Genomic DNA, 125908 nt, shown 5'->3' with positions numbered 1-125908 from the left:
ATGAAGGTGCCATGAGATTTGAGCAATGCAAGATAAAATAAAATAGAGCCAGTTCCTCTGGACAGGATGGTCTGGAGATTATCTTTTGGTTTGAGTTCATGCACTGAAATATTTATTTATGTCAAGTCTGCAGACTGAGTTGGTGAAGCCAGCAGCTCCTGGGGAGGTCCCTAAGCTTGTTTTCAGTGAGGTGGGTTAGGCAAAGCCAACTTGCCCTGTGCAGAGCCAGCAGCAGTGAAGAGCTTCGCCTTGGCTACAAAATACACCCACAAGGCTACACAAACACATGGAGCGTTAACCTCTGCTTATGAGTGAGGGAGGCATGTTCTTGTGACAAAGGACATGCCTGTGTGAAGCTGCATGTGGACACCTTGTCTGCAAGCCTAGTGTAAACTTGTGTTTTAGACCAGCGAAATTGGAACATTTTACAAGTAGTCTTGGATAGGAAGTGCTGATTTGCTGAAAGGGAACTACGTGGGCCCGAGATGCCAGTATGTATGCAATGGATCCTTTCTCCCTGTAGCAGAGAGATGTCTGCACGGCACTCACTCCCTGCTCTGAACCAGGTGTGCCATTACTCTGAAGTGGTATGTTCTTTTTTGCTGACACTAGTAGGATTCATATAAATAGCTGCATATTGTGGAACAAAACTCCAGCCAGCAATTAAAAAAAAAAATTGTCCCACGTAGGAGAATTGTTTATAGTCCTGGCTCTGAGTTGGGCAGAACAGCTGCTTCATTTATCAAGGGAAAAATCTAGCTACTGCTTTCTTAGGCTGCAAAACAAACTGTTACTTTTTTTAATAAACTGATTTTTAACTCCCAGTCAGTGGGGCTGGTGTGCTGCTGATACTGGAAAAGCACCAAAAGCTGCCTGACAGGGCTTTAATGTGTTGCAAACAGCAAGCAGGGCTTCTCCAGCCCTACAGAGAGCAGCCTTGCATTTAAAAAGTGAGATTAATCTATTGCAGAAAAGTGCTGTTGTGTCTGATTCTCGTAGGTTAAGAGTTAAGAGCAGCTACCCAGAAGCCCTTGATTTTTAGAAAAATACATTTGTTTTTCTAAACAGGCCCTTTCCCCTCCTATCTTTATTCATGATTGAATCTCCATCTTCAGAGAGTGGAGGAGCTTGGTGCAAAGGTCTCTGACTGCAGCTCCTGGCTTGGCTTCTTGTTTTTCCTTCTTCTTTGCAGGTGCTCCAGGGCAGAAGTGGCCTCTGGCCATGTGCTGTTGCAGTGTCTGCAGCAGTGGTCCCTCACTGCCCACCGAGGACCCTGGGAGGTATCAGTGCCCTGTGCCTGGCAGCCTGTGAGCTGTATCCCCACCTGGACTGTATCCCCGCCTTTTCTCAGGAATGACAAATCTGTCTGACAAGCTGTGCGTGCCTGCAGTTGGTGCGTGTACACCCACAGGGCAAACAACATCACTCCCTTTGTGCTTAAAAGGGACACAGCCCAAGCAGACATCCCCAAAAGCAAAGTTCCATCCCTGTGTCCAAGCCGTTTGGACCATGCCACATTAGCAAAGCAGGACTGGATTCCTTGCTGCCCTTGCAGTTGGGGTGGGGGTTGGTGCCAAGCTGGTGACACAGCCTGACAGATTATTTTATGTAATTTGTAGACAGGTGTGCCCTGGGCTCTGGGTTATGCTTTGCTTTTTTGTGGACTAACAGCCAGACTAAGTCAGGTAATATTCTGTGGGAGGAGGGAAGTAGAGAGATCTTCTGTGAGGATCTTATTAAACCTTAGAGAAAAAAAAAATCCAAGAATTTTTAATGCTCTTAATAGATTTCTTTTTGCTTGAATAGAGAACAGCTTAGGTGGATTTCTTAAAATATTTAGATTATAAGCATAGTTTGATTAAACTTATGTGGTCTGCTGCTGACACGTTGCCATGATGGAAAAAAATCTCCCCTTCTGAGATCAATTAGTCTGTGCTGAGATCAATTAGCAGCACTGGTGAGATGATTCAAGGGAAGGAACCTGACACTGGAGTGCTTCTGGGCTCTTAGGAGGGCTGTGGGGAAGGAAGAGTAGAAACAGATGGTACCACGCAACTGAGGGGACTCGCAGCAATTTTGTTGCTATTGCTGCTGCATTGGCATGCCAGGACTGGTGGGCCAGCACTGCCTTTGCAGATCTCTCCACTCCATTTCCTCTGGCCATGCTGTCAAACCCATGATTTACCCAGTGTTGGTATTCCAGCACATAACAGCTCTCTGGGAAGGGTTTTTCCCCCACGACAGAGCTGCACTGTGTCTGTCAGCCAAGGCTCCTGCCTGTGCCTCACAGCTCCCCTTCCCACTCACAGAGCCTTTACTGTGCTGGACAAGAAGAGATGTGTCCCAAACTACTCCTGAGCATCTTGTGGTCCTGTCATCTCATGTGGCCTCAAAAAGATCTGGGCAGGGACCTGTGGTTGGAAGGGACAGCAGGGCCACTGGACAGCCGTGGCCACTGGTGTGTTTAATAACCAGTAGAGAGGACTCTGATAGAGCTGTACTGTCTCTGTAAGAAGAAAAGGTGTCTCCTCCTGAAAGTGTGCACTGAGAACAGAGGCTTTCAGAGCTGCAAAGCTTATGTAGCCATCACATTTGGAAAGGTTGCTCTGTGCACAAGAAAAATTAAAAGATCGGTGTTGTCAGAAGCCTTGCAAAGTTTTAGAAGAAGGTTTATATGCAGGGAAAAAATGCAGCAAGCTTTTTTTTAATGCTGTGGACTCCTTTTAATTTGTAATGTTGTATCCTTCCAATCATAATCACTATAAAGGTTAATTTTTCTGGAGCAGGGAATTGAATGGCATATCAGAAGAGGGTGATTATTTTTGAAAGAGGAGACATCATTCTGGAATAGGGTTATTTTTAATCTGGGATTAGGTGCTCTCATGGGGCATTACACTGGTATACCTGAGCTACCTGGTAACTCTGCTGGAGCACTGCTTGTCCCCTCCTGTGTCCTCACGTTGTTTTACAGACTTCATCTGCTTAAAGTTTGCTTTGTCATACATTATGGTCCCTGAGGTTTAAAAATAGAGCTAATTTAATAGCAAGCTTCAAACTGCCAATCCATCTTTACTTGAACATGAAGGGAAAAATGACAGAAAAGGTTCAAGTGCTTCAAAGAAGTCATCAGATGATTTTACCTGTCAAATAAGGGGCTTTTTAGTCATCATGTATGGCTGGTAAAAACTAATTATCCTCTGGGGTCAGGCTTAGCTTGGAAAAGGAAAAAGATTTTGCAGAACTGGGCTCCCACCTCCAAACTAGCATTGGCTCCTGCAGATAAACATATTGAAATATACTGACATATGGGATGAACCAACCCTCTCTGCCTCCCAACCCCAGTTTCTCAGCAAACTTCTGCCCCAGGGAGATCTGCAGGGGTTGGACACCCTGCAATTTGCTCACTGTGCAAAGCTGCTCTGCAGGGACCCATCTCTGTGCAGAGTCTGGTCCAATTCAACCTGATGTAAGGGATCATTAAGAAGGAGCTCCAGCTTCTGGGCTCACCTGGTTGTAAGTCAAAACAATGAAGTGGCTGAAATGGAAACCACCGGGGGTTTGGAGGAAGAGGCTTTGAGGAGAATGTGACCGCAGGTGACTGCTGGAGTTGAAATGTGCATGGGCTGAGCATATTTGTGTTCTGTTCCTCCACATTTTATAGTCTTTTCTCTAAAAAAATGTTTAAAAGAGGAGGTGAGAGAATGGCGTATGACACAAAGTGTCCCTGGGTATCACTTCCCACTTGGGAATATTTCCTGGAGGGTTTGGGCTTTTTATAGCAGCTCCAGCGAGCCAGTTTGCTGTCTTCACTTCTCAGACACTTGACATGTGCATACAGCAGGGAAATGGAAAGGTTTCCTCTTAGGTTTCATGAAATTCCTAGTGGAATTTGTAAATCCCCATTCTGAGCATGGTTTATATATATTTAAAATGTCCACTGTGAGGATATATATCTATGGTCCTGTAAGGAGATATCTAATGGTCACCTGGCTTCAAAAGCCAGTCCCAGGAAAGTGCTTTCTCAAATTATTTTGTGCTATAGAGCAATTCCAGCAAATTTTACCTCTTCAAAATGGTCAAAATTAGCAATTGTGGAATCCTGTGCAATTCTTTCCTGCCCTGATACGAATGATTGGCATTGGTGTTTTATACTGGGGATAAATTAGATTAATTTTCTGACTTACTACTTTGCAAAAAAATGGAAATGTTGTCCCCAGAGTGGGTTTACTTTTTCATGCCATGAGTGGGGGGAGCTGTAGTGCTGCCTTTGGAAACTTACTGCTTTGGAGCAAACTTCCTTGCAGTGGATTAGTTTAAAAAGGCTGTGGAAGTTGATGCCGGTTATTTTCAGGAGGAAAGATGTCATTACCAAGTGCAGAATGAATCTTTTGGTCTTTTTAAAGAAGCTTGCTAGGGTGGACAGGGGCATAAGCAATGTGAGTGTAAAGAGGAGGGGTGATACGGGTCTGATGTGATCTTGCGTAGCTTGTGTGAGTGTGGAGCCCTGATGCTCTGATGCCCTCAAGACTTGGCAGTGATTTGTTTTATCTCAGCAGGCTGAGATGCATTAGGAACAGGCCATACCCTTCTCTTGGAGGGACACTTTGGTTTCTTTTCAGGGTGTCAAACCTGACTCCCAGGCGAGAGGCAGAGCTAAGCACTTTGCCCATAGTCTGGGATCACAGGGTGCTGAGTGAGAGGCAGTGGCATGCTTTACAGCCCCTCTTTGCTCCCCACTACCTTCACAGGTAAAGAACAACTGGTTAAACTGGGCACAGAAACTCGAGTCTTGACATTAGCACTGCTGCCAGCTCCCACCAACCTATCCAAGTTGTTTCTCTGCCTCTTTTTTCATCAGTGAGATGCAAATCCAGTGTCACTGGCCTCGCTGAGGGTCCATGAGGACTCACTGCCATCTCCCCTGCAAAACCCTTTGTGCTGTAAGAGCACTTCTGGTCCTGCAAGTGCAGCAGAGGGAGCCTGACTGAATTAGTTCTGTGCTTGCTCTTCTGAGGACTCTGCAGCGTGGCTGGTGCTTGCTGGGTCCACAAGCCAGCTGTGCTGAGTTCCCTTCTGCCAGGGTTAAGCTGCAAGAAAGCCACTAGCTTAAACTGAGCTTATCTTAGGTCTTTGCTGGGGAAATCACAGATTGAGTTTCCTTCCATCAGAGGACTTCAGCAAGGCAGCAGGTGGGAAGGCTCAGCTGAGGGGCTTAGCAGTATGTCTGAGCACCCTGACCTATTTAATGCCAATCTAATATGCTTAAAACAGAGCTCATCAGGGCTAGCTGGGGTAAGGTACAGCCAGCAGGTGACTGCAGTGATATTTCATCCTGTTGTTTATCTGCTCTTGCATTGCCTGACTGATAACACACCCGAGTGCTGTGGGCGTAACAAACACGGCCCTTTGCAGGTGCTTTCTCATTTTGCCACCCCTGAGCTGCATTGCATTGTAATGTAGTCTTGCACATCCCAGTTACGATTGTGAAAGGGAATGCAGAAATATGGATGTTCAAGCTACAGTTCATTACCCTCACTTTTCTGCATCTCTGTTATGTTAACTGTGAGCTACAGTGGGATGAAAGAAGAGCCAGAGAATTGTTGGCTTTGGATACTTGGAAATTGGAGGAGTTTTGTGGTGCTGAAGGGGACAGGCTTAGTGTCTGTCCCTAGGATGTCCCCAGTCCCACACATACAGTCCGGGAAGCATGCCCTTGAATTTCATAGCAGTGCCTACAGCTGTCTGTGTCCAATCCTGATCTAGATGCTGATGTTTCTGTAGGTAATGAATGTAGTCACCAGTATCCCAGTAGGCTTTTTATCTCCATCTCCAAACAAATCTAAATTCCCATGTAATGATGAAGCCATCGTGCTAATTACAGCTGTGGGGAAAGGTTATCCCCATCTGCCAACAGCTCATCCACATTGCTGAGACACAGGTCAGACTCACGGAGAATTAATTTTTGCTGCTGATCTGTATTTAATCAGAGTAGCAGTTCTAGGCTTTATTATTATAACAGCACAGACACCCTCTGTTAACTCATATTGTATTGCTCTGTCTGTCACATGTGTACCTGAGGCTTCATTGCTCAGTGGCTTCTCAGGCAGCGTGAGGCTGCCTGTGCATGGGTGATGTGGGGAGTGGACTCAGGGCAGAGACTGCAGTTTTGAGGGAAGGAAAGAATGCTTAAACCAAATGAAAATGAATGAAGGTCTTCTGAGGTTTGGGACATCTTCTTAATATTTAGAAATAGAGCTCCTAGCTCTGAAAGTTACAGAACCATGCTGTGCATCAAGGCATTTTGCTGCAAGCTTATCTTTGCTCTCAATAGGACAGAAGACAATGACTGTGACTGCATTGTGCCATTTTACTTTTAAATAGAAATAGGTAGGCCACCAGTGACTTTGTTATAAACAATATAGATCCCTTCTTACTAATAATTTTTAAAAAAATATGCTTCACCCATGAAAGTGGCATTTTTAAGGAGTAAAGGTCAGGGTCAGTTAAGTCTTGCAGCTGACACTGTGATGTTTGCATGGTACCTGAGGAACACATCACTGCTGCTCTAGAATTGATGGGGACCTTTTCCCCTTGACTTTCCACTTCCCTGGGTTATTGCCAGAGCTCTTGCCATGGCTTGAGTCAACAGAAGGTCAAATGCAGGTGAATGGAGGGAGATGCCTCAGGAGGTATTCCAGCTTTGCTCTGCCTCTGTGCTGGGCTGTGTCTACACCAAGCCCCAAGCCTAAAAGGAATGAATTTGTTGTAGATTTGCAAACTTGACTGAACTTACAACTTTAATTGCCCAGAAAGCTACTGGAAGGTTGTTCTGCATCCTGCATGGCAGGGACAGCCTCGTCTTTGATGTGAAGAGCTCCTATGCAACGTTGCCTGCTGGTGCTGAAACCTGGGGGTCTAATGAATAGTTCTGTGTGCCTGGTAGGGAAAGTGTGTGTGTATCTATGTAACGTGTATATAGTACCATACGTGTTTCTTTCTTCTGTACCCTCTCTCCCTGCTCTAAAATGTGTCTCCCTGTCAAGTGCCTCTGGAGAAAATGCTCTCAGGTGAGTCTATGTGAGAAATGTAGAAAAGCCTCCTACCTTATCCTGCTGTCAGAGACCCTGGAGGCACCCACATCTTCTGTTTCTGTTACAAGCTTTTAAGAGACAGATCTTAAGTATATAAATTCATAGCAAACAACCATCTTTGTCCCACTTAGTAAGTTGATTAAAACTCCTACATTGAAATGCTGAAGAGCAAAGAAGAAACCAGAGGTGTTAGTGAATAGATTGGAGCTAATTAAAATCTAAATCTGGTAACAGCAGAACTTTCTGTGCTAGGTGCTGCCTCATTTCAAGGCAGATGATCAAGGCATGATTCTCATGAAGTGACTAAAATTGGCCAAAGTGGTCGTTGTTCTGCATGCTATCAGAGATGCAACATTTACATTTCCAGCTGGCATGAGTCTTCCCAACCTAAAAAAAGTCACAAAATATTAAAAAAGTGCCTGTGTTGAGGGATTTTTGCCTTTGATTGTGGAATCAGCAGTTTATGCTCAGATCATGGGCCAGAAGTAGATATACTAAAACACAAAGATAAGCATTGAGCACAAGGCTCCAGGAGGAAACGCTGAAGTTCTTCTTATCTGTGGCATCTATTATGCAGCAAGAAAACTTTCTGAAACTTTCAACAATAAAAAATGTTTAATTGTATCACAATCATCGAAGACAATAAAACATCACAGTCCAGATCCTTCTTCTCTTAATTTCAAAGAACACAAATTATTTTAAGGAAATGGAAAACTAACTGTTGACGGTAATCTTTTCTTTCCCCGGTACCCCAGAACTTTCTCTTGCAAGTACTTTAAATACCTTGCACAGTCAATAAAAATTATTATTATAACAATTTGTGGTGGTTCAGCAGTGAAAGACACACGTGAGCATTTTACTGAGTGTGACTGTAATGGTATGAAATGTGGGATTATGCTTGGGAAAAAAAAAAAGAGAAAAATTGTGATTATGCAGGCAGGTTAGGGAGACACCCTTTGAGCTTTTAAATAGACTTGGCTGAAAGCACTCAGGAAGGCAGCAAGGAGGTTACCAAAACTGAGCTGAGGTTCTCCAGGCTGAAGAGCTATGTGAACACTTAAAGCATGAAACAGATCTGAAACACTCATCTGAATATGAGACTGAGGATGATACATTCAGGAACAATATTTTGTTATTATAGTTTGAAAGCTTACCATAGTGTCTGCAGACTTCAGCTGAGCTTCATGGCATTTTGCTGTCATATTTAATTTCTACTTTTTTGCTGTAAATATTTAACTTCCCAGTGTGATTTTGTGAACTATCTCCCCTGGACTCAACTTGATATTTTCATCAGAACATCTTGATGGCAAACTAATGGGAATAAAAGCCCAACCCAAATATATGAACCATATCATACTATAACAATTTAGATCTTTAGAACCTATTAGCCTGTTGTATACAGGGACTTATTATGGCTTGTGTATTTATTTTATGCACAGGAACATCAGGTGGTGTACTCAGTGTTAGCAGGTCTGGGTGGAGTTGCACTTTGGAGAATGTAATGCAGGAAGGATTGGAGGGTTTAGTATTTGTCTGCTAAACAGTTTTATTTAAGTGACTGTCTTCCCCATGGTGTTTAATCCCTGCCTATTAACTGCTGCCCACAAAGCTTTGGCTCTGATGCTTGTGTTGTAGTTCTCTACAAAGTATTCAAGAGCTGTACAGGGTGCTGGGATTTCTGTAAATGAATTTTAGTTATCTGCTCTAAAGAGGTTGAAAAGTCACTGAATTAGACTCTGGAAGAGCTGTTCTTAGTTTTACAGATCATTTGAGTGTGACACTCACTTTTTGCAAAAAGGCGACTACCTGAGCTGAAAGGGAATAAAACAGTTTTTGTACTTTGAATAAAGAAAATAAAAAAAAAATCCAAACAATGTTTTTAAGTTAGACACAAAATTTTTCAATCTTAAGAAATTTATTGAGCTGTGATTGCAAATCATGCTGGCAGCTCTCTTATGTGTTTGAAGCAGACACTAAGTGCTGAAAACCTAGAAATATTTTTGGGAACTTGAGTTGCAGTTGATGGTCTGCTGGCAACAGTGATACTATTACATTTGCTGCCATTGAGTGCTTAGGTGAGAAAGGCCATTTTCAGCACGAAGCTTTTCTGCATATATTTCACTACCTATTTGTCACGTCTTGAGCGATGATGTGGCAACGAAAAGCCATTGTGACAGCTCTATTACCCCTGCTCACAGTGAGGGCTGAGCTATGGCAGTGCCGTGCTCTGTCACTGAGAACTCAGCCCTTGGAAACTGTGATTAAAATATCCCCATGCAGGGCTGTCAATCTCACACAGGGTATTTCAGGTCTAATGTTGTTGTGGCCAGAGAGGAAAGCAAGCAGCTTTCCAAATTTCATGTGCCATCAGAAGTGAGGTGTGGGAATGGCAGGGAGGCTGGCAGGGGACGGAGGTGGCAGCCAGCAGGCTTTCCAGCTGGGATAGGGCTGTTCTTTCCCTTGCTCAGTACAGGCAGGGACTGAGACTGCTCCTCTGTAAGAAATAGTGTCTTGTATTTAGTATTCCTCTCGGGGTGATGCCATGTGCTGTTTCCAGTCTCCTGCTTTGAGCTCAGTTCCACCCTCACATGCCACAAACAGCACTTGATCTGCAGTGAGCCTGGGCTGCTGCCTGCTTTGGACAAAGCCAAGAAGAAACTAGCTTCTCTGGTGGGTTTTGGAGCAAGACACACAGATGTTTTATTGGCCAAGATGTGTGTGGCCTTTTGCTGGTGTTGTTTTCAATGCTCTTTGGTGTTTTTTAGTGTCACCGGGTGAGAAAGAAGAAGTGGATGGGACAGCATCATGTGTGTTTATTATCTAGCCTATGTTTTAATCGTGCTTCCTCTCTTCATAACTCCCTGCTATGGGAATAAAGGCTGAAAAAATTTTGTAGGAGAAATAAAGTCAGAGTTTGTGCCTAGGATTATCAGATGTCTCATTTCAGGGTGCCATGAGCCCTTCTTCAGAGGCAAAAATCACTTCTTCCTTTGATCTTATTTTATTTATTCCAAAATAGGTACAATTTCACTTTTGCCATCTAAAACTCTGAAGACTGGACAAGTTTTTACATCTGCCTGGCCAGCTATGAAGGAAGAGATCCAGTAGCCATGCCCTGCATATCTTCTGCTGTGCTGCGGGTGTGCTCCATGGGCCTGGTTTTTGGCAGCTCTTCCTTGGGATGAACACAGACAGTAGGAAAAAATTAATTGTCTGTGTTCTGCTGCTCAAATTTATCTAGAGATTTCACCCTCACTTGATTAAAAAATTTGCAAATTTATCTAGAGATTTCACCCTCTCTTGATTAAAAAATTTGCAAACCAATAAGCAATCCTGTGCAGGGACTCGGATGGCAAAAAGATTCATGCCTGCACCAAGCTCTAATTTGTTTTATCAGTTTCTTCAAAAACAGATAAGAGGTATTTTCTAGAGAAATGGAGCTGATCTTTTTCTACATGAGGTGTAAACCAACATTAAATAGAAAATTTATGAGGCAATTTTATCTAAGAAAGGAAAAAAACGCTCATACTAGTATCAAAGTACTTATTTACAGGGAGGTGTTATGGTTTATGATCATCCGTGAAAGAATCATAATATTTTAAAAAATTCAGGCTGAAGCATCACACCATTTTCTTTCTGATGCAAACAAGAGAGTTAAAGCTGAAGATTTGAGCTGTCGCTTTATTTGAATGACATATTTTTAATAAATAGTTTGCCTGTTGAAAAAATGCAAATGGAACGGGTTGAACTATTTCCTGATTTAATCTAAATGTATTCCATTGTGAGATATTCAATCCCAAACTGATCAAGGTTATATTCTTCACTTCATCAGCAAAACTGAACTGCTCCTTTCCTTTCAGTCAGTGACACAACATGTGGGACAGCTGTGAGGCTGCTGTGTGTTCCCCCGTGGATGGGAAGCATGTCCTCAGCTGATGAGAGCTGACCCGGGGAGGCAAAGTGATAAAGTGAGGTTGTAACTGTCTAAGTCAATAGGTTTACGTGTTGGAGGGGTGTCAAGGGCAGAAAGGTTTTAACTCTATGTAATCCCTCAATTTTCTTGGCTTGCTGAGCAGTAGTGCTGTGTCTGCGTGGCTGACACCTGGAACAATGATACTTCAGAATAAGAATTAAAGACCTGGATGAAAATATAAGGACAGAAGTGAAGGGGCATCTGAATTACAGTGGTTCCTACCAGCCTCTTAGGACTGACTCATTCATCAGCTTCATGGTCACATCAGTGTTACGTACTGCACTATAATGGTCACATAATTCCTTTTGTTTTAAAGGAAAAGAACAGAGATCTTGTCGTGGTTTGGACCTTGTTTTCCCCCAGAGGCTGAGAGAAGTGGTAGACCCCAAGGGGTGGAAACCCTTGGAAGTTTTGAAGTTCTGTCCAATGGGCGCTCCTGCAGAAATGTAAACATATCACAACCAGACCGGAAGAGAAGAGTTGTAGTTTTTGGTTGTTGTAGAAGAGGTGGCCATGTTGTGAGCCACGAGGAAGGGGCTCTGTGCCCCTTGGGCCCTCTGGCCCCCTCCCAGCCCCGGCTGGGGGGCTGCAGGGACCTGGAACAGCATAAAGCTGGGCTAGGTGCCTGTAGTTATGCTGGGAGATGTTTTTTCTCCATGGGCACAGACAGCAGCCAACAAGCACCAGAGAAGCGGTGGCAGAGAGCCAAGAGATAAGAACCTGAACCAGAAGAAGCAGCAGAAACAACATGCAGCACCGCAGAGAAGACTCCTGGAAGACAGAGCCAGGAGAAAGAGAGCCAGCAGCTGAGAGACAGAGTTTGGGGTAAGACTGATACCAGATTCCCCAAAACTCCCTTGGAGACCCTCTTGGGGAAGAGGGACATGGACTCCTATTTAGGAGAAGAGTTTCAGACATGCAGCACTAGAGAGAGAGAGAAGAGCTGAGAAGCTCAGAGAGTCCCGGGTGCTGGACCGGGACGGCCAGATGGAATGCGGGGGGAGTTGACCTTGGCTCCCCCCCTTGCACTGCTGCTGCGGTGGCAGCCTGAGAGACAGGGCACAGAGGCCCTGCAAGAAGGAGCTGAGTCTCCTGCAAGAGATACCAGACAGTCACGAAGACCCCCCTGTGTCTTCGTGATATGACGTGGTGATACGACCTTGTCTGGGGTTACGAAGCCCACGGAAGACCCCTCGGTTGAGGCGATGGGGCCGGGGGAGTTTGATACCTCCCTCGTTGAGTGCTGGCAGAAAGCCAGCTATCAGCTGCTGCATGTGGAGAAGACAGACAGACTGCTGCCTCAGAAGATGCTGCTGTTCAAAGACTGGAAGGGATCTGTCCTTCTTTCCCTCCTGGACTTTTATTTGGAGGGGAGAGGAGACCTGATCCACTGTAAATACTATATGTCATGGTAGAGATAGTGTGTGATCGTGTGTATAATGTGATATGATATTTATTTGTACAGTCATTGTAATATATTCCCTTTCCCCCACTTTGAGTCTGGTGTGTTTTGTCTGGAAAAGCCCATCTCACATTAGGTTGAGATGTGGGAGGGGGGATGGAACTAGGGAATTGGATTTTGGGACTATCTCAAACCATGACAGATCTGTATCATGACTGTGAAGTGAAAAAAGCATTGATTTCCTAATTGTGCCTATTACAAGATTGCTGAAACCAAACCCAGTATGGTAACTGCAATAGCAAGTTCACCAGGAGCAGCCCAGCTAATGTGATCTGCAACAGTAAAAGAGGCAAAGTGTCTTGGCTTTCAGTGTACCAGATTAGTTCCAACAGTAAGACAGGTTGTCCTGAGGACAGCTGGCTTCTGGAGCTTGTAGAAAGAGACAATAATCTGAATAGCCCCCCTGTAATCCAGAAGGAAACAGTCGGTGACCTACTGAGCTGCTTGGATCCCCACAAGTCTATGGGACCAGATGAGATCCACCCAAGGGTGACAAGGGAGCTGGCGGAAGAGCTCACCAAGCCTCTCTCCATCATCTACCAACAGTCCTGGCTCACTGGGGAGGTCCCAGATGATTGGAAGTTGGCAAATGTCACGCCAATCCACAAAAAGGGCCGGAAGGAGGACCCAGGAAACTACAGGCCCATCAGCCTGACCTCAGTGCCTGGCAAGGTCATGGAGCAGATCATCCTGAGTGCAATCACACAGCACCTACAGGATGGACAAGGGATCAGAGCCAGCCAGCAGGGGTTTAGGAAGGGCAGGTCCTGTCTGACCAGCCTGATCTCCTTTTATGATCAGGTGACCCACCTGGTGGATGAGGGGAAGGCTGTGGATTTGTCTACCTGGACTTCAGCAAGGCCTTTGACACCGTCTCCCACAGCATTCTCCTGAAAAAGCTGCAGCCCATGGCTTGGACAGGGGCACTCTTGGATTAGGAACTGGCTGGAGGGCCGGGCCCAGAGAGTGGTGGGGAACGGAGCTGCATCCAGTTGGCGGCCGGTCACTAGGGGTGTCCCCCAGGGATCAGTGTTGGGCCCAGTTCTGTTTAATATCTTTATTGATGATTTAGATGAGGGGATTGAGTCCATCATCAGCAAATTTGCAGATGACACCAAGCTGGAGGGGAGTGTCGATCAGCTGGAAGGCAGGAGGGCTCTGCAGAGGGACCTGGATAGGTTGGAGAGTTGGGCTGATTCCAACGGGATGAGGTTCAACAAGGCCAAGTGCCGGGTCCTGCATTTTGGCCACAACAACCCCATGCAGCACTACAGGCTGGGGACAGAGTGGCTGGAGAGTATTTTTAGATACACAAAATGCACAATGGCCTGCCTTTCTGGCAAATATTTGGTAAAATGGACGTTTTTGGGAATGTGCCCTGCTCTGCTGTTGTTAACACTAAATATTTGTCATTGCAAGTTAGAGGACAAAATGGTTGAAATAATAGAATCAGAGAATGGTTTGGATTGAAAAGGACCTTAAAGATAATTTAGTTCCAAACCCCTGCCATGGGCAGGCAAACCTCCAAGACAGGGAGAGGATCCACGTACCTGTCTCTAGTGCTGGTTGCAGTAAAGTTTTATCCCACTGTCAGACAAAATGGGAATTTTATTCCTGCTGTATACAAAATAGGAATTTTATTCCTCCTGTATACTTGAATCAGGGTAAAAAAGCCACAGATGTTGTTGAACTTGCTGCTGCAGTCATTGCAGTATAATGGGACAGATAACACAAACACAAGGTCTAGCTTCAGCTTCTCTGACCTGTATCTATAGGGACCTTTGCAGTCCTAAGTTGTTCAGGCACCTGCTGGCAAGATTCAAGGGTGAATTTATCTTATAAATCCACTGGAGCTTTTAAAACCACAAGAGACTGGGTAACAGAGGCTGAAATAATTCTGGAAAGAGAGAGATGGGCAGGCAATGGCTCAATGTTTTTCCAAGCTGTGGATTTGCTTTATGGGAATAGCCTGCAGTTTAAATAATCTGGAGAATTGTGCTAGCGAAGGGGGACAGAACTGTGCTTGTTCCAAGAGGGACTAAAGTGCAATGGGAAAGCTCCAGCAACCTAGAAACTGCTTGGGAGTAGCTGACCTGAAAATAAAATAGGAAACACTGACACCATCCCTCAAAGTCTTCCAGGGTGCCTCAAGGTCTTCAGCACCTGACTGCCTGTTCATGTGCTTTGCTGGCATAGTGCCTTCCTGGGCTGCCTCAGGGCTGGGTGAACCTGTGCCATGGCACCCTGGCATCTTAGGGATGAGTTTGGCAGAGATCCAAGATCTGTTTATTTTCTATTTTCGTCTGTTTGGAGAACAGGTTTATCTGCTGGCTCCAGGACCTAGCCCAGATTCAGCCCAGCTGAGGGCAGTGAACCCACAGATGCTGCAGTTGCAGGCTGTACCTTTTGTGTGCTGGCTTGGGGAGCCCTCCCTGCCACCCCCTCAATATATGATTATTTATAGAATGCAGAACAAGTTCAGGAGAGACCAAGACTCATGATTTCTGTCTCTTTTCATTTTTTCCTGAATTCTTAGCATCATGGTTAACAAATCCAGATAGGATGTAGAAGACTCACCTCCCCATTGGGTTGCTCTCAATGACTTAACCTGGTTTTCGCATGTTTTTATAGAAATTTTTAAGGAAATATCTTAGCAGGTGTTGAGTGTCAAGACTTTATCGTGGAAAGCTTCAATTGCTGAACAGGCACTTCAGGAGAAATGCATAGAGATTTTGGAAATAAATGTCATGTCAGGGTTACTGTGAGGGTCATGAGGCACTGAAACACGTTGTTGAGAGAAGTTGTGGATGCCCCATCCCTGGAAGTGTTCCAGGCCGGGTTGGATGGGGCTTTGAGTAACCTGGTCTAGTGGAAGGTGTCACCATGTATGGCAAAGGAATCAGAACTAGATGATCTCTAAGTTTCCTTCTAACCTGAACCATTCTGTGACACCTAACTGGCTTTATTCAGACTCAGATAAGTGGATATTTGGCTTCTGAATATATATATATGATATATACAGATATGGGATTGTTTGCAGAATGTGATCTAAGCTATGTGTGTTCCTGATGCTGCAGCTCTGTTTCTGTTGCCAGAAACAGTATCTCTAAGAAATGGGATGGGGCTTCTGCTGCTGCAGCTTTTAATGGAAAAGGGAGAGAGCAGGTGTGCTCCAGGCTCTGCTCGCAAAGGGTTCTTTACCAGAAAATGAGCATTTAAGTGACAAAGGGTTTGGTTATCATTTGTAAAAAGCATCAAGCTTTCTTCCCTCCAATTCTGTTCTGTGTTTGGGTGAAAACATAATGACTGTTAAATGAGCTTTTTTAAATTTTTCATAAAACATGTTAGCTGTGGAAAAGGCAGAGGAGTTAAAATAAAGTCTAGCGTTTTCCCTGCAGACTTTCTTGCAGAGACTCCTACAGATACCGAGGTCTGCAAATCTATGATTCCTAAATGCAGTTGCTCATTTTTTGCACACAGAAATTCCTGTGAGTGGCTGTTTTGAGAGAAATCTCACAGATCCTGAATTTTCCTCACTTGCATCTACAGTCATTTTTACCCAAAACAACCCAATCTGAAGTTCATTTTCTGAATTTTTCTCCATTTTTCCAAAAATGGGGAATTATTTTTGTGTAAATGTGACAGTTCTTTTAAAGTGCACTGTTTTTTTCATGAAAGATCAGCTAATTATTTTAAAAGGAACTATACAGAGAAGAGAAGAAGCAAGCTTTTTGGTGCAGCTATAAATTTCTTAGGTGTTCCCATTTCCTGGGTATAAGTGGTTTGATAAACTACTCCTGGATATGAAACCCTCTATGAGAGCAGTGTAGGTCTGTGTTTTACAGAGATTTTGCAAATAGCAAAGGCTGTATGTGCTCAAATGCTGCTGTAAATAAGTTATACACAGGTGATTGACATCTGCATTTCCAGTTTTAAGGTTTGCACAGTGCTGCTTGGATTTGTTTTGCACAAATTAAATTTTATTACATCTCAAATTTCTGTTATTTTTAATTATATTAATATCTAAATTAAAGTTGAAAAGTGTGGCTATCAGCCTACAAAGTAGATGCCAAAACTGATCTAAATGTCTTGAAAAAAAGATTTCAATTCATGTTTACTGAGATGAATGAAAAAAAAAATCTCTTTTCTCTCTGTGCTTTTTCTTATTTGTACTCCTAGATGCCCATTTTATCTAGTTTTCAAGTTTCCAGTGTAGTGGATTTTTGCTGTTTAAAATAAAGCATTCCCTTTGCAGGCCAACAAATGTGTTTCCAAATCAGAAAGAAAAGTATTTGTCTTTTGTGCCTCACTAACCTGTGCTGGTGCAGTGAGGTTAGTGGGCTGTGGTGGGCTGTTTCTGTGTTGATGCTGGCAGTGTTATTGTGTTCAATAACTGTACATCTCTGCTGTGACTTAGGGCAGTTCAGAATAGCAAATATTACCCCTAATTTCATTTTCTGCAGAAAACTGCCACAAAGAAAATGCAGCTTTTTGTACGCCTCCATGTTTAACAAGGGCTGTAATTTTTACAGTATGTGTTTGTGTGGAAAGACAATTAATGGAGACATATTTCCTCCCATTTGCAAATCAAACCCTCCTAATAAACAATGAGTCAAATCACAGCGACATTAGTGAGAAACCTCATATGCTCTTTTCTTTGCTGAGTGATGAGTGAAATGTAGTAGCAGCTGCATTTTCCTGTCTCTGTCAGTCCAGACAGAGCTCAGTGGACTGTTGGCTTTAATGTCTCACAGATCAATATAAAATGAGCATAGAAGTGGTTTGTTTTAAAAGAATCATCTACTTTTATCTTTGCCTTTCATAGTTACTGTATTTTTAGTATAGTTTGAGGCAGTGGTTGTAATGAAGATTCCAAACTTGCACTGTGAAACCAGACTGTGTACTTGGTGCTTGGAGGGGGATGGAATAGTGCACACCATATTCAAGCTCCTTTTAGCCCCTGGTTTGGGTTTAAAGCTCTCAGTTTAAGTCCTGGGACCAAAATGCCCTTGTCCATTCTTTGATATCTTGGTAGGGAAAAGATGCTGCCACAAAGGGAGCTCAGAGCCACATTTCAGTCAGCTCTGTGCAGGCCATTAAAGAACACTTATCACCAAATGAGAACAAAATCATGCAGTGTGTGAATGAACAGGATTCTGCTTATTACAATGACCCCTATTAGGGCTCAGGGTCTCCTGGGGAAGATTTTGGGTAATGCAAAGCAAAAGGGCAGTCTGTCCCACATTAGTCCCACTGTTCATGGATCAAAGCCTGGGTTGACTGTTCCCTTGCTGGAGTCTCCAAGGGCTTCAGTGGGGCCCTGCCATGGGGGCACACTGATGCTTCTGGTACTTCCACTTTGCACTGCTTTTTTCTGCAGCTCAGTATGGAGCTGTGGGCTGCCTCATTTGTTCTCCAAAGTGGGAGTTGAGTGTTTTGAGCTCTCTGTATTATCTTATCCACCTCCCATTTTTTTGAGCTCATTTTTTTACTAAATAGAATTCTTTCTTCCAGTTTGTAATTTTGAAAATGAGGGTCTATTTATAGCATCTATAGACAGGAACCTATTATAGGTCTGAATAAGTCCTAAGATGATGGCACCCAAATTTTGAGTGGGATCTTTAAGGAGTGATTGCTCTTGCTAAAATGGAGACACTCCCAAACACTTAGCAGTTGCTGAGGCCATTCAGGGAGATGTAAAATACTTGTGTTTGGCCAACAGAAGCAGCATCTTCCTGAGGAAAAGATTTGTGTGACCAGGAAAAAAGGTGTGAAGTGCAAACATGGAGCCAGGAGGTACCCACCAGGGGCAAAGCTGGTGAGATCCACAAAGCTGACTCTGCTGGGTGATGTTTGCCAGCCTTGCCATCTTCTCTGTGCCCAATAAGGGAAGTGAGTCCTCAGAGCCAGAGAAACCATCATCCTGGCTTTACATACTGCATTCTGAAGTTGCACCTGAAATCATAACCGTGTAAATACACATTTGTGAAAAGCACAAGGAAAATTCTCATGGCAGTGGCACTGAAATAACAAGATGCTTCCTCAAATTTAGCTCTTTGTTCAATATTGATTCACCTGGTCCAGACACACAGTGTAAGGAGGTGTTGACACACCAGCCTACTTGGCAGAACTCCATGTTATAGCCCAATTTTATATTTGTACCTGCCCTACCATTTGATACAGGCTGTAGAAACTGCATCACATAATGATGTCAATGGGTTGACAATCAAAAGGAAGCCAAGAACTGAAAAACAGCTTTGCAAGGGGAAAAACTGAGTGTCATGGGCATAACTGTAGATGGGAGTTTGCATTACATAGAGTAATAGAATGGTTTGGGTTGGACAGGACCTTAGAGATAATCTAGTTCCAACTATCCTCCCATGGTCAGGGACATCTTTCACTAGACCAGGTTGCTCAAAGCCCCATCTCCTTTCCCTTCTCATACTAGGCATGAATAATTTGCAATAATTGTGTCAAATTCTCTGATCCCTTAGGACTGCTTTGCATGATGTGTGGGAACATTAAAAACTACAAACCATCTAGAGTGGAGTGGCCTAACAGGTAAGATTGGGAGTTATTCCTTGATTTCTCAGCCTGTAAATGGTTTTGGTGGATATGTGTATGACTTTCACTTTGCAGCCAAATCATACTAGAAGTGGAGAGAAGTATTTAAGAAGAGGCTGAGATTCTCAGGTGATATTGTTCTAACAGCTCAGACTATTAAAAAACCCCCAAACATAACAAAAAATGCAAAAGGAGACTACAATACTTTGCAAGATCTCTAATGATAAAATCATTATAAAATCAAGATAAACCTGGTCATGGAAATACTTGTGAAAAATTCATAGCATTAAACCTGTCCATATAATGACCTTGTACCTTATCCACTAGGAAAAAACAGCTTTACGCTTGCTGCTTTGAAATCCAAAAATGTTATGTATTCATCATTTTCTATAACTGATTTAAGTTACAACTGAGTGAGTAGTTTGCAAGGAACTAATGAGAACGGAACACCATCTGGGATGCCTAAATCAGGGACAAGTTATCAGATGTTCAGAAGTGCCAGTGTGGATATTTGTGAAGGCGTTTGCCATGCCCAAAAGTTAACATAATTATTTGGAAGGCTGGTTTGGTTACATATTCAGACCTGAAACAGTTCAAAAAAATTTGCCAATTCTGAGGCAGCATTGGTGTTTCCTGGCCCAGTTCAGTCAGTACATGGGCAGAGCTGTTCACAGGGAGAGCCTTTGCCTGCCTATAAAATCAAATGAAGGGGAAAGTGACACTTCATATTGTTAAGTGGGACCACAACTGGGAAATCTTTATCAACAGTACTGGGAGGTATTTTGGGGGCTCTGAATTACAGTGTTTGGGTGACTGGGCATTTTAAGGACTGTAGTACCCCTGCTGGGGGCTGCTCTTCAGACAGTCCTTCCCTGCAGCTGGCCCTCTACTGTATTTTGTTTTCTGAAGCTGGTCTGCATGGATGTTAGGGCATCAGGAAGAGAGACTGCTGCCTATTGCTGCTGTGATCTCCTGTTTAAGACCTGTATGCAGCTTTGAAGTGGAGCCGTATGAAGACATCGCCATTCTGGTCTCATTCTGGTTTGAGACATCACAGAAGAAAATTAAATAAGGATATAATTTAAAAACTGCTTTACAAACCATCCCACTAATATTATGAAGGCAAAGCAATGCAGATAAAATACATGGAGCAATTCCAAATCCATTAGCAGCGGATATGCTTAGAAACCCCATGCCTATTATGGAAATTTGTGGGCAGGTGTCCATAAATTGATAAAAATGCATACTCCAAGCAATGCTCACAAAGTTGAGGCTGGAATAGTAATTTGGGAACTGTGCAAGGCACTGACAATAACTGTTCTCCACAACTATACACACAGAATAAAACGTACAAGGCTGGGAAAATCAGAATTAATGGCAAACTAACTTTACAAGGAGAACTGAATGTTTCACATGTGCCTATAGAAGGAATTAAATCTGTTTAATGCAAAAATTGGGAAAAAGAAGACAAATCATTGAATATAATCAGGAGCTCAGTCTGAATCACACCCAAGTGAAAATCATTTCAAAGCTATAGTTGTCTTTGCCTTATCAAGCCTATGCTATGGAATGGGGTCTAAACAAATGAAGAAGCATGTGATGTTACAGGTGCAGTAACTGCCTGGTCTTGCAAAAGGGGAGAAGGTATAAAAATAATTCTATGGGTAATGTTAGCTTTACAACAACTTGCTTGTGGAAAATTAGGGTCAGGATCAACAGGGGACAGTAATAAGACAAACTTTGGAAAGGAGAATGGAATATTACTGTGGGTAACGCTGTGTGAGGTTTTAAAGTACAGAACAGTCCCTCATGCACATGACCAAGCTGCGGAAGCTTGCCTAGAGGTGGGATTTGTATTATGGACACTGCAGAGAAAATTATGTTTCTGTTGAAGTAAAAAAAAAAAAACAAAATAGGCATCTGCTGACATATGAGCATGAAAATGTTGCCCACAGGATTTCAGATTCAATTTAAATGAATAAGCTTGTTGTGAATTAAATAAACCAACAGAGCCAAGAAATGCAGTTTTAAAAAAATTTTCTTTCCCTTTTCTAGTGCGACACATCTGAGGAAGCAACTAACTTTATTATATTTTTAATTACAGTTGTGCAGACACAAATGTTTGAATGATTTATACAGAATTGTATCATAGAGGGAAACCAAAAGATCTATATCTGAGCTGCATGGGAAGCTGTAAGAATAAAAATGAGGAGAAGAATTTTATTTAATTCATATGGGAGAAATCTGGCTGTGTAAATTCCAGTCTCCTCATACTATATATAAAACTGAGAAATGGATGCATATGAAGCTGAGATGTCTCTTTGTATATTACCTTCAAACTACTGGGAAGTGCTCATTTAAGAACAGTGAGGGATCCAGGTACAAGCCTTTGTAAGCTGCTTTTGATTTTGTTAAGTAAAACAAAGTGAAGGACATGGTTGAAGCTTTTCCTGTGGAGCAGAAGGATAAGATTTCAGTCACACTGCAGATCAGGTCAATCTTGTATATATTTGCACAATGTCCTTTCTACTTGATGCCAGAATCAAATATTGCAGAGTTCTTGGGTAGTGCCAGGTAGTATGGTGTGGTGACCTTGTTTGTAGCAAGACTAGGGTGACCTGATGTTTTGAACTTGAGGGGAGTATTGAACAGGAGCAATAACCCTCCATGGTGTTGGTTATTAGATATGTCTTCTTGTTATGCTGGTAGGTTTAATCTAAGTACCACAAAACTGAGAAGGACTTTTGGGTCTTTTATTCCACCCTCTTTCCTGGGCCATGGCTGCAAGTGTGAAAACCGAACCTGCCAGGAGAGCTCAGGACGTTCCCCTGGTAGATGTCCACACCCACATGAGCTCTCTAGGAGCATCTTAGGTCAGCTGTCAAAATGCTTCTTTACCTCCATTGATCTAGAGGCTCTAGGTGACTATTTCACATGTAAACATTTAGTCTGCAGACATCTGGAGTTAGGAGAGATGAATCTCACCTCTGTCATCCACGTTAGGCAGATTATGACCAAGCAAACTGTGACTTCCAACACAACTCCTTTCTTAGAGCAGAAGAAAAGTAAGAAACTTGACAGCAGGTCCAACTTCCTCCTTTTATGTTAGCGTTGGCTTGTGCTTGGCTGTCTTCATTTTGCACCATTTTTGTTAGTCGGTAAGAAGGAAAATGGATTGATTTGAGCTGGGGGTAAACTGAGAAGTGACAAATGAAAGAGAGTTTCTGCCTCTGCAAAAATAACAGTATTCTGGGGACTAAAACTGTGTGTTTTTAGAGCAGAATTAAATATATTCCTGCTGTAGAAGCAATCATGTAGCGGGTGGGTTTGAGTGAGAGAAGATACCAGTGTTGTAGGATACCGGTGTTGTTGAATGAGCTACAGAGAGAACAGATCTTTGCCATGTTTGTTTCCTGATACTTAAGACACAGCAAGCCAGGGAGAAAACACATAGAGCATTTGGGTCTGTCATGTCATTGAGTCAGTGCTGTAGTTGGTAGAGATGCTGGGGTGAAGTGCTTTGCTCTTCCTTCTCTCTCCTCCCAGTTCAGCTGCTACAGACCAAGAAAATCTGCCTCTTGAAATGGTGGCAGGGCACACTCCTGAGAAACCCTTAGCAGTGTTTCTCAGGAGTGTGCCCTGTCACCATTTCCCAGCAGATATTCCTCTTGCTGCTGTCTCTAACTAACTAATTCAGAGAAAAACAGGGAAGACTTGGACCTCCAGGAGACCTCACACCTGAATGACTTCTAGCACAAGGTTTTCCTGGGAAGGATGTCCCAAGCTTTGCCCAGGCTATGGTAGGGCAGGGATGGGCTTCAGCCTCCCTTATATGCTCCAGACTTCACACTAGCTTCAATTAGGCAGCATAAGATTTTATCTGTGTACCTCAAGGGGTTTCTGTTCTGAAAGCAGAGAGAAAGGGGCCATCAAAGTTGGCAGGTTGTAGTTCATTTACATGAGAACTCTTCTTCCCTTCCAGTGCATGGAAAATGTTTTTATAGTGGTTGTGCATGATGTCTATTCCAAATCTTCTACATCAATAACCATCTTTTCAGGACTGAATTTATTCATAAAAGCCCAGCAACTTTTTTCCAAGAAGCATGAACTGCTAGAGAAACCAAAGATTATAGTCTGTTAATTGTGAATTTAAAAAAACCCTTTCTTTAAAAACCTACTGTATTTGGGAACCTTGTCCTCTGTGCTCTGAATGGAGTAGTTTTACCCTTAATTTCTTCTGGTATCTCAATATTACACGCTCATGTGCTAAGTAGCAGCAGCTGCACTGCTTCATCTGTAGCTATGTGTCTTATGCAATATGTTTCCACAGTAAGAAACAAGTGATCATCTTTGCCATTCCACTAAAGATTTTAGAGGCCCTAATGTATCCCACGTTTGTCTTTTCCAAGCATCAGTGTCTGAGCTGTAATTTGTCTGGAAGCTGCTCCATGCACTTGGTGACCTCAGTCACTGTCCTCTGTCCCTTGTTAGTTTCTACTGCCTTCTTTTGGCACAACTGCACAGAATAAATTTTAGACTGTGGAGAGTATAAGAACTAGGAGTGTAGTAAGTGGCATAATACTTTTTGTCACAAAGCGAAGAAATTATAGATGCTTCATCCACAAAAGGGACACTTGGGCATGGCCACTGCATAAATAAAATGTCCCTGTAATGAAATCCCAGAGTGAGTATTCACAATGAACCTCTTAATTTGTCCTTCTTTCCCCTTTCCTTCTGAAGTGTGTAAGAATCTCTTCCACCTTTGCATCTGCCTAGGTGGAGCCCTTTTCCTCATTCCTTGTTTTTCCATATCTGTCTAGCAATGTGCTTTACAAAGACTGTGCTTCTCCTCAGCATTTCAATACATTACAGTGTGTTACTCAAACCCTGCCTTGCAAGCATAGTAGCACTGCTCAAACTAATAATGATAACCATGCAATAAGAACTAGCCACACCTTCTGGCTACTCTCAGATAAACTCTCTAATCAACTTCCCTTGTCAGGGGCTGAGGAAATACTTATGGGTAAACATTTATGAGTCACAGTGGTTTCTAAAAGACACCTGCTGGGGAAGCAGGAAAGTACCCAGGGTTATGTAATCCCTCAGCCAGGGAGCTCTCTCCAAAGAGCATTGCATTTTGGGAGATGGGTCCAGGCAGATCTACTTTTACCTTTTCCCCCTCCCTATTGAAATACAACAGTTTTCCATGTTTAATCTTTGGGTAGCTGTTTTGAAAAAGAAAAAAAAAAAAGTTGTTCTTGAGTTATTAGAGTCAATTAATACCAACCTAAATCCCACTGTTGGAGGACAGCAGAAGCCCCACAGTGGATTTCCAATAGTCAACAATTATCTCTCCTTGCAAAGACTATTTGCGCTTCAAAGTACCCTGCCATTTCTGTGAGGATGTATTAACCCTAAGATATCAGCAGACTAAAGCTATTGACACACTTTCCCTCTTCCTTTCCTTCCTGCAGACAACAGACCTTCCCTACAGTCCCTGCTTTTCAGCTCACAGTTGTGTTTTGCAGTCTCCTCTGCCCCCATGATGTTCAAGCAAATCAGACAGACCTCACAGGACTCCTTGATGACACTGAAGTGTCCCTCATCTCACTTTCATTTATTTCCAAACTTAAGGAAACCAAATCAAATTACTGTCATAATAGTTCTGAGCATGTGCCTCTACACAGAGATTAATACAGTTGAATTTGTCCACTTTAAGCATTAATTCAGAGTACTGCCTCCTGTGCAGTACAGCCCTCAGTGATCTCCCACAGAGCCAAGAGACTGGTGTCTTTTAGGGAATTAGAAAAATAAAAGTGTCTAGGGTGAGATTAATGCCCCTTTAATGTCATAAAGCCTTTTCCAGCTCATGCAGAGCAGTGAGGCACAGCTCTGCTGGCCTCCTCTGGACAGTTACACTAGGAAGTGCCCTGGAGGGCTGAATCAAAGACAGCTTATACCTGATGGATGTCTGTCACCAAGAGAGATGATTCTCTCACCTTAAGATAGGTTGGTATCCTAAATGTGAAGGAAACTACATAAATTCTGCAAAGTCACGATGAGTGGCAGCTATAATATCCACTGAGCTACCTGCACTCCAGAAAAATGCCTGAAATAATTATGAAGTAAAAGTGCTCAACACTGTGAAAGGCAAACTCTCTTGAATGTGGGAGCTGGACTGATTGAGGGTTACTCAGAATACCTTTAAAAAATTGAGTTTACATATTTTGTTTTATTTTAATCAGTTTTCAAAACTGAGCCCTGCAGCATCACCTACTGATAACTAGTGGGTCACACTCAATCCCCCTAATGTGCTGTATCACAATCCAATTGACACTGTATAAACACGGGCATCTTGTGCCATTAGAGATGCAATGGAGCTCAGCCATCCACAAGGGTTGGTAAGTATAACACAGGAACACCAAACATTTCTGGAGCAGTGAAGGGAGACAAAGCAGGATGTCCTGAAGCACCACAGACATCACTGGTTGCCCCAGTTGAGCAGAACTGCTCCCTTTGCATCCTTAGGTCCTCTCCTGTCTCCAGTTGCTGTCTTGATGAGCATTCACCTGGACATACCTAGACCCTTCCTCAGAAAGCTGCTACAACTACTTTGTCAGGATAAAAATATAATTGGGTGAAGGAATGAAGAACCACTCGCCTGATACCTTTAGAGGCCACACAAGGGAACCTGTGAGTCTAGAACAAGTGCTTAAGATTGGGGTTTCATCAGCATCTGAGCCAACCCGATGGCTCCATCTTTCCTCCTGTATTTTCTCTTCTGTTCCCAACCTCACAATGGCTCTTCCTCCTTTCCTCCTGGCTCCAGACTCTCTGGTTCCTCCTGGAAGACAGTTCCAAATTGTCCACTCCTTTGTGGTGGATTAGTAAGTTAAATTGTCTCAGAGAAGTGTTGCTAAAGTTGGCATAACATAAGCATCAGGAAGACGGCTGAGAGCAGAAGAGCGGACTGGTAAAGGGGAGTGATGCTCCCATCCCTTCTCAGCATTGACAGAGCTCTTAAATTAAGTCAGATTGTTGTGTGAAAATATAAATGTCTAAACTACGTGGTATGAATGTGTCCTCGTGAGTTTCCCTTAGCACCTAGAGCATCTGTGCTGAGTATCCAAGTGCTAAAACAGCTATAAACCCTGAAAAATCAATTAAGAAAATACTAACAAATGCTGATGCCCATTGCTGTTTCCCCCTGTCATAAACCATTTTTAGCTAAGATAGAGAGCAGTTTCTGTTTGGAAAGACCCGAATTAACCATCATGACATAAGATATTTCTCTTGCCAAGAAGACAGGTTTTTCTTTTCTTTCTCATTTGCTCCTCAACGCCACTCTTTGGTAACACTTGGACATGAATTGCCAAGGTACTGCACTGAGTAGCAAAATGATTGTATAGGCATTGGACTGCTCAGTAAGCCAGGTCCCCTTTTTTGTGCTAATTGTATTCATTATAGCAGTTTCCTTATTCTCGTGTGTTAATGGCTTTTTTTAATACATGAAACAGGTTTACTTTTGCAGAACTGTGGAACACAGTGTAGCATGTATATGTTTTTTATATGGGATTAAATGATCAGATAGTTAACACCCTCTGTGTTTGCAGCAGGTTGATGTTGTTAGTTTAATTAGCTTAAGCAAGACATTGCATAAACTATGTCTGTATTTTGTGCTAAAGTTTACATTTCTATTACTTCAAGGACTCATGAAAATGATGCATCGGTTGTATTGCTGAGAGACTGTAAAACATCATTTGCCATATGAATAATTTTAAAATGTTATACTATTCCTGCAAATGCCCCAGGGAAATAAGGAACTAGAATGATTCCCATATTGCAGCTGCATAAGCTGTAGTTCAGAGAGGATGTATGACTTGTGCAGTCACAGTAACATCATCATCTCTACGGGGAGCAGATTTCATCCTCTACTCATGCTGTAAACCCTGATATACCTGCACACACCATGCCCAGTATCAGAATATAGTATCATAGGATGGGATCACAGGAGAACTGATCTTGGAAGGGCTTTTTAGTGGTCTCTAGTTCAACCTCTGCTCAGAGGGTGAGCCATGAGTGCAGAGCAGGTTGCTCAGGGCTTGGTCCAACCAGGTTTTGAAAACTTGCAAGGACAGAGGACTCACAGCCCCACTGAGCAGCTTTTTCTAAAGCTGGACTATCCTCATCATGAAAACATTTTTTCATATATCCAGAACATATAGGAAGCAATATCTCTGAACCCTGAAGGGAACTAAACTCACAGGACTTTTCTTGTGCCTGTCCACTCCACCATGGAGTGACTGGCTGAGTCATAAGCTGGTTCCACCTGACAGCAGTGGTGGGGAGAATCCACTTGTGGCGGGAGGAGGAAAAAATGTCTCTGTAAAGGAGTACTATGAGCCAAACCCACAGACTTTTTCTAGGCTTCAGTAAGCAGCTAACTGCACTTGTACACTTCAGTGCTTTGGGAAACCTTATCTCCAATAACCGTCATGAATATAATTAAGTGTTCAAACAGCCTCACCCTACTGTGGCGGATCTCTCGATGGGTGGGTTAATCATAAACACAGGCAGAACCCCTATGGCACCCAAGGGAAGAACAGTGGTGTGTCTAGTGGGTGCTGGATGAGTTGCTGAAGGCCACCTTGACACTGGACAACAGGAAGATATAGGAGATGGAGGAAAAAAAGCCTAGGTAATTTTTTTATATTTTTCTAGAGCACAGGGAGCTTGTCAGAAAAAACCCACATCAGTGAAAATGTAAGACATTCTGCAGTGATAAAAAATGAAGTTTAGGAATACTGAAAGACTTAAAATTTTAACATTAAGGTGCTTGCATAAGGGTTTCACTTAAGTCAGCGAGTTTTGCAGTTAAGTCAGTTTCACTTTTGCAGCGAGTCTTTAAGGGAAGATCATTAATTCCATTGAACATCAAATGGAAGGAGATGAATGTCTCTGGCAAGCATATTTTCTTGTGTTTTTAGGTGTTTCTTTTTCATTCTGTCCAATGTTTTCTAGAAGTTTTTTCTTCAGGACTACCCTGATTCACACTTGGTGTGCTCTGACCTGGCAGTGCGAGTAAGAAAACAGAAATCCCTCAGAGTGCCCCAGTACGGGGCCCCGGGGCTTGAATGTACAAGAGTAGTTTCTGTGGCCGCATCAGTTGGCCTAACATAACTGGTATCTCTCCCTCTAATTTCTGATTCTGCCTTGAGGAAGTACTTAGAAACAGCCTTGTGATGCTTCATATGTAGATACATGTTTGTGTCAGTTTATCCAGTGAGAATGTCTTTTGATTTCAATAGGATGCATCTAAGGGCAAAATTTGACACTTAAATCTTTTAATGCTCAGGTGAAGTGGCTGGAAATAATCTTACTTTCCTGAAATAGATCCAATTCGTGAGCTGAGGATTAGCTCTAATTTGTGAAGTGCTTGTTTTTCATAAGGAAAGGTTACTGGCTTTTTGCTGTAAGAGAATGGAATACGTGAGTGTTTGCGACTTTGAGTGTATGTGTGTGTCTGTTCACTGAGAGAGACTGAGACTGAGGGGAGACCTCATCCTACAACTTCCTTGTGAGGGGAAGAGGAGGGGTGGACACATCTCTTCTCTGTGGTGACCAGTGACAGAACCCAAGGTAATGGCCTGAAGTTCTGAAGTTGTGTCAGGGGAGGTTTGGGTTGAATATTAGAAAGAGGTTCTTCACCCAGACAGTGGTTGGGTGCTGAAACAGGCTCCTCAGGGAAGTGGTCACAGCACCAAGCCTGACAGAGTTCAAGAGGCATTTGGACAATACTCTCAGGCACCTGGTGTGACTTTTGGGGATGGTCCTGTGCAGGGCTAGGGACTGGACTTGATGATCCTTGTGGGTTCCTTCCAACTCAGCATATTCTTTGATTCTGTGATATCCATGTTTATTCATATGTTTCTGTATTTCTGTTAACAGTAAGATTATTTAAATAGAATATCCTGCTTATAATGTATTTTCTTCTTTTTACCTTCTTTTGCAGTAGAGCTGAACATGGTTCTTGTAAGCAAATTTTGCCTTGGCTGTAGTAGACCAAATCCAGAACTTTTTCATGGATTTAGTAGTGTCTTTACAGACTCAGGAAAGTGGAACTGAGACCCAAGCTTGGCCAAAGTGCATAGAGCATTTGCCTTAGAATCTGCAAATTTTAATATTTAATAGAAAATAATTAATACAAAATAGTTTAATAGTTAATAGAAAATTTTAATAGAAATTTTAATAGTTTATGTAAATAGTAAATAAATTGTAGTGGTTAAATAAATTTAATGTAGTGACAAATTTTAATTTGTACCTTACCTTAAATTCTAGGACAACTGCACAAGTTTTTTTGTGTGTGTGTGAAAAGAAAGCCATGTTTTGTTTCAGTGGTTTGCTTCCCTCATTGAAACAATCTAAGAAAATGTACCTAAAACTAATCTAGTATTAGCTTTGATAAAATTTAGATCAACTTTTTCTATTTCTTCTGCTGAAATGGATTTGTTCTGCTGAGAGATATATGTGATTTTGGAGTCCAAGTCATTTAATGTTCTGTTGTCTGATCCTGCAGAGGACAGAAATCTCCATCAGATGTCTGGGTTGTTGGATTAGTCTCTGCACCAGAGAGTTCCCAGGTTCAGGGTTCTTAAAATTGACTTTAAACAGTTTATTAGCTTTGGAAAGTGGTAATAGTTTGTTTTTCATGGATTAGATGTATCTCATTTGAGTTGATGTTGTTGATTTTTAAGAAACCCTAGCTTTAACAATGCAAAATGTAAACAAGCAGTGATAAAACACTTGAGAATTTGAATTGATCATAGGAAAACATGAACTAGAACAATTACATGAATCCAATCTAAAAAATATTAATACCAATTTCTTCTGGGTCCTTTGCTAAGGTTGCTCTTTTTGATGTCAATGGATTTTTACTTTGAGGATGCTGAAGTATTTCATTCAGTCTGTGGTCTGATTTTCTTATGTGCTGCTATTGTAACTTCAGAACTGAACCTGGTTTCTCTGGCTGATAAGGAAATATGGATAATATTATTGCTGACATTCTGCTAATTGTTATTGATTTTGTCCCAGATGCAGTTCTGGGAGAGCTCTGGAGAAATAAGGAATTGCTTTAGAATTTACATCAGCGTACCTCACTGCAGGATTTAATCCACTAAAAATAAATGATGTAACTTCAGCTATTTACTAAGGTGTAAATGACTGATTTTTAAAAAAATGCACAATTATTACAGATTTGTCCAAAAGTCACTTTACAGTTGAATACAAAGCACAGTTGTTCCTACTTGTATAAGACGATTGATTTAGATTAGATACAAGGAAGTTTTTTACAATGAGGATGGTAAAACAGGTTGCCAAGAGAGGCCCTGAAAACATTCAAAGTCAGGTTGAACAGGGCTCTGAGCAACCTGATCTACTTGAAGATGTCCCTGCTTATTGTAGGTGGGTTGGATGAGAAAGCCTTTAAAAGTCCCTTCCAATTAAAACTGTTCTGTGATTCTATAGCTCTCTACCACCCCACAGTCTGAATACTTTGTGTATTCAAAGCTGAGGTGCAGCTGTGTTGTGCACAATGCTGGAAGGCAAGACAGGTGTCTCAAGGCAGCTTTGGGCTGTGGCAGGCACAGGGAGCTTGTCAGAAAAACCACACAAGTGCAAGGAAGGAGCTGGGCCTCCCCTCAACAAATTCTGGGCAGCTGCAAGAGACATCTGACTGTGCTTATCTGTTTTGGAGGAGGGTTTGGGCTTCTCTGTAAGCACTCAAGGAATTGTAATCCCTCCTTTTTGTGTCCTGTGCTTTGGGCTGTCACCTGTACCACTGCTGAGGGAAGGGCAAGGGGAGAATTCTCTCATGAGCTACATGGGGAGCATTTTGCTCTCATCAACCCATTAGTAAATAGGACATACTGCTTTTAATTTTCTGGTAGTTCATTATACAGCAGGGCCTCTTCATCACATGTCACCTCCTCGTCTGGAGGCAAAAATCTTTGCCTTCTGGCTAGTCCGTGATCAATTCCATGGGTTGGGTGGTTGTGTGCTAATCTTTAAAATGAGTCTGTGCTTGCCCTTGCAAAGGTCTTTAAAATCCTCAGAAGAAAGACTTTCTAGTTATTATCACATAGATATTTCTGCTGCATTACTGAGGAATACCTTTAAAACACACAAAATTAAGTGTGTTCTGAAAAGGTCTTATCACAGTAGAAAGGCAATAGGAGGCTGTGTGGGATTTTTTGGATTAATTTGAGGTATTATTTAGGATCCAGGCCGCTTGATGTCTTTGAGGAAAGTGTTCCTTCTGAAAACAATTCACATAACACCAGATAAGCCTTTGGAGCTATATGCTCTCAGGAAGAGCCTGTCTGTCTCCACTGGTCTGCTGGGAGAGTTCTGCATGCTAATATGCACTGAGACCAGACCCTCCCTCCCTCAATCCCAGCAACAGTGAACATGGTGGGTGACCTTTATTTCAAGTTTGGAGCTACACTCCTATTCACTACAGCTCAGCAGCTCTGTTAGGGAATGCAGCACAAGGAAAAGCAAGTCATTTGAACCAGGAAGAAAAGGTTTTTTAAATAGTGGATATGGAAAATTACTTCAGTGATGTATTACTTTTCTCCTTGCATCATCTGAATACCCTCAGCAAGTTTGCAGAAGACACAAAGCTGAGTGGTACAGCTGATTTACTTGAGGGTAGAGATTCCATCCAGAGGGACAGGCTTGTGGAGTGGGTCCATGTGAACCTCATGAGGTTCACAAGGCCAAGTGCAAAGTCCAGTACATGAGCTGGGGCAATCACCAATATCAATATATTGCAGAATGAATGGATTGAGAGCAGCCCTGAGGAGAAAGACTTAGGGATCCTGGTGCAAGAAAAACTGGTTGGTAATGTGTCCTTGTGGTTCAGAAAGCCAATTGTGTCCTGGGTTGCATCAAAAGAAACATGGCCATCAGGTGATTATTTCCCTCTCCTGCGCTCTTGCGAGACCCCACCTGGAGTCCCCTGCCACCACTACATCCAGCTCTGGGGATCCAAGCACAAGAAAGACATGGACCTGTTGGAGCAGGTCCAGAGGAGAGTCACAAACATGATCAGAGGGCTGGACCACATCTCCTATGAAGAAAAGCTGAGAGAGCTGAGGTTGTTCAGCCTGTAGAAGGGTTTAGGGACACATTATTGCAGCCCCCCAGTATATAGAGGGCACTTACAGAATAACAGAGAAAGACTTTTTACCAGGGTTTGTAGTGACAGGAGAAGGGGCAGTGGTTTTAAACTGAAAGAGGGTAGGTTTAGATTAGACATAAGGAAGAATTTTTTATGAGGGTGGTGGGACACTGGAACAGGTTGTCCAGAGAAGTGTGGATGCCCCAACCCAGGAAGAGTTCAAGACCAGGTTGGATGGGGCTTGGAGCAACCTGGTCTAGTGAAAGGTGTCCCTGCCTGGGGGGTGTGGGGGTGTGGGATGAACAATTTTCAAAGGTCTCTTCCAACCCAAACTAATCTGTAATTCTATAAAGAGAAGATTAATTATTTCTCTGTTTATATACAAAGGGGCATATTAGTCATTCCTACAACAATCTTTCTTCATATAATAGTCTGTATCTTCTTTCATGTTTGTTTGCTTTTCTTCTTTATTAGATTGAGTAAAATATGAACGAAATTTGATGCAGACCCAATCCTTCACAAAAGCAGCCCTTTTTATGTAGAGGTAGGCTTCTTGCCAGACTCCACAGACAGCTATTTTTGACCAGCCTTTTCCATCTCTGATACTAACAAGGCTTATGACAATTGCTGCAGCTTGGTTGCTTTCAAACACCTTGAGAAATACTGCAATAACAAAAAATACTTGGTTCAACCAAATGTGCTTATTGTTGACAAAGTGTGAATCATAGCCCTGAACAGCACACTCCTCTGAGTTGCACCTTGTGAAGGGAGGCTGCCCTCAGGGACATTGATGAGACACAAATATTGAGACATAAGGATGTTTACTGTAGACATTAGTAGTGCTCTAGACATTTTAAACAGACTTTATTTGAACAGTTTCTCTCCAAAATTTCTCTGTAAAATGAAGGAGCAAAATTAATGAATGATGTTATGTTGATGGCTATGGTAAAAGGTGAGAAGGAAGATATTTTTCCAGAACTTTCAGGCCCCTCCTCTGAAAGATACAACTTGCTTTGAAATAAAGGGTGATTTTGTGGAAAGTCTATGATGGTCACATACTTTCTTTTTACAAGTTTGGGTTTGCTGATAGCAAGTGGAAACTTAATTGCTGCAACACCAGAGAAGTCCTATTTCCAGTCCAGTTTAAAGGCATTTGGCAGCACCAATGTGAAGCACGTTGTCCTGATTTCAGCTGGGATATGGTTATTTTTCTTCCTAGTAGCTTGTATAGTGCTGTGTTTTGGATTTAGAATGAGAACAATGTTGGTAACACACTGATGTTTTAGTTGTTGCTGAGCAGTGCTTACACTCAGTCAAGACAGCTTTTCCTGCTGTCCCACCAGTGAGGAGGCTGGGTGTGTGCAGAAGGATGGGATTTGACTGGCACAGTTGTCCTCACACTCTACAAGTAATTCTTCAAGGCATTATTATTTTTTTCTCTCTCTCACAACTAGTTCAGGACTGGAGAAGAAAGGAGTTTATTTGGCCTGGCAGGGTACAGGCTATGCAAAGTGAAAAACAAATCACCCAGCAATGATTGCTGTCTGGACTTGGACACAATTACTGCACCAGCTATTTCATAAAATGCTCACTTTAAACTCAATATCTATAGAAAGACTGAAGGCAGCATCTGCTCTTCTGGCTTTCAAAAGATATGTCTGTTATGAAGATAATCCTCTAAAATCATACTGAAGATTAATTTGAAAGTTTTGCAGAACATGAGGTTATTCTGGAACATATGACTGGTAAGCTCTAGCATTTCACAGCCCCACTGAACCAGAAATAAATGAGTCCTTTGCACTTTAAGATAAGCAGGATATTCATCCTGTTTCAAGAAATGTCAGAAACACAAGCTACTGGCCTGTTCATAAAGGGACATCTTTTACTTTGGTCAACAACTGTCTTTGTACTTTTTTGGACTGGGACTGAAGAAGGCACAATAAGAACAGATTTATAAGGAAGGATGGATTTAAAAAGGAAAGAGATCTAATGATGGTGGTGTGGGATCACAAGGACACAAGAAGTGAAAAAGTGTTGTCAGGACACGGGAAATGCAAAAATCCTTACTTTAATCATCGACAGTTGTAAACAGAGAACTATATTATGTGTTCAATAATTGGCAGTAGCTTTTGGTAAAACTCTGAGAGGGCAATGCACATCCCTTATGCTACACATATGCCCATCAGGGCCCTTGCAAGTGCCTCTTGCTACTGTACCTCTGTACTTGTCTAGGTAAGGTGAGCTACAACCTTTCTGAGGCTGGAACAAAAAGTTAGCTCCATGCCAGGTGTAGTGATTTCTGAGCTGCTTTGTGCTCACACCTTTTTGTTTGTGGAAACCAACCTGCTTGTCTTCCTGAGCTGTGTTTGAACCTCATGTCTGCTTGGTAGAGAATCTCACTCTGTGTGTGATAAAATCAGATGCTGAGCACTTTCCACAGCAAACAATCTGTTTTTGTTCTTGTGCCAGAAAGGATTTATTTGGGATTAATACTTCCCTGCTGAACAGTCAGTGGTTACATTCCAGAGTAAACAATCTACTGATAAAACAGAAGCAGCTTTGCAAATGTCACTGCTTAGTTGGCCTTCACAGTATATTTTACAGCATCACTGGGAGATGATGAACCTTGGGATGGGCTGTAGTTTTGGGTCATGAGTCCTGATAGCTGTAGTGAACAGAAGGCAGAATCTTGCTTCCCCATCAGAGCACACAAGAACCTTTGGGACTGATAAGAGTTTGGTACAAAATAGGGCAGCCCTAAGTATGTTTCGTATGCATGGCCCAGGCAGCCTTTGATGACTAGGAATGCAAGGAGGGAGAGGACTTAAACCACCATGACTTAATTCATACCTTCACAGGAGACTAACCTTTGACTTGGGATTTATGATGGCATCCAAACCATACATAATATTGTGCACCAAGTCCACCCAAATGGGATTTATGATTCCTTTCCTTTTTTCTAGCTCTGCAGTAATTTGCTGACAAATCATGCCAGTGGTCTTTGCTAAGTTAAGGACTAAGTATTTTGGGAGTACTGTAAAATAACAAGCCCCTTGGGGAGAATTAGGTTGCACAGCTGAGTTGCAAAACATGGGCCGGAATACTGAGACCTGGCACAGACTGTGAAGGGTTGAACCACTGCCTGTGAGAAATGGCTCAGCAAGGGATACTTGTCTACCTAACTTCACGGGACAAAGCTTGGTCAGGAGCAGTTCTTCCCAGGCTTGTTTTAACACCCACAGGGCATTAAGTGAGGTATCAAGACTAATTACAGACAGATTACAGGCCCCTCCTGGCTGACCTGGCAGTGAGGCTGCTCTCTGCCTTTTCAGCTGAGCAGGTGTCTTTTGCAGACCAGCACAGATCCAAGTCTGTCACTGATGCTTCATTACTTTTGTAGATAGAGTAGGTTTTTATGACCCTGCAAAGGTAGAACCAAAGGCATTAGCAGGGATCTGAGTCAGTTTGTGCTGCCTGAGTCACATTGCTGCCTGAACACATTGCTGAAGAAGCAGGGAGGTGGAAGGGGAAGCAAGGGCACAGAAACCTGCCTGCAGCTGCTTGGCTGCCTTGAGCAAAGTTGGGATTACAATTCAGAGCTCCTGAGTACCACCCCCTCTGCATTTCAGTATGTCTTATCTTCCTAAAATAAAAACTTCTGGTACAGCAAGTGCTAAAAGATTGACTTAGAGATGGTATCACAACTCTGATGTCCTCCTGGGTAGGGCACTGAATGTAATACTTCACTTCCACAAAGCATTTATTATATTTTTCAAATTTTAAATATTTCCCTTTACATCAAAGCACCCATCTGCTCAATATTAGGAAGAAATACACTCACCAAGGGTAACCCAACAGCACTGGCCCACACCACCCAGGTCTCGCAGCAGTCAGCATGTCCTGGTTCTCCATCCCTGTCTGAACACCCTGCAGCACTCTCCCCAAAGCTGTAGGAAGCATTGGAAAGAAGTTCCTGCTATGATCCTGTACAGTCACTTCCATATCTGCAATTCTTTTGGCCCATGATGAGTTTTTCACCATCTCTTCACAAAAGTCAAATCCTGCTCTTTATACTTGGCTCTATCAAACTTCTTTACTTATTTTCAGCTGAATCATTAGCTAGATGCTTCTGTGTAGTGTTTAACACATGGATTCTTCCCTTAAAAATTACAGGAATCCCATTTAGAGGGCCATCCAGTTACTGAGAGAACACAATACACCAATTTATACCTGCTGAGGAGACAGCCTATTTAAGCTTCTCAGTTTTTCTAACCAAGTATCAATTTCTCTCAAATAAGGTTGTTCCAATGCTTTGATGACTCCCTGGCAGCAGCTGATTTATGCTTCAGGTTCTTCGACTTGGCCACAAAATGAATTGATATCTGTTTATAGCTGCTTGATTTTGGCAGCAACATGCCCAGTTTGGGACCCCTTAGAGTCATAGAATGGTTTGGCTTGGAAGAGACCTTTAAAGGTCATCAAGTCCTACCCCCTGGCCATAGACATCTTCAGAAAGATCAGGTTGCTCAGAGCTTTGTCCAACATGGCCTTGAATGTTTCCAAGGAACAGGGCATCTACCACCTGGCTCAGTGGGGCAAAAGTCACCAAGTCCCTCAGGGTTTCAAAGGTGATTGAGAACAATATTCTACACCCATTAAAGGAACTGAACACAAAACATGTGAATCACTAAGTGCCTAGGGTAGTTGTGAGGAACCGTTTTATCTAAGCCTTAGAGGCACCAGCCCATCTCTATAAACACCAGTTTTGATCAGACCACTTCTCAAAAAACACGTAAGTCTCCTGATGCTCTTCCCATGGGACAGGTAAATGTTTTAAATCTATTAACTGAACAGACCACTCAAAGCTATATAACTTTGGATGTGCCAGGAACGAGGCTGGAAATAGATTCTACATCTTGACTTTTTTCTTATCCCTTCCCTTCCCCTGAAGGCTGGGCTTAGCCCAGGTCTGGTCTACTTTTTATGACAATAGAGAGGCTGAGTCACTTTTTTAACATATTGACTATTGAAAACCTCTCCTTATGTAAGCTTTCTGTTTCTTGACACTCCTAAGTATCCTATAACTTGATGCTGGGCACAGCCCTCACCTTGTTTTATCAGGCAGCTCAGAGAAACACCCTCTCTGTAAATACATGGGAGTTACTGTTCAGCCTAAGATTCATAAAATGAACAGCCTAGCACTTTCTGTCCACCTGTTCCTGTGGCACAGAGCAATCCATTGGGCGGAGGGATTACTGCCCTGTGCTGCCTTGCACAGCAGGCACAAAGGCACTGGCATTGTGGCCAGTGGGTTGATGCCCACAGCTGGTCAGGGGTGTTTCTGCTGGATGGCAATGGGAGATACAAAGCTGACCTTTGAGTAGGGCGGGAAAAAATGAGTTTAACAAATATTGCCACTGATGGATTTACTGAGAGAGGGGAGAAAAGAGGCACGGCTCAGAAAAATGTTGCCCCTCAGACAGTGATTTGTGGTGTGTTATGTGATCATTTCTGGTGTGTTAGATGATCTGTGGTGGACAGCTGGTGAAGGCAGGGTACCCATGAGGCTGTTTGCTGCTGCTTTCCTGTGTTAACACCACAGCTGGAACCAGCCCCCTTTATTTTGCACCAATTTTAGTGGGATGCTGTTAATCATCTGCTGAAGAAAGCTTCACTTTTGGCTACTGCAGCCCTGAAGCCCGTTATCCCAATCCTGGACACTGTTCTCCTCGTCCAGCATTTCCTGTGTGACATAGCAACAGCTGGAATTATTCTGGTGACGTTTTTCACTGTCCTTGATAAGATGGCAGATAGAGGCCTGGACCCCACTGTGTTTGGGCCAGGGTATGTGCACAGTGTGAAGAGCTTTTAGTTTCTCTAGCAAAGGCTGAGGGGAGTGGAATTATCAGTACATTGATCATACAGATAGGAAATATCACACAGTCTGATTTCAGTAATTCAGTACCTATCTTTATATGGCAGCCATGACTTTTCTAGTGAGTAATAAGAAATGGAAAAGGTAGTCCCTTGAAGAACACTCTCCACTGTATCAAGTGCTCTGCAAACATGGTTTGATCTCAGTGTCTGTATAGACACAAACACAGAGTCTGCTTCTGTTTCCAGAGTCGCACAGCAGCTCTGGAAATAGGAATTTCAGGAAACACAAGCAGAAGTTGCAAGCGGAACGTGGTCCTTCCCATCTATAAGAAGAGGAGTTACCACCCTCACAGGCTTTCCTTGCTGTTACAGTACTTAGTTACAGAACAGTCAATGAGACTTCTAGCCAGCCTTGCCAGTCTGGAGGCACATGGACTGAGGAGCAGTGTACATGTTTACATTTGCTTAAAAAGGCCCTGTTGGCAGCTCAAGGCAGGCATCCCATATGGCCTGGAGGATGATTTACACCTCTTTAAGCCTTAACTGTTCGATTTCCTAAGTCTGAAAACGTTTCCTATAGAAAATGAAGCAGTCAAGACACACATATTCTCTACTTTACACTTTTTCCCAACAGTGTCTCTTCTTTTAATCAAGACTTGGTTTTGTTACCATTTCAAAATGTAAAAGAAAAGAAAGGCAAGAAAAGAAGAGAGAAAAGGGAAAGAAGAAAGGAGAAAAAGAATGATAAAAAAAAGAGTGAAAGAGAACAAAAGAGAGAGAACAAGGGAGAGAAGGAAGGAAAGAAAGGCTGGAAGAAAGAAAGAAGAAAAGAAGGAAGAAAGAAAGAAAAGAAAGAAAAGAAAGAAAGAGAAAGAAAAGAAAGAGAAAGAAAGGAAAGAAAAAGAAAGAAAGAAAAAAGAAAGAAAGGAAGGAAGGAAGAAAGAAAGAAAGAAAAAGAGAGACTCAATTAGGTCAAGACAGCTGCTGAAAGTCACCTGAACTTTTGCTACTCAAGTACTAATTGAGTCCTCAATGTAGAGCCACCGTTTCCAGCTGAGCAAAGGGGATGTTTATTGGATTATTTCAGGCCACATGGGAAGCTTTGTCCAGTTAGAAGAAAAGCTGTTTGGGACCTGGATGGTGTAGGTGGCTTGCAGCCCAGCAGAGAGTCTCTCTGGAGAGTCAAGGAGAGTTTGGTTTCCTGCCAAGATGCTGGTGAGCAAAACTGATATCCACTGGTGGGTACTTGAGTGCCCAGGACTGACTCTCCCTGACAGCTTTTTCCTGCAGAGCTGCCAGTTCAACTTACTTGATCACAATTTTTAGAGCAGGGTAGTGGAACCATTCTGTACACGTCATGAATAGTTTCTCAATTCAGCCCTGCAGAAGATATATTTTTTTTTATTTTTTTTTTAATTTTCCTTTTTCTTTTTTTTTTCCATGTTACCAGTCTCTGAGCGACCCCTCCCCTGAGAGGGCTCACTGACTTCTCACAGTGTTTAGGAATTCATCTAGGAACTGAGAGCTTTAAAAATTCACTTTGGTGAATGTGCTTTGAAGTGGCAGCGTTGTGTGACATGTCCCAAGGGGCCACACTGTTCTGCTGTTGGCCAAGTCTGTCTGGACTAGGTGTACTGCTGTGTGCTATTATCCCTGTTGATCTTCCCTTCCTTAGTGTAGCTCAAGCTTTTTAAAGAAAAAGTTATTAAGCCTCTTAAGGGAATTAGACAGCTAAATCAATAGTAACTGCCTGGGACTTAGGCACAATCTCACCCAAAACTAAAGCATGAGCTGCTGGTGATTTCTGTCATTATTGTTTTTCATGGTGGCTTGATTGTGTAAGAAAAAGAAATTCAAGAAGAGCACCCCCAGTAAAAGTCAGCATAAGAATTTGGGATTAACTGCAAAATTCAGAAAGATGAATAAAAAGAAAAAGCATTAATTTTCTGCTCCAGTGGAGAAAAGGGAATATTGCACATGCTTTTTAAAGATATAGGATTGTATGAGATATCTGATTTAATTATCATTTCTCCTCTTAGCAGAGCTTTGCCCAGTCACTTGAGTCAAACAAGAGTATAATTGGTGCTGGTGAAGGGCAGGACAGCTAGACTGGAATCTTCTTGAACAGAGGCAGAGCAAATAAGGCTGACCTACAGAGGCAGCCATCTCCCTAAATTCCCCCAGAAGAAACAAAGGGATGCAGAATTTTGAACCTCGTTGATCACTTGGGTTAAGCTGCCTAGTGTAGCTTCATTTCTCTGCATTTTTTGCTCCAGTAAAACTACTGATGCCTCATGTGCTTCATCATAGTACTTCATCACAGCAGGGAGCTTAATTATGTATTTTGGGAATAATGAATCCCCCTGCTGGGGTTCTGCTGCAGTTCAAATGTTTAATTCCAAAGGTGCCCTTAATGACACGTTCCACCTCATGGTAATATACTGTCCTCTCTAAAGGTCAGTTCCCATGAGACAAGGTTAAGAACAGTGTGAAAATGGCCTTTGGGAAGTGCAGAATAAAAGAGGTCTTGTGCCTCTGTAATTTGTAATCAGCAATGACTGGATTATGTCCAAGAGGAAATGTCAAGGAAGTATCTGTACATACAACACTGGAGGCGTGAATTGTGACTAATGTGATGGTTTATTAATTAAAAATAATACATATTAAGCCTTTTGACTGGGGAGGTGGGAGGAATAGAAGGGAAACCCACAATCCTGAGTTCTGTACTTTGGGCTGCAACAGGGAGAAGTCAGGGAAGGTATGGATGGAAAAAGAGAAAAAATAGAGAAAAAGAAATTATGTTCCTGTTAAAAAATAAGTGGGTGCAAATTTCAAGAATACTTTAAATTGACCTTTTTTTCCAGAGAGTGGTTGCTAGGTCTATAGAAAATCCAAATGTTTTTAAGGTGTCTTGATGGGTGTGAAAATCTTGGTGGCCTTTTAGCTCAGAGCTGTTGTTCAAGGGCAGCACTTGGGTCACTGATTGGCTCTTGCAGTTCCCTGCAAAGCAAGAGGAGTTAATGTTTGCAGAGGGGTAAGTCTTTGTTCTTGTTCAGTGTTTACCAAATTGACTAACCAGGCACCACATTTGCTACTAGCAAGAAGTAAACTTTAATGCAGCCTTAAATGCAAATACAACAAGAGGAAACAGCCTCAAGTGTTGCCAGGGGAGGTTTAGATTGGATATTGCAAAAAATTTCTTCACTGAATGGTTTATCAAGCATTGGAACAGGCTGCCCAGGGAAGTGGTTGAGTCACCATCCCTGGAGGTATTTAAAAGACATGTAGATGTGGCACTTAGGGACAGAGTTTAGTGGTGGACTTGGCAGTGCTGGATTAACAGTTGGACTTGATGGTCTTAGAGGTCTTTTCCAACCTAAATGATTCTATAACCTTGGAGAACCTGTTTAGAAGGTACAAGGTAGCAACCGAAAAAACCCCAGCAGGATGGAGACCTCAGCAGTGGCATCTCAGGCCCACAGGTACGTCCAATATCCTCAGGAAATTCTTCCAAGGTTTGAATTAAATTCAGATAATTATATTTAAAGACTTTTTCTTGAAAGAAAAGAAAATCAACAAGTCCTTTAATGCTTGTTTTAACTGCTTCTGGGAGGTGTGATTATTATTTCTGGTATTTATCTAGTCTATAATGCATTGTGCAGTGTTTAATAATTTCCAGCTGCACAAAGTCATGGGAAGTCTTTCTGAGCTCAGCAGGTAATGGCTTAAGCTCCCTGTGGAGGGGAGGTGCAGGAACCAGAGAAATGATGCCCCTGCGTGTAATAACTGCTTTCTTTATTTTCTGGGCATGGGTTAGTATTTAGTAAATCTGTTACCCAGATCTTGTGCACTGAGATAAGAGAAGTTGTTGACTATTACCACTACAACCTGTTCAGGATGTGGCTTCTTTGCTGTCATGATTCATTATGTAGAAGGATGCTAAATGTGTCAATAAAAAGTCATTGATTTTATGCAGAAGGGACAGGATTTGAAAGAACAAGGCTGTATGTGCCAGGGTAAGTGGCCAGTGTTTGCAGAGGTCCCATGCTGTGGTGCTGCTGTCTCTGAAACCTCAGAGTCTGGAGTTTTACATAGTTTGTGGCAGAACTGTGCACAGTTCAAAAGTTCAAATTATATGCTGTTCAGAGTGTGTATTATTATATCTGGTATATCTTCTTCTGCATATAACGACATCTAGGGAAATAATATTTTTTAATTAAAATGCTGAAAAACATGGAATCAGCTGGGTCAAACCATTAAAGTCTCCTGTAGCCCAGTTTCTGCCTCCCAAGAGGGGCCAGAGGCAGATACTTGCAAATAGAGTCTGTGAAACAGGTATGAGCAAGGGATCAGGCCCTCAGCAGTTTCACACACTTAGAAAGTTTACAAGCTGGATGGATATCAGACACTCTGTCCACAAGCTCCATAAATATACCTGAAATCTCTTTGACTTCTTCAGCTCAAAAACCTTCCTTGCAACCTGTCTTATGATTTATGTTCTCACTGAAGAACACTTCATTTGTTCACACCCTCATTTGTTTTAAGCTTGTTGCCTGATAATGTCACTGTGCACTGTGTTTTTGTGGTTTTGGGGACTGAAACGGAGAAAATTCTTTTCTATCCATCTTTTCATGTCACTCATTATTTTATAGCTCACTTTCAAACACTGCTTCAGCTGTGGTTATACAATACCACAATAAGTAAACTCAGATACCTCTCAAGAACATGATGATCACGAGAGCCTGCTAACTGGGGATGAAATCACCTTCCTGTTCAAGTGTGTTCCAAGAATGGATTAGTTTTTTCACTATCAGGCTTTATGCTGGATTAGATATAGTTTTGGTGAAATGTTATGCTATGTGCTTTGATCATTCAGACAGAAATGTGATAGTGAACCGATTCCTGATTGAAATCTAGCATGACTGCCAGGTTACCCAACCATGCAGAGATTTGGCGTTTATGACCAGGGAATAAACAGAACATGAGAAATACCCTCTGAGGTCAGATCCCATATCAATCTGGCGCTGTGCTCTTCTCCAGCAGTGGCAAAAAGAAGTGATATTCAGTGAGAGCACATGAGCCTAGGCGGTTTCTCTGGTTCATTCTCCCCAGCATCCAGAACATTTTTATCATATGTTAGTGGATACATCCCTGTCTGGTCCTTTTAGTATTTTCAGTCTTGTTTTGTTGAGTGCATCCTCATTCTAGTGTTGTGGGTTTTGCTGAGTAACAGACAGCTCTGCTTTCACCTCATTCACCAGTTAAAGTTTACAAATTTTGATCCTATTCCCACTTAGCCATCCATTCTCCAAATGAGGAGTCCCAGCTATTTCAGTCTGTCATAAGCTGGCTTCTCCCACCCTTTTTCTGTGCCTCCTCTAACCGCGTTATCTTATTTGAGATGTGGAGACCAAAGTACATGAAACGTTGACCTGATTTATTCTGTGTACTGTCTTATGTGGACCCTCTTGTGTAGGTTCACCAGTGCTTTACAGACAAAATAACACTCACTGCTTCTTTCCTTACACCCATCCTGACAATATCCAGAACTGCGTTAACTTTTTTAAACTGATGCTACACACTGAGCTGCTGACTTCAGAGACCAGCAGTGATGACTCCAGGACCATCTTCTTGTGTTTGATTGCCAGTTCAGTGCTTCTCAGGCATGCTTGATTATTTTTACTCGCTGCACCATCTTAAAAATGCAGAATATTGTATCTTTTTCAGGCTGAACAGACTCTGCCAGGACCCTCCTTTGATCACACTTAGCAGTGTTTTCTCCACATTGCTGAGTTTTGAGTTCCTTTCGAGAGGAGCAAAGAGAGCAATGAGCTGTAGCCAAAATGCAGTAATTTAGTGGCATATGATGCTCTCTGTCATATTTTTATCTCATTTCTTATGCTTTCTAATGGCTGATTTCAGGCTTTGACTGCTGCAGTGCATGAAACTGAAGTTTTACAGAGAATTATCCTCAAAGACAGCAGAATTTCTTTCCCCAGTAGCTCATTTAGAGCCTGTTCTTGAATGTACAGTTAGTATGTATCATTTGATAATGACCACTGTATTGTCACCTTGCAATTTTGTTTTCTTATCGATGAGATATTAATAGTTGAGACATGTAATCTTGTAGTATCACATAGATGTGAAAAACCCCAAGCTTCAGAACTGATACCTGTATGTGTGCAACAACTGTTTTTTAAATAGTAGCTTCTCATACAGGATTCTGTATTCACTTTCTTGAGGAGCTGAAAATTTTCTGTTGCAAATCCTCCGACCTGTCAAAACAGTAGAACCAGTGGGAACTCAGGAAAAATGGAAACAAGTTAAGACAGCTCATAAGAGCTCCAAACTGTGAAAGAACCACAGTAGAAATAATGGATTTTGGGATAAAGGGAAGCTCATTGCTGAAACAGGATGAAGGATCTGACAGTATAATGTACGAAGCAACCCTGCACTGGGAACCAGAATAAATTAAATAAATAAACAGGAAAAATCTTCCCTTAACTTCTGAAATCCTGAGAAAAGAAGGCATGAAATTAGTACATCATTACCCACTTATTAAGATTTTTTTTGCTTTCCATATGCCCAAGAACATAGCAGCTATTTTATTCAGCCCTCTTTGATAATTAAATGTAGTGCAATAAATTTCTTGCCGGGATTTCATTTATTATCACAAATGACACACTAGCTTAATAAAAAAATGGTGTTGAATTAACCAGCTCTGCTCATGTGATTGTTTTAGATTGATTAGGCTTTTCATTTTGAAACCCCATCTTTGTATTGTAATTATGTTGTATTCTTTGAAATGAGAGTTTTAAATTATGAGATAATTTACTTTTCCTTTCAATTTCCTTGACTAGTACATATTGTGGAAGTGATAAAATGAGACATGGTTTTGATTTACTTTTTTTTGCATTTGGAAAGAAAGGATAAAACATTTTTAGAACCTCGAGAATTACGTTCCCTTTGCTTGTGTTTATTTGATGGAAATTAGAACAATCATGTGTAGATAATTATTCACCTTGTGCAATACAGTTTGATCTACTGCAAAACTCCTCAGAAAATGAACTTCTGTTGAAAGAAAACACCCACCAAGCCGCCTTACAGAATGCAAATTACAGACACACCTATTCAATTTCATGTTCATGTGTAAGAAGGCTCAAGGGTTTTTCCTTTTTCTTCAGTTTGTAACACTTCCTCAGTCAAGGCAGTCTCTGCACCCGTAGCTTTACAATCCTGAGGCACTGAAGCTGGCTCAGATCTGAGCTGCACAAACCTTTGGTCATCCCTGAACTGCACAATTTTGATGGTTCCAAAAAGTTTGCTGAGACTGCTGCTTCCAGGGAAGAAGGGACCTGGGGGGAAAAAACAGGGCAGCTGCTCCAATAAGGATTTTTCTGCTGCCAGGAGCACATTGGCAGCTCACTCACCATGGCCACGTGAGAACTGGATGGTCTCAGGGGACACGCTGGATAAAACAGGGTTTGTATCTGTGTCTGTCCTCTGTGTTTCCATATCTCACTCCCTGGTTTCATTCCTCTGTGCTCACCAGGAGTGCAGCTCACACACTGGCACTAGAAAAGGGCATCACAAGGCTCAAGGCTATGAAAATAGACCTTGATAAGCATCTTGATCTAATGCAGATTAAGCCCAAGATTGGGTTTTGCTTGAGCAAGAGCTGGAAAGCTGCACTGAGAGGGGGCTCTGTGGAAGGGGACAGAAGGTCTCTCCTCGAGCTACACATGCCTGTATTTAGATGGCTCGGCTTATTCTTCTGACCTTATAACTGATGGAGAAGTGTTTTTTGCCATCATACAGTAAGTACCTAGAGTGAAGTAGATCCCCTGCACTCCAGAGGTGCCCATTTGTCTCTGGATGATGTGTGACCATTCCCACAGCAAGAAGATAGTCTCCTCATATGTCAGTTCTCCAAGCACAGACACCTCTGAAAGGATTTTACTGGAAGAAGAAACTAAGTCTAAATGACGTGGAGAAATTCCAAGGAAATTCTGAATTAGTAAGGTCACTTGTACTGTCATACTAACAACCCTGAAGTGCTTTTTTTGCCAACTTTTCTTTAAATTAGACTGTAAATTGCAATTATTGGAAATCTGAGAGAACATTATGCTGTGCAAGAAGTGATCACGAACCCTCTGTGATGGTGGGACAATGTAAATGAAAAAGAAAGAGCACAAAAGGATTTTTTTAAAAGCTGGAAACTGCTATAGGTGAATCTTAATGAGAGGAGAATGCAATTTGTGAGTCTTTTTTTCAAAGAGTATGAAAATTAACTCAGAGACCCAGTAGACTTGTGGTACTGATAATGGGAAATTAACTTTTGTATTTACAGAGTTCTGGTTCAAATTCACCATGATCTGAGTACAGTCAAATGCTGTGTTACGGTTGGTGTCCCACTCTTATTTACTATTTATATCAAGGACACCTCAGTGAATCACAATCATAAAGTAAAGCCCACATTGTTATTGTACATATGCAGAAGAGAAAAAGTTGTCTAATCTCCAGATTTTTTTACAGTCCCCATGTGAAAGGAGCTGGGAGACTCAGTTTTCTTTGAACTAAGCAATGTTCTTGGTTAGCTGAGATGGCTGATTTTTAATTGCTTCTAATCAAGGCACTTACAACAGGAAACCTGTTGGTAGCCTGAAGGAATTCTTTCATCTGCTTCTCTTTGGACATGACATTTTTTTATTGTGTCTTAAGTTAACTTGCTGGATCCAGAAAGGAAGAAAATAGGTCCATGATGGGTGAATGACTTCTACACCCCAAGTCCCTCCTGATTTTCCAGGCTCTTGTAGTGCCAAGTTTGTGCCTCACCAATAGCCAGGACATCCTGTGGTGAACATGGGAGGCACTTCCTCACATCTTTGGGGCTTACCTAGAAGTGGCACACAGTTTTATGGCTGGCTTAGGGATAGAGATGGGCAGGAATAACTTTCGGGACATTATCAAATCTGGTGAAACTGCACAGAAGACTGAAACCTTCTCTTATTAAAATTTTTACCATTTTGGGCAGAGGGGATGGAGTAATTTTTGAGTTTTCAGCAGCTATGTTGAAGATGCAGTGAAGAGAAACAGTTTGTGAAAGTTTGAGGAAAGATTACTTTTTTTCTTCCTTCCAAGAGAGCAAAGCATCTATCACAAAAAGAGTATCCACAGACATTTTTAAGAAGGCTAAATAGTTTTATTAAGCAGCATGGCTGTTACCCATGTGCACAATAGTAGAGTGTATACACTGACACTGGATGAAAAGTAGTTTACATATCAAAGTGATGGAGCCTCTCTGTTGTGAGGGACTGATACCTTCAGTTCCCTGAAAACTTCATTTACTTAGTTTAGACCCTTACAGAGAAGTTTCTCTCTGGCAAATCCCATGCATAGTGAATGCTGCCCTGCCATCTTGGCAAACAAACCCATACTCTTCTTTCCCATAGCTGACCCTTGCAGACCACTTGTGCTTGCTGCCTCTCTGGTACTGTTGAGGGACACTTCTCTTCATGGTCACAGCTGCACTTGGTCCATGGGTGCAGAAGAGCTCAGGTGCATCCTGATGCCCTCATGTGCCCCAACTTCTGACAGACCAAAAACCTGAGACTGAAATACAGTTTACTTCCTAGATTGGCACCACTTAGTTATGGTGAACTTGGCTGTTTCTCTATCTGTCACCCTGTGGCACCCTCTGCAGTTCTGTCTTTAAGCAGTTTCAGTGTTATATAAACATAAGAATCACGGAAGACAGCCCAGTTTCCACATCAGGCTTTATTAGTGGCCATTTCCTCCAGTCACCCTCTGACTCTTGCTTTGCTTGAGCCATGTTTTATCTGGGTATTATATTTCCACTCACACTGTCAAATTTTAGCGTTCTTTGGCACACAGAAGTTGTGCGTTTTCTGCTATTGTTCCTGGCATTGCTGACATTCCTCTTGGGCCTGACCAGTAAACTTAATTTGCTTGCTCTGACTACAATTTTTAAACATTATCAGCTTCTCTTTTCAGTTTGCAATATCTTTTCCTCCATAGCCAAATGCACCTTGAGTTTGCAGGTGATTTCAGATGTTTGAGCACTGGTTGCTATCAGGTGTATTCAGCTGGTAGGTACCTGCTTGTTTTGGATGGTTGGACTGTGTGCTTCCCCAGGAAAGTTTTTATGCCTACAGCAATTTAGGCAAACAAGTTCTCTGATGACAGTGAAAAAAAGAATTTGTCACTGCATGCTTCTGCCCGAAAATGCTGCCATTTTACTAAATCCTCTGTGTTTGACTCTCAGTCCCTGGTTTGTTTGCCAGGAGAGTTTATAGCACAAAATTCTTGAGCAGCACAGGTTGTATCTCCATCTGGAATATGCAGCATGTTTATTTCCTTGGAAGAACTGTAGTATGAAATCATGACCACAGAGAGCTCCTCTTGAACCAATGGAACCAATAGTTGGGAAAATAGTACAGAGCAATGTACTAATAAAAGTGAAGTCCTTGGTGAGTTGAAATACACCACTGCTCACAAATTTGTGTGGGATTCAGTGATTGTTCAGCTCTCAAAAAGAGGTGTAAAGAAGTATATTTTCAAAATATAAAGCCATGTAATTTTAACATTTCAAAATTAACTGTTTCAGATATGCTGAGAGGTTTTTCTTGACATTTCAAATTGAAGAAAGACCAAATTGCCTGCAAACTGAGCCACATATTTCACTACTATGTGATACAAAATCTGAACTATATTGGTTTCAGTAAACAGATAATATCTGCAACAATAGGATTTACATTTTCACCATCAAATAAAGCTAGATGAGTAATTTGCAATGACTTTGGAATTCTGAGTATAATTCAGATTGGTCTGGTTAATTCAAAATTTTAAGTCCACAGGCTTTTATTTAATGAAAATAGTCTTTCAGGGTCAGTCTGGTTCTATTGATTTCTTATCCCATTTTTATTTTTTTATTTTAGTTGAGGCATTCAAAGCCAAGGTTCCATTACTGCCCACTTCTATTCCAACCACAGTCCAGTTTACCATTAAGAAGAACTTTCGTGTATGTTTCCTGTGTTACTGTGGCTACTTTACCAGGCCTTGATTGGTAAAAAGACATGTGCAGACTCTAGGGGTTATTTTTAAATATTGATTCAAGTCTCCAAAAACATTTAAAGACCTGGAAAGCTTGAACTGCATGCTTCAGTGCTCAGAGATTTGATTTCCACACCCCAACTCCCTCTTGAATGATGAATCATATGCCTTGAAAACACACACTTTGAAAAGGGATGAAAAGATAAGAAAACAATGAAGATAAACTTTTCCAAAGTGTAAGGATAACTGTGCTAAATTGCCCTCTTTAATCTCCAAGGGAGGCAGTTGCAGGACAGCTGGCATCTTCCCATCTCTCCTCCAAAATCTTCTGTTGAAAGGAGCTCTCTGGGCACAGCTTTATTGCAGAAAATGGTGTTTCTTTTCCATGTTGCTAAGAATGGATGCTGTGCTGAGCTGGGCTCAGGGGCAAGGGGAAGAAGTCCCATCTTTCTCCCACAGCTTTTCTTCTCTGTCAGTGTATCAGCTCCTTCCTTGTCTGTAGGGTATGGCAGAGCAGAAGCTGGAGCAGTAGATCAGGTGTGAATTGGAGACTTGAAGTTCTTAGTCTTGTAGTCACACTTCATTCTGTGCTTGTAAAGTTTCAGAACAGCATTGATGTCCTGTTGCAGGATCAGTGCTCCTGGAGCCTGACATGGGACAAACAAAGAGTTTTGTGGGATGAGGCTGGCTGGTAACCAAGGAGGGACTGGTAGATCTTTGTTGAGAGGAAAATACTGTGACGTTTGTAGGGATATTTCATTTCACCCCCTGTTCTCCCTACTTCTTCTATTCACTAAAGAGCTGCATTACCAATAGAAGAGTAAAATAGGAAAAGGACAACCAGTAGAGTCCTCTAAATAGCCAGCCTGGCCCCGTGCTGATGCTGGGAGAGGTGCTTTAGGTGCTTAGCTTGGCAGCTGTACTGTCTCCCTTCTCGGGGCCATGGGGGGTTTGCCATCAGTTTCCCAAGAAGCAGAACTGCACCATGGGTCCCTGCTGAATGTCTTGCCATGATTTACCTCTGATGGCAACCAGCTAAGGCCATGCTTCCCTGCCTGCATCTCACCTTGTGAACACATTGCATTCCTGGATGACTGTGGCAGGCTCCTGGCAGGGATTTGTGGCTAAAACTGAGTTGAAGATAAGGAATATGGAAGACCTAATGAGGCTACAGAGCCACTTTATCCAGGCATGATCTGAAAAAGGACCTCACCGATTTTTAACTGGCATGATTGGTTTTAAGATGGTTTGATTCCCAAATGCAGTACAGGAAGGAGGCAGATAAGCCCCACACAGTTGATGCTGGGCAGAAGCATTTCTCTAAAAAAGCTTGAAGAGAAACACTTGTCCAGGCCAGTTCATAGCTTTACTGATGGAAGGGAGTGAGAACTAACTAAATAAAAGGCAAAGCTGTTGTGGTGTATGAGCCACTGATAGCATGGGTGTCATCACCAAGGAATTTACGCAAATACATTTATGTTTATCTTAATTCAGTGGAAATCTGCTTTTGATCTGGATCCTGTAATTTGTCTTTTATCTCTGGTCTTGTCACAGGCATAAGAACTACATGTGTGGGAAGTCAGTAGATTGGAAACTTATCTTTGATTTACTTTCTTTGCATCTTGTTGCCTTTCTTCAGTCAGAAGTTTCGGCTCTTCTCTCATTATTTTTGCCTGTACATGGGCAAATTTTAAAAATAAACAAAATTAGATGAAGCATAAAATCAGAGCTTTCTCTTGTTTGCTCCCAATAAAAGGAAATTCAGAATATAATGATCTTCCTTGGGAATCAAAACTTCCTCTTAACACCTCCTTGAGTTAAATTAGAGTCCAGCACAGAAAAGGCCTTGAAGAGTCTGCACTGATCAATTTTCTTTACTTTTTCAGAAAGGGGCTGTTTGGTGGCATGAAGCTGAAGAAGAAAAGAAAAGGCGAGAAAGGGTTGACTATTACAAACAAAGATGCACTGGGTAAGGCCTCATAAATCAATATTGCAACTGGGAAGAGCAGGTGGGAGTAAAATAAAACTGTCTGACTTTTACATTAGAGAGATGTTTTTGAAAGTATTTTTTTTCTACTCTAGAGATGGATAATTCATTACAGGTGTGTAATTCCTCCAGAAGTTCTTCTTCTTTTAGAAAACTGTGTAGGCCAGGATGGCTGGATGGGCTGGCTCAATAAAGCCGTGAACTTTACTTAGTAGCAATTCTCCTCTTAAATGTACAGCAGTTATTTTATTGTATTTTATTTTATTTTGATGTGGGTACACCCATAAGATGCACAAATTCTCCTGTTTCTTTCCCTTAACACACCACTGGTTTCCAAACTACGGATACATTCCCCTGCACATCCTACCATTGTCATTTCTCTCCTATCACCACTAATTCACCAGGATCTGTAGTTTAGCAACAATGAAATCTTCACCTTCTATAGTTTTATTTTTGTAGTCTCATGAACTATTTTTGCAGCCCCTGAAATACAGTGTTGTAATAAACCAGTCACATGTGTCTTGACTGGTGCTTGGGCAGAAACAGGAATGCTTATTTTGTACCATAAGCATTATTAAGCTAAAGGACAATACTTTTAAAAAGCTTATCCTCTGGTTCTTAGAGCAAGGGGTTTGGGTTGTTGGAGTAGAGAAAACTAAAAATCATTTTCTTACTAATTACAAAGCATTCTTCCCAGCTGGGGAGAAGTTTTATCTGCTTTAGCCTCAGAGCAAACAATAGAGGCTACTGCAAGCCCATAATCAAACAATGTGCTCTAGGGCAAATAGGATAGGGAGGGCAGTCATAGGAACTTGGTGCTACACGTGGAAAACTATGGACTTTTCCTCAAGGGCTGAAAACCAAGCTATGCCTACACAGATACAGAGACAATTTCACCTTCCCTGTGTTCTAGGAAGGCTGAACAAGAGCCGGAGGACAGCTGGGGAGCGTAGATGTTATATGAGATTGCTGGGGGAGGAACCTTTGTGGAGCTGGCTTGTGCCTGCCTGCCTTGCAACAGAAGCAAATTGTGTCTGTCTGTACCTGCCTGGTGCTTTGCACAGGAGGGGAGCTGCTACTGCAATCAATGCTGCTCAATACAAACCACTACTTATCTCTAACTGGGCCCCCCCCCCAAAAAATAAAATATTCAGTTCATGCTGATAAATCCACTGCTGTGCTCCACGTGACCTTTTTGCTAGAAGAAATCAGATGTGAGTTTTACTTTCTTGTTTGTTTTCTTCATCAGGTGATCATGATGAAAGTGCAATTCTTCTCCATGACAACCTTGGAAGAAGAGAAGAGGGAGAGGAAGACTCAATAAACAGCAATGCTCTGTCCGATGTTTTTGGATCCCTAAGCCCAAAGAGGAAAAGGTGCTCTTTCATGTATCTTATCTAATATTCCTCAAAACACCTTTTCCATCCTTCTCAGGAATGGCATTGCCCTAGAACAATACATCTGTTGACAGATAATCCATTTACTGATGGCAGTGATCCCTTTACTCCTGCTCTCCCACATGACAGAGTGGGATGTACTTGTCAGCAAAATATTGTCAGCTCAAAGATATCAACAGATGCTATCCAGTGCAGAGAGAGATTGAAATGGATCCTGTGAGTGCCTCAACTGTGCTAATGAACTTTGCTAAAGAAAACAAGCCAGAGGGAACAGCAATCTCTATACCAAAGAGCTTGTGCAGTTGTTTTTTTTCATTCAGGGGAGGAATGGAGTCAGGTTTGATGGGATCAGCAACTGAAATCATTCCCATGCATGACAGGTAGCTGCACTGGTTTGTGTGGATGCCAAACATTTCCCTATTAACAAGTATATGAGTTCAAAGGTGGTCTCTGCTGCCGAAATCAAGCCTAACAGTTCACAACAAAGCTACCTGCCATAAACAATACTAGCTTAGTGCTTGAGAAGTCTTTCCAACATGTGCCCAAGTACCAGCTTTTGCCTAGAAATGCCTAATGACCTGTTTTGTCATTTAAACAGGGCAAAGCTGGTGACTAGAATTCACGAAGAGGAGCTGAAAGCCCAGAGCTATCAGGTGAGCAGGGAGTGACGGCCCTTAAGCGCCTCTGAATTCCTCAGGCAGACTGGACCTGAGCCCAGGAATGTGCCTGGTATCCTTGTTCCCCACAGATTGCCATCACTATCATCGAGGCCAGGCAGCTGGTGGGTGAGAACATCGATCCTGTGGTGATCATTGAGATAGGTGATGAGAAAAAGCAAACAACAGTAAAGGAAGGCACAAATGCCCCTTTCTACAATGAGGTAGGTGCTTTCCCTTAAAGAAGACACTTTCTTCAGTGGCTCTGGGTGTACGCTATTATTTAGTAGCCCAAAAGGGGATGAATTAAGTTTGTAGAACCTGCATGTCTGAGGTGGGAGGTCGGTCCAGGGGGTCAAGCACCAGCAACAGCTCTGTTCGGTTTAGTTCTGTTTGCTCTTTCTCTTCTCAAACGCTATCCATCCTGTTCCCCACCCTCTTCAATTAATTCTGCTCAACTCCCACTGCTGTTGCAGTTTTTCAAATTATCTACTTGGGAGCATGGTCTATAGTGCTGCTCACCCTGCCCATTTCCCTTCCTGTTATTTCACTGTTTCAGCCTTTCCTTAACATATGCTTGTTCCAGCTGGTGACAAACAAGACCAAAACAACCCCAGAAACCAACAGGTCCTTTGGGTTTCCTTGTGCCTCCTGTCCCTTTGACAATAGCCTCTAGTCTGGGCCACAGCTGACACGAGCTGGGGGCAAGGAAAGGGTTTTGCTGTGTCCACCAGTGCCTCCCCAGCACCCTCAGTGTCTCACCAGGACTCTATGTGGCAACCCAAAAAGTTGAACCATTCAGCTGACTGCACTGGCTGCCATCACAAGGATGATTCTGATCTGCTGTCACCTTTTCCCACAGTACTTTGTGTTTGATTTCGTTGGACCACAAGTGTTGCTGTTCGACAAAATAATCAATATCTCTGTAAGTACCTGGGAAAGCTTAGCACAGTACGTAAAGGTCATTGTTGTTTGTGTAACTTTGGCTCTAAATGATTCATAATGTAATTAAAAAGAGAAATAATTTTAGGTACCAAGAGTGCTATAAAGTCAGCAAGTAGTGTGGGAAAGAAAAAGGATAAAGGAGAGGAAAAAGAGGAGAAGCAGCTGGCAGTGATTTGAAGGAACATAACCCTAAAGGAAGATTTAGTCTGCCTTTTCAAGGACACGCGTTGCTGACTTGGCAATTAACAAGATAGAATGAGAAAATTCAGATTAGCTCACTTTTGTTAGCACAGTCATCATCCCTTTAAATTTCAAGCTGCCACTTGATTCAAATGACTGAGTTGAAATGTCTGGCTTATCTCAATTCCTCAAGTACAACTTGTTTCTAACTAAACTAGTCCAGGTACTTTATCCTCAGCAGTGGCTCTCGAGCTGTCTGGGAGTGCCAGTGGCTGGTTGCTGTCAGAACGGGAGTGGGCTCCAAGTGTTCAGTGATGCTTCCACTGCTCACTGCAAGTAAGGTTCCAGCGAAGCTATGGAGGGACCTTATTGCTCTCTACTATTATCTGAAAGGAGGTTATAGACAGATGGGAGTCGGTCTTTTCTCCGAAGTAATAAGTGATAGGACAAGAGGAAATGGCCTCAAGTGTTGCCAGGGGAGGATATTAAAAAAAAAATATTCACTGAAAGGGTGGTCAGGCTCTGGAACAGGCTGCCCAAGGAACTGGTTGAGTCACCATCCCTGGAGGTATTCAAAAGATGTGTAGATGTGGCACTTGGGGACATGGTTTAGTGGTGAACCTGACAGTGCTAGGTTAACAGTTGGACTTGATGATCTCAAAGGTATTTTCCAACCTTAATGATTCTGTGATTCTGTGGCATCTCAGAACAGTCCTGCTGGAAGACACATATGCTTTTGGACTTGGGGCATTAGATAATGATGTGCAGTTTGGAAGTCCAAGTCTATGGAGCCATGTTAATTATCTTGTCTGAGACTCATCACCACATTTAGCAAGGTTTCTGAGGAATTAAAGATCTCACTAGACTCTGGACAATGCTGTATTTGTACTATTTAGAAATACCACAGGCTATGCCCTTCATGAACTGTTTGGTTTTTGTTTGTTTTTTTTTTTTTTTGCCAAAGTCCATCCACTTTGCCAGATATTTCTCTGCAAATAAATAGTGAGTTGTTGCTTGAGGAAAGGTTCTTTTTCTCTGAAATGCTTTGTCAATTTCAAAACTGTACACCAGGAAAGGGTTTCTGCTGATTGTGCTTAACAGAGACAAGCGGTGGTCAGGACCTATAGGGGCACATCTTATACTTGCTTTTCTGGGCTGCTAGTGGAGTGACTTTTTCCTACAGAATAAAAAGTGTTCATTTACACATGGCCAGCTGGACAACTAGGTTTTCAATGCTGGTAGTAAATTGTCAGTCTGAATCCTAAGGCTCACTTGAAATCCCCTGTATCACATGCACAGCTCACATATATAAAGTTCATACAGGAGGTATCTACAGACCTAATCTCCTCTTATCTCTGAGGACAGAATTTACTACAGGCTGAAAATTACTCCTATTTTGCATGGGAGCAGATGTCTCCTTGCTGCTATGACTCACATCCCAGTGTATGGCCCCTATATGTGTTTCTGACATGGTTCATATGAGCACAGTGCCAAGGCATCAACTCTTGTGTGCTGCTGCTGCTGTTGGGGGACGTGTAGTTATTTTTCTCCAAGATATGGCCAGTCTTTCCAATCTCACATTCTTTTGATAAAGATTCCACATATCCAGTGATGGAGGGGAGAGTGCCATCTTTCTGAGTGTATTGGGGATGTGGCAAAATGTGTCACCTTTATCTGCTGTATATCTGCATGGTTTCATCAGGCTCAGCAAACTTATTTGATTTATGCCTGATGAAGGTGCAACACTAAGAAATTAAAGATCCTCTAGATAAAAATGACTTTTTAAAAAAACCCCACAAACGACAACAAACTAACCCAGTGCAGTGCTTATGTATGGTACTGAAAACAGAGATTCATTACCTTGCAGTACAGTTTTGGAGAATGCAGTCTCTCAGGGGAATAGAAACAGAGGAAATGTGTGTGCTGGGAGTGAAGGAAACCCTGAGGGATGGAAAGTTTCACAGCACTTGCTTAGCATGAATCTCACTTAAGGAGAAACAAAGGTTGGCAGCCTCCATTGCCAGCATTCATGCACTGAATTTGCTTAATCTGTACAAATGAATTTATCTGCATATGAAAGCTCAAGGAAAACAAAGGAGATTAGTGCCCTTGTCCATCAGTTCAGCAGTTAGTGTAGCTGTATCCAAACCCTGCATTTGAGAGGAAAATGAGACTTTCAATTTATCAGCACCTGCTAATTAGTACTGAAATACTGCTGAAGTGAGGAATTACCAAGGACAACTGAGTGTGTTCCCTAAATCACAGAGGCACAGTGGCCCCAGCCCCTTAACAGAGAATGACATTATATTGCAACTGGAAACCTGAGTTTTCTGGTGAGTCTTGATGAAAGCATCAGTGATCTTTACTTTGAAATGTATGTCTCCTGCATTTGAGAAATTTACATTACAAATCCAGTGCAAAATTGCAGAAGTCTTGTATCCCAATCCAGGAAGTGTAGGTCCAAAGAGAGGGTATGAGGTCTTCCAGATTCCTGGTATGCTGTCAGAGGCTTAGTTGTTTACTTCCAGTGATTAGAGTTAGCTTCTGTGGACTTGAATGGGCTTGGTTTCTCTTTGCAATTTGGTCAAGGTGTTCTAGAAAATTCATCCTGCTTTCAGAGGCTTTTCCACAGCCAAGAAATAGATTTCAACCTTTTTAGATCTTCTGAAAACAGGTGATATACATTTTTTGAGAAATACAGTTCTAGCCTCTGCCTTATCTGTGAAATGAGGCACATACAAGTATTTGAAAACCAGACAAGGAAATAAATAGATCTGGGAATCATGGTAATTGAAAATTATTAATTAAATTTGAATTCAATTAAATTCAATTCATTACTTGGCATGAAGAATAAGGAGACAGACTTGCTGGGGCCTGCTTGCCATCTCATTTACATCTATATTACTCCTCTGATTTCGTTAGTATTGTGGGGGGTAAATCAGAATTGAGTCTCTTGGTTTATGTGCACATTGAAATGTTGCAAAGAAACACTTCAATTCTTTGTCCTCTGAGTGTACTCAGTTCTTACAGCAATTCAGCTATACACAGAAAGTGATAAAATTTCTTCAGTGAAACCAGTTTTGCCCCGTGTGTTTACGTTCATTATGATTTATTTAAAACTGCCAGAATAAGTACTATAAGTGCATCTGCTCGGGAGACACATCCATCTAATTGCTGCTTTATATAATCCTAGGACCTGGGATGAACCTGTGTGATTCTGCTCAGATGCCACTGTATTGTTTTCTAAATTGGCACAATATTGGGTAGGGAACATATTTCAAATGCTTGCTGTACCTTCTGTGGCTATGCGTCCCCAGTTTTGGGTGGTGCTGGATGTTGCTGCTTATTACCTCTGAACCAAATGTGATCTTTGTCTCGATTGCTCTTTCTTATGCTGACTGGGAAGAGAGGTAGTGACATTCTTTAACCCTTCTTCAACCTTTTTAACAGGTTATGCACAACAAATTGATTGGGAGTGTGCTGATAGGTTCCTTTAAAGTAGATCTGGGGACAGTGTACAGTCAGCCGGGTAAGTGGTGCATTTTCTGCCCGTTTTGTCTGTTAAATGAGATGTAAAGCAGGGAAGGAGAGGGAGATGTGATGCTTTTCTGTTTAGATGCTTGTGGTTTATGCCGAGGGACAGACTTAAAAGTTTTTGGAAGTGTTGTGTTTGTATTTGGATAGCAGCCAAACTGTTGGGGAAAAGTTCAACACTGAAAACACTTTGTCAACCTGCTCATTGGTGGGAAGCACTTATCAAGGATGGCTTCTCTTTAGGTGGTCAGAGTGGGCAGTTCTACAAAACCCAACTTCACTCATTTGCTGTAGAGCATCCAAAGCTCTGCTGTGTGTGTTGGGGTAGAAGGAGTGGGAGGAGGGAGAGCAGGATGGAGAGTAGAAGGAATAGTGAGGAGAGCATGAGACAAGTGAAGGAGCAGAAAAGAATAGGAGAGTGAAGATGACAAAGAGGTGACCATGTGTCCTCTTGACTTGTCATCTTCAGAGCTGTCCAGTGCTTTCTGAAATTTGAAGCTAAGAAAAGATCATCTATCCCTTTTTTAATGTGTTTTTACAACCAAAACATTCACAAAAAATATACCTCTCTTCCATAATTACTCAAGGACCTGGGCTCTTGGTCTTTGGGAAAGAATGCATTTAGGCCACTTGCTGTACATGTCACACAGGTATGACAAAAGTGTGGAGTTATTCAAGCCACCCTTTCTTCAGGGCTCCTGCAACAGTCACTAGAGAGAAACGGCCTATCTGAAGTGAGCAGCTTTTGTCTGTACTCAGACTGTGTTAGTCTCTGAATTCTCTCCTGTATCTCCTGCTCACACTTTAGCAGGAGGGTGGTTTCTGAGGGTTGATCTTGAGCTCATATCCCTGGTACACTGTGCTCTCTCCTTCCCACTCCTGTATATACCCAGGGTGATGTCCAAGGACTTAATGTAGGATGTTAGGACCTTTCTCAAAGGAGTTGTTGAAGCAGTGCTACATCAAGGGCTGTTTAGGGTGAACTGTCGTGTGCATTTTCCCCCTTGAAAGATGGAGCTGAACCTGCTCCTGGCTACTTCTTCTTCTTCTGGTGGCTGTCCACCCTCTTTCCTCTGTTTCTTAGCTGTCTGCCAGTGTAACACCTGGCCACAGCTCCCAGAAAGGGTTTTGCTGCTGCAGAGTTCTGAGATCATCAGCTGCTGAAATACCACCCAACCTTCCACTGGGCTTTAGCCAATGATCTCAGTAAACATAGATGAAAATGGGCTTTTTTTCCAATGAGCTCTGGATCAAGCTTTGTCTTTTTTGTCACACAACATTTTGGACCCTCTAGCTGTGTCTGATAAACAAGCACAATCCTCCTGGAAGCACAAATGTTGTTTGATGTGCCCTTTCTGGGAGTGAAGAGGAAAATATTTGCATTTGTTTTGCATTCTCTATTTGAGTGCTTAAGCTTGTCCTTCTTACAGGTCATCAGTTTTGTGACAAGTGGGCGCTTCTCACAGACCCTGCTGACATTAGGACAGGAGCCAAGGGGTACCTGAAGTGTGACATCAGTGTAACTGGGAAAGGTGATGCAATACAAGCTACGCAGAAAACAGCTGATACTGAGGAGCAGATTGAAAAGTACTGCAACAGTTTCTTGGGTTATTTTAAACTCCTTTCTTCTTTACTAGATGCCTCAATATGTCCTCTGCCCTCCTTTCTGTCCTTTCCTTGTTAACTCAGCATTACTAGCAGGATAGCATTGTACACCTGGCTGTTCTGATGTGCTCAAAAAGAGTTTTTACAATCCTCTCAACTAAATTGAAAGGCTTGTTAGGGTCACTCCTCTGCAGCTGATAGAATTGGCCAAGTTCTGTGGCTAAGTTTCAAATTATCTCTGACAGAAGATTGATCTGAAACCAATTAAAGATTTCTTAAAACAGTGAACTAAGAAGAAAAAATATGAGGAAAAATTATTCCTTTGCCACTATCAGATATGTATGCATGGATATTTTCCATATCCTTAGATAAACTCGAGTGCATTATCATTCTCCTTGTAAAACACAGAAGTTCAATGTGGTAAATATGCTACCAGCATACTTCAAATTTTACAGGGGCAATGCTTCTGGTCAGTGCTAACCTATTGGACCAAGTCTATGGAGAGTCACCAAGATGATGGAGAGATGGAGCAAATGTTCCACAGGGGAAGGTGGTGGATGTTAGTTTCTTGAGCATTAAGAAGAGCAGTCTAAGGGGTATCCTGCATGAAAAGGCCTCTTTTCAGATGAATGAGTAGAAGTATGTAGATGAAGGAGAGGCTTTGGATGCAAGTTAGAACAAGGGAATTTCAGAACAGATTTTTTTACCATGAAGATGGTCATGTGTAACAGGGGCCCAGAGAGAGGGGCAAATCTCTGTCCTTGAAGATATTCAGAATTTACTGGACAAGGTCCTGAGCAGTCTGATCTAACTGGACCTGATTCTATATCACACAGACAAGTTTGTCGAGTAATGCTGTATCATTTTCTCATGGTAATGAGAATTTTTTTGGTTTAGATGCAGAAGCAAATTCATACACCTTTTTGTGTCTTCTCAGAATGCATGCTAACTTGAGGTGACAGTACTGTTGGAAAAAATATCACTTCATTGTCTGAGTTTTCAATTTTAAGAAAACAGCTTCTTGTTTTTTCTTTCAGAAACCTCTTGATCCCCAAAGGCTTTCCATCTGAAAGACCATGGGCCAGATTTTATGTGAGAATTTACAAAGCAGAAGGACTTCCGAAGATGAACTCTAGCATCATGGCCAATGTCACCAAAGCATTCATAGGCGACAGTAAGGACCTTGTGGATCCCTATGTGGTGGTCATGTTTGCAGGTCAAATGGTAATTGGGATCCTCTTGATCACAAAAATAGGCCTTCTTTCCTATTAGCTGTGCTACAGGCAGGTGATTATGCTGATGTCCTTTAACTTATAGTTACATAAATTAAGTAAAACACATATTTCTGCCATCAGAAATTTTTTAGTTCTTAAATTATGCAGGAATACAGTGATGGAGACACTTAATGCCAGCAGATCTAATATCAGCCTCACAGCAGTAGGTTAGAGGCAGGCAGCAGGAGGGGAAAGAGGATTCCGTAGCACTGTTACTAAAACATCGAGTTACAAGACAGTGATTTACCCAGCATGGTATTAGGTAAGTGCTATGTTCTGGTCTCCCTAGAGTGAAATAAGGAAGCAAGACTGAAATCAGTAAGGATGGTTCAGTCTGGATTTTAGGGCTGTGTATTGATTTCTGAATTACTGTGCTGAAATTCAGAACCCTTGCAGCTTTCTGTGGGTAGAGTTAAGCATTGTAGCAGACTGTCTCAGTGCTGCCTCGCTTCGTTGCTCCCAGAGCAACTTTGACATCAAACATGGTGTGACTGCTGAGAGGAGCTTCTGACTTTGGTGGAAGAGGAGTGTAGAGGAGGTCCGGGGGCCTGGTTTCTCTGGGGTACATCCATGAAACGTGTGTCAGGGAGTCTTGATTATTGGTGTAAATAAGGAAAGAATCAAACTGGCAATTATTTTAAGCCAGCAATGTTTTCTGTGTGCAAGGAAGCCTTAGGGACAGGTTCAGTCAGTCCTTTCCAGACATTTCAGGTGTGAGAACAAGGCCCTTGGTGCTGATTTCATGTTTTGTTGTGAATCCAAATTGCAAAGTGTTACTTCTCAAACTAGTATGGGTTAAAACATTCAAATGCATGAAACCTTCAGGTTCAATAGAGGACTGAAGAATACATAAGAATGAGTCACTGATGTGAGTTTGCACACTGGTGTATAAACATGGTTTCAGAGGTAGTGTTCGTGGGTTTCCTGATTCAGTTCTCCCCACTGAATGTGAAAGCAGAAGTTCTGCTACAGCCAGCAACTGCGTGGATTATGATACAACCCTGACATCTCCTACAGTTTAGGAGGAATAGCTCTGGAATCTACACCTCTACATAGGCATTCACCAGAATGTGAGCCAAATAAATGGCTAGACTTTTTGCTAGATAAATTGCCTCGTTTAAGGTATCCCATTGGTACATGCAGCCTGGCAGAATTAATGAATTTAATCTTTTATGAGACAAACTGCGCTACATCACCGCTACCCAGATATTTCAAAAGCCATTTGAAGATGTGCAATTTGCAGCAGAAATGTCAAAGTCTGTCTTTACAGATATATTTTGTGCAAAGGGGCCCTGAAGAGTTTTGTTCCAGGTTCTGATGTGCAGGTAAGAATTCTTTAGCAATAACGTAGTCTTTTGTTAGATATGGAAGGCAAAATAAACAAGCTAATAGAAAAGCCGAAGTACATTCAAGATAGGATATTTGTGCTTTAAAAATTACTAGAGAGATATTGCTAAGTGCAATCTGTGCTATACTCATTGCCATTCTCTAGACTTCAACCCCTCTGGGGTTAAGTTTGCTGGATTTCCATTTCAGGGCCGGACAACAGTACAAAAGAACTGTGCAGATCCAGTGTGGCAAGAACAGATTATCTTCAAGGAAATGTTCCCTCCACTCTGTCGAAGAGTCAAAATCCAGGTCTGGGATGAAGGCAGCATGAATGATGTGGCTTTAGCCACACACTTCATTGATTTGAAGAAAATATCAAATGAACAGGACGGTGACAAAGGTAAAGGTGAAAATGTTCCAGGATAATGCCCCTAAGGTAAAATCTGCTTGCATGGAAACTAAGCACTGGTTAATCCCATTTTAGGAATGTCCAGAGCTCAAGTGTTGGTTCTGAGAGACCTTCTGTTGCTTAATTTGACATCATTTTACACTGTGCTTGTTGTATGGTGGTCTGCCACTGTCTTTCTTGTTAAAGGACTGCTGCATGATTTGGTACCTTCTTTGTGACTGTGGCAATAGTCTACTCTAGTCATTAAGGATGACTAATGTAAGTTTATAGTTCATGTGAGTTTCTGTTGGGCAATAAGCACAAAACCTGAAAATCACTGAAAATCAAAGGCAGAGCAGGCTTGTGGTTTTTATCTACCCAGTAAAAGCAAAATGTTTAGGTAACGTTCAGCTGGGTGCTATCACAGCCCAGGGAAATACCATGGACTAGTGTGTTGTCTGCACCTATGTGAGGTGAGGCTCACTACCTGGAGTCTTTTCACCTGTGTTTGAGTCTACATTTATAACCGTGTTTATGTTGTGTGATCCATGTGTGGAACATGTTCAGTTATCACAGCTCAGCAAAGGCACAGTAACTCCTTAAACCCACTAATTCAAATGTGTATCCAAGTCTCTAATCAGAAAATAAAAGAAAAATTCGTATAAGCTGAGAAGTGACATGGATGTGGAAATATTTTAGCCTAAAAGAGAAAGCCTTCATTACTCTCCCTTCATGTCCCAGCCCTCAGTCTATAGAAGCAAAGAGATGCAATAGACCTCCTGACCCAGCATGTGTGGTACAAACACCTTCTGAGAAAGAGCTCCATACCAGCACAGTCCTGGGCTGGGTATTGGCAGAGGCAAAATCATGCTCTGTATGAAGTGGTCCCCACTGCACAGAAATGATATTTGGCTTTTGGTGTGCACGAGGCAAGATTTCTTGGAGCAGATAGTGAGGAGAGCATACTAACACCAAACAGAAATGCCATAAAAGGTACTTTATCTCCAGGGTTTTTGCCTACCTTTGGGCCTGCCTGGATCAATCTCTATGGCTCACCCCGGAACCACAGCCTCATTGATGACCACCAGGAGCTTAATGAAGGTTTTGGAGAAGGGGTTTCCTTCAGGGGACGTCTCTTCATTGAGATTGCTGTGGAAATACTTTCAGGAGGAGCCCGAGAGTCAAAGTTTTCAAGTATTATCAAGGATATCAAGTTGTCATCCAAAGGTAAAGACTTCAAAGCACTTAAAGGAAAAGATAAAACTGAGAAAGCAGGAGAGGATCGAAAGTCAGCTGCTCCTTCAAATAAGATGAACTCAACTGAAGTGGAAGTCGAGCCATTTGATGTACCTTTAGAGGTCAGTATGATGTTAAGAGATTGGTTGTCATGTGTCCCTAAACCTCCAAGGATGACACTGGTACGTGTGTTTGGGTTCAGGCCGTATAATACTACTTTTTCTGCTCCCTACAGCATCTCCATGTCTCCATAGTCTTGGGACCTTCCCATAATAGTTCAGCACAAATGGATCATTAATATGTACCTGTAACTCAAAAAACTCTTAAGTAGGACTTGGTGTCCCTAAAACTCAGGTCTCCTGTCCTATTGTTGCTTTTGCACTAGCTGCATCCACACATCCCCACCAGAAACTTATATGATGCAATATCTGCTAATTGACAGAGAACCAACAGGGGCAGCTGGTACTGATTTCCTGTATTCATTCAAGAAAATTGGTAATTGTCAGTTGAAGTCAGTAGGGAATCACTGACATAGATTTTGTACAAATGCAGAGAGATAGATACAGTCTAGCTTGTTTTGCTCTCCTCCTTTAACCCTGCATTGCCAGTGTGGTATTAGATCGATAACCTCTTTAAGAGAGAGTTAATGAAAATTATATATTCAATTTCAACTAATGTTAACTGATGTTACTTGCTTAACTTCGCCTGTTGTACAGGGTTACATCATGGGAAGATCTGCACTACAGTGCTTTGGGAAGGTTGTGCAGTTGTGGCAGGGATTTGGGAGCTGAGCCTGTACCTGAGATTTGCTTCTCTGCTCTCTCACATCCCTGTCTGGGAGCGGCATTGGTGCACACGCAAGCTCTTTTTTTTTTTTTTTTACCCAATAAATGGGAAAAACTCTTCTCATAACCAATTTTCCTCCTACTTCAGTACGTCTACTAGAACTACCTGAAAGGAGGCTGTGGTGAGGTGAGGCCTCTTCTCTGAGGTAACTAGGACAAGGGGAAATGGCATCAAATTCCACCAGGGGAGGTTCAGGTTGGATACCAGGAAAAATGTCTTCAGAGTGGTTAAACATTGGAACAGGTTTCCCAGGGAAGTGGTGGAGTCACCATCCCTGGAAGTGTTCAAAAACCAAGTAGATGTGGCGTTTTGCGATATGGTTGATTGGGCAGGGTGGTGTTTGGTTGAATGTGGCACCTGTCTTGCACAAACTCAATTACTCACATTTGGTGCAGTAACTGAATTAAGTTTTTACAAAGAACACCAGCTTAAATACAAAGTTCAAACTGTAACGTGATCTTTCAACTAATGACATTAGAGCACTTCAACATGCATGGGTGAAAGTCCTAGAGAACTACAAGTCCCAGAATGCCTTTCAGCATCCTTCCTGTAATAATAACTGCTACAGTTGGAGGTTGGACTTGATGATCTTGGAGCTCTTTTCCAACCTTAATGATTCTATGTCACTGATCAAAACTTTGGCTCAGTGCTCAAGATACTTGTGTTCTTTAGTAGATATGATTCTTGGTCTTTCAACTCCATCTCTACAAGTAAATGGGAGAGGAGCAATTGTTCTTTGGTCTTGAGGCCTAGCCTTGACAAGTGTTCTTCCTTGGCCTGTGCCCTGGAATCTTTGGCATGAGTGCTGGCTGGAGCAGGTCAAGGAGTGTGTTTGTAGAGAAATGGCATGGGTTAACTGCAAGCCAGTTGTGTGAACTTGTGGAGTGGTCTTGCTTTATATACTCATATAGTTGTAAATTACCTCTGTCCCTCAGTTCTTCTCTGAAGACTGTAAGAAATCTTCCTTCATCCCCATATCACCATTGGGGAATCAGAGCTCAAATCAGTCCAGCAGTTTAATTACCTAGGTAGCCTCATCTCCTCAGATGGTAAGATCGACGGAGAGATAGACAACAGGTTAGCAAAGGCATATAGTGCTTTTGGAAAACTCCATAAAAGAGTTTGGCGTAATAAACACTTGAAGAAAAGTACAAAGATCAGTGTTTACTGAGCCATTGTGCTGTGTAGTCTCTTATATGGATCTGAATCATGGGTCATCTACCGCCACCACCTGCATCTCTTAGAACACTTCCATCAACGCTGCCTCCGTACAATCCTAAACATCCACTGGTCAGATTATGGGACTAAAACATCTGTTCTAGAACAAGCAGCACTCACAAGTATTGAGGCCATGCTGCTGAGAACACAGCTGCGTTGAGCAGGACACGTCTCCAGGATGAAGGACCACCGCCTCCCTAAGATCTTGCTTTATGGTGAACTTGCCACTGGCTGCTGCAAGAGAGGAGCCCCGAAGAAAAGATACAAGGACTCCCTGAAGCAACATCTCAACCTTGGCCATATTGACCAACATAACTGGTCTACTCTGGCCTCCAGTCAGGAGGTCTGGAGACACACCATCTATAACGCTGCTGATGCTTTTGAGAAAGCACGCAGGATCACCCTTGAGGAGAAAAGACAATGCAGAAAGAATCGTGCCTTGCAGAATATACCTCCTAAGGAGTCTTTCTGCTGTGCCTTTTGCAACTGGATGTGCCTATCTCATATTGGCCTTTTTAGCCACCAGCATGCTTGTAACAAACGTGGGTAGAGCCTTCCCCAAATCTTTGTTCACGAAGCCTAGCCATGATTTCCGTATAGATTTTCCTATATATGGAAGAAATACATTATTGTGAATAGCTCAGACACTATGGTCTTAGGCTCTAAAAAAATAATCCAGGTAGAGGAACAAGCCCTGCTGTAACACTAACAAACCTTAATAGTAGTAGTAAGGATTTTTTTCTGCATACTGTGTCTCCGTTTCAAATACCAAATGAGTAAAGGGCAACAACATGATACAGTGATGCTTGATATTCTTTTGGTTTTGACATTCAGCAATATTTCATGCTACAGTAGACACAGTAATTGTATTATAACATTCTGAAAGGAAAAGCAAGAACTGGAGACATTACATATAATGCAAAAAATGTCTCACAGAGCCTCCGAGACAACAGACGCAAATTATTCATCCCCACAGCACAAGTTTATTGACCTATTCCAGCAGCAAAGAAGATATCAAACATTTGCAATTCTTTTTCTTTGCAATGGGACATAGATGTGTGTGTCATAGGCTCTGAGCCTTGGCTTTATAAGGCATCCTATGCTCTGGGTTCCATGGTGGAAATAAAAAAGGGGCAGAGAAGATAAAATTACTCTGGAGCTGCAATCTGTTTGTGGTGTTGGCTTTGATATATGATGCTGGTAACCCTTTCACCGAAGACCTATGCCCTTTTACTGTGTAAAACAGAGGTTTTTCAAAATGAAGAAATCATGGACTGTGTCAAGAGCTGTTTCTGCTTTGCAAAAGTGAGGGAAACAAACATTCCTGCACAGCTGATATTTTATTCTCCCCTCACTCTGTTGCAGAAGGATCTTGCCTAGTAGGCTTCGGTTTGCTGGTGTCCATGCTGTGGAATGAGTAGTGTTTGCATGCGAAAGATCATGGCAGCCAGGATGTAAATTTGGGGAGAACTCACGCCATAAAATATATCTCCTTTGAACTTAGTCTTGGTTTGGGGCTAATAGCTTGCTTTGTTACTGACCCAAGGGTGTCAGAGATGTTAACTGGCCTTCCTTGAGAGTCTGTGCCAGGGACAAGCAGATGCTGGGTCTCTGATAGGTGCAAACAGAGCCTAGCAGATCCTTAAAACTTCACAAAAGACCATTACACTTTCCAGGGTGTGTTGCTGTGTTGAGACCCTCTCGTTCCCGTGCTTCCAAATTCTGTCAAAAGCTGAAAACAAGATTACCGGGTTACTGGTTTCTGTGCTGTGATGCCAGGAAAGGCAAAGAGCAGAGAACTGCTCATCCTCCCCACCGCTGAGACCCTCCTACCTTTGGGCCTGTGGTTTAAAACACAACAGGATAAAAAACCCACAATGGACTGCTTTGTTTCAGTAGGCTTTGGCATACAGCTGCCATCTAAATGTGGACACTAAAAATCTCTGTATCTTACCAGTGTCACTGGGAGATAAATATCAAAGTCTTGACTCCGAGCAAGGTTAAAATCTTGATGGTACAAACACATGGGCAGTAGGTTAAAGACATCCAGGGGAAAAAGTGGAACTGGATGCATTATGATGGCAGCATTTACTATTGCAATGCAAAGGAAAACTATGGCCACACTCACTTGTTGCTGTTGTACTAAAAGAGTGCCCTTAAACAGCCCTTGAACTGCCACAGATGTATCATTTGAATGGTGGGATAAGAGTATATGAAGATGCTGAAATACCTTAAACAGTAACAACTCCTGGGGCTGAAGTGAGGGGTAGTGGCTTTTACATAATCAGTTATGATGTAATTTGACACTATTGACAAGACCAAAGTCACACAGACATATCAATTTCTCAGACAAGAGCTGTTACTTCTTCCTACAAAATGTGCCTCATTGACGACCTCCGACTGATAGATCTATGATAGTAACACAACTGCTTGAGACTTATAAAGACTTCTTTGTGCTGTACAAAAAAGAGTAGGAAGTAAATGTCAAATTTTCCTCTGTCTTCTCCAATAGATCTATGAAGAAAAATTTGAGGAATTTCTTCTCTTTGGGACATTTTTTGAAGCCACAATGATTGATAGGAAGGTTGGGGACAAACCAATAACTTTTGAGGTTTCTGTTGGTAAGTATATTAAGCTCTTTTCCAAACCAGAGAGGAGATTCAGGAGCAAGGGGTTGATAGGTGTTACTGATAGCTGTGTCTCAGGGCTCAGGAATCAGCTTCAGAGTAGAGCTTACATTTTAGTTAAACCCTGACCATAATTTTTCTAGATAGCAGTCAAGCTGGGCATACTATTTCCTAGCTGTCTCTATTCCCAAATGCCCTGTATTAATACAAATCCTCTCACCCACTATATACAATAACTTAGCCAGTATTTAGCCTCTTAATCTCTTGGGAGACCAAACTCAGATAATTTACTTCAGGGCAGAGTTCATTCTGTGGTGTCCATTGCAGTTAGTTCCCAGCTGTGAGGGACCCCCTTTGTGGGGAGGATCCCTGGGAACTGTCTTGGCCAACCCCACTGAGCTACATGTGAATCTATGAGTGTGGCATGGGGGTGATTTACAGGCAAGCCTCAAAATGCATGCACAGCTTGTCCTAAGATCCTCCTGTTAAGTCTTGTCCTCCTCCAGTGTAAAGCAGGACTGTACTGCCTGAGGGATCTCCTCATGGTGGAGCTAAATTGTCCCCAGGAGCAGAGAAAATGAAGACATTTTCATGAACAGTGAGTGGATATTTTCAAAGCAAAAGAAATTTCTCTTGAGAGAGAAGCTTGAATTGATCTCATCTCCCTTGAGGGGGTTTATCACTGTACCAGACCCACAAAGAGTTAAGGGCACAGAAGCACCCTGGCACTTCCAGTCTTTGTGCTTGTGTACATGACTGTGCTCAACTGTAAGGTCGTGTGTGCAGGGAGAGATGTCTGTGACAAACAGGGCAAGCAATGAGTGATACTGATTCCTGCTGAAACTTAGCAGGAAGCAGAGCTAAGAATCACAAGAAACTCATTTGTATATTTCGGCAAGAAGTTATAGTGATTCTTGTCAGAATTAATACATTATTTACATGAAAGGCTGAACCAAAAGTCCAGATCAGGATGTCCTATGGGGTGATTCAGCATGTCCTTCTCCTGTAGGGAATGTTTCCTGCCTGTCTCTCTTAAAATCTGTAGTTATCAGTTTGATGGATGCACCTCTTTCCCAGTGCTGATAATTGCCCTTTAAGGCAAAATCCTATCAGGGAAGATGACTGTATCATTAGCAGAGTTGTCTGGCATTAGGCTTGTATCTGAGGCCTCAAAGCATTGTTATTACTATCTATGCAACTCCAGTATGCAGAATTTACTTGTCTAAAAATGAGTTTTAGCACTTCTGAGATCAGACTGGAATGATCATCCATATGTTGTAAAGACATACATTTTCTATGTAAATCAGTCCCATATCAGGGCTCCTGAGACTAGAAATGTCAACAGCAGTGTTGTTTTTGTTTCTGAATTTCTTTTGCAAAAGTCAGCAATCAGAGGATCATATCTCTTAGTAATGTGATGTGATGTACTAGATATATCACATAGGGCAGGTAAGGAAGCACTGTCCTGGAGTTTGATGTTATTGGTGCCAAGATAACCTGTCAGGACCTTTATAAACTGTGGTGTGGCCAGAATGGCTAATGAACAGGAGGGGTCAAAGATTTTCCTTTGGTATGACTGGTCTTTTTTTAAACCTCGTTCATATTTACCACCTCCAAGACAGTCATCTCTGGTAATGCTATGTCTCTAGGTAACTTTGGAAATATTACTGATGGGGTGTCAGCAGGAGCTGGAGGGAAGAAGAAGATGCGTGATGAAGAAGCAGAAGAAAGTCTTCTGCATGAGGGGGGGGATGACATTTCTCATGACCTTGGAGTACCCCTGATATCTACCACACTCCCTGAGAAACCACTGATCACAGGGGGGAACAGGTGAGGATCTGTTTTTCATATAGGACTCTGGTTCCTACTTTTTATTCCCGTGGGACTCATTGATGAGCCCTGGCAGTATTAAACAGTTTGTGTGAAACTGGGGCTTTCAAATCCTCAATTACATCTTTCACAACAGTAAATTTTCAGTTTCCACTGAACTGAATGGCTCTGAGCCATTTTATGCTCATTTGATCTTGGCCTCATGGGCTTTTGAACCCTTTCTAAAAGGGCTGTGGTACACGAACTGTACATCGGAAAGCTACAGAAAAATGCAAATTCTCCAGTGCCATCCCTGGTTTAGGGTGCCATGCTGTGATTACAAGTAACATCCACCCAGTTACCAGCTCCAGAAGCAGAATATCACATGTAAAATATTGAAATCTGATCAAGACAAAGTCAGCTTCCCAGAACACTTTCTAGAGCTAATAATTACAGATAGTTAAATAGCAAGTAGGAACAGAAGTAGGAGGAAATAGTCCTTGAAAAAAGGAATGGAGCAATGGATGATAACAGGCAGAACAGTTCTAAATGGCCTTGTTTATAAACAGAAGCGTAAAGCTTTAATTAATTTCAAAGGTGCCAATAAAAAGAAATATTTTCTTTGCTGCTTTGATAGGTAGAACCCGATATTGTTGACTGTCATGATTAGATGGTACCTCTTTCTTTAGAAGGCCAAGCAGTTTATAGATACAACGACCAGGTGGGAAGTATCAACCTGGATCTGTTTGATTTCTGGACATCTCTGAACTTAAAAAATACTTTCATTCTTTCCTGCAATCAATTGCTCAGTGGGATTAAATAAGAGGTAGTGGAAGAAAATAAGAATGAAAATACCATTGTAGAAAATTTTGTTTCTGTGGAGAAGGGGGGAAAAAAGAACGTTTAATAGAAGGATAGCTGCCTCTCCTCATTAACAGAACTGCAGATTTCCGTACATGTGGAGGACTATTATCCTCACTGAAAGACTGTGGGACTTTTTAGTTTTTCCCTTAACAAGAATTTAGATTTAAAGAACCATTGTAAAAGAATGTATCAGTCTTCAATTCTGATATTTGCTTCTTGGCTCACACCAATACTAACCAAGTTCTCTCATTAAATTTCCCTTTTCCTCAAATTTATGTAGAATACTGCATCTTTTATTCCCTCCTGTGCTATCTAAAACAGTTTGGCCAGCCATAGTTACACATGTGGCCAGTTCTATCTGAAATGCCTTAGAGTATCTGAGAACATAAAGCAGTTTATAAACATTCATAGGCATTAAAAAATTCTCCACTGTCCCACCATTAGTACAGAAAATGGTGAGACCTCTAGTATTAAGTCCAGTATGGCTGAGCAATGTGTTTCATAAAGTTATAGTATTTATATAAATGGAGGACAACGTGCTTATTGGGTACCTGGACTTGACATAGTGCCTATCACAGCTCTAATCAGAACATCCAGCTTCGTGGCAGGTCTGCAGAGACTCTGGTTCTGCTATCATCATGCTCATTTTTTCAGTACAGGACACTCATGCAGCTGAACACCCAAAGAAAGCAGCATTACAAACCAGTCAATATGACAGCTTGGACCGAAGATCAAAAGTGGGAAAAGAGAGAGCGGTAGATGCCAGGGGAGGTTTAGGTGAGATATTAGAAAGAAATTCTTTATAGAGAGGGTAATCAGCCATTGGAATGGGCTGCCCCGGGAAGTGGTGGATTCTCCGTCCCTGGAGGTTTTTAAGGTGAGGCTGGACGTGGGACTTAGTGCCATGGTCTAGCAACTGTGGTGGAAGTGGATCAAGGGTTGGACTTGATGATCTCAGAGGTCCTTTCCAACCCATCTGATTCTATGATTCTATGCATTTTATCACTGAGTTATTATGAGCTTGGTATCGCTTTTACTAAGCAGGGTCGCGTAGATTAGCTTCTGCCAAGGAACATCAATCTCCACAAGCTATTGCTTCTGAAAAAGAGCATGTTGTAAAAGCAACATGGTGTTGAGGCTGCCATTGTTCTCCTACTGTGCAGTGTGTGGAGCCATTCCTTTTGAAGAGGTGATCAGATATTAATATTTGCTCCTTTTTCCCTTGTGGCTTCCCACCATTGATATTCCAGAGCTTCTGTGCATGCCTCTTTGCCTGGCTTTTCTCCCACCCTGGAAAGCACTAAAATTAGATCCACTGACTTCAAACTTTTTCTTTTCAGGGATCTCACAGGTAGCATAAGTGATGTTTGTGTTGGCTCTCCCCAGTATTTGCTGGTTAATGCATGTGAACACATCCCGTTGTGTCTTCAGTTTCTGTGCTGTGAGAGCGCCAAACAATTTTTCTTTTCTGTGCTTCCCCTTGAACTGCTCCCTCACCCTCATGATCTGCTCAGTACTTTGTTTCCACAGGAACTACCAGTACCTGCCATATGATGAGAGGAAGCCCTGTGTCTGTGTCAAGAGCTACTGGGGCAACCAGACCTTTCGTCTATACTCTTCCAACACCCTTGAGAAAATCGCAGATCACCTGGTGAGCGGCAACCATCCTCCCAGGCTCATGTATTCAGCAAAGTATGGCAGTGAGAAGCCACATTTCCCAAATCAGGCCTTCAAAATTTCCCCCAGATGCATTCCTTGCTGTTCATTTTGTGAGAAAGTAGCTGATAACCCTTCCTTCCCCCCTCCCCAATTGCTTTGAAATGTTAGAGCTAGTCAAACATTCTTGTCCACAATTTTTCTGAGGGGCCTATAGAGCTGAGGTCTTCTTTCCTCAGAAGTGTTTTATTCTTTGTAAGAACATCCAAAGAATTAAAATATGAGACATAGAATAATTCTCTCACCTTGGCTCTTCCTCTAATGTCTTCTTGCCATATATTTATTCTGGACACCTTAAAGGACACTTTTTGCTTTTAGTTTTCTAAAAACATTGAAAGAGACAGAATGGCATATCATCTCATGGGCAGCCACCGTGACGCCCTAGTCATAGTGTTTTCCCATAATGATGTTTTTTTCTACCCTTGTTTAAATTGATTATCAACAGTCTCAAGTAAGTAGATTTTGTTTTGTGGTTTTTTTTTGGTTTTGTTTTTTTTTAAAGTGACTTCTAATGTTGAATATTTTAATTTGGGGCACTGAGATTAAGAGTGCCCCATCCCTTATTTATCCTTCTATACTTCATGAGCAGCAATGCTGAAGTCATACTTATGCAGGGCTGTATCACGAGAAAGCAGTGGCTTATAAACCAACATTTTGAACTCAGATATTTGAAAATTGAACATCTGAATATATATATATGGAGAGATATATTTGTCAGTGCACCTGGTAACCCACAGGCCTTGCTGGAACAGGACCAAGGAGAAATAACTTTTTTTCTCCTACCTGGTGGATAATGTTTCCCACTGGCAGATCTTCATCAAAGAAGTGAAAAAAAAAAAAAAAGCTGCTACAAGCAGTAGTATCTTGAACTAGTAATTGGAAAGACCGGGAACAGGTCAGAATACATCCTGCTGCTGGAGTCTTCTCTCTGCACACTTCCAGTGTAATGATATATCAAATGTTCTGCTCTGTCAGGTTACAAAGTCACCTCCCTCATTCTTGCTTGTCATGCCTAATGGTGTTACAGCACACTGGCAGAGTGACAAAGTGCCCTCCTCTACATAACAGCTTTTCCATGTGTTTTTCATAGGAAGAATCATTAGAGCAAGTAAAGGGCTTGATCAAGGTTTCAGAGATTGCAGCTGAGGAAAAACTGAAGAAGACCCTAAATGACTTTATCAGTCAAAGCAGGTAACTACAAATACTAGAATACAGAAAATCACTTTTAATGTTGGCTACAAATTCAAGGCTAGACAAGGAAACTGATGGTAATCAAGAAAAAGTACAGTAAACTTACTGAGATATATATATTTTGTTTATTCTGCTATAGGGGAAAAGGCCTTCCCAAATTGCAGTTTCTATTTAAACAGAGAAAATGTTTTATTTTTATTTTCAATATTCAATATTGAGAACAGATCACTGCCAATCACTGTCATATTTTTTTTGCTTCCTGGACCCTAAGAATAGAATGAATATGGGATAAGTAGGACTTAATAAAGTGTGTGATAGACACACTGCAAAAAAAGAATGATGTTAAGATGAAAACAAAGGATTGCATATGCTGGTATAAATCACCCAGTGGGCTCTGTGTCAGATGACATGATTTGGCTCAAAATAGATATAAACCCTAATTTCTACATATTAACCCATTTGTGTGAAGTGTGATGCAGAAGTTTTGGACTCTATTCTTTGAATCTTATGGGTGCATAACATTTGTTTTAGAGAACTTCAGAATCTTTGTCTTCCGGTTCATGTACTGCCGCAGACACAGAACATTCCAATGTATTTTAGCAGCTTACATTAAAAAAATAACACATTTAAAGAATCTGTTCTTCATGTATCCTAGGGTCTTCATGACCATTGCTGAAAAGAAGCCCAAAGGGTTGAACTACACTGCTTTGGACAAAAAGAGAGTCATGCTGTTCAAGCAAGAGCTGGTATGCAGTTTTTTCCCCTATAAGCATTGATGCAATTATGTTAACTGAAAGCATGCTGTTTGTAGACATTTTATTTTCTATTTGATTTCACCATACTGGAATTCTTTGTAATTCATATTAACATAGCGTCTGAGAGCAATTTTTTTATATAACCTGCTGTACTTAATAGACAGTAGTGAGATACCTTAAATCAGAAAATGTTGTTTTTAAATACAAATAAGACATTATAATAATGAGCTGATTTTACTTTTCCATGCATCTTAAAATGGGATGATGCTGAGTCCAGTGGAAAATCACTAAATTAACACAAAATGTTAGGCATTTAATTACTGTGGTGGTGCTGAACTTCAAAACCAGTAAAGTCTGGCGTTTGATATTCCTGGACCTAGTCACCTCCTCTAAGGAACTAGTGAAAAGAAACCAAACTGGATGGAGGTTGTACCTTCTGTCAGAACCAAGGCCCGATAATTCCATGTGGTAATCACATATTTCTTAGGACTTCCACACATGCAGTGTATGTACAGACAGAGACAAAATGGGGGATATTCTCATTTTACTTTATTCAGTTTCAAAGAGTTGATCAGTTTCTGTTGTGACAAAGAAACCTTGAACTGTCTCCATCTTCTCTTTTCAACTTGACTGTTTTCTCCTCCAGTTCAAACTACTTGATGATGCATAAAAAAGTACATATTGTCTTTCTTGGCTGCAGGAAGCAATGTCCAGTGATGCCAAGGGAATTGTTCAGCATCAGAAAAAGAAGATGCCACTAGATGAAATGATTCGTGAGACTCAGACCTTCATAGATAAAATTCGATTCTTAGTTGATGAGGTAATCCACACAGAATCCAGATGAATTTAAAATCCAGGACTTGACTTTGATTTTAATAATCTCATGTTAGAAGTAGGTCCTGGCTTGGTTATCTAAAGAATTCTCCTTTGGATATCTGGACTGTTTTGCATAAAGTAATTAACAAACCAAGGCAGGAAACACTGGGCTATCTGGTATGGAGTGGATGCTCTACAGAGATTTTTCTTTTTTTTCCCTTTTTTTTTTTTTTTTTTAATAAGGTAATTTTTTTAAAATAGGTTTGTCATCCTAGCTGGGAGAAGCCAGCTTTCTGATTTGAATTCATGTGTCCACTTGCATGGATGTAGTGATTTGGACAGATAGGAGCCCAGGAGTGTCTATATTATTAAGCCTGAGAATAGCAGAAGAATGGACATGTTTGGTCAGGCCAAAATCCAGGCAGCAGAGTGCTGTCCCTCTGAGAGCTGCCTGTGCTAGCAAACTAAGCAGGGCCATGGCTATTCCCTGGCTCAGAGAGCAAGTGGCACAGCCTGGCATGGTTTGCAGCCTACATCAAAATTCTCTTCCTTCCTAAAACAGAGTGACCTTTTAGAAAGTTCTTCCAGGGAACAGCTCCTTGGCAGATCTCTGCTGCAAACCATGCTCAGGCTTTATATGGGGAAACATGATATGGGACAGGGCAAGGCAATCTCATCAAGCATCCTTACAAGCAGAACGATGATCATATGCCAGTGCTTGAGTTTGGCCCTGGTCCTTTTTGGTTTGCCAGCATAGATGAAGTTGATGGTATTTCCATGGGAGTTACTATAAAACCTGTGGCTAAGTTATTTCCTGAGACAGAGTTGCACCCAGATTCTTAGTTTTAGTTTGTCATAAAATGATTTATGAAGTGGGCTCTCCTTAATCACTCTGCAAAGCTCTTTACCTTCAGCTGTAATTAGAAATGGAGGTATGGACTGCAAAGCACGAGGTGACAGCCTCTTGTAGTTCAGGTGCATATCTGCCGCTACACAGGAGCCATGAGGGAATCAGCTCTTAGTAGAGAGTGTTTCAACGAAAAATAATGGTGGTGGTTCACGGAAAAAAAATCAGTTTTACTTCAATATTCCTCATTGAACAGCCACAGAATACAGTGCCTGATGTGTTCATTTGGATGCTCAGCAACAACAAGAGAGTTGCATATGCAAGAATCCCAGCAAAAAACATACTCTACTCCCCAGCGAAGGAGCAGAGCGGCAAGGACTGTGGGAAGATTAAAACCCATTTCCTCAAAGTAAGTTTGTGGCACTCTGCAAACACAGGTAATGCCTGTGGAGCATTTGGTATTTAAATTTCTTCCAGGGATTGTATTTTACAGGCTCATTTTTGTAATGTATAAAGTATACATATTTATATCTGCCATTTATTAATATTTCCTTCTTACATGTATGCTTGTCATTCTTCAAGCACTCTATCACTGCGAGGCTTTTGATGTATGAGTAGTTAATTCTCTGACTGCTTGTTATGGCAAGTGTAGAGCATTGTTTATCTATGGCTGTATACATAAACAGAAGAGGTACAGCCTCTTTGCTGGCAAAGATGTCAGAATGCAGCACATGAAAGCCTGGGAGGAAACTGGTAAGAGATCAGCACTCAGCAACTCAGATAGCAAGGTAACCTAGCTATTCAGGGGTAATATAGCAATTATTTATACTTCTTTTTAAAGCCTGCCTAGGTTTGTGCAATATATGTATAAAATACTGTTATGGGATTATTCATCTTGAAGGAAGTCTTAGTGGATATACTCCTGCAAAGGCACTGTGACTTGTAGTACCTGCAGTGGAATATTGTGCAATATAATTGTTACTGTGGCCATCAGGAAAAGCCCAAACGCACAAGACAACAGTAAATTCATATAATGACTTGGTTTTCCACCTTACGCTGCTGGGAGTACTCCCATAAAGCACAGCTGAAGACCAGATAGAAATATCTAAGCTGTTGATAGTTGCCACAGGTACTTGTTAAAAAAAGTACTATTTGCCTTCATGAAACAAAAAAATGCACAGTTAACTGTCCACCCACTTCAGTATCTAGAATTACCTTAGGAAAAGATGGTACTAAACTCTAGTTGCAGTCCTCAACAAATATCTAGCAGATATAAATGAAATAAGAAGAGAGAGAAAGGAAATAATAGGTCAAGACTAGTAACATTTTAGAGTGGAAATGTTTTCTAACCTGCCCAATGGAGTAATATTTTTAGTAATATATGGGACTAACTATGGGAGACCAGTAAAACTTCATGACATGGAAAGTGGGCTGAAGTCTGGGCAAAGTAGGGTATCAGCTATGACTGATTGCACTATAAGGTAGCCTGCACAAACCTCTGCATATTAGGCAGTATGTCATTTACATAGACTGTCAATTGAGAAAATTACTTATTCTTCCCTAGGAATCACTGAAGTTTCTTGTGCTAAATGAGTCTCAGGGTCTCTTGCTGTGGAGAAATTCCATTTATCATATCAGCTCAGTGAATGCTCCTTTATTTTACTCTGGCTTGGTAGTACTCCAGCCATCTCTTTTGAGCTTGTTGGTGATGGGGGGATTTTTTCTTCAGTTACCAGGCAAGCGCCCTCTGGGCTGGACTGTGCAGGCAAAGGTGGACATCTACCTGTGGCTTGGACCTGCCAGCTATGCCCACAGTGTCATGGAGAATTTGCCTGTAGGATATGAGATTGAATTGCCATCAAACACCAACTCAGGGCACGGTGTGGTGCCCTCACCTGCCTGCCTGCTGTATAAAAGTAAGGCACTGTTTCATTTCCATATTAGCAATTAAGAAAAATGTCCCCAAAAGCTCTGATTCAGAGGGTGGCACAACCCCTGTATAAAGTAACTGTTCTAAGATGATCATGACCTAGATTCTTTTCATCACAAAGACTGGTTTCATTGCCAAGTCATTAGTTCTGTCACTGACATTTTGTAGATGTCAGGGAAAGAAAGAATCTGTTCGCTTGCAATTTCTGTTCCCTGTCTCGTGGGTCTGTCTCCTTGTGGAGGAAGCATGCTTCAGTTCTCTGATGAAGCTACTGAATTGAACACTTAGTAGATAAGATAGTGATGAGAGATAAAAATTTGCAGTTAACAGCCTTGTAGTAGATTCAGAAGTCTTGCACAACTTCTGAGTGTCTCAGGTGTTTCTTTAGTGAGATAGCACTAGCAACATTTTCCTTTGCCAGACCCTGCTGGGACAGCAGGTGGTGAATCTTCCCTTCCTACCTATGTGCTGCATCATTTCCCTGAAGCTGACATTACTGTTTTCTCTGCAATGATGCAGCCCCACACCTCTTCCAGCTGAGAGCCCACATGTATCAGGCGAGGGGGCTCATTGCCGCTGACAGCACTGGACTTTCTGATCCTTTTGCAAAAGTTACTTTCACATCACGCTGTCAGACCACAAAGGTAAGTTCTAAAGTCTCTTTTATGGGCTGAAAACTCTTTTTTCTTTTTCTCAGTTAAGCTATGAAAAGGAAAAATCTTGGTTTTGCAAGGAGGCACCTAGCAGGAAAAGTTAGATGCTTTCTATTAAAGAGCAGCTCCTGACAGTCCACTGCAAACAAGGCGAAAGTTAACATTACCCTCTACTCTAACATGAGGTGCATTAGTACAAGTTTATTTTAGCTCAGATGCCAGATTCTTGAGCTCTTGTCATTGCTTGTTATAAAGATGAACCCTCATGGTTCTCTTTTCCTATAGTCTATGTTTGCAATGACTGAACATGGTGAAGACCTTTATTGGCTTCCACAGCCATGTGAGTCAGAATGGCTCCTTGTGATGGAATCTGGCAGAGCACACTGGTGGTTTTAGAGTGACAAGGTGGAAATGAGCCAAAAATAGAGAAGTGGGAGACTTTCTGCACTACTTAAATGCTGCAAAAACTTGCCCATAGGCCTCAGGCATCTCCAGGGGACAACTGGCCTCCTCTGGACATCTGATGAAGTCTCTAGAGAGAAGGGGGCACTTCTATGGATCTGCAGCAAGTTCTGTAGCATTTGCCAAAGGGAACAAGAAATAAAAACTTTTCTCTAAGTTGTAGATGCCTGTTTGTGCTGCTTTTCCCTCAAGGTTATGAATCGATTTTTTCCTGTAATGTAATTTTAACTTCTAATAGAAGACAATGAATGAATCCAATGAAGTTAGTGTTTAGATGCACCAGGTTCTGAAAAGTAGAATTTGGCCCAGGAAAAACAGGGATTTATAGGCACAGAAGAGTTAAGTTTATTCCCTGCCTGTATAAAATATTGTAGCTGATAACTTAAATATTTTTGTAAAATCATCAGCCAAGTGCCAATAAACTGTAGTTGAGAACCTTATTTCCATTCAAAAGAATGATAGCAAGTTATGAGTCATTTTGCAGTTGGCATATTTTTCCTCTTTAAATGTTATCTTTGTTAAATATTTTTCCTGCCTAGATAGTTAAAACATTGCCTATGATGAAAAGCCATAAGCATCCACATAAGCCAAATTACAACGAATTAAAAACTTTTGATTTATTTTGAGTGATTCATGAAAGCATCTTCTTTTTTTTCCTCCTATAAAGTGTTATGTCATTACATTGAAGCAAAAACAAGATTGAAAAAATGTACTCTGGAGATGTGAAAACTGGCCTCAGTTTAGGGCAAAGGCTTTATTTTAATAGCATTTGGCACGCACCTGTTTTCCTAAACCAACAACTCTCCTCTAACTTTAATACTGAGGTTTGTCTACACAGACTGATGGTAGTATATTGATATGCTTGTAAGGGATCTGTGAGGCAAAGAGATAGGTGAAAGAATCATGTTCTTCTGGCTGGGAATAGCTGCCAAAAGATGTGGTGTCACTGACATGGAATTGTTCAGGCTGTGGGAAAGGATGTAACCAGCAGATCAGCATGTCCTGCTGAAGGACTCCAAACCAGTCAGTCCACAGCTCATTAAACATTTCCTCTCTTCCATTAGATTATTTCACAGACATTATCCCCCACGTGGAACCAGATGCTGCTCTTCAACAGCGTTGTGCTCCATGGCGACAGAGAGGAGATCGCTCAGTTCCCACCAGAGATCGTCATCGAGCTGTACGATGACGACGCAGTGGTAAACTCAAAATTCTTCTTAGGGAAAACCTGGGCTCTGATGTCATACTGCCAGCATGAAAGAAAAGCCGAGTCACTGAATAGGGATTAAATGCTGAATGGAGCTCAGTATTACTGTGGTTTGCAGTATAATATCTGAGAACAGCCCCGAGATTCACTCCATGTGCTTGCAAAGCTGTGGCCTTGTATTTTCCCCAAGTGAATCTTGCTCCCAAAGGCTGGCCTACAGAAATCAGAAGCATCTTGCTCCCAACTCCCTTGAACACAATTGTAAATTTTGTATCTAAGTCTGGGTCAAGACAGCTTTATGTCTGACCATGCAGACTCTGACAGTTTTACTGATTGAGCTCAGAAACTTTGGATGCTCTGAAGAGGTAGTAAGTACTCAGTTCTTCCATCTTCATAGCTGCTTTGCATTTTACCTTGCCCTTTTCTTCACAAGAAGACTTTTTTCACGAATACTAAGCTCTGCATCATCCTGGCTCCTAGGATAGCTGTGAAATCCAAATGCATTTGACACATGTATTCTCCTTTATTTAGGGTAAGGCAGAGTATATTGGATCTACGGTGGCTGCCCCCGTGGTGAGACTTGCTCATCAAAGCTATGAACCACCTAAACTTTCTTACCACCCAGTGTACTGTGGAAATCTTTCAGGAGGAGACCTTCTTGCTACATTTGAGCTTCTGGAGGTAAACTCGACGTTCTTGGCCGTTACACTTTTACACTCTGGGCTTGCAAAAGCTGCCATGGCATCAAGGTCCATCACCCCCTTGAATTAATGGGAATTGCAACTGGAGCAGGGTCATTCTGCCGTTGAACCTCATAGTCCCCACACAATCTCTGTCACCCCCTCCACCCTGCCAGGGGCCACTGCCCACGTACACACCACTGCCAGCCCTTCACATGCTCTGAGCCTCCTTTGCTTGTCACTTGCCCTGCCCTAAACTATGCTCTGACCTGAGAAACACCTGAGAAAATCGCGCTGCTTGGTCTTTGGAGCAGCACATGGCCCTGACTTTACCAGCCTCAAAGCTCCCAATGCTGCTTTTACTCGTAGGAAGAGGAAGTGGTGAATAATACAGATTTGATTAGGTAGGCTGAGTTTTCAGGTATCCCTACTGTATTAAAAGAAATATTACATGGTTTCCACCTGTAAGACAAAAGGAAAATTCAGCTTACCTCCTGGGCTAGCCTGATAGATACATGACTGGGGTGCATCATGCCTGGGATTTCAGGGAATTTCAATGAAATTTGCAGAGCCACCAGTTAGAGGAAACTTCTGTCTCCAGAAAACCTAAAGCAATTTATTCTGAAATCTGAAATGGGAAAAATATGGAACGTTGTGACACATTTTATAGATATTACCAATATAAAACAGGCTTTTAAGCATGATGGCTAATTATGTTTGTGGTGAAAGCCTGAAATATGACACCATGTGGAGTATTTCCTCATTGTGCTAGGTACCAAGGGGTAGAGACTAGTATCTTAGCCATAATTTTTCCATTTTTAAATTGAATTTCACTTTCACATGAACAAAAGAGTATTGTATTTTGTTTTGCCATCTTTTGGGACAAAGAAACAGCGCTGTTTTGGGGATATGCTCAAATGTACTCCTAAGAATTCTCTAGAAAATAAAAACTCTAGAGTCTTTTATCTTCACACTGTGCACTTTTTTCTCAGTAACAACACTGCACAGCATCTCACATGGCAGATAATAGCAATATGAACATTAAAGACATTTTCAGGGGAAAAAACCCCATATATATATACACCTGCCAGTCTTCAAAGCTCTCCCAGAGCTGATATGCTGGTGGCTGCTTCCAAAATCAGTGCATTCCCGATGATGCTCTGTGTGAGGATGGAAACGAAAATCTCTCATTACTGATTTATTATCATTCTGAATCCATAACATTTCCTGACATACTGTGCTCGGTAACTCTAATCTGTAGGTGATGTTTGGTTCAGCTGAAGGAGTGTTGTGTAAGAAGTACATGTTCCTTTCTCAAAATGAATGCTGGGTCTTGATGAAGGAATAAAATTATCCTTAGAGCAAAGCTTCCGGGCATTTAAGGAAATAGTAGACTAAAAAAATACAGACTAATGAATACTAGGAGTCTTGATTTTGCTCAAAGTGAGCTCAGGATTTACTGATTTTTTATTTTTTTTTAATCAAAAAAGCAAAATCCCCATGTAAACACATCTTGTGGATATTTTCTTTTACTGTCATTTGAGTGCTAGATCATTCTTTACCTCTTGTTCTATGCATTTATTAAATTAATTGCTTTGGGTTTTACTGATAAAGGAAAGATCACGTATACATGTGAAATGTTACTGCTAATTATGTAAATACTCACCTATGCTGCAGGCGCTACATTAGTAATTAATTTTCCATTTATCTCCTCATTCACCTACAAGGTACTAGGGAACACATCCTTTCTCCCTTGTGGTAATTAAACTCCCACACATCCATAGACAGACGACCTAATTAAATGAAGCAGAAGACTTCACAGATCCTTTGAGAGCTGTATCTCACCTGCTTCACCTTTCAACGGTGACGAGTTAGCTTAGGGACACTGATGCACTCCAGAAAACGTGTTTCTGCTTCCCAGGAGCTGCATGGACAGTACACTTTAGGTACTGTGCTTCAAGTGAAAGCTGAGGAGAGCTCTGTCCATAGGTCGTTGTCTGCTGTCACAGCCTTAGCTTCTGACAGGACTCATCATCAGGTGCTAGCTTCAGCTCTTTTATGTAGAAATTTGCTAAATCAGGCCAAGCTTGAGATCTGCCCTGTATGGACTGAGAAGGTCATAATTACACTGCTAAAATTTAGGAAATTATTGGGAAATTAAGCCAAGGAGCTTTCTCACAGAAAGTGAACCAAGCAGGCAGCAAAGCCTAGAGTACAGCAAGAGGCAGAGATGGTCAAGCCTCAGAGCTGCAGTGGAGCCTGCTCTCCTCCCACCCAGCTGGCACAGAGCAGTCGTGTGCACCCAGATAAGCTCCTGAACGTGGGACAAGCTCATGTGCAATCACACGCAGAGAACATAAGTGCCACCTGCTACAAGATTTTAGAAACTGCACAGAGAAGACCCAACCCTAATGCTGGAGAGGTGGTTTGCAAGTCCTCCAAGGGTGAGAGCATGCAATAACTCAGGACTACTATTCCGTAAGAGCTGGAGAGCATTATGTCTCTCTGGCAAATGTGTGGTTTAGCTGATGTGCACTGTCTGTTCAACAGCCCTTTCTAACTAGAATCAGATCTAGAATTTTCCTGTGGAAGTCTTCCAAGCAGTTTTGCTCAGGATTTTTGTTAAATATAATTGTGATGCTTTCCATTTTTAGTAAATAGAATTACTGTGCTTCAGCATATGCATATCTTTAGGGCAGACTATGTCCTGCTAGGACAAAGGAGTCCTTTTTTCAGAAAGGTGCATAAATGCAATCTATTGAATACTGTTTCTGCCAAATATTTTAGCATCACAGCATGAGCAATAGCAATCCAGGTCACGTTCCTCTCACAGCACAACTGCTCTGCTCTGCAATGTATTTTATAAAACAGCATTAAATTTGTGTGTTCTATATATGTGTCATTCACAGATACTTCTGATAATGATTTTATTATTCCAAAAACTGGCCTAAGTTATGACTGCTTCATTTTTCAGATTCCTGAGTCAGATCCAGACAGACTTCCCCCACTGGATCCACCAGAGGCTGGCCAGATTTTCCCAGTCCCAGCTAACATACGACCTGTTTTAAGCAAGTACAGAGTGGAGGTGAGTTACTTTGAACATTTCCATTTGCTAACCTCAGCTCCTTTTGTTCTCTTATTGAAATGTAACAGTAAGGGATGATGATTTTAAAATCCTGATCAATAGGAATCACATGAAAATATCATATAGATCCCAAAACGAATGTGGAAAGCTCAGACCAAATTGTTTCTCTGAGGCTGGGAATGCAAGGCAGCACTTTAACTGAGGTCAGCAAGGGCTGTGTCTTAGTCCTGACCTGCTGGGAAGGGACTGCTCCTTCCAGAGCAGTGGCAGAGGATAGATGATGGACCCCACTCTGTGCAACACAAGGGAGTGTCTATAGGAGACAGAGAGCTTCCTCTTGCAACTAACATCACTGGAGCTGTCCGCTCCAGTGGCATCAGTCACCTCACAGGCTTTTTCTGAGTCCCAACCTTAAGCCAAACAATGCCTCTGCCTGCCTACAAATGTCCACACCTTCCCTGCCCTTCTCTCTTGCACCATTTGTGTCCAAAGTACCCTTATATGTCAGAGAGTAGGGTAATGTGGCAGCTTTTTGTATCAATGCAATGCCTAAATCCTGCCCAGCCTCACCACTCACTGTCACTCATCCTACAGCCTTAACATCACCTGCTTATTTGCCCATTTTTCCATGCCAAGTCAGATCCTGCTTGTGTTACCTGATGGTCTTTCCCCAGAAATCCTTTTTTGGAAACCCAAAGCAATTCCAGCTTTGCTTTCAAAGATCCAACAATGGCCACGTAGCCATTGTCACTACACAAGTGTGCCCCAGTTTTAACTGGGAACCTCTGGCAACAGAGCAGGATCTCATCAATCCTCATGCTTCTCCAGTGCTCCTTACCAGTCTTCATTTCAGTTCATGAGACTCACAGTTTCATTCACCAACCACAATGTAACCATCTCTAACTGCCCCAGCCCTCTGCTTTAGGGCTTCCCAACATGTGCTGTATAAAGTCCCATTTTACCTGCAGACCCCTGTTCTACAGAGCCAGCCTCCTTGTCCTCCAGACCAGGAGCACAGTCCTTTAAAGGAAAGCTACTTGGAGACCTCCTGCCATCCAGTGCAGACCTGAGGGCTAGCTTGGCTGACAAACCTCTGTTAATCACCTCTGCTCCTGTGGGATTTGTTTGCTCCTTCAACAGCTCCAACACTTTAAACAAATCAAGCCCCTGCTGTTCAGATGAATAGTCCCCTTGCTGTGCTGAAAAAACACCTTTTGCAAATGTATTATTAGGGCTTGCTGTTGGCAATAACTCCTTGATAACAGTTGGATGTTATTAATTGTTTTAACTTCCATCATGAATTTTGGTGGTTATTGAGTATTAGATTTATGTCGGTTTTCTTTTTTTCCTGGTAATTGTGCATTCCCAATGGGATATGTGGTTATAGGATCCCAGCAGTGGCTTCCCCAGACTGAGGGGTTTCTGCAGGCTAACAGTGTTTCTCTCTGCAAAACACAGGTCCTGTTCTGGGGTCTTCGAGAGCTGAAGAAAGTCCAGTTCCTCTCTGTAGATCGCCCCCAGGTTCTCATCGAATGTGCAGGGAAAGGAGTCAAATCCTCTGTCATACAGAGCTACAAGAAAAATCCCAATTTCACTGGCCTTGCAGACTGGTTTGAAGTGGTGCGTACACCATGCTGCCCCTTGCCTGTCTTGCTCTGGTTAGGCAAGGTGTTAACTATCATTGTCCTTCCTTTCATGTCAAATAATTTCCTCTGTGTCTTGATCAAATACTAAAGGATGTCAGTTCTCATGCAAAAGCTACTGATTTGAAGATGCTTTAAAAGATTTCTGCTAAAACTCTATGACAAAAGAAGATATTGTTCCTCATATTATGTCCCAAGTAGGCAAGGAAATATGTAGCAATCAGATTTTTACTTACCAACCTATTTTCCAGCTGATAGGTTGGAACCTGTTGACAGTTCAGTTTCCTTTATTTTCTTTCCATTCTTTTAATATTCCTCCCTGTGTTAATGGGCTGTTAAGGGCACTGATCATTTCTGGCTTATGAGCTCTGGACCTTTGCACATTGTCACCCTCGCCTTTTTGAACTGGAAAGTTGTGTATTGCCTATTGGTTGGGTTATAAGAGCTGGTACTTTCAGTGAACAAAGGTCAGCAACAGAAAAAATTAGTCTGCTCAATTTGCTCTTGTTGCTAGGATCTAGAGAGAGGTTTATTTATAAGAGAAAAGAATATCAAAACAATAGCCTTGATACCAAAGTACAGTTTCTACAGTATTTTTAGCATCCATTGTACGTCACAAGTCCAAAGAGCTTGTGGTAGTTCATCCTATAAGGCATGTAACCACTCAGTGTCCACATCTCCTGGTTGGGAAAACTCAGGCACATAGGATTAAGAGCCTTTGCCACAGTAGCAGTGCCATTGAGACTCCCAACTTCCAACAAAGCATTCATTCCTTCTGGATGTTCCTGATTCTCCCAGTTTATTCTAGCAAGAGATGCTTGTATATGACAGCATGGGACCCAACTCAGCAGCACAGTCTGTACAGTCCACTCTGTATTCCTAAGAACAAGGCTTTCTCCAGATTTTGTAGAAAACCACAGATGAAATTATATTGCCTGTGCTGAATGCATTTTGCCTTTTGAGTATGTTAGTAGCTGAAGGGGAGAAGGGAGTCAAGAGTAAAAGCCTCATTTCTGCACACAAGAAATATTCTACACGTGTTCTATATTCTGTAGCAATCCTCATGCTGCTGTCTGTCCCCCTGCACTAGGAGCTGCCTGAAAATGAACTCTTGCATCCACCACTAAGCATCTGTGTTGTTGACTGGAGAGCGTTTGGGAGGAGTACTCTTGTTGGAACACATACCATCAATTGCCTTAAACAATTCCTGTGTAAAACCCCTTTGGATCTTCAGGCTGCACCTAACAGATTAGACATTGCAGAAGTTGAGGAAGGTAAGTGTTCCATTCTGATCCCAAATAAAAAGGTAAAGGACCTACTTAGCATCTTAACACTCACAAGCATGCTTTATTGTGCTGAGTGTAGGGTCAAACCTTTACCCACATAGTTATTTGATGATCATCAAATGTTATGATAGCATTGCTGGCAAAAATTTTACCTAACTTGTAAAGGTTTGATTTCAGCTTCACCTGAGTCATCGCAGCCTGCTGAGTTATTCCACGAAGAACCGTTTTTAGCTGATCACATCTACGTAGATGTGGAGCAGGGTAAATCTACAGTCATAGAGCCAGACCCATCTCTGAGAGCGCTTCCTGCCACTAAACCAGAGCACTCTGCCTCCGAGACAGAGAAAGAGAGGAAAAAGAAGGTGGGTATAGCTGAAGCTGCCACCTAACTTTCTCTTGCAATCTCGCAGACTTTAGCTCTTCCTTATAAAAAGGTAACCTCTTACGGACCTCAGATTTAGAAATTCTGCGTATTGATGTTCATGCCCACACTACTTTGCTGGCCCTCAAGAGAACTAATTATCAGTGCAGCTTTGATCCCACATAATTTAATTACTTCCATTAATAGACCCTTAAAATGCTTGCAGACTTAAGTGGAGAAACCAATTTGTATCTGAATATTTGCATCCCTTAAAACACCATTATTTATTTATCTATGTAGGTTTGCCTGTTGTATGGATTGCTCCTGTGGCAACATCTCCAATGGTCAAACTTTTGGCATTGTCAGTAAGAAATATAGAGATAGCTTTAATAATATGATGATCATGATGAAGTGTCTTGGAATAAAAGACAGAAACAGTAATTCATATTGCATTTTATTTCGCCCTTGGAGGTTGAAATTTTCTATATATACATCTGTTCATGCTTAATGTAATGAATCAGGTGATTAGTTTTGATCAGTTCTAGAGTTCAACAGTGTTTTCTCCATCCTTTGGTAGGGTATGACAAAATCTATCCGACGGTCAACAAAGAGGAGAAAAAGAACAATTGCAGATGAATCAGCTGAAAATGTTATTGACTGGTGGTCAAAATACTATGCTTCTGTGCTCAAAATGCAAAAGGTAAATCACCCAGTACGTTGGAAACTCTCATGGATGAGCAATGTTGTAAATATAGATTTAGTGCTGAATGATTCCATTTCGGTATGACATTCATAATGAGGAGTTTGTCCATCATCTTTTTCTTTTGAAAGGCAAAAGGGATTTTTCCCAGTGAAGGAAAACCCGAGGACAGTGAGTAAATTATTTGCATTTTTCTATTATTTTGTACCACTAATATTTTACTTCTCTACTATTTTACTGACAACAATTAACATCTGGTGACAGGTTACTGCTGGTATAGTGGGCTCTTTCCTCTACAGCTGATCAGATAGTGGGTAGGCAAAAGCTTCACAGCCAGCATTGGGTTAACATGGGTTTCCTGTGATTCAAAGCTCATGCACAAAGATTTGCAAAGTCAAAGTCCTAAATGATACAAGGTGGAGATTATCCTAATCTTAGGCTGCATTTGTAACAGGTTCAGAAAAAGAAGTTCCTCTCAATTCAGGATCAGTGATGCATCAACAGCTTCTGCTAGCAGACTCATGGTGATGTGTGTTACTTCCATAACAGAAAAGCTTTATCTAGCTCAGGTTCTAGAAAAGTTTTTCACACGATAACCTGAAAGAATTGGCCAGAAATAGGCTCTGTGTATGTATGTGTGTATGTCTCCATACATGTATACTCTGTGGCTTAGCAAGTCCTCCCACAATCAGACAGAACTCTGGAAAATTTTATTTTTGGGCAAAAATAAAGGCTGGGAAAAAACCCAAATATTTACTATTTACACAGAGCTGCTATTCACTAAACTAAGCACCTTCACATGCCAGAGCTGACTGCACTCTACCAGTGACTGAGGTGAATTCTGGTTTAAAGGAGGAGTTGAGGTTGCTCTGGATGGAAGGCATGACCTAAATGTCACATGGTATCATTTTGGAAATAGAGGCTAAAAGTACTTCAGTGATCATCAGCGATGCTGAGAGATGAGTTGGAGATCAGTTTCTGAGTGAAGCTCACTTGTCCACATGGAGGAAATATTTAGATAGAAAATGTTCTACAAAGGTGTGATGTTCACTTATGATTAGAAATTTACTTGACATTGTGACATCCACCCACAGGCTATTCAGGCAGTTGTGGCATATTGGTTTGGACTGATGACTTCAGATCTTGTAAATTCTCTTCTGATAGTTTTTTTTACATATTTTCACTGTCATGATAAGAATTATACATATGGGACAGCACTGATATAATGTATATATCTCTAAGTATTTAGTGCTGTCAAACACACATGAATGACTCAAAACATTAAAGTGAACTCAAAATACAGATTTCAGCCAAAGAACTAAACCATCTCAGTGCCATTTTTGAGAGCTCATTCTCTCTTTGTTGGGAAGTTCCCTCTCAGTGTTGAGAATCTGTCTTTGAGCTGGCCAGATACCTCCCCCTATTTCTCATACTTCTAGGCTTTCACAAGGTGAGATACACCCTATTTTGTGATATCATTAAGCAGAGAAGAACTTGGGTCACCCTGGTATCTGAAGTTGCAGTCAGCCTAAATACTGGTTTTCAGTTCTAAATAAGCCTTAAATTTTACATGGAAGCTGTTAAGATCTGTTAGTTTGCATTGAGGAGGAGTCAGAAAGACTGAGGTGTTCTGGGAAACGTAAGGAAGGGTGTTCTGGGAAAGAAAAAGGGTGTTCTGGGAAACGTAGAGAAGGAGTGATACAGGACACCATCACGTTTGCTCCAGCAAGTTCATCTGGTAGCCACAGAGAGGATAAAATGCCACCTCTTGCCTGGGAGGAGCAGTGGTGAAAGAGAGGACCCTATGCCTGACAGTAGATGAATTAATGGAAAAGGAGCAAGGGGGGCTCTTTAAAATGTATTTTACATCCTTATCTGAAGCATTTGATATGCTTTGCTAATTAAAACCTACATGATGTCATTAAATCTCTGTAGATAAGCAGACTTCTGACCACATAGCACTGATCATAGAGGATGAGCCAGACAAAAAGAAGGATAAGACATTGAAAAGGAGACAAAAGGAAACTCCAAACCTAGCAACACTGCAGGTAAGAGAGAAGTAAGGCTAAGAGGTAAGGCTGTTGTTATTCACTGTCTCCCCCAAATTTGACATCAGCAGCTGAGTTTGGCAAACCCTCCTAAAGTTTATTTCAGGCACTTTACAATGACTAAAACACACTAAATGATAGTGAAGTGATAATGCACTTCAGCACATAGGACCCAGAGGAAATCATACATCTCATAGGGTGGATGTGGCCTACTTGGTCTTAGACATTCAATTTATTGCTATAGACAAACCCAGAGAGACTTCAGTGAAAAATCAGTGTTGTTGTTTGCATGTAAAATACTGAAGTTGGAAATCTCAAATTTCATGTTGGAAGTATTACAGGCTATTAAGAATGACTTAAAAAGGAGTATGGAAAACATTGCTGCAATCGCTACTACGTCCTCCCTGATGGGAGATAATATTTAGCTCACAATAAATTTAGTTGGGTAGTGATAGAAGGAATTCAAAGAAAACTATATGGGTCATGCAAAATGACTGGAGAGATGAGAGATTTGAAAAGATTAGGACTCTCTGGATTAGATTGTAGCTGAATAAAGGGGAATTTGAAACTGCAATTTCCATTTTTTAAGAGATGGCAGTAGTATAGGCCTTTCTATTTCACAGTGAATAACACTTGATAAATTACAGGGGGAGAGTATTGAAAGAAATCATGTTCTTTGAAAAATGATTTGGTCTTTTAAGCTATCCCAAAGCTCTGTCCCCACAGCACTTTGTTATTGTCTGCTTTGCTCTCAAGTTTTGACACGTTAATGTACCAGAATGGGTCAGTACATCAAAGGCACAATGCAGAGAGGAAACAGAAGCAAAAAGCAGCACATCCACACTGTTTTTCACACCAGGGCTCACAAACATTCATTTTGGCCCCTCTAAAATCACTTCTCCCTGTGGCATTAACATGTCATTTCAATAGTTGTGAAAGACTTTGGTTGAGGACAAAACCGGTCCTGTTTTAAGTGGGGAATTAACTTTTTTCCTCAAGGACTTCTGCAAAACATCGTTTTTATTAAAATCTGCATTTTGAGTCAAAGTGGATTTCTACTCATTCTGTCATAAAAAAGTGGCTATAAATATATTAGCTGCACCAAAAAGTAAGCATTCTTATGTTTTCAAAGATTTATGAAGGAGACTTGGAGAGTGAATTTAATAACTTTGAGGACTGGGTGAAAACTTTCCAACTTTTAAGAGGAAAATCTAATGATGAAGTTCATGCTGATGCTGAAGACAGAATAATAGGAAAATTTAAGGTAAGCTTTAATATTGATTAAATGGATAATAATTTAGAGACTTTAGGTTTTCATACATATTTCAGGAATACCAGGAATGAAAGAAATAGACACTGACAGTCTGTTGTAAATAGAATTATGTCTTTTATTAGACCTAGAGTCATGTGTTTTCCTTTTCCATTGTCTGATAGAAAAAAGCAGCCTCCAGTGTCAGGTGTTCACTGCTGGTTTGAAATAAGGAATTACAAGGAGTTGGAAATCACAGAAGGGGAAGAAGAAATATATTATGCAGTCCAGCTTTAACTAACGCAGCTTTATTACTGTACTATCAGTTACAGCACCTTATATGCAACTTTGTGTAATTTAAATGGAGGCCCTCACAGCTACAGCCTGAGTCAGGGCACCACCAGGCAATCTGAAATGTTCAAAGCATGAGTAATGCTAATCGGGTTTCAAGCACTTTGTAGTTTAGAGGAACTGATTAAACTCATTGATTTCTCAATTATTTTGCAATGCAAATTTCTGTCCCAATGACTAGTTAGATGCTTTCAGGCAATATGAGGCAGCATGAGTCAATATTGATTTATATGAGTTATATGGCAGCTGCAAAAATACAGTTAGATTCCTGTCACACTGTTCTGAAACTTACCCGATGGAATTATTAATTTGCAAATATAGAGTTAAGGTCAAAATATTATTTTTAGAATATCAATGACAGGAAAACTGGATTTAGAATGCCTGCAGGTGTTAATTTTAAATAATCAAATAGAGACCTAAGAGCATGCAGGTACTTCCACATCTAAATGTAGTGATTGTACCATGTTATAGAGAAAAGACATTTTAAAAGATGATGTTTAGTGCACTGAAGTCTTGATTCCTTGTGAGTTATACCACAAAATATGTTGTGTATATGTATGTATTGAAGCATAGGCTGCATGAATGATATTTTGTTTAGGTTCAAAGAGTTGGTTTTGTATTGCACCTGACCTATTTTTGAGGAAGATAAAAGTCAGTGTATTACCAGGGCTCCTTCTGCATATACCCGAGTCCTGAGGACGGCAGCTTGATGGACAGAGGGCAGCCCCGCATCCTGCAAGGGATACCACCAAACCACTCTGTCAAAGTACTCATCAGGGTTTATATTGTGGCAGTAAGTAGACAGATGCTCTTTGAACCTTGAAATAACTTGGATATTTCTTTTCAGCTCGGTTTACTTTCAGTGTCTTTGCAGTGAAGCTTCTGAAAATCCCCATCCATATGGTATTATTTTTTCTGGTCATATTTCAGACAATGGGTGTTCAGGGCAGAAAATTTTCTATATTCCTAATGAGAATTCTGGAGATTTCTGCAAGACTGGAGAATCACTTTAGTTGTTCAAACTGAAAGGGCTGGATGCACAACTAACGTAGTATGGACAACCTGTTCCAGCCACGTTGTGCAAATGCAACCAGTTTTAATCAGTAGAGTTGTTTCAAAAAGACACATTTATATAAAACCTCAGTAAGGAGAAAATTAGAGCATATTTTTGGGGGGCTGTGAATTGCACATTATCAAAGTGGTAGATGTGAACAAGTTTTGGGATCAATAAAGATAGAAATACAGAAGACAAGAAGATGAGAGAGCACAGTGTGAGAAGCAAAAAGGGTAGAAGGAACTGGTATTTCGGAGAAACAAGAGAGTTGCAGGTAATCTAAGACAGAAAGATGGCATGCAAAGAGACAGTGGCAACAAAACAGAAGACAAGAAAAGAAAGATTGTTTTATTTCATGAATATAAAGATTTAAAGGTCTTTTCCAACCTTAACAATTCTGTGATTCTATGAAGAATTGTTTTGCACTGTTTAAGGACTTGGAACACTATTTTTGGAAAACCTTTCCTGAATCCTACATGCATCTGTGCAGCCAGCTTCTGCCTCAGCATTGTCTCTCCTGCTCATCTTTTTCCATCTTAGTAGTGGGACAGCACTTACCTGCTCCACCTTTGCAAACTGTCTTCTCCTCCAGATCATCTTTTCCTAGTAGCCTGCAAAGCTAAAGGCCAAATTTTGCATTACGTCAGGCAAGAAAAGCCCCTGAGCTTCCAGAACATCCAGGACCAGGCAGGAGACCTAAATTTCCTGTGACCATGCTGCATTTAAGCAAACTTGTTGAGAAAACAGCTTTTCTTCCTAACAGGCATTTAACCTCAGCCCAGCTGATCCAGATGGCAAGTCAGATCCCTATATTGTGCTGAAACTGGGCAACACAGAAATTAAAGACAGGGAAAACTACATCCCCAAGCAGCTAAACCCTGTATTTGGAAGGTCAGTGATGGCTTATTTTCTTATTTGGTGTGATTTGTGCTTTATCACTTGCTACAACTGTTGCTATTGCAATTACAAAGTGTTTGTTATATGCTGATTTCTGCCTGTTTGGATGTTTTGTAATTATGCTGGTTAAAATGTTGAGAATTGGTGTCACCTTGTATGACTATAAAATATTTCATTTTCATACCTGTCAAAACACATAAAGTAATGCAATCTGTGAGAGGTTTCACAAAATGATGCATGAGAGGAAACGAAGCAACAATGACTTTCTGTGCAAATTAATACAATCATTAAGTTTAAAGTGAAATAAATATCAGAACACTTAAGAGTGATTTCACAATCTTTGTTGCTATTTCAGGTTGAATAGAGTGCCAAATAAATCTTGTAATTTTAGAGCTAGGACAAAAATAAACAGCTTTTTGAACTTGTATGGCCTTCTGAATGGGGGAACCAGGGGCAAGTTGCCATAAACATCCACTTTGTATTATCAATGCTTTATACTTATTTATATTTTTAATGCTAATAGCTGTGATTTTTTTTTCTTGTAAGTTTCACTGTTTTAAGAAGGTTGAAAATGTTTTGAATTGAGGTGCAGTTATTCTGTAAGAACATTAAACCAGAGAAACCACTTTGGACTGAAAGCCTGCTAGGACAGGATCCTGTCTGCAAAAACAGAGACCTAAAGACAAAAGTGTAAGGACAAGAGACAAGAAAAGAGTGGTCCCTCCACAGCATGCCATCTCAGTTTCTGTGCCTTAAGCTCTTCCTTAGCAGAGCTTGCAACTGATCCATCATTATGACAAACCACAGCCATTATAGACGCATGTAGATGGAATGGGAAATCACCACTGTGTTTGTTTTAGGCAAGGAATGGGCTGTTGATTTGGACTGTTGTCCTTGCTGCTGCTGCCAGTGGCAGTACTGGAGTGACTGGACCAGCAACTCCTTCACAGCAGTACTGTCAGTCATAGTAAACACTTCTCATTATCCTAGAAACCCTGGTCAGCAGGACACCACCAACCTCTAGCAATTCCAGACCATCCCCAAAGCTATCTCTCCTCCTAAAAGTACTCTGCACAAAATTGACTTTTACTACCTTGAGAAAAAGAACAAAACTTGTCCTTCAGGACAGGTTTCACCTGTGCTTTGGAGAAATCTGGAGCCAGTGTTGTGCTGATGAGGATGTCCTGTCTTCCACTAATTTGTCAAATCATTTTTAAAATCCCTTTTATATTTTCATATTCCCTAAACATCTCAACAACAATGATTTCTGTCCCTTAAAAATGCACTGAGTGAAAAAGGAGTTCTGATCTTTGCTTTTTTGAGACTTGTTTAAAACTTTTGTCTAATCATTTTGTTGGGTGCCCCCAGATTCCTATTTTCAATATTTAACCTGCAGCTTTTGGAAGACAATAGAAAAGACTCAGATGAACCTTTTGGGGGTTCTGAAAAGCATGTGAGAACCCTTACATACAGCTTCATAAGCCTTGTAATTTCCAGATTTCCATCTGTATTGGATTCAGGATGAATCATTGCAGTTGACCAGATCCATTCCATTTCTGTCTACTGTCAGAGCGATCTTAGAACTGCACAGGGGATGGTAGAGAAGGAGGAGGAAGAAAACAGTTTTGCACTGTGTGTTTCCAGCATGTTCGGATATTTAATTGAAACAAAAAGTACTACCACAAAACCCACTGCTAATTAGAAGTGACACGATTCACACATTGTTTGCACAGCATTCATTAGCTTAGTCTTTTAGGCTTCAAAACTGACTTGACTGCATGTAGGTGTCAATTTTTCCTGTAGATCATTTGAAATCCAAGCTACCTTCCCCAAGGATTCCTTGCTCAGAGTCTTGATCTATGACCATGACTTCGTGGGGACTGATGATCTCATTGGAGAGACTAAAATTGATTTGGAAAATCGTTTCTACAGCAGGCATCGAGCTACCTGTGGGTTACAGAGTCAATATGAAATGTAAGTAATTCTTCAGACAGCAACAGAGCACACAGTGAGGACTTGACTTGAAAGAAAAATTCAAGATGTAGCTAAATATTATGCTTTCTCCAGCACAAAAGTGTCACAGGAGGTATTTTAATTAAAATTCACCACAGAGCTTAGTGACGGCTCTGGGTAGCTTCCAGCCTCAATGGGAAATGGATATTTTAAAATTAGCAGCACTGTTTGTTCAAGGAGTATTTTAGGTAGTAAACAGCTGATGTATAACACACCTGCTTGATAAACTGCCTTGGACAGGCATAAAGGGCAAATAGGAAAAAAAATCTCCCAGAGAATTTATGCCAGGGCTCTACTCTGCTCTCTGTTATTCAGCTGCAACTGGAGTGATTGCAGCAAGGCTGGTGGGACTCGTGTGGCACTGGGCAAAGAGGGAGCAAAGTGGGACTGCTGACATGGCCTCTTTAACAGGAGAGAGTCATAGGGTGATGATGCTGAGCTCCTGGTCCCTGCCATGCAGCTGCACACTCAAGGATGTTGTGCACAAAATTAATTAGTGTGGAGAAAGTCAATCCAAAATAACTCCACTGCCCTGGGGTGGGGCACTAAACTGGCAGATGTGGGTTTGGTGTTCCCCTATGATTGTTTCTCATTTTATCTACAAACAAAGGGTGGAAAATGGAAAAAAGCAATCCAGGAGCACAGACTGAACCACAAAGCTTCCCTTGCCAGCTCATCTCCAGTGTGAGATATTTCTTCATGTGCTCGTTCCATGTCCCAGATAATCTCAGCTTCTCCTCTGCCTCTGGGAGCTGTAGAACACTTCTTGAATGGAGTTAGCACATGTAGACTTGAATTCTTTAGGTAGAACATGGATCGAGTTCTGGTTCTTTTCCTCTTGGGAAGTATGCCAATGCCTGGGTTACTTTATCTAAGCTGTGAGTAAGGCTGCCTCAGCTTCCCCTGTGTTTTCAGAGGAGTGGTTGGTACCCAGGACCTGAGCAGACAGAGAGGGTTTCTCAAGAGGTGGTGCTGAACAATTCAAAGGAGAAGTTTGATTGAGCAGATGTCAGGGCCACTGACCACAAAGCAAATTCTGCATGGAAATTCCTGATTTGTCAGTGCACTTTGCTGAAAGAAAACTTCACCCATCTTTCTTCTCTCTCTGTTCCCTCCTTGCAGAGAAGGGTACAATGCATGGCGAGATGCAACCAAGCCAAGTGAGATCCTCACTAAGCTGTGCAAGGACTACAAAATCAATGGACCCTTCATGAGGCCAGGGGAGATACAAGTAGGAACAAAAGTCTTTAAGGGACAGACAGTCTTCACAGAAGATGAGAACGGTAATGAAGTAGTTTGGCATTCTTCAGTTGCATTGTAGCAGTACTAAGTGCCTACCCAATCTGTAGCAGGGGCCCTGTTGTGCTATGCATTCTAAAGTCAGATAGTGGTGTCTGTGTCTGCTTTGAAACACTCATAACTGTGGCAGTTAAGGTTGTGTTTATATTAGCTTTTGCTGTACCTTAATTGCAAAGAATCTCTAGAGTTGTCACTGATGACCTGACATCCTGATGGTGGCTGCAGGGAGATACTTTGGACTAGCTCCTACCTGATCCCAAGGATGGTATGCCCAGGATTAGTTGAAGTACAGGGGACCCTCTTGGAACATGTCTTCTGACTTAGTGTTGATCTGAAAGGAGTCCAGCTTGCACACTCTGAGAACCTTCCACACAACATATCAAAGCATGGGAAGTCAGGGAGAGCCTTTCAAAAAATGCAATCCCTGTCTAAACTGAAACACTAGAGTAGACAGACCCAAGAATTGCAAAGAAGAGGGAAGAGAAATACAGATTTGAATGGAGTTACCCAAGGTTAGACAAGTCTCTGACCACAGCTGGACTCCAGGCCACTTTACCTGCCAGTCCTACCTTAGCTACTTGTCTTTCCTCTTTGTTGGTTTTTCTCCTCTTGGTTATTACCACTCTGACTGCTCTTCTGAAGTACTAACACAGAACTCTGTAAATCCAGGTATCTGTGGGGTCCATGAATCCAGATGGCAGGACAATTTACTTTCAGAACTCCCAGATTAAAAAGAGGTCAAAACTACCAGGACCTTGAGTGTCCATATCACATCAGGGTGGAGTGGGACAGAGTTATCAGAGAAGGGTGTCTCTGCTGATGGCAGGGGGTTGGACAAGGTGGTCTTTAAAGATTCCTTCCAACTGAAACTATTCTATAATTCAGTTTTATACTGAGATTAAGGAAAAGAGGTGTAAGAATGAAGCCTTTTAAGGGGAAAAAGAGGAGCTGGACTTGGTGAGATAGTAGTGGACACTGGCAGTGTAGGAAAACCTCCACTCCCTTATCTGACCACATTCCTCTTGACAGCCACAAAATACAGCTAAGGTAGCACTGTTGAAGGGAAAAAAGTTGATCCATTTTTGGTTTCTTGGCCTGAAAGAGATTTTTGACTCCAGTACTGCTGTTTGTTTTCCTCACTAGCAGATGACTGTGTGTGACTCCCAACAACAGGATCTCTCAATCAAGATTCTGGTTCACTGAAATGAGATTCAGACAAACCAATGTCAGACAAGATGATGGAAATGTGAAACAAGGAAATATAGAACCAGATGGCTAAGACCAAAGTACTTACGTACACAAGTTTTTCAACATGATATACAGAAATAGTTTATAGCATACAGTCTTTGCATAATTCCTATCCAGATTGCTGTTCTGACAAGTACATCTGGATCATTATTTCCTGACAGGTTTCTGTGATGGTCATCATTTGGATCTGTAAAACTAAGAAATACTATGGATTTGAGCTCTAGAGGAGTACTAAAAAAAGGAAGCAATACTATTTCCACTGTACAGGTGGAGAAAATTGTATTTATCCATCCAGCTTTAAATTGCAAGGGAAAGAAGAATTCAGATAAAATAGAATAGTTCAGTTGTTAGAGACATACCACAATCATCTTGTCCAACTGCCTGTCCACTGCTACCAAGTAGTCTAGGACTACCTGTAGCCCATGGGAAGAAACAGGCATCTTCAGAGGTAAAAACAGTCTTTACAAAGATGTCTTTGAGAGGATATGGGATATCATAGGACAATGTGTCATTGCTACTGAGGCTGCCTGGCTGATTAGCTCAGGCTGGAGACCTTGCTTTTAGCTGGTTAAAATTAGATGAAACACATTGCACGTCAAGCACATGTTGGTGCACATGAGGGAACCAAGATTCATAACCTCAGGATCATCTCACTCTTTGAGCCTCCAAATGAGCCTTTTGTCAACTACCAGCAATTTGGAGACAGCAACACCCATAGAAAAAGTGATAACAGTTTGCTGACACAAATAAATCTTAACCTTCTTCTCACTTAGGGACTTCTAATCTAGGAAATATCACTCTTCAAAAGTCTGGGCTTCTTTAGTGTGGAGCCCACACAAAAAGGGAGGAAAGAGAAACTCGAGAGCGCAAAAGGCTTTCTCTTCTTCCTAATATCCACCCTACTTTCAATATTAGCACTAGTCCTTCCTTGAGGTGCCATTCTCTGGGGTCTCCCTTCCAGTGGTCAAGCTGAGCAGGTCAGAAGGTGACATTTGCTTGCCCATGGACTTCAACTCTCTTCCCTTGAGGTGTGATTCAGTTCTCCAGGATGGTCTTTGCTGTAGCTGTCACAATCTAAAATAAGGTGTAGATAACTGTTTGTGCCTATTTACTATCAGCTTTGTGAAATCCAAGTTGCCTTGTCTTTCATGAGCTTTAAAAATTTGCAATTTCTTGTAAAAAGCATAATTTACAGGTTGCTTTCATCTTCTTGTTAAGAATTGCTACTGTAATAGTGAAATGATTTGCTATTTTACAGCTAAACTGCTGCTTAAGTGCTAAACTTTTAGTTACTCTGGTGAGTACCCTTATTTATGAGAACTAAATGCATTTCAAGGCCCTTCTTTATTTAGCTGGAATACATAAAGTCTTTCTGTTAACTCAAGCAAATTTTTAATTACTATTTTTAATAATTAATGGAACATATTACCAAGGGATTCAGTATTATAATTCAGCTCTCTTTGTTCTTTTTGTTTTCTTCTTTCCTGTAGAGGAGCCAGTTGAATCGTATGAACATCTCTCCTTAAAGGTTTTACGTGCTTGGGAGGAAATCCCTGGAGCTGGACACAAATTGGTCCCAGAGCACATTGAGACTCGGCCTCTCTACCATAAGGATAAGCCAGGCATGGAACAGGTAGAGCAGCTCAGAGGTGGTGGTGATGGTAGACCCAGGAACAGTTTTCGTTTCCTTCAGTTGTTGTGGTTTCTGTTTGTAGCCACAAACTTACAGAGTCAGCATCCAAGTGTTGCACCATACAGGAAACTTTGTACTGTATCAACCTGGAAATTGTCACCCATGTGTGTATTACCCAATACACAGTAATCACACAAGTGTAACTGCCTATTTGCATTATTTTAAATGTTTTAGTTTATTAAATTAACAAAACCTCTTCTTATATTTGAAATTTAGTTCTTTTTTAATTGTTTATCAAATACTATTTTTACATGGATTTTACCTTGAAGTTGACAATGTTTGAGCTCTATTCCAACTTCACCAAATTCCTGAGAAATTGAATGAGTATTTGTATGAAAAAAATATATTGTATAGAAAGTTTATAGATGAAATCATGGTTACATGAGAGTAAGATGGTTGATGCTCCAAGACAAAGTGATGGTTTTGGATGTCATAACTATTTTTAAAGCCTTTTAAAGATGTTTGTCTCTTTGATTTCAAGGGTCGTGTACAGATGTGGATTGACATGTTTCCTAATGATATGCCTCTGCCAGGACCCCCAGTGGACATTTCACCAAGAAAACCAAAAGGGTAATACTCTGTGCTTTCTCACAGCAATAACTCTTCAAAGACTGAGTATTTCTTAAGTGTCTGGAAATAAATAGAAAAAGAACTATTAAAAAAACCTCTCTGGTCCCAAGAAAAGTATTCTTGGGTTCACATGACTTCAAGTCCAACAAGATCACCTAGGTTGGTTTCCTCTGTTAAACAACTCAAAGAACTGTTGGTGATTTTTTCAGCAGGGGCTATCACACACCTCTTTTAGAAAGATCCTTTTTCATATAGAGATTACAGGTGGCTAGAGGCAAGAGTTTCTTAGTAATTCAGATGTTATCATCCACTTGCTGAGCTGAAAGAAGTAATTCTGGTTTCACTACCTCTTTCAGTGAGATAACTTACTTGACCCTGGTTGAGCTCTTTAATCTGATGCAATAGTATTACACCTATTGGATTTCCAGCACTTTGTTCAAAGATAGATCAAGAAACACATAAAGCAGCAACAAAGAGGCAAGATCTGTTTGGAAGGGCCTTCTTTCAAATTTCACATTTACTTATGCTGCTTTATGTGCAATAGTGTGCATAGTTCTTCAAGCTAATTGAATGTTTGTAAATAAAATACAAAAATGAGCAACAGAGTTCTCAATCCATCCTATATTTTAGCAAGGCCCTTCCTGAGAATTTTGTGTCTGAAGCAACATCAGGTACTATCCCTGTATTATTTATGTTTGAACAGGATACAATATAACAAAAATGTGTTTGTTTTCCTCTCCTTTTATAAAAGCCAAGATTTGGCAAAGAAACTAACAAACAAAAAAGAGTCCGTGTAACAATTACCTCCTTCAGACCATAACTTTCTATAAAACTCCTTAATAACAAGCATTTTCCAATCCAAAAAGATTTAAAGCTAATCATGCCCACAAAACCAAATTGTGGCTGCTGTTTTTGTAGCAGGGGAAAATACTGTCAAATATTAGTTATGAGAAAAAAAACTAAACATGCAAACACAAGTTACACATCTTGCTGAGAATTGCATATTTGCTGCACCAAAACGGGCTCCAGGCTCCATAAAACTTCAAACACTTTGTGAAAATATCTCTCTCTTTTTGACAGTCTTTGGCTGAACAAGGCCCTGATGGAGCATTGCAAATGCAAGTTTCTTTGGCTAGTGCAGAGACTTGGTTTTCCTGGTCAACACCTTAAAAGCTCCATGACTTGATAACTTCTGGTTACTTCTGGAGCACAGTATCTGGTAACTTCTGCAGCATATTTTTTCACACCCTGAGATTGAGGCTATTTCCAAGACAAAATGTGACATATCAGAAAAATCATATGTTGGTGTTCTCAAACAGATTTTTTGTCTTTTTTATTAATTTTGCAGTTCATACAATGACTCAAGGAATATCTCAATTTTTCAGTATCATTTTTTTATGTCACCTGCAATATCCGTATTTCAGTTCAACCTTTGAGAGATATGAATGGATGGCCACCATAAATGTCTGTAGATAGGGAGTGGAAAGGATGGGAAAACTTTAATTCCTTTTACTGTTGTTTCTAAAGATGATTGTACTTGTTTAAATGAAAATATCTCTAAGCAGTCCTTCTCTTCCCTTTTAATGCCCTAGATTGCACCAAATGCAATGTTTTTAGGCATTTCTTCTGAAAAGCACCTCTCAGGGAATTCTGTTTTTTATTAGCAATCTGATCACTGTTTTGAAGACTACTCTGATGATGTCCAGATCAACTTTGCCTTGTTTCACTGCAGCATTTTTGTGAAAAGAATTGAAAATGAACAGGTATATAAAAAGCAAGGAATTTTCCACACCTCCAAAGCTGGCAGTGACCCTGCTATTGTCCATCCTACTCCATGAGCTGAGGGGAACCAACACCCACAGTCTATCACTAAACTCTTGTAAATAGAGGAGGCCTGAGGCTGATGCACAAATACAACATTTCTCACTTTATAAAAGCATGATTTGATAGAGGTTTGCATTAGTGTGTGACTAGAGCTTTCTTTTTCAGCTATGAACTGCGGGTAATTATCTGGAATACAGAGGATGTAATTCTAGAAGATGAAAATATGTTTACAGGGCAAAAATCAAGTGATATCTATGTAAAAGGGTAAGTTCTTCAGCACTTCAAAATAACATGTAGTATTTCATTAAAAAATCAGAGGAAAAAATCATGTGGTGAGAATATTCAATAAACTATTCGATGACCTTGGCACTTTCTCTGAACGCCTGCCCAACGTTGGATACTGCTTTCTGTTTTATTTTTTCTCTTTTTTTTAATCTTTTTTTTTTCCTCTTAAAATAAAGTAGCTGTAAAATGACACTAGTTGTTAGTTCCTACGCAGACAGAGATGGCACAAGATGAGAACAAAACTCACAGTTTAGAAAACAGAGATCAAGCACTTACAGAACTTGAACTGTAAGAGCTTACACAGATGCAGAGAAAAAGGTATTATGACCACATGAAAAACAGGAAAGCAGGTGTTTGCCAGGCTATTTCTATTGGAAATACCTTTTAACCTCATGAGGGGAGCATGTATGGGTGAATGACCATGGCCAAGCTGAGGAGAACATCGCATGAGATGATGCAATTGTAGCAGGTTACTTCTTAATTACTTGCCTCTTTGGAGTACTGCTTTGCACTTTCTGCTTCTGAGCAGGATTTGAGGGAAGGTACCTGGTTGGAGGAAATTGTGGCAAACGTGGCAGCATGAAGTACTGAAAAGTTCAGGTACCAGACTGATCTTAGATTTTTCCATTTTTCCACTACTGAAAAGCAGGATAAATATGCCAGTATGAATTCTCTCATTGTGGAATCCTGGAGAAATCTGAATTTGTGGAGCACTAGGCATGTGGCAAAATTAATTTTCTTAAAAACCTGATGCAGTATTGCCAATGACCAAATGCAAAAAAAAAAAAAAAGCTGAGGGGGGAGCACTGGGGCTAATGGATCAGGAAAGAGAGGATGTTTTCCACTTTGCTGGTTCTGAAAATCATGTGAACATAATAAGATATCCAAAGCATAAGGACAGGGCAGTCTCGTAGTAGGTCTTACTCCTATGTAGGAAATACCTACATGAATTTTACCAGGGGAACTTGCATTAGCCCCAAGCTGTGTAGGGCACCAGGAGTGCCACCACTCCTTTGGAGCAGGTGATACTGGCCCAGATGAAGTACACACCAATACAGCCACTTGGCCCCAGTGTGCTGCAGGTGCAGGTATTGCACACACTGGCTGAGCAAACCTCTCCTTGCAGTTCCCTGAGAGGAGCTGCTCTGAAATCACTGGTGTTCACAGAGATATCTCCAACTTAGCACTGAACTAACATCTTCAGAGCAGTAGCAGAGTAGCTCTGAGAGCACGAAATTGAGGAATTAAATAGGGAGCCAGCCTTTGTGCTGAGCTGTGTGATAACATGAGGACATCACCAGAGTGGTCTGACAGGGAAGCCAGGAGTGGAAAACTTTCTGCTTCTGTGCCTTAATGATGAAGACATGAATCTCATTATGTTCAGACAGTGCTTATGGCACTGTATCTGTCACCATGCATGGATTTGCACTTGGGGCAATGCCGTGTTTCAGGTTGTTACCATTTTTCACGATTCTTTGTTGAAATATTGGGGCTTGCAGGGGAAAAATCACTCTTTGGATACAGCACAAAAATGCTAATGTTTACTCAAGCTGTGAATAATCATCTTTGGAACTAAAACATACCTACCTGGATCATTACCTCCATGGAGCTCTTCAGAGGAGAAAATTATGCTTAGGAAAACACTGTCCTTTTGTACCATAGCACATCCAATATTGTGCACACCTTAGCAGAAACCAAGAAAAAAAATCACAAAAAACCCCAGAAAGACTTCTGCAGCCATACTTATGCCACGTTTATACCTCCAAGTAGCAACTGCAAACAATTTAAGCTCCAATACCAAGCCCTGAAATCTGTCTTGGGACATTGACATAGAATTTGTTCGTGTGGCACATGAATGCAGGGTGATTAGTACTGGATAAATGACTGATACTGTCATTGCCTAAAGATGAGGATGTCCTGGCCAATAACAAATGATCAACTTGTATTTCGGGATCTGATAGAAATAAAAGTCCTGTCCTCACTCAGCTTTCGATCACCACAGGCCATTGCTGCAGCCTCTGCCAATAATGCACAGCTGGGAGGTGGTTGAGATCCCCAATCCAGGGCTGTTGCTCCATATGTTGTTCAGTCCTGAACAGCATAGTGCCTCTTACTGATTAGGTAGGAAGTAGTAAACGGTCCTGCCTGTAACCAAATAACCACAATTACAATTCAAGCTCCCCTGGTGACTGATGCTTTCCCCTGTGGTTCCTGTAGGTGGATAAAGGGCCTGGAAGAGGACAAACAGGAGACAGACGTACATTACAATTCCTTGACAGGAGAGGGCAACTTCAACTGGCGCTTTGTGTTCCCATTCCACTATCTCCCAGCAGAGAAACAAATTGTGGTTAGTAAAAGAGAAAACATATTTTCCTTGGAAAAGACAGAACGCAAAATGCCTGCAGAGCTGGTACTTCAGGTGTGGGATTTTGAAAGACTCTCTTCAGATGATTTCTTGGGTAAGTATGCAATGGGTCTGCCTGAACTTCACCTGAGGTCTCACCAGACCTGTGTTTTGTAGAGGTATGTGCAACATGGTGTCCGAGTCCCAAATTCTGCTTGTCTTTTTCTGAAGCACCACATTGCAAACTTACACATGTTTTAGAGAGTCACTCAGATGAGATGATGCCAGGGCAATTAAAATGAAGGACTGACAGTACAGAGGGATTCCCTGCTCTGATGCTTGGGCCCAAGCTGCTGCATTGCTCTATGTATCTCATCTGGAAACTGCTGCTTGAATGCTTTTGTGTCTGTCTGGTCCCTGAGTGGTGTCACATTGTTTCTTCCTCCAGGTACTCTTGAATTGGACCTCAATGGGTTCCCTCAAGCAGTAAAGACAGCCAAAAGCTGTGACTTAGGAACAGTTTTGGCAGCAAGTGAAGAAAAGAAGATCTCCATATTTCAACAGAAGCGTGTCAGAGGCTGGTGGCCTTTCATCAAGGCTGGGGAGCTCACGGTAGGCAGCTCACTACAGGCGAGCAGCTTTTCTCTGGGACTGATATGCTCTACTGAGATCCTAAAACAGACAAGTGCTAATTTTGGATATCACATCTGAAGAACAGCCACCACTGGCAATCTGTAGGAGTCCTCCAAATGTTTTAGTGATTCTCCATAGATTTGGTTCAGAAAAACCCAGGCAACCAGAGCACTTTGTACTTTTTCTTTGCTTTCTTCCACTGTTTGTCTCCCAGCACACTGGATGGGTAAAGTGGAAAATCAGGTGTTTCCATCCAACTTTATGTCAGCTGAAGAAATCCAGGAAAGGATCTCACCTGATTATTTATTTCTTTACTGTTTATGTCTAACTTCAACCTAGGCAAAGGAATTGATTTTGGAGTCTACCATTATTCACCTTGCCAGTGGCACATTTCAAGTAGAAAAAGCACAGTCTCCTCTTCTTGTTGCAGTGTGCTCAATATTTTTTGGTATAGAGGAATGCAAAGGACAATGACAGCTTCCCCATAACTCTACAAGACTTGTTATGTTAGAAGAATCCTCCTAAGAAGAATATAAATGCTGTGACACACATTTTCATTTACCTGAAGCCTCTAGCATAACGAGGCTTGCAGCAGGGTGTGAATCTCACTCAGTGTACCTAAACATTTCACAAAATGACAGAATTGTTAGGGTTGGAAGGGACCTCTGGAGATCATCCAGTCCAACCCTAGGGAAGGAAACCCCAAACTGACGTGCCTACATGGCCATGATGTTTTGGAAGCTTGAACCCAAACCTGGGGAGCCCTATTCTAGAATTAGTGTGGGTTTTAGGTGCATTCAGACCCCTGTGGGGACACAGACCAAGAGCTACAAGCTACATTCCTGTAGTACAACCTCTACAAATTCACGGGCTTTGCTCCTTTTTAGGGGATCTCCCACTGTCTCTAGAATTTTCATTGATTCTCTAAGGGTTTTCCTAAACCTCACCATTCCTTCCTATTTCTGTCCATTCCAGCAACAAGAATGTTTTAATAAAAGATGCCATCTTCAAGTTCGTTGCCTTCTTCAAACTGAATGTGACTGTGTACTTTCTAAGGATTTAGTGAATGAACTCCACTCCTAAATCCCTTTTTTACTGCCATTTTCTCAGCTCTAGTACAATTGATTCGTTTTCTCACAGTCTACGTTCATCTCTTGATGCCCTTGTCTTCCACATTTATGCCTTTTATCTGCATACTTCTTTCAGCCCCATTCTGTGCTGAATCCCAGCCCCTGGCCATAGATCAACACTTTAGATTAACACCCTCCACAAATTTATGGGGTAGGAAAATAACAAATATATGAAGAACCATTTGTCTGTTTTTAATCTGTCACAGATTTTATGAAGTTGATTTGGTTTACTCATTTTTCATTGTAACTAGAATCTTTAAATCTCGGAAATCTTCACTTTTTTTTCCTTTGGCCTAATTAAATCTTTAGTGGAGACAGTGCTGAAGAACAGACCTGATCCCTGAACAGAGAAAAGAAAGAACCTCTCTGTAACCTAACACAGACAGAAATATTACAACAGAAATATCAACAGATTTGTTGCTGTGAGTGCAAGGGAAAAAACAAAAGTTTAACCCACATGTAGGAAGACCTAACTTCCATAGCAGAAGTTGTAATTTCTACTATGAGTCCAAATCACTCATATTACATATTCCTACTGCAAGCTGCGGGAGATACAATCTTTTATAAGTAGTAATATTCTACTGGTCACTCAGCAAGCTTTAATGACTTATCACAGTGAAAACAAGCACTAAAATAGGAGATATATTCCATTATGACTTCTGAAATCTAGAAATTATCAGTAAGTTGGTGCTGAACAAAGTTGTCCTTTTGTTACAACTCTGAGTATCATCTTCTGGCCACCCATGAAGAAAAAGGGCTCTGGACCACCCTGCTAGGCTGCTATTCTTTTAGCCCAAACAGAGCTCTAGGGCTGCATGATATTTCTGCACAAGGTCTTATTTTTAACCATCTTCCTTTTTTGAGCTGAGACCCAACAGCTACACTTCTACAGCACTTGTGACTGGCTGAATTTCCCCCTGCTGATGGGCTACATCTTTTCCATGTCAGCAACACAGCTTCCAGCTTGGCCATTCAGCTCTGCCAGGATTTTTCATAGAAGATATATCTTCTCAGATTAGTTATGCTATAATTTGGGAAGCAGAAAATACATTTATGAGCCTGGAAGAAAATATTCCACTTCTCTTTACTCACAGTTCTTTAGAATAAGTGAGGAATCTGGTGCCTGGGCTTTCCTTTGTGGTTTCTCTAAGACTACCAAGACTATCTTATTTTCTTTAATCAATTTCCTTTGCCCTCATTTGGTTTCATCATTTCTCCACAAGAAGAGTCCTACTGTGATTTAGTGATAATAACCCAAGATTGGATGCTTACCTGTGATGTCTCTGATGCAGGGCAAGGTGGAAGCTGAGTTTCACTTAGTCACAGCAGAAGAAGCTGAGAAGAATCCAGTAGGAAAAGCTCGAAAGGAGCCTGAGCCCTTGGAAAAACCCAAGTGAGTATGAGTATACTCATTAAACAGGGGAGGCAGCCTGGCTGCTGGCACCTGTAGCTGGCATTACCTTCCAGGTTAGCTGAATAGCTGACCTGGCACATGATAACATCTTAAATCATCATAATTTACAGGTATACCCAACACCTCAGTTTGGTCACCTATAAAGATCAGATGGCTTATATTTATTATATTAATAATAGAATCATTTAGACTGGAAAAAACCTCTCAGATCGTTGAGTCCAACTGTTATTCTGGCACTGCCAAGTCCACCACTAAACCATGTCTCTAAATAACATATGAACATGTTTTTTAAATACCTCCAGGGATGGAGACTCCACCACTTCCCTGGGCAGCCAGTTCCAATGCTTGATGACCCTTTAAGTCAATAATTTTTGTCCTAATATCCAATATAAACCTTCCTTGGAGCAGCTTGAGGTCATTTCCTCTCATTCCACTGCTTGTTACTTGGGAGAGGAAGAGGCCATAACCCACCTGGCTACAACCTCCTTTCAGGTAGTTGTAGAGAACGATAAGATCTCTCCTGAGCCTTCTCTTCTCCAGGCTAAACACCCCCAGCTCCCTCAGCTTCTCCTCATAAGACTTGTGCTCCAGACCCTTCACCATCTCCGTTGCCCTTCTATGGTCATGCAAATGATATAACTTTGAAATTGTTTCTCTACTTTTATTGTACTTCATACTCAAAGGATGAAGATGCTTATTTTTCATCATAAGACTTTTTAATGAGGACATTTAAAGTAGTTTAGCAAAGGCAAATTTTCTAGAAGGAGCATTTTAGCTTTTAGTATTTGTCACATTAAAAAATATTGTCTGAGATTTTTTGCATTTTGAGAAAAGGTACATATAGTCTATTTTGGTTCAAGTGCTTTGTTTTACTAAAGTAATGAGATACATTAAATAAAAAAGAAAAGAGAGAGAGAGAGAAATTGATGTTATATTTCCTGCTACCAAAGCTTCTAAAAATCAATTTCTAATCATAATGGTAATCATCACACATTCTGTTTAATTTTCTTTGTTTGATATATATCTCCTGATAAACATAAAAAAAGAGGAAACAGCATAAAGGAATTGCCAATACCCTTTAAAAGGGTGTAAATTTATCCTGAAAATTAGAGATATCAGAGACTTGTTGAAAACTAACCTTGGAGAGACTTTAACCAATCATTTCACCCAACATCTTTGCCCAAAGGCAGGATGAGCTATGCCTAACACGTCTGCCTCAAAGATTCCCAGTAATAGAAACTAAAGCACTATCTTACAGAGGAGCAAGGACTGGGATAGCTCTGAAATACATGTGGTGGGAAGCAATCAGTTTAGGGAGTTTTAAGAAAGAGTGTACTGTGCAACAGAAGGATTACTTGTCCAGGAGGTTGTCAACAAGGTTGCAAAAGGCGCCATCACATTTTCCTCTCTTATTTTCAGTCCCACCTCATGCACCCCGGGCATCCTGGGGCCCAAGTCTTCCCTGTGTTTTCACCTCATGGGCATTTAGTTCACAAATGTACTGGTGGGCCAAAAGGTTGTCACTAGCCTGGTGGCCCCTTCTCTGCTGCACACTCAGCCTGGAGGTGTTTTGATCCAGAAGCCATAAAACCAGAGTCTTCCTCCAGATCTTACAATGAGTAATCAGAGGCTCCACATCACATTTCTGTGATGAAATACACAGACAATACATGGCTCAATGCAGTTCTAGTCTTAATTAGATATATGACTCAATTAAATCAAGATTAGGGTGGGGCTAGTGTCAGTCAGCACTACCCATCTCAGAACCAAAACGTTCAGGCTCCTTTTGTAGCTGCTCATGCACAGGTGGGGGACTCAGCCCATTTACCTGCCACATATCCTAGGATGGGAGCTGGGGAAAGAGATGACTTGTCCTTTAGAAGGTCCTTCCTCTGCCCAGACAGCCCTCGACTGACCAGGCCAGGCACTAAAGTTTTAAAGTTAGGCAAAATAAATCCTAAGGTTACTAAAGCAATATCAACTTTTGAATAGTAAAAACTAATTTAGCTAGACACTCACTTACTGGGAAGAAAATAAACTGGTAGTTGAAGACACTGCATGCTTCAGTTCCATTAAAGTTTAAAGGTATTAAAGTTTACCAGCTCAGTGCCTCTGAGTGATGGAGTATGTGGTTCATATATGTAGAGTAGTCACAAACAGCTGAGAGATAACTGTTGCTGCCCTTCAAATGAGTCCTCTTCAGGAAGGAAGGGATCTCAAGGGGCTTTGTGTCAGGACCTCCAGATCTCTATGCCAGTACTGTAAGTTTTACTTTTTTTTTTGCTCATCATGTAGGATCACCCAAAGAAGCACAGAAATTTTCAGATTGTTTTGCATAATTAAGTTTTTTTTTTAATTAAGAAACAAAATAATTTCAAAACCAAAATTATCTTCTAGGAACTGTAGACAGTAGCAGGCTCTTTAATATGCCAGAGCAAAGGTGGATGAAGATTAAATGTCTGCGAACTAGAGAGAGAAACATGTAAATGAAAAATAGGGTGCAATGAGTATAATTTCCTGCTGGCCAAAGCACCATGAGGGTATCCATCTTTTCATCTCTGCTGATCCAGACAGGATGCTTTTCCGGATGCAGTCTGTTACCATAAATGCACTGCTATAACTGGTACTGAATTCTATTGCCTACGTTGCAAAGAAAACAAATTAAATGAGCAACAGTCTGGATTTTTTCTCTGCCTTTAAAGGTTATGAAAAGCCCTTCAGCAGATGGAACATGCAGACTATTCTTCAGAGTATCCATTTTTTTAATAATTCTTTTTAACCTGGAGGGCTTACTTGTTGATTTATTTCTGAGTCATTTCCACCTTAGTACAAAATACAGTCCTTAATTAAAAGATATTTAGTTGGCCTTTTAGATTTACAGACTTTCTGTCACATTGGCATTCACTTCCACATGCTGAATGCTTAGTTCACCAGATAACTAAAACATTATTTAAATTCCTGAAACAGCTTTCTGGAGTGAGACACAGCCATAGTTCTGTGTGACCTTCAGTTAATTTCCTTCTCCTTATTGCTGCACCATCTGCACAATTACAGCAACATTGGATAAGAAAAACAACCTGTCCCAGTTTTGCAGGGGTTAATGTTGCTCCACACCAATGTATTCATCAGGTCACCCCATCATAAAAGCTGACAGATGTTGCCTTGGGTAGGGCTGTTGAAGTCAGAGGCATAGTGCCCTCCCAAGCTGAGTGGAATGTCAGCGGAGAGGCTATGCCAACATTTCTCCTAAGAAGGACGCTATTTTCCTCTCTGTATGCAGTCAGCTTTGTTGTACAGTGTGAAGAAACTTCTGCTTATGGAGGAGAATACAACATGGGGCAACATTTGTTAAAAACCTGGGTTGTGGGATGCAGATATTCTCCACTAGAATTAGGTGGCTCTTCTTCATGTACACAGGAAAACTATCCCAGTTTCATCTTATCGTTGTTTCCTGTTTTCAGGGGGGCTCTTTTAAATTTCCTCCTGAAAATACACCACTTTCCAGCATATGCCAGATCTGAGCTGGTTCTTACTATCATGGCACTGTGACTATCACCGTGCAATCATCTATTTTGTAGTGGCTCATTACCACTTTCGTGATGTTAAATTCTTTGAAATGATGGGAAAGCTTTTGTACTCAAGTTCAAGATGCCTGCATGTTTTCTTTAGGATTTATCATGATTTTGAACTCCATATCGTGACATAAATTGGAGTATTTATGAAGTGTAAACTGGAATTTCATTTTGAGTGTTGTGCAGAGCTTGAGCTTGTGGACGGGTGGAAGAAAAGTGACCCAATAGCTTTGTGAAACTCGTGGATGTTCCCCCTAAACTCTGTAGTAGGTTCCCGGTAGTTAAAGGTCCTTTTTAGATTCAAATGTGTATATTTTGCAGTGGGTTAACTTTGAAAAGAGATGGATCTGCCTTTACAAAAGTTTTTCTTTTTCTTTCGTCCCCTTTAGCCGACCAGACACATCCTTCTCTTGGTTTGTAAATCCTTTCAAGTGTTTGTATCACCTGATCTGGAAAAATTACAAGAAGTACATCATCATCGGCATAATTCTTCTTATTCTCGTTGTCTTCCTGGTGCTCTTCATCTACACACTGCCAGGTGCAATCAGTCAAAGGATAGTTACAGGAAAAATGTAGGTTATGGCTCTCATTGTAATCAATCATATACAAAAACTTCAGCTAAAAATAAAACTCAGACAAAAAGAATTAATCAACCTGAAATGCATCTCATTCCTTGTAAAAAGAAAAATAACTATTTACATCAGAAACTGGAGCTCTCAGAATATTTTAATATCTTTCTTGAATGGTCATTCACACCCAGCCTTTATGTATGTTATCATTACTATATTGGTGCAGCTTTATTGACATTACTATTGAAAGTGTCATTATGTAGCTAAAAGTGAGTTTGAAAGTAAATTCCTCAGTGCTATGCAGAAACTGATTTGTCAGTCAAGTATTTATTTCTGTGGACAAATGATTAAATATTAAGAGTAAAATCTGTACACAAAGATAAATGTAGTCTTTGCATAGTTTTGTAATTCATTATTTTAACTGTTTTTCTTAATTATTTAACTGTTTTTCAATGACTGTATAATGACATGCTTATTTTTAGATAAAAGCTTTTATTAAAAAAATCTAAGGTTAAATTGTCTCATTTGATGTCATGTGCAAAATTCATCCTGCACCTCTCAGTAGGAATGCTGTGATCTATAAAAACATCTCACACACTCATAAATAAGGTACGTGCCAGTGAGGTAGAAGCCGAGATTGGAAGAACCTTTTTCAGTTGCAGTTTGAAAGCGTTGGAGGTTGCTGGAGGAGAGGGATCAGGAAGATGAGGACTCAGCCATGGGTACTGTGGTAGCAAATGATCCTTGTAGAGGACAGGGAGCAGGCAGAATCTTGCTGCTTGGAAAGCAGAGCCGAAGAACAGTGGAAAACAGAAGGGCAGCAGAGTGAAACAAGCCATGGAAGATTAAAGAAAACAAGGAATAAAACCCTACACAGTTGTCAATGTGGAAATCCTCACCCTAAATAATACAGAAAATGCTGCTGCCTGTGTCATGCACAAGGCAAGGCTTAATAACTCAATGACCTTACTTGGCCTTAAAATGAGTGGTTATGAATTTGAAATAGCTATTGAAATCTCCTCCAGTCTCACCCATGGTTAGACATTTTGTAAAGGTGACCTTTGAGAAAAGGTTTTCCACTATGCTCCACTCATACAAAGTGTGAGCACCCTTTGCACACTTTGAAGTATCAAAAGGCAAGACAGAGATCCTATAAATGCTGATAATTCTGCCAAGCTCGGGGTGCAGGAATAGAAAAGCAGGCATCTTAATAATTTTCAGAGGCCACTTCTAAGGGAAGCTTGTCTGGTACTGCTTGCACCTGGCCTGTTAAGGCTGTGCAATGAGCCCCTGTGTTCCCCTCTAGCTTACAGCTCAGGTAATTGCATTATTCTAAAAAATTAGTGTCAGTGAAATTTCCAAAGAGAAAGTATTTTACATTTGAAAAGCATTTTAGAGGCTTATTTTGGATGGGATGAATTGCTCTAGAAGTTTCTCATTCCACTTATGATAAAGGCAGATGGCTAAAGGCAGGCTGAGATCATCCCATCCCTACCCATCCAGCAGATTGTGACTCAGTATTTCTTCTAAATTTCATGTTCTAAGTATACAGTAAATAAAACTAAATTATCTAGATATGAGTAAATACATTACAACTAGACATGTGGCAAAGAACCACAGTGGATGAGGTTTTTTGTTGGGCTATTTTCCTTTAGAAGTGTATTTAATATGACCAAGAAATTAGAACACATGAATCTGCACTAGTTAAAGATAGCAATTCAAGACAGTGATGTGGAAAGGTGCTGATCACCCTTGAGTCCATCTTTGCCTCGTGTCCCTCTTCATTGGGCCCTTACCTGGTAGTTCTCTGCTTACACAGCATGAGTGACACATTCCTCTGAAACCACTTGTTTTTCAATTTTGTGCTATTTTGCAATTGAGCCTGTATGAAACAGAAAAGGAAATATTGTTTCTCCTAATATGTCTCACCATACCATGAATTTTGGAAATGCAATTTAAAAGCTCCAATAAGAGCAAATCAAATTATTTTGGTGCAAAAGGTGAGAGATGAATATTGACAAGCAGAGTGTGTTGTGACAGCCAGAAAGGCAATGGATCTGATTTTTTTCCAGTGTGTTAGGTCAGTGGTCCTGATCCTGCATGGCAGCTGCTGTATCCATCTGACCTTACTCTGCTTGTTTGCTCTTGCTGCCTTGAAGTGTGTGGATCACTGGACTGTGGCTTGAGGCCCCTGCCCTTGCCAGAGGGTCTGGCTGAGCAGGGACTATACAAAGACCCTGTCCCCCTTCATCCCTTGCATCCCAGTGAAAATTACCATCTCCTTCACTCCTGCTGCCCCTGGGGTCTTCATTCCCCTGCAGCATGATCATTCCTGAGCCACTTGTATCATTGAACACTCTGAGAAAGTCCTGCATTCTAGACAAAAAAGGTATCATGCAGACCAGATGCAAGCAAGCTAACTCTTCCACAGCTCTTAAACTGCCTGTCACTACACTCAACACATGTAGGCTGAGCTGGATAGCATTGTCTTATGGGACAAAGCTGAATCAAACACCTTTTGATGATCTCACAGATGGCTACAAAGTAAGTAGAGAGGCAGGGCTGTCAGTAAGTGTTAAAGAGACAAAATATAGCAGCACTCAATGCTGGACTATTCATACAGATGACAGATGTAATAGTTTTGCATCTTAAGTGAGTTTATGGTGACAAGGGTTTTGTGGTTAACAGAGAGGGAGTTTTATTCCGAGGATTGTTGTTATTGTCAAGAGCTCCTATCAATTTCACTCAAAAAGAAGAGATCCTTACCCTGAGCAATTAATCAACATTAATCTACAATTATGCTGGCTCAATTTTGAGTCCAGCTGGTGCAACTTGGAGTTTTATCAACAGGTTTCTGACCACAAATAGCTCATGAAATAGCATGCAACACCCAGCTCCCACTGGGTATTTTTTGCTTAGATTTTTTGTTTGTTTGTTTTGGTTTTTTGTTGATGTGGGTTTTGTTTTGTTTTGTTTTGTGTTTTTTGGTGGGGGGTGCTTTTGTTGTGTCCCCCTCCCAATCTTCTTGAAAGGTTAAAATTCTGGAGAAATTGAAGAGATTTTACTTGCAAAGACATTTCTTTCCTGCTCAAAAGGTTTGAGGGCACTCTAGTTGATGTTCATGTGGTCATAGACCCAGAAGTTAGTTTATCTAAAGCTTTGACAGTGGGGCATCTCCCTACCACTACATCCAGCCCCTGGAAGTCCCCCTTTTTACACTGTATGCGTTAGACCGTCTCAAGCCAGTCTTGGAACCTCGCAATAAGTGTAAGATGTCACAGAATCAAGTAGGTTGGAAAAGACCTCTGAGATCATCAAGTCCAACCTTTGACTTAACACCACCTTGTCAACTAAAATTAAAAGAGCCTACAGCACCCAGTATTGCCAGGCAGTCTCCCATCCAAGTACTAACTGGGCCAGACCCTGCTTATCTTCCGAGATCAGACAAGATCAGGCATTCTCAGGTGGGGTGGCCTTAGACCACATGTTCTCCACCTCCAGTCTGATTTCAAAGCAAATAAAAGTGGTCACAGCAGTGCATTAAGAGTCATGGACTCAGGGGGTAAAGAACTGACACATTTATTCAAAGGGTTGCAGCCCCTTTATAGCCAAACAAAACCAGAAAACATTCCTTATAAGGCAAAAAGTGTGAATGCAGCATCTGATTGGCTGCTAGCTGTCACCTGGGGAGAAGGCAGTTTTCGGAGTTACAAACTCATCCCTGTAATGAGTTGCTCTGTTCTCTGCAAAGCTCTGTTTTTTTCCAGGCCTTATTTCCCACAGGTCACTACCACTCAGGATATACTAGGGACATATCAGAAAAAGGAAGGTATTACCCAGATCTTTGAAGTTTATTCCTCACCTAAAGGTTCCCTAGAGCTTTCATGTTTAACTACCACCACTCTTGCTGGCTGCATAGATATGAGACAGGTGTATCCACCCTACATGGAATATAATAAATTGCCATCTCAGTGCACTGAATTGTTCCACAAATCATAGAAGTATCTGGTAACATTGCAGTTACTGCTGCTCTGGAGGCGTTTGTTGGGAAGGTGGTTTCGTCGGGGTCGTGAAGCCAGTGGGGTGGAGGGGAGTGTGCAGGGGGTCTTCCCTGTCTGCTTTCTGCAGAATATTCTGTGCCTTATTCCCAGCCTGCAAACTGCACTGGACCCAGCAGATTGGTCTCATAGTGACTAATGACTAAGTTTAAATCACTCACATTTGGAAGAAACAAATTCCCTGATGAGGTGATAAAAGAATTTTTTCCTCCACATGTTAGTCACAGAAATGGCTTTTGATTGCCAGGCAGAGCTCCACATTGCTCTGTGTGCTGACTCTGAGCTCCAAAGGGATATTTATGATCTTGGCTGAATAGCCTGCTTGCTGTCAGCTCCTAAGTGCTGAGCACTGTCTCCTTCCAGACTAATTTATACATTTTGTATCAGCTATTTGTGACTGGGGAAAAGCTCAACCTAGGATCTGGTTCCAGCCTCCCAGACATTTGGTATATGACAACCACCTCTCCTTTCCACTTCCTAATTAATCTCTGTCTCAAAAGTAAACAAATAAATTTTCATATATTTCTGATGGAGAAAGGAAAATTTATAAAAATCTTTCAGACTGCCTCTCTTTTAATCACTTCTGTAAGCGGGTATGGAGACTACTCAGAGCTACATTAATGAGCAGAAACTGTGTGTCTGCTTCCTGGATGCCTCTTCCGTGGCTCCAGGACTCTGCGTCAGTAACAGAGGCCGCCTTCATTAAGAACGAGCTGGAAAGATCTCTGGCTGTTCTCTCTCTCCCTCTGACTGAAGAGTGGCCCTGGCTGAACTCTCTGTGATAACACTGACAGCTCATTAACTGGCTAATTCCAACACCCTGTTTTTTCAGAGTTACCTGCTCATCACAGCTCAGAATTTATTTCAAATTGCAGCTCCTCAAAAGGACTGTGCTTGACCCACTGGAGCAGGAGAACAGCATTACTAGCAAAGCCTCCCCCTCTTGCTATGATGGTGGCTGATACTGTTTTCCAAGCACCATTGTTCCTGCCAGTGAGCGACTGGAAAGCCACAAGTGTGGCTGCAGGCAACTGCTGGCTCAGAAATTGGAGTGAAGAGGAGGCTAACAGATGGGGGGGGGAAACCATCTTCAATTTATGTGTCCAGGGGCAGTCTGCATTTTCCCTTGCCAGGCAAGTCAGGCACTGAAAACGTGGCAGACCTGCAGGCAATATCTGCAGGTGCTGTAAGACTTCTTCCCTAAATGTCTTTTCAGACAGGCACGTGCAGAAATTTGGTATCCAATAGTGGGCAAAATTAAGAATCATTGGAGACTGGGAAATACTGTAATATATATAAAAATATATAAAAAATATATAAAAAATATAGACCAAGATCTCTTCGGATCTCTATGTTTTTAGGTAGGATGGTTGAACATTAGAGTTGTGCTGCTGACACTTCCTTCAGTGGATTCCTTTTCCTCTGGTTCTTTGTTGTTCTCTGCAGTTCTCATCGAGAAGGGTGTTCCTGTGCCCTCAGTCCCTGAACCAGGGCAGTCAGCCACCCTGGGATACCTCAGAGTGATCCTTCACCCACTTTTGCTACCTGCAGCCTAAGTGGCTACAGCTAGTCCAGCTGCCTCTCAATCCTCCATCCTGGATCAAAGCAACCTTGCACCCAGGAGCAGTGGTTACAGCTGCTCCTGGGGCCAAGAGACAGATTTCAGGCACAAGGAAATCCTGATAGGTTTGTCATGCCCAAAGCATGTTGGTACATGTCATTCTGCACTGCAGCTTACATGCCAGATTTGAGGAAAACATTAGAAGAAGAACTGAATGCAATTCCAAAGGCTGTTGATGCATCATGAGAGACAAGGATTTATTTTTTTGTTTACTGTTTCTTTTTCCTGACAGATAAGCAATAGTTAATCCTCTCCAGAAACAAGCACACAGCTTTGATATACTGACAAAGCACTGGCCTGTCAATATGACTGTACAGCAAATAAACATTGGCTGTGTTTAGTGCTTGCGATGAACTTTTAATTAGCCATAGTAATAAAACCTCACCAAAGCACTTAACAAAACACTTTTCAAATGCCTCCTGACACCATCATTATGCTCTTGGCTCTTGATGTGTGAATAGTTCGACCCAGGAGAGCAGATTTGCCTTCAACTGTTGGCTCTCTGGAATTGGTACCCACAGTGCAGACGGATGGACACACACACCTTGTGCTAAAGTGCTGCACTGCAGCAGCTTCCAAGGCTATTTTAGTGCCTTGGAACACAACTGCACTAAATACAGGGCAGAAAAGTCAATATGTTAAACGAACAGTGATAATAGGAGTAACCCATCATTAAGAGGAGTAGTGAGAGTTATCTTATTCTGCTCAGTTAGCACATTTCTTCTCCTTCAATATCTTAATTTGGAAATGGTTTGCATGTCCCAAGTTCTGCTTTGACTGAATGCTGATGGGGTACAGTTTACACAAATATACCATGAGCATCTATGGGGTTTGCTGATGGCTCTGGAAGCTGGATTTTGATGTACCATGGCCAAGTCTCCCTGTTCTTGGCAAAAGGAATTGGAGTAGCTATTTGTGAGGACCACTTATGTGTGTAAAATGTGACAAATATGGAGAATGGTCTTCAAAGCCAGGGGCAATTTTCCCTCCCAGGGGCATGATAGACATTTAACAGAGTTGAATATCTGCCTTCTCCAGTGCTCTCTGTGTGATCCTGGGTCAACATCTCTTACTGGTGATGGTCACTTCCCACCATAGACCTTTGCAATGTGGGGCCAACACATGTGAACAAAAAGTGGGAATTTATTAGCTCATCAAGTTGTTGGAGTTTGAGATACAAAAGGTTTTTCAGATTGAAAAGTGAAGCTGGGCTGCTTTGTCAGCATATTTTTTTCTATAACACCTGTGATGAAGAAAGGAAAGATGGAAAGGCTGAACACTTTTTACTGGCTCAACATTCTTTGGTCAGGGCATTTTTGGCTTGTAAAAACATAGATTTTCCAGGCAGCTAAAAAGGGAAAGCTGGGGAAGAACCATGCTTGTAGTCCAAATCCCATTACAACCCATTATAATTCCACTGACTGTAGAGCACCCACAGCCCCTTGGGTCAAGAGCCGAAGCATCTCTGTTTCCAAGAATCTTACTTTCTCTCACATTACCTTTGGTTTGGGGGCTGAAATTTTATAGTTTGTTTTTTTTTTTTCCCATTTAGTGATTTTAGAAGTCAGCAGGATTTAGGGATAGAGAAGCATAGACTGATGAGAACTTGGTTTTTCTGTATCAGGTTGGAGTCATCAAGGCCTTCTGTCCACCCAGAAGCAGCTGAGTTTTTGCACCAATCCTTGGGGGCCTGTTCCACAAACGTACTCCAGAGTGTGTGATCTTGTGCAGCTGAACTTCCCTTTCCCAAAGCCTTTTCTTACTACATTGGGCAAATTATTTCCCAGCAGGCATTAGGTTATCCGAGGTGTTCTTCCCATTGGGGCCAAAGAGGAAATCTGCACCTGTAGATCACTTACATCTGTAGTCACTGGGATGCTGACTGAATTCCCTGTGGTATCTGGGTGTGTGTCAGACCCCAGACACTCCACTGCTTATGCCAGACATGTAACCTCTTTTAGGCACAGGATAGGAAAGGTCTGATACCTGCCTGAAAGGTTGTTCTACTTGTTTAGTATTCTGATATGCTAATTTATTCATGGCAAGAAAATGATCCTGCTACAGACAAACCTAAACGCTGGCTGCTGCCATCACTTACATTTCGGTAGCTTCTCAAAAAGTGAAAGGTTTGACTTTTTTTTTACTCCTATTCATTTTGCTCCCCCTGTAAGTAAGTTTCTCATGAGAAAGTCCCTCAGGATGCTCCTGAGGACTCCCAGAAAGGCTGGGGGACTGACACCTGGGAAGAGAAATATCTATTCACTATTTGAGTCTGGTCTTGGAATGGCTGCAGTATTTAACAAGCTCTTTTGCTTATACCTTGCTTTGTTAATTGATCCCATCGAACAGGGCTGAAGGACAAGCAGAGTGTAATACGAATCCTACCTGTTAATTACCTTTGGGTGACTCCCTGCCTTCAGACTTCTCCTCTGCATTCTTCAAGGGTACAAGGCTCTCCCTGCAGTCCATGATCACAAGACAAGGTTTCCAAATCAGCTTTCACTCACTGCTAAAATTAAACATTCGCCATTGCCAAGCCATCTTCTAAAACTCCTGTTTCTTCTCCCCTGTACCACCTGTTCCCAGTACTGCAAGAGCAGACAAGTAATTCCCTCTTTGGAAGAAAGCAACCTCATTTTAAATAGTGATGTAGTAAACTCTTTTTCCACCAGCAATAAAAAGCAGACACGCACCCGGTTTAACTGGTGTCTTCATTGTTTCATGTGGTGCAAATTCTCACAGCATGTTATTTACTGAGCCTATAGTATTGACTTTCTTCAGTTATTGGCTGTAAATTAAACCATAAAAGAAGGTGGTTCACATCTCTGCAGTCCTTGGGACTGCAAAACTTGCAGCCTGCTTGGAAATAAGTGAAAATGAGCTTCAGCATTTTACAAGAAGGTTTGGCAGCACAAATCAAACCCAGATTTGGAATCCAGCTCCTGCATATCCCATCCCACAGCAGAATCACAGAGGAGGAACCTACTCCAAATTCCACAGATGGTCCTGCTACCTCTGGGTTTTAGAGCAGCTTGAACATGACAGGAGCAGACTTTTCAGCCGGACCAAGGTGCCCTATGGGATGTATGGCTGAGGACAAGCTCTGATGCCAAGGCTTCTCAGCACCGATCAGGGTCAGTGTTTGACAGCAATAGCTTAACCCTACATGATCTCGTCTCATCTCAGCTCTCTGGGCCGGATGACATTTCAGTATATTTTGCAAGTTTTTCAAAGGCTATGGTTGATTCAAAACCTCTGGCAGTTTCTCTTGTAACTGAGTTAAATAAGTGATGATCCGTGTCTCAGAAAAAAACAGGCAGTATGGGTTTTTTTCAGTGCTTTTGAGACAACAAGGCAAATTTGTAAGTGAAAAACATTATTTTAACCTGGGGCAGCTGGCAAATACTTCATACGTGAGAACTCCTTGATTGCACTGCTTATAATTACATTCACTCAGAGCCTTCACCAGGCTCTTGACTTATGAATATGCATGACTGTGATCTCCTTTTTTTTAATCCATCAAAATATCTGTCATCCCAGGGTTTTAAGGTTTTTTACTCAGGCATCCTTGCGAGTTGGTTTTACTTGCTACCACTGAAAGGTAGTTTTACTTGCTACCACATGCTTCACTGAAAGGGAAGCAAACTGAGTGGGGCCTGTGTGCAGCTGCAAGGTATGTGATGAGCTGTGTGCAGATGAAATGTGTCCTGCTCACACCTTGCAAAGCTCTGATGGTGAGACCCACCATCAGAGAAGAGCTCCTGAAACACTGTTATGCCAGAATATTCATGCTCAATTAATTAACTGAAAATATGATTTGTGTGGTCAATCATCCCCAGCACAGCTTAAACAATAATCTGAAGTTACTCTCTCCCAAAGCATTACACAGGGAAGCTGCACTGCTTTTGCTGAACATGGTGGGAGTTGTGTTTCTGATGTGCGTGGAGCTTGAGATTGCTAGATTTCAAACAGCCAACAGATTGAGAGTAAGTAACTTTGCTGCAGAAGGCTTTGGAGAAAACCTATGCTGGTTCTCACCAAATGCATGTGCTTCTCATAGATTTCTATGTTGGAAGAAACAGAACACACAGTAAAGAAAGAGCCACTGTGATCAAATGCTCCATTATAAAAAAGCTGTAAGTAGCTTCAGTATTTCACATTTTCAGACTTTTTTTGTGCCTGACTAAAGATGAGGGCTAAGGGGAAAAAAAAGCCCACAACAAGCCTCTCTGAAAAAAAGCTTCTCTGAACTCCTGCACTGTGACTGCAGCCCTGGAGATCAGTTTCCCCCATCCAGGCTCACCGGCTGCAGTTCTGAAGCTGAGTGGCATGTAGAAACATCACCTTGGAGACATCAGCATAGGACCCACATGAGATGCCCTGTGTGCAATGGTAAGGTGGTGCAGACACTGGGAGACAGAGCACAAGCAGGATAGTCAGCTGCTTGTGCACACCCTACTATCCCATATTGCAGCACCTGATGTGAAGATCTCATCAGCCCATTCTCACCAGGAGATCTGCAGATGCTTATCCAAGCCTGGATATGAGTTATTGCTGCAAATAACACTTCATTGGACATACTGAGATGGGGCAGGTGATGCCATGAAGCATTTTTAGCAGTCAGTGGCTACAGAATTGAACCCTCTTAGCCAAGAACATTTCAATGCTAGAAAAAGGTCCATACAGCACACAGTAGTGCAATTTGGAGTGACAGTGGAGAGAGATCTCCTGAGTTCAGGTTGTGTTGTAGCGCAGACCCAGAACAAGCTGTTTCAACAAACCTACCAATCAAACCATCATTGTTATGAGCTGGGGCTGGGTTAAAAACCAGAAAGCTCAGCAGAGGCAAGCTGGGCAACAATAGATAAACCTACTGCTTTCCTATTTTTCTGATTTCAGTCTTTTACTGCAAAAGCTGAAAAAGAGTCTAATCAAATAATTTTTCAGCTGTGGCAAAAGAATGAATAACATTTCAGTTTGAAAAAGAATAAAAATGGAGAATATGATCACATGAATGAGGTTGTGAAGATTCTAGCACATCATATGTAATTTTCAAACATATCTGCCATTTTCACTATATTTTTATTGAGATATCTATTTTTGTCCATAATCTTGTGCTGTGCTTTCCCTGATCACCTCTTATTGTTAACTGAAATGAAGCAGATTCATGCCAGAAGTGTCTCATTGCATCATAACTCGCTGGAATGTTGTATATTGGCTTGCCATAACCCAACTGGTAAAGCATAAAGCGACAGGGTTTATTAAAGGGCAAAGTTTGATTGACCTACACAGAGTATTGTCATATGTTCCTTTTTCCTCATTTTCTGTTTGTAGAAGAAGAAGTTCACAGTTATATGTAGCTATATTTTTAGAGTAAGTCCTTCAGCAGAAAAGCTGTTTTGCCAGTGCAGTTACCACGCTGCAGGGACTCTAAATCCACCTGGCCTAATGAGGACCTTGGTGATGCAAATGCATCACTCCTTACACTGCAAAGGGCAGCACTGAGCTGAGTTGTTCTGGCATACTAAACCAAATCCCTATGTAAGCATTTCTTTAAAGGTTAAAGATTAATAAAAATTATTAAATGAGGACAAGGTATGTAAGTTAGGACACCATCTCTTTTTAGATCACCCAGTTCAAAAAGAATTAAGCAAATTTTTGGGCACACAAGAGCTTCTTCAGATCTGCAATAGAAGCAGGAAGCTTCACAGGCACATAACAGCAGAGAAACATTGTCACAGTTTGATGAGCTGTGTATCAGACAATTGCCAAGGAAATGTGGTTGATACCTCTCAAGTGCAAAGATGCTAATAGGATGGAGAGGAAGGTGCTGAAGTAGATATCACCTGAGGAAAGAGAAGGCAAGATGGTGTAGAAAATATGGAGCACAGAGTTTATCGGGGAGAGGAGAATCATGCTCCATAAAAGCAATATTGTTACAGAGCCACTGATTTCTGGTTTGCAATAAGATTAGAATTTTAATTTCCAGGTTCATATTTGGCAGAAGTTTTATCATTTTTGTAAGATTTTGTAATTTTTTTTGAGAAAACAATTTAGAAGAGTTTGGATTTTATGAAGATCTTTTTAAAGACTTTAAACACATTCCTTAGCAGGAATGTGTGTGCGTGCGTGCGTGTGTGTGTGTGTGTGTGTGAACTTTGCTACGGCATGAATATCATGTATATTCAAAGAATACCTTCCCATAACCCAACATATTGTCTTCAGAAAAGACTTACATCCACTATGAAGACCTGAAGAAGATGTAGTTAAGATGGTGGGTTGTGCTCAATGCCCCTGTGTGGCTACTAAGAATGGAAGTGGCTGCTTTAACAGTGGTGGAATCAGATTAAAGAAATAAATCAAGCCTATGTGGTAACACTTGTACCTGCAAGATCTTTTAAGGGCTGAGAATTTGTAAGGAGAATTTCCAAGGAAAGGCTGTTCCCAGTGATCTGTCTGCCTTCAGTGAGCACAGGGGATGGAGACAGGATTTCTTGGTGGTCAATAATTCTAGGGAGCATACTTGCTGCATGGAAATTCCTTTTTTGTGAACTAATTTTTGAAGAAAAGGAGAAATTTTCTGGTGAGACATAGACGAGTTGCTCCCAGGCACAAGAGGAAAGGCTGAGTGTGGAGGGACCTCAGTGTCCTTCCTGCTCACATATCTCACTGTGTTCACAGTGGGCTCTACATGCCCTCATTAAGCAGCTGCTTGTGATCCCTTTAAAGCAGTCTTTATACTGTGACTAACATCTCCCTGTGCTGTTCATGGAATTGGGAAACCTTATAAATGAAGAAATGTTCTCAGTTGTTCCCTGTGCGTCTTGTCCTGTCACTGGGTTCCACTGAAACATCTCAGCTCTTTCTTCTCTATTCCCTCTCCATATTAATACATATGGATAAGATCCCCAAGCCTTATCTTCTCCAAGCTGGACAGTCCCAGCTCCAGAGAGATGTTTCAGTCCTTTAATCATCTTCATGGATTTGCTCCAGTATGTTCATGTCTCTGGTACTGAGAGCCTGTGACCAGGTACAACACCGAGAAATGTCTCACTCGTGCTGAGCAGAGGGGAAGGCTCACCTCCCTCTACCTCTTTGCAGATCAGAATGCTGCTGGTTCTTTATTACTTCTACTTACAACTTCTGTAAGTATATATAAAATCTGACATTGTAGTAGTGTCCTGACTGGAGTGACGCATTTCACTTGCTACAGAGAAGCAGCAATATGTTTATCGATATAAATCAGCCATTTAGCAAAATTTGATAGCAAGTGTGACAGTGGTTTAACAAGTTTCAATGGCAAGGTGCACTCGGTTGTTTACCGTATAGAGGACAGGATCAAACAAAACTGTCAAGAAGGCTTTTCTATTGAGTCATTAGGTTCAGGAAGGACCCCTTTGCATTCTAAGCTCCTTTCTGATGGGAGTTTAGGTGTGGCTGGATCCAGGCTAAGTCCCAGACTTAGTCAATGGTTTATGTCTAAAGGGTTATATGAGCACAATCAATCCTTTATATCCCTTAGCTGAGACTTCAAATTTTACCATGCAAGGCATCTGAGACTCATGCAGGAACCTTGAGAAATGTCCCTG

At 41.5% G+C, this 125908-nt stretch overlaps 1 protein-coding gene across 1 annotated transcript; it reads left to right on the top strand.

Moving 5' to 3' along the window:
* The first annotated feature begins 27540 nt into the window (after window positions 1-27540).
* Window positions 27541-112720, top strand: FER1L6 (fer-1 like family member 6). Its single transcript, XM_064645475.1, has 41 exons — window positions 27541-27788; window positions 51107-51189; window positions 52457-52583; window positions 53203-53257; window positions 53353-53484; window positions 54123-54185; window positions 57836-57914; window positions 59350-59506; window positions 60562-60748; window positions 62335-62527; window positions 63524-63873; window positions 68328-68436; window positions 70092-70272; window positions 72646-72766; window positions 73922-74022; window positions 74678-74768; window positions 75478-75597; window positions 76697-76849; window positions 78170-78356; window positions 78890-79014; window positions 80550-80684; window positions 81224-81373; window positions 84347-84457; window positions 85916-86077; window positions 87191-87374; window positions 87564-87748; window positions 88325-88447; window positions 88579-88618; window positions 90383-90495; window positions 91628-91759; window positions 92763-92888; window positions 93913-94040; window positions 95850-96020; window positions 97182-97342; window positions 100097-100239; window positions 100781-100869; window positions 102859-102957; window positions 105196-105437; window positions 105771-105934; window positions 108378-108478; window positions 112461-112720. Exons 1-41 carry the CDS (start codon window positions 27769-27771, stop codon window positions 112645-112647), a joined length of 5580 nt encoding a protein of 1859 aa, XP_064501545.1. The 5' UTR covers window positions 27541-27768; the 3' UTR covers window positions 112648-112720.
* The last annotated feature ends 13188 nt before the right edge of the window (window positions 112721-125908 follow it).

This window comes from Pseudopipra pipra, chromosome 1 (assembly GCF_036250125.1).
Source record: "Pseudopipra pipra isolate bDixPip1 chromosome 1, bDixPip1.hap1, whole genome shotgun sequence".
Lineage (NCBI taxonomy): Eukaryota > Metazoa > Chordata > Aves > Passeriformes > Pipridae > Pseudopipra > Pseudopipra pipra.
This window is presented reverse-complemented; position numbering and strand designations above follow the sequence as displayed.

What these genes read in the sequence shown, in the direction of transcription:
- FER1L6 (XM_064645475.1), top strand. Translation starts at nt 27,769, where the DNA reads ATGGAGGAAAAAAAGCCTAG. An exon ending in CTACATTTGAGCTTCTGGAG is followed by an intron (nt 81,374 to 84,346) that starts GTAAACTCGACG and finishes TTCATTTTTCAG; the next exon opens with ATTCCTGAGTCAGATCCAGA. An exon ending in TCACCAAGAAAACCAAAAGG is followed by an intron (nt 100,870 to 102,858) that starts GTAATACTCTGT and finishes TTTCTTTTTCAG; the next exon opens with CTATGAACTGCGGGTAATTA.